Source organism: Vanacampus margaritifer, unplaced genomic scaffold (assembly GCF_051991255.1).
Source record: "Vanacampus margaritifer isolate UIUO_Vmar unplaced genomic scaffold, RoL_Vmar_1.0 HiC_scaffold_21, whole genome shotgun sequence".
Classification (NCBI taxonomy): Eukaryota; Metazoa; Chordata; class Actinopteri; order Syngnathiformes; family Syngnathidae; genus Vanacampus; species Vanacampus margaritifer.
In genome coordinates this window covers 3,060,085-3,203,073 of record NW_027520731.1, presented here as the reverse complement: position 1 = coordinate 3,203,073, position 142,989 = coordinate 3,060,085, and positions in this window count along the sequence as shown.

Sequence of the window (142,989 nt, the reverse complement as noted above, 5' to 3'; positions counted from 1 at the left end):
TTCAAATTAGGGTTTGGGTTTCAAATTGAGGTTTTACATTAGGATTAGGGTTACAACATAGGGTTTTACATTAGGGTTAGGGTTTCAAACTAGGGTTTTACATTATGGTTAATGCTTCAAACTAGTGTTTTACATTAGGGTTAGGGTTTCAAACTAGGGTTTTACATTAGGGTTAGTGCTTCAAACTAGGGTTTAACATTAGGGTTAGGGTTTCAAACTAGTGTTTTATATTAGGGTTAGGGTTTCAAACTAGGGTTTTACATTAGGGTTAGGGTTTCAAACTAGGGTTTTACATTAGGGTTAGGGTTACAAACTAGGGTTATACATTAGGGTTAGGGTTACAAACTAGGGTTTTACATTAGGGTTAGGGTTTCAAACTAGGGATTTACATTAGTGTTAGGGTTTCAAACTAGGGTTTAACATTAGGGTTAGGGTTTCAAACTAGGGTTTCAATTTAGGGTAAGGGTTTCAAACTAGGGTTTTACATTAGAGTTAGGGTTTCAAAATAGGGTTTTATATTAGGGTAAGGGTTTCAAACTAGGGTTTCAAATCAGGGTTAGGGTTTCAAACAAGGGTTTTACATTAGGGTTAGGGTTTCAAACAAGGGTTTTACATTAGGGTTAGGGTTTCAATCTAGGGTTTTACATTAGGTTTAGGGTTTCAAACTAGGGTTTCAAATTAGGGTTTGGGTTTCAAATTGAGGTTTTACATTAGGATTAGGGTTACAAACTAGGGTTTTACATTAGGGTTAGGGTTACAAATTATGTTTGGGGTTTCAAACTAGGGTTTTACATTAGGGTTAGGGTTTCAAACTAGGGTTTTACATTGGGGTTAGTGCTTCAAACTAGGGTTTAACATTAGGGTTAGGGTTTCAAACTAGGGTTTTACATTATGGTTAGGGTTTCAAACAAGGGTTTACTATTAGGGTTAGGGTTTTTAAACTAGGGTTTCAAATTAGGGTTAGGGTTTCAAACTAGGTTTTTACATTAGGGTAAGGGTTTCAAACTAGGTTTTCAAATTAGGGTTAGGGTTTCAAACTAGGGTTTTATATTAGGGTTAGGGTTTCAAACTAGGGTTTCAAATTAGGGTTAGGGTTTGAAACTAGGGTTTTACATTAGGGTAAGGATTTCAAACAAGGGTTTTACATTAGGGTTAGGGTTTCAAAACAGGGGTTTAAAATTAAGGTTAGGGTTTCAAACTAGGGTTTTACATTAGGGTGAGGGTTTCAAACTCGGGTTTCAAATTAGGGTTTGGGTTTCAAACTAGGGTTTTACATTAGGGTTAGGGTTACAAACTAGGGTTTTACATTAGGGTTAGGGTTATAAACTAGGGTTTTACATTAGGGTTAGGGTTTCAAACTAGGGATTTACATTAGGGTTAGGGTTTCAAATTAGGGTTTCAATTTAGGGTAAGGGTTTCAAATTACGGTTCATCATTAGGGTTAGGGTTTCAAACTAGGGTTTTAAATTAGGGTTAGGGTTTCAAACTAGGGATTAACATTAGGGTTAGGGTTTCAAACTAGGGTTTCAATTTAGGGTAAGGGTTTCAAACTAGGGTTTTACATTAGGGTTAGGGTTTCAAAATAGGGTTTTATATTAGGGTTAGGGTTTCAAACTAGGGTTTCAAATCAGGGTTAGGGTTTCAAACAAGGGTTTTACATTAGGGTTAGGGTTTCAAACAAGGGTTTTACATTAGGGTAAGTGTTTCAAAACAGGGGTTAAAAATTAGGGTTAGGGTTTCACACTAGGGTTTTACATTAGGGTTAGGTTTTCAAACTAGGGTTTTACATTAGGTTTAGGGTTTCAAACAAGGGTTTTACATTAGGGTTAGGGTTTCAAAACAGTCATTTTACATTAGGGTTAGGTTTTCAAACTAGGGTTTTACATTAGGGTTAGGGTTTCAAACTAGGGTTTTGTTTTAGGGTTAGGGTTTCAAACAAGGGTTTTACATTAGGGTTAGGGTTTCAAACTAGGGTTTTACATTAGAGTTAGGGTTACAAACTAGGGTTTTACATTAGGGTTAGGGTTTCAAACTAGGGTTTTACATTAGGGTTAGGGTTTCAAACTATGGTTTTACATTAGGGTTAGGGTTACAAACTAGGGTTTTACATTAGGGTTAGGGTTTCAAACTAGGGTTTTACATTTGGGTTAGGGTTTCAAACTAGGGTTTCTAATTAGGGTTAGGGTTTCAAACTAGGGTTTTACATTAGGGTTAGGGTTTCAAACTAGGGTTTCAAATTAGGGTTAGGGTTTCAAACTAGGGTTTCAAATTAGGCTTAGGGTTTCATTCTCGGGTTTTGTTTTAGGGTTAGGGTTTCAAACAAGGGTTTTACATTAGGGTTAGGGTTTCAAACTAGGGTTTTACATTAGCTTTAGGGTTTCAAACTAGGGTTTTACATTAGGGTTAGGGTTACAAACTAGGGTTTTACATTAGGGTTAGGGTTTCAAACTAGGGTTTTACATTAGGGTTAGGGTTTCAAACTAGGGTTTCAATTTATGGTTAGAGTTTCAAACTAGGGTTTATCATTAGGGTTAGGGTTTCAAACTAGGGTTTTACATTAGGGTTAGGGTTTCAAACTAGGGCTTATAATTAGGGTTAGGGTTTCAAACTAGTGTTTTACATTAGGGTTAATGCTTCAAACTAGGGTTTTACATTAGGGTTGGGTTTCAAACTAGGGCTTTACATTTGGGTTAGGGTTACAAACAAGGGTTTTACATTAGGGTTAGGGTCTCAAACTAGGGTTTTGCATTAGGGTTAGGGTTTCAAATTAGGGTTTATCATTAGGGTTAGGGTTTCAAACTAGGGTTTTACATTAGGGTTAGGGTTTCAAACTAGGGTTTAACATTAGGGTTAGGGTTACAAACTAGGGTTTTACATTACGGTTAGGGTTTCAAACTAGGGTTTTACATTAGGGTAAGAGTTTCAAACTAGGGTTATAATTTAGGGTTATTGCTTCAAACTAGGGTTTTACATTAGGGTTAGGGTTTCAAACTAGGGTTTTACATTAGGGTTAGGGTTTCAAACAAGGGTTTTACATTAGGGTTAGGGTTACAAACTAGGGTTTTACATTAGGGTTAGGGTTTCAAACTAGGGTTTTACATTAGGGTTAGGGTTTCAAACTAGGGTTTCAATTTAGGGTTAGGGTTTCAAACTAGGGTTTTACATTTGGGTTAGGGTTACAAAACAGTCATTTTACATTAGGGTTAGGGTTACAAACTAGGGTTTTACATTAGGGTTAGGGTTACAAACTAGGGTTTTACATTAGGGTTAGGGTTTCAAACTAGGGATTTACATTAGGGTTAGGGTTTCAAACTAGGGTTTCAATTTAGGGTTAGGGTTTCAAACTAGGGTTCATCATTAGGGTTAGGGTTACAAACTAGGGTTTTAAATTAGTGTTAGGGTTTCAAACTAGGGTTTAACATTAGGGTTAGGGTTTCAAACTAGGGTTTCAATTTAGGGTAAGGGTTTCAAAGTAGGGTTTTACATTAGGGTTAGGGTTTCAAAATAGGGTTTTATATTAGGGTTAGGGTTTCAAACTAGGGTTTCAAATCAGGGTTAGGGTTTCAAACAAGGGTTTTACATTAGGGTTAGGGTTTCAAACAAGGGTTTTACATTAGGGTTAGGGTTTCAATCTAGGGTTTTACATTAGGTTTAGGGTTTCAAACTAGGGTTTCAAATTAGGGTTTGGGTTTCAAATTGAGGTTTTACATTAGGATTAGGGTTACAAACTTGGGTTTTACATTAGGGTTAGGGTTACAAATTATGTTTGGGGTTTCAAACTAGGGTTTTACATTAGGGTTAGGGTTTCAAACTAGGGTTTTACATTGGGGTTAGTGCTTCAAACTAGGGTTTAACATTAGGGTTAGGGTTTCAAACTAGGGTTTTACATTATGGTTAGGGTTTCAAACAAGGGTTTACTATTAGGGTTAGGGTTTTTAAACTAGGGTTTCAAATTAGGGTAAGGGTTTCAAACTAGGTTTTTACATTAGGGTAAGGGTTTCAAACTAGGTTTTCAAATTAGGGCTAGGGTTTCAAACTAGGGTTTTATATTAGGGTTAGGGTTTCAAAATAGGGTTTCAAATTAGGGTTAGGGTTTGAAACTAGGGTTTTACATTAGGGTAAGGATTTCAAACAAGGGTTTTACATTAGGGTTAGGGTTTCAAAACAGGGGTTTAAAATTAAGGTTAGGGTTTCAAACTAGGGTTTTACATTAGGGTGAGGGTTTCAAACTCGGGTTTCAAATTAGGGTTTGGGTTTCAAACTAGGGTTTTACATTAGGGTTAGGGTTACAAACTAGGGTTTTACATTAGGGTTAGGGTTATAAACTAGGGTTTTACATTAGGGTTAGGGTTTCAAACTAGGGATTTACATTAGGGTTAGGGTTTCAAATTAGGGTTTCAATTTAGGGTAAGGGTTTCAAACTACGGTTCATCATTAGGGTTAGGGTTTCAAACTAGGGTTTTAAATTAGGGTTAGGGTTTCAAACTAGGGATTAACATTAGGGTTAGGGTTTCAAACTAGGGTTTCAATTTAGGGTAAGGGTTTCAAACTAGGGTTTTACATTAGGGTTAGGGTTTCAAAATAGGGTTTTATATTAGGGTTAGGGTTTCAAACTAGGGTTTCAAATCAGGGTTAGGGTTTCAAACAAGGGTTTTACATTAGGGTTAGGGTTTCAAACAAGGGTTTTACATTAGGGTAAGTGTTTCAAAACAGGGGTTAAAAATTAGGGTTAGGGTTTCACACTAGGGTTTTACATTAGGGTTAGGTTTTCAAACTAGGGTTTTACATTAGGTTTAGGGTTTCAAACAAGGGTTTTACATTAGGGTTAGGGTTTCAAAACAGTCATTTTACATTAGGGTTAGGTTTTCAAACTAGGGTTTTACATTAGGGTTAGGGTTTCAAACTAGGGTTTTGTTTTAGGGTTAGGGTTTCAAACAAGGGTTTTACATTAGGGTTAGGGTTTCAAACTAGGGTTTTACATTAGAGTTAGGGTTACAAACTAGGGTTTTACATTAGGGTTAGGGTTTCAAACTAGGGTTTTACATTAGGGTTAGGGTTTCAAACTATGGTTTTACATTAGGGTTAGGGTTACAAACTAGGGTTTTTCATTAGGGTTAGGGTTTCAAACTAGGGTTTTACATTAGGGTTAGGGTTTCAAACTAGGGTTTCTAATTAGGGTTAGGGTTTCAAACTAGGGTTTTACATTAGGGTTAGGGTTTCAAACTAGGGTTTCAAATTAGGGTTAGGGTTTCAAACTAGGGTTTCAAATTAGGCTTAGGGTTTCATTCTCGGGTTTTGTTTTAGGGTTAGGGTTTCAAACAAGGGTTTTACATTAGGGTTAGGGTTTCAAACTAGGGTTTTACATTAGGTTTAGGGTTTCAAACTAGGGTTTTACATTAGGGTTAGGGTTACAAACTAGGGTTTTACATTAGGGTTAGGGTTTCAAACTAGGGTTTTACATTAGGGTTAGGGTTTCAAACTAGGGTTTCAATTTATGGTTAGAGTTTCAAACTAGGGTTTATCATTAGGGTTAGGGTTTCAAACTAGGGTTTTACATTAGGGTTAGGGTTTCAAACTAGGGCTTATAATTAGGGTTAGGGTTTCAAACTAGTGTTTTACATTAGGGTTAATGCTTCAAACTAGGGTTTTACATTAGGGTTGGGTTTCAAACTAGGGCTTTACATTTGGGTTAGGGTTACAAACAAGGGTTTTACATTAGGGTTAGGGTCTCAAACTAGGGTTTTGCATTAGGGTTAGGGTTTCAAATTAGGGTTTATCATTAGGGTTAGGGTTTCAAACTAGGGTTTTACATTAGGGTTAGGGTTTCAAACTAGGGTTTAACATTAGGGTTAGGGTTACAAACTAGGGTTTTACATTACGGTTAGGGTTTCAAACTAGGGTTTTACATTAGGGTAAGAGTTTCAAACTAGGGTTATAATTTAGGGTTATTGCTTCAAACTAGGGTTTTACATTAGGGTTAGGGTTTCAAACTTGGGTTTTACATTAGGGTTAGGGTTTCAAACAATGGTTTTACATTAGGGTTAGGGTTACAAACTAGGGTTTTACATTAGGGTTAGGGTTTCAAACTAGGGTTTTACATTAGGGTTAGGGTTTCAAACTAGGGTTTCAATTTAGGGTTAGGGTTTCAAACTAGGGTTTTACATTTGGGTTAGGGTTACAAAACAGTCATTTTACATTAGGGTTAGGGTTACAAACTATGGTTTTACATTTGGGTTGGGTTACAAACTAGGGTTTTACATTAGGGTTAGGGTTTCAAACTAGGGTTTTACCTTAGGGTTAGGGTTTCAAACAAGGGTTTTACATTAGGGTTAGGGTTTCAAACTAGGGTTTTACATTAGAGTTAGGGTTTCATACTAGGGTTTTACATTAGGGTTAGGGTTTCAAACTAGGGTTTTACATTAGAATTAGGGTTTCAAACTAGGGTTTCAAATTAGGCTTAGGGTTTCAAACTAGGGTTTTACATTAGGGTTAGGGTTTCAAACAAGGGTTTTACATTAGGGTTAGGGTTTCAAACTAGGGTTTTACATTAGGGTAAGAGTTTCAAACTAGGGTTATAATTTAGGGTTATTGCTTCAAACTAGGGTTTTACATTAGGGTTAGGGTTTCAAACTAGGGTTTTACATTAGGGTTAGGGTTTCAAACTAGGGTTTTACATTAGAATTAGGGTTTCAAACTAGGGTTTCAAATTAGGCTTAGGGTTTCAAACTAGGGTTTTACATTAGGGTTAGGGTTTCAAACAAGGGTTTTACATTAGGGTTAGGGTTTCAAACTAGGGTTTTACATTAGAGTTAGGGTTTCAAACTAGGGTTTTACATTAGGGTTAGGGTTTCAAACTAGGGTTTTACATTAGGTTTAGGGTTTCCAAATAGGGTTTTACATTTGGGTTAGGGTTTCACACTAGGGTTTTACATTAGGGTTAGGTTTTCAAACTAGGGTTTTACATTAGGGTTAGGGTTTCAAACAAGGGTTTTACATTAGGGTTAGGGTTTCAAAACAGTCATTTTACATTAGGGTTAGGGTTACAAACTAGGGTTTTACATTAGGGTTAGGGTTTCAAACTAGGGTTTTACATTAGGGTTAGGGTTTCAAACTAGGGTTTCTAATTAGGGTTAGGGTTTCAAACTAGGGTTTTACATTAGGGTTAGGGTTTCAAACTAGGGTTTAGAATTAGGGTTAGGGTTTCAAACTAGGGTTTCAAATTAGGCTTAGGGTTTCAATCTCGGGATTTGTTTTAGGGTTAGGGTTTCAAACTAGGGTTTTACATTAGGGTTAGGGTTTCAAACTAGGGTTTCAATTTATGGTTAGGGTTTCAAACTAGGGTTTATCATTAGGGTTAGGGTTTCAAACTAGGGTTTTACATTAGGGTTAGGGTTTCAAACTAGGAATTATAATTAGGGTTAGGGTTTCAAACTAGTGTTTTACATTAGGGTTAATGCTTCAAACTAGGGTTTTACATTAGGGTTGGGTTTCAAACTAGGGCTTTACATTTGGGTTAGGGTTACAAACAAGGTTTTTACATTAGGTTTAGGGTTTCAAACTAGGGTTTCAAATTAGGCTTAGGGTTTCAAACTAGGGTTTTACATTAGGGTTAGGGTTTCAAACTAGGGTTTAACATTAGGGTTAGGGTTTCAAACTAGGGTTTTACATTAGGGTTAGGGTTTCAAACTAGGGTTTTACATTAGGGTTAGGGTTACAAACTAGGGTTTAACATTAGGATTAGGGTTTCAAACTAGGGTTTTACATTAGGGTTAGGGATTCAAACAAGGGTTTTACATTAGGGTTAGGGTTTCAAAACAGTCATTTTACATTAGGGTTAGGGTTACAAACTAGGGTTTTACATTAGGGTTAGGGTTTCAAACTAGGGTTTTACATTAGAATTAGGGTTTCAAACTAGGGTTTCAAATTAGGCTTAGGGTTTCAAACTAGGGTTTTACATTAGGGTTAGGGTTTAAAAACAGGGGTTAAAAATTAGGGTTAGGGTTTCACACTAGGGTTTTACATTAGGGTTAGGTTTTCAAACTAGGGTTTTACATTAGGGTTAGGGTTTCAAACTAGGGCTTATAATTAGGGTTAGGGTTTCAAACTAGTGTTTTACATTAGGGTTAATGCTTCAAACTAGGGTTTTACATTAGGGTTGGGTTTCAAACTAGGGCTTTACATTTGGGTTAGGGTTTCAAACTAGGGTTTCAATTTATGGTTAGAGTTTCAAACTAGGGTTTTACATTAGGGTTAGGGTTTCAAACTAGGGTTTTACATTAGGGTTAGGGTTACAAACTAGGGTTTTACATTAGGGTTAGGGTTTCAAACTAGGGTTTTACATTAGGGTTAGGGTTTCAAACTAGGGTTTCAATTTATGGTTAGAGTTTCAAACTAGGGTTTATCATTAGGGTTAGGGTTTCAAACTAGGGTTTTGCATTAGGGTTAGGGTTTCAAATTAGGGTTTATCATTAGGGTTAGGGTTTCAAATTAGGGTTTTACATTAGGGTTAGGGTTTCAAACTAGGTTTTAACATTAGGGTTAGGGTTACAAACTAGGGTTTTACATTACGGTTAGGGTTTCAAACTAGGGTTTTACATTAGGGTAAGAGTTTCAAACTAGGGTTATAATTTAGGGTTATTGCTTCAAACTAGGGTTTTACATTAGGGTTAGGGTTTCAAACTAGGGTTTCAATTTATGGTTAGAGTTTCAAACTAGGGTTTTACATTAGGGTTAGGGTTTCAAACTAGGGTTTTACATTAGGTTTAGGGTTTCAAACTAGGGTTTTACATTAGGGTTAGGTTTACAAACTAGGGTTTTACATTAGGGTTAGGGTTTCAAACTAGGGTTTTACATTAGGGTTAGGGTTTCAAACTAGGGTTTCAATTTATGGTTAGAGTTTCAAACTAGGGTTTATCATTAGGGTTAGGGTTTCAAACTAGGGTTTTACATTAGGGTTAGGGTTTCAAACTAGGGCTTATAATTAGGGTTAGGGTTTCAAACTAGTGTTTTACATTAGGGTTAATGCTTCAAACTAGGGTTTTACATTAGGGTTGGGTTTCAAACTAGGGCTTTACATTTGGGTTAGGGTTACAAACAAGGGTTTTACATTAGGGTTAGGGTTTCAAACTAGGGTTTTGCATTAGGGTTAGGGTTTCAAATTAGGGTTTATCATTAGGGTTAGGGTTTCAAATTAGGGTTTTACATTAGGGTTAGGGTTTCAAACTAGGTTTTAACATTAGGGTTAGGGTTACAAACTAGGGTTTTACATTACGGTTAGGGTTTCAAACTAGGGTTTTACATTAGGTTAAGAGTTTCAAACTAGGGTTATAATTTAGGGTTATTGCTTCAAACTAGGGTTTTACATTAGGGTTAGGGTTTCAAACTAGGGTTTTACATTAGGGTTAGGGTTTCAAACAAGGGTTTTACATTAGGGTTAGGGTTACAAACTAGGGTTTTACATTAGGGTTAGGGTTTCAAACTAGGGTTTTACATTAGGGTTAGGGTTTCAAACTAGGGTTTCAATTTAGGGTTAGGGTTTCAAACTAGGGTTTTACATTTGGGTTAGGGTTACAAAACAGTCATTTTACATTAGGGTTAGGGTTACAAACTAGGGTTTTACATTAGGGTTAGGGTTTCAAACTAGGGTTTTACATTAGAATTAGGGTTTCAAACTAGGGTTTTAAATTAGGCTTAGGGTTTCAAACTAGGGTTTTACATTAGGGTTAGGGTTTCAAACAAGGGTTTTACATTAGGGTTAGGGTTTCAAACTAGGGTTTTACATTAGGGTTAGGGTTTCAAACTAGGGTTTTACATTAGGGTTAGGGTTTCAAACTAGGGTTTTACATTAGGTTTAGGGTTTCAAACTAGGGTTTTACATTAGGGTTAGGGTTTAAAAACAGGGGTTAAAAATTAGGGTTAGGGTTTCACACTAGGGTTTTACATTAGGGTTAGGTTTTCAAACTAGGGTTTTACATTAGGGTTAGGGTTTCAAACAAGGGTTTTACATTAGGGTTAGGGTTTCAAAACAGTCATTTTACATTAGGGTTAGGGTTACAAACTAGGGTTTTACATTAGGGTTAGGGTTTCAAACTAGGGTTTTACATTAGGGTTAGGGTTACAAACTAGGGTTTCTAATTAGGGTTAGGGTTTCAAACTAGGGTTTTACATTAGGGTTAGGGTTTCAAACTAGGGTTTAGAATTAGGGTTAGGGTTTCAAACTAGGGTTTTACATTAGGGTTAGGGTTTCAAACTAGGGCTTATAATTAGGGTTAGGGTTTCAAACTAGTGTTTTACATTAGGGTTAATGCTTCAAATTAGGGTTTTACATTAGGGTTGGGTTTCAAACTAGGGCTTTACATTTGGGTTAGGGTTACAAACAAGGGTTTTACATTAGGGTTAGGGTTTCAAACTAGGGTTTTGCATTAGGGTTAGGGTTTCAAATTAGGGTTTATCATTAGGGTTAGGGTTTCAAACTAGGGTTTTACATTAGGGTTAGGGTTTCAAACTAGGGTTTTACATTACGGTTAGGGTTTCGAACTAGGGTTTTACATTAGGGTAAGAGTTTCAAACTAGGGTTATAATTTAGGGTTATTGCTTCAAACTAGGGTTTTACATTAGGGTTAGGGTTTCAAACTAGGGTTTTACATTAGGGTTAGGGTTTCAAACAAGGGTTTTACATTACGGTTAGGGTTACAAACTAGGGTTTTAAATTAGGGTTAGGGTTTCAAACTAGGGTTTTACATTAGGGTTAGGGTTTCAAACTAGGGTTTCAATTTAGGGTTAGGGTTTCAAACTAGGGTTTTACATTTGGGTTAGGGTTACAAAACAGTCATTTTACATTAGGGTTAGGGTTACAAACTAGGGTTTTACATTAGGGTTAGGGTTTCAAACTAGGGTTTTACATTAGAATTAGGGTTTCAAACTAGGGTTTCAAATTAGGCTTAGCGTTTCAAACTAGGGTTTTACATTAGGGTTAGGGTTTCAAACAAGGGTTTTACATTAGGGTTAGGGTTTCAAACTAGGGTTTTACATTAGAGTTAGGGTTTCAAACTAGGGTTTTACATTAGGGTTAGGGTTTCAAACTAGGGTTTTACATTAGGTTTAGGGTTTCAAACTAGGGTTTTACATTAGGGTTAGGGTTTAAAAACAGGGGTTAAAAATTAGGGTTAGGGTTTCACACTAGGGTTTTACATTAGGGTTAGGTTTTCAAACTAGGGTTTTACATTAGGGTTAGGGTTTCAAACAAGGGTTTTACATTAGGGTTAGGGTTTCAAAACAGTCATTTTACATTAGGGTTAGGGTTACAAACTAGGGTTTTACATTAGGGTTAGGGTTTCAAACTAGGGTTTTACATTAGGGTTAGGGTTTCAAACTAGGGTTTCTAATTAGGGTTAGGGTTTCAAACTAGGGTTTTACATTAGGGTTAGGGTTTCAAACTAGGGTTTAGAATTAGGGTTAGGGTTTCAAACTAGGGTTTCAAATTAGGCTTAGGGTTTCAATCTCGGGATTTGTTTTAGGGTTAGGGTTACAAACTAGGGTTTTACATTAGGGTTAGGGTTTCAAACTAGGGTTTTACATTAGGGTTAGGGTTTCAAACTAGCGTTTCAATTTATGGTTAGGGTTTCAAACTAGGGTTTATCATTAGGGTTAGGGTTTCAAACTAGGGTTTTACATTAGGGTTAGGGTTTCAAACTAGGGCTTATAATTAGGGTTAGGGTTTCAAACTAGTGTTTTACATTAGGGTTAATGCTTCAAACTAGGGTTTTACATTAGGGTTGGGTTTCAAACTAGGGCTTTACATTTGGGTTAGGGTTACAAACAAGGGTTTTGTTACTAGGGTTAGGGTTTCAAACTAGGGTTTTGCATTAGGGTTAGGGTTTCAAATTAGGGTTTATCATTTGGGTTAGGGTTTCAAATTAGGGTTTTACATTAGGGTTAGGGTTTCAAACTACGGTTTAACATTAGGGTTAGGGTTACAAACTAGGGTTTTACATTACGGTTAGGGTTTCAAACTAGGGTTTTACATTAGGGTAAGAGTTTCAAACTAGGGTTATAATTTAGGGTTATTGCTTCAAACTAGTTTTTTACATTAGGGTTAGGGTTTCAAACTAGGGTTTTACATTAGGGTTAGGGTTTCAAACAAGGGTTTTACATTAGGGTTAGGGTTACAAACTAGGGTTTTACATTAGGGTTAGGGTTTCAAACTAGGGTTTAACATTTTGGGTTAGGGTTTCAAACTAGGGTTTTATATTAGGGTTAATGCTTCAAACTAGGGTTTTACATTAGGGTTAGTGTTTCAAACTAGGGTTTTACATTAGGGTTAGGGTTTCAAACTAGGGTTTTACATTTGGGTTAGGGTTACAAACTAGGGTTTTACATTAGGGTTAGGGTTTCAAACTAGGGTTTCAAATTAGGCTTAGGGTTTCAAACTAGGGTTTTACATTAGGGTTATGGTTTTAAACAAGGGTTTTACATTAGGGTTAGGGTTTCAAACTAGGGTTTAACATTAGGTTAGGGTTTCAAACTAGGGTTTTACATTAGGGTTAGGGTTACAAACAAGGCTTTAACATTAGGGTTAGGCTTTCAAACTAGGGTTTTACATTATGGTTAGGGTTTCAAACAAGGATTTTACATTAGGGTTAGGGTTACAAACAAGGGTTTTGTTATTAGGGTTAGGGTTTCAAACTAGGGTTTTGCATTAGGGTTAGGGTTTCAAATTAGGGTTTATCATTTGGGTTAGGGTTTCAAATTAGGGTTTTACATTAGGGTTAGGGTTTCAAACTACGGTTTAACATTAGGGTTAGGGTTACAAACTAGGGTTTTACATTAGGGTTAGGGTTTCAAACTAGGGCTTATAATTAGGGTTAGGGTTTCAAACTAGTGTTTTACATTAGGGTTAATGCTTCAAACTAGGGTTTTACATTAGGGTTGGGTTTCAAACTAGGGCTTTACATTTGGGTTAGGGTTACAAACAAGGGTTTTGTTATTAGGGTTAGGGTTTCAAACTAGGGTTTTGCATTAGGGTTAGGGTTTCAAATTAGGGTTTATCATTTGGGTTAGGGTTTCAAATTAGGGTTTTACATTAGGGTTAGGGTTTCAAACTACGGTTTAACATTAGGGTTAGGGTTACAAACTAGGGTTTTACATTACGGTTAGGGTTTCAAACTAGGGTTTTACATTAGGGTAAGAGTTTCAAACTAGGGTTATAATTTAGGGTTATTGCTTCAAACTAGGGTTTTACATTAGGGTTAGGGTTTCAAACTAGGGTTTTACATTAGGGTTAGGGTTTCAAACAAGGGTTTTACATTAGGGTTAGGGTTACAAACTAGGGTTTTACATTAGGGTTAGGGTTTCAAACTAGGGTTTAACATTTTGGGTTAGGGTTTCAAACTAGGGTTTTATATTAGGGTTAATGCTTCAAACTAGGGTTTTACATTAGGGTTAGTGTTTCAAACTAGGGTTTTACATTAGGGTTAGGGTTTCAAACTAGGGTTTTACATTTGGGTTAGGGTTACAAACTAGGGTTTTACATTAGGGTTAGGGTTTCAAACTAGGGTTTCAAATTAGGCTTAGGGTTTCAAACTAGGGTTTTACATTAGGGTTATGGTTTTAAACAAGGGTTTTACATTAGGGTTAGGGTTTCAAACTAGGGTTTAACATTAGGTTAGGGTTTCAAACTAGGGTTTTACATTAGGGTTAGGGTTACAAACAAGGCTTTAACATTAGGGTTAGGCTTTCAAACTAGGGTTTTACATTATGGTTAGGGTTTCAAACAAGGATTTTACATTAGGGTTAGGGTTTCAAACTAGGGTTTCAAATTAGGGTTAGCGTTTCAAACTAGTGTTTTACATTAGGGTTAGTGCTTCAAACTAGGGTTTTACATTAGGGTTAGATTTTCAAACTAGGGTTTTACATTAGGGTTAGGGTTTCAAACTAGGGTTTTACATTAGGGTTAGGGTTACAAACTAGGGTTTTACATTAGGGTTAGGGTTTCAAACTAGGGTTTTACATTAGGGTTAGGGTTTCAAACTAGGGTTTCAATTTAGGGTTAGGGTTTCAAACTAGGGTTTATTATTAGGGTTAGGGTTTCAAACTAGGGTTTTACATTAGGGTTAGGGTTTCAAACTAGGGTTTAACATTAGGGTTAGGGTTTCAAACTAGTGTTTTACTTTAGGGTTAATGCTTCAAACTAGTGTTTTACATTAGGGTTAGTGTTTCAAACTAGGGTTTTACATTTGGGTTAGGGTTACAAACTAGGGTTTTTTATGAGGGTTAGGGTTTCAAACTAAGGTTTCACATTAGAGTTAGGATTTCAAACAGGGGTTTCAAATTAGGGTTAGGGTTTCAAACTAGGGTTTCAAATTAGGGTTACGGTTTCAAACTAGGGTTTATCATTAGGGTTAGGGTTTCAAACTAGGGTTTTACATTAGGGTTAGGTTTTCAAACTAGGGTTTCAAATTACGGTTAGGGTTTCAAACTAGGGTTTCAAATTAGGGTTAGGGTTACAAACAAGGGGTTTTACGTTAGGGTTAGGGTTTCAAACTAGGGTTTTACATTAGGGTTAGGGTTTCAAACTCGGGTTTCAAATTAGGGTTAGGGTTTCAAACTAGGGCTTTACATTAGGGTTAGGGTTTAAAACTAGGGTTTCAAATTAGGCTTAGGGTTTCAATCTAGGGTTTTGTTTTAGGGTTAGGGTTTCAAACAAGGGTTTTACATTAGGGTTAGGGTTTCAAACTAGGGTTTTACCTTAGGGTTAGGGTTTCAAACTAGGGTTTAAATTTAGGGTTAGTGTTTCAAACTAGGGTTTATCATTAGGGTTAGGGTTTCAAACTAGGGTTTTACATTAGGGTTAGGGTTTCAAATTAGGGTTTTACATTAGAATTAGGGTTTCAAACTAGGGTTTCAAATTAGGCTTAGGGTTTCAAACTAGGGTTTTACATTAGGGTTAGGGTTTCAAACTAGGGTTTTACATTAGGTTTAGGGTTTCAAACTAGGGTTTTACATTAGGGTTAGGGTTTAAAAACAGGGGTTAAAAATTAGGGTTAGGGTTTCACACTAGGGTTTTACATTAGGGTTAGGTTTTCAAACTAGGGTTTTACATTAGGGTTAGGGTTTCAAACTAGGGTTTTACATTAGGGTTAGGGTTTCAAACTAGGGTTTCTAATTAGGGTTTCTAATTAGGGTTAGGGTTTCAAACTAGGGTTTTACATTAGGGTTAGGGTTTCAAACTAGGGTTTAGAATTAGGGTTAGGGTTTCAAACTAGGGTTTCAAATTAGGCTTAGGGTTTCAATCTCGGGATTTGTTTTAGGGTTAGGGTTTCAAACTAGGGTTTTACATTAGGTTTAGGGTTTCAAACTAGGGTTTTACATTAGGGTTAGGGTTACAAACTAGGGTTTTACATTAGGGTTAGGGTTTCAAACTAGGGTTTTACATTAGGGTTAGGGTTTCAAAGTAGGGTTTCAATTTATGGTTAGGGTTTCAAACTAGGGTTTATCATTAGGGTTAGGGTTTCAAACTAGGGTTTTACATTAGGGTTAGGGTTTCAAACTAGGGCTTATAATTAGGGTTAGGGTTTCAAACTAGTGTTTTACATTAGGGTTAATGCTTCAAACTAGGGTTTTACATTAGGGTTGGGTTTCAAACTAGGGCTTTTCATTTGGGTTAGGGTTACAAACAAGGTTTTTACATTAGGGTTAGGGTTTCAAACTAGGGTTTTGCATTAGGGTTAGGGTTTCAAATTAGGGTTTTATATTATGGTTAGGGTTTCAAACAAGGGTTTAACAATAGGGTTAGGGTTTAAAACTAGGGTTTTATATTAGGGTAAGGGTTTCAAACTAGGGTTTCAAATTAGGGTTAGGGTTTCAAACTATGGTTTTACATTAGGGTTAGGGTTTCAAACTAGGGTTTTACATTAGGGTTAGGGTTTCAAACTAGGGTTTTACATTAGGGTTAGGGTTTCAAACAAGGTTTTACATTAGGGTTAAGGTTACAAACTAGGGTTTACATTAGGGTTAGTGTTTCAAACAAGTGTTTTACATTAGGGTTAGGATTTCAAACTAGGGTTTCAAATTAGGGTTAGGTTTTCAAAATAGGGTTTTATATTAGGGTTAGGGTTTCAAACTAGGGTTTCAAATTAGGGTTAAGGTTTCAAACAAGGGTTTTACATTAGAGTTAGGGTTTCAAACAAGGGTTTTACATTAGGGTTAGGGTTTCAAACTAGGGTTTTACATTAGGTTTAGGGTTTCAAATTAGGGTTTCAAATTAGGGTTTGGGTTTCAAATTGAGGTTTTACATTAGGATTAGGGTTACAACATAGGGTTTTACATTAGGGTTAGGGTTTCAAACTAGGGTTTTACATTATGGTTAATGCTTCAAACTAGTGTTTTACATTAGGGTTAGGGTTTCAAACTAGGGTTTTACATTAGGGTTAGTGCTTCAAACTAGGGTTTAACATTATGGTTAGGGTTTCAAACTAGTGTTTTATATTAGGGTTAGGGTTTCAAACTAGGGTTTTACATTAGGGTTAGGGTTTCAAACTAGGGTTTTACATTAGGGTTAGGGTTACAAACTAGGGTTATACATTAGGGTTAGGGTTACAAACTAGGGTTTTACATTAGGGTTAGGGTTTCAAACTAGGGATTTACATTAGTGTTAGGGTTTCAAACTAGGGTTTAACATTAGGGTTAGGGTTTCAAACTAGGGTTTCAATTTAGGGTAAGGGTTTCAAACTAGGGTTTTACATTAGGGTTAGGGTTTCAAAATAGGGTTTTATATTAGGATTAGGGTTTCAAACTAGGGTTTCAAATCAGGGTTAGGGTTTCAAACAAGGGTTTTACATTAGGGTTAGGGTTTCAAACAAGGGTTTTACATTAGGGTTAGGGTTTCAATCTAGGGTTTTACATTAGGTTTAGGGTTTCAAACTAGGGTTTCAAATTAGGGTTTGGGTTTCAAATTGAGGTTTTACATTAGGATTAGGGTTACAAACTAGGGTTTTACATTAGGGTTAGGGTTACAAATTATGTTTGGGGTTTCAAACTAGGGTTTTACATTAGGGTTAGGGTTTCAAACTAGGGTTTTACATTGGGGTTAGTGCTTCAAACTAGGGTTTAACATTAGGGTTAGGGTTTCAAACTAGGGTTTTACATTATGGTTAGGGTTTCAAACAAGGGTTTACTATTAGGGTTAGGGTTTTTAAACTAGGGTTTCAAATTAGGGTTAGGGTTTCAAACTAGGTTTTTACATTAGGGTAAGGGTTTCAAACTAGGTTTTCAAATTAGGGTTAGGGTTTCAAACTAGGGTTTTATATTAGGGTTAGGGTTTCAAACTAGGGTTTCAAATTAGGGTTAGGGTTTGAAACTAGGGTTTTACATTAGGGTAAGGATTTCAAACAAGGGTTTTACATTAGGGTTAGGGTTTCAAAACAGGGGTTTAAAATTAAGGTTAGGGTTTCAAACTAGGGTTTTACATTAAGGTGAGGGTTTCAAACTCGGGTTTCAAATTAGGGTTTGGGTTTCAAACTAGGGTTTTACATTAGGGTTAGGGTTACAAACTAGGGTTTTACATTAGGGTTAGGGTTATAAACTAGGGTTTTACATTAGGGTTAGGGTTTCAAACTAGGGATTTACATTAGGGTTAGGGTTTCAAATTAGGGTTTCAATTTAGGGTAAGGGTTTCAAACTACGGTTCATCATTAGGGTTAGGGTTTCAAACTAGGGTTTTAAATTAGGGTTAGGGTTTCAAACTAGGGATTAACATTAGGGTTAGGGTTTCAAACTAGGGTTTCAATTTAGGGTAAGGGTTTCAAACTAGGGTTTTACATTAGGGTTAGGGTTTCAAAATAGGGTTTTTTATTAGGGTTAGGGTTTCAAACTAGGGTTTCAAATCAGGGTTAGGGTTTCAAACAAGGGTTTTACATTAGGGTTAGGGTTTCAAACAAGGGTTTTACATTAGGGTAAGTGTTTCAAAACAGGGGTTAAAAATTAGGGTTAGGGTTTCACACTAGGGTTTTACATTAGGGTTAGGTTTTCAAACTAGGGTTTTACATTAGGTTTAGGGTTTCAAACAAGGGTTTTACATTAGGGTTAGGGTTTCAAAACAGTCATTTTACATTAGGGTTAGGTTTTCAAACTAGGGTTTTACATTAGGGTTAGGGTTTCAAACTAGGGTTTTGTTTTAGGGTTAGGGTTTCAAACAAGGGTTTTACATTAGGGTTAGGGTTTCAAACTAGGGTTTTACATTAGAGTTAGGGTTACAAACTAGGGTTTTACATTAGGGTTAGGGTTTCAAACTAGGGTTTTACATTAGGGTTAGGGTTTCAAACTATGGTTTTACATTAGGGTTAGGGTTACAAACTAGGGTTTTACATTAGGGTTAGGGTTTCAAACTAGGGTTTTACATTAGGGTTAGGGTTTCAAACTAGGGTTTCTAATTAGGGTTAGGGTTTCAAACTAGGGTTTTACATTAGGGTTAGGGTTTCAAACTAGGGTTTCAAATTAGGGTTAGGGTTTCAAACTAGGGTTTCAAATTAGGCTTAGGGTTTCATTCTCGGGTTTTGTTTTAGGGTTAGGGTTTCAAACAAGGGTTTTACATTAGGGTTAGGGTTTCAAACTAGGGTTTTACATTAGGTTTAGGGTTTCAAACTAGGGTTTTACATTAGGGTTAGGGTTACAAACTAGGGTTTTACATTAGGGTTAGGGTTTCAAACTAGGGTTTTACATTAGGGTTAGGGTTTCAAACTAGGGTTTCAATTTATGGTTAGAGTTTCAAACTAGGGTTTATCATTAGGGTTAGGGTTTCAAACTAGGGTTTTACATTAGGGTTAGGGTTTCAAACTAGGGCTTATAATTAGGGTTAGGGTTTCAAACTAGTGTTTTACATTAGGGTTAATGCTTCAAACTAGGGTTTTACATTAGGGTTGGGTTTCAAACTAGGGCTTTACATTTGGGTTAGGGTTACAAACAAGGGTTTTACATTAGGGTTAGGGTCTCAAACTAGGGTTTTGCATGAGGGTTAGGGTTTCAAATTAGGGTTTATCATTAGGGTTAGGGTTTCAAACTAGGGTTTTACATTAGGGTTAGGGTTTCAAACTAGGGTTTAACATTAGGGTTAGGGTTACAAACTAGGGTTTTACATTACTGTTAGGGTTTCAAACTAGGGTTTTACATTAGGGTAAGAGTTTCAAACTAGGGTTATAATTTAGGGTTATTGCTTCAAACTAGGGTTTTACATTAGGGTTAGGGTTTCAAACTAGGGTTTTACATTAGGGTTAGGGTTTCAAACAAGGGTTTTACATTAGGGTTAGGGTTACAAACTAGGGTTTTACATTAGGGTTAGGGTTTCAAACTAGGGTTTTACATTAGGGTTAGGGTTTCAAACTAGGGTTTCAATTTAGGTTTAGGGTTTCAAACTAGGGTTTTACATTTGGGTTAGGGTTACAAAACAGTCATTTTACATTAGGGTTAGGGTTACAAACTAGGGTTTTACATTAGGGTTAGGGTTACAAACTAGGGTTTTACATTAGGGTTAGGGTTTCAAACTAGGGATTTACATTAGGGTTAGGGTTTCAAACTAGGGTTTCAATTTAGGGTTAGGGTTTCAAACTAGGGTTCATCATTAGGGTTAGGGTTTCAAACTAGGGTTTTAAATTAGTGTTAGGGTTTCAAACTAGGGTTTAACATTAGGGTTAGGGTTTCAAACTAGGGTTTCAATTTAGGGTAAGGGTTTCAAACTAGGGTTTTACATTAGGGTTAGGGTTTCAAAATAGGGTTTTATATTTGGGTTAGGGTTTCAAACTAGGGTTTCAAATCAGGGTTAGGGTTTCAAACAAGGGTTTTACATTAGGGTTAGGGTTTCAAACAAGGGTTTTACATTAGGGTTAGGGTTTCAATCTAGGGTTTTACATTAGGTTTAGGGTTTCAAACTAGGGTTTCAAATTAGGGTTTGGGTTTCAAATTGAGGTTTTACATTAGGATTAGGGTTACAAACTAGGGTTTTACATTAGGGTTAGGGTTACAAATTATGTTTGGGGTTTCAAACTAGGGTTTTACATTAGGGTTAGGGTTTCAAACTAGGGTTTTACATTGGGGTTAGTGCTTCAAACTAGGGTTTAACATTAGGGTTAGGGTTTCAAACTAGGGTTTTATATTATGGTTAGGGTTTCAAACAAGGGTTTACTATTAGGGTTAGGGTTTTTAAACTAGGGTTTCAAATTAGGGTTAGGGTTTCAAACTAGGTTTTTACATTAGGGTAAGGGTTTCAAACTAGGTTTTCAAATTAGGGTTAGGGTTTCAAACTAGGGTTTTATATTAGGGTTAGGGTTTCAAACTAGGGTTTCAAATTAGGGTTAGGGTTTGAAACTAGGGTTTTACATTAGGGTAAGGATTTCAAACAAGGGTTTTACATTAGGGTTAGGGTTTCAAAACAGGGGTTTAAAATTAAGGTTAGGGTTTCAAACTAGGGTTTTACATTAGGGTGAGGGTTTCAAACTCGGGTTTCAAATTAGGGTTTGGGTTTCAAACTAGGGTTTTACATTAGGGTTAGGGTTACAAACTAGGGTTTTACATTAGGGTTAGGGTTATAAACTAGGGTTTTACATTAGGGTTAGGGTTTCAAACTAGGGATTTACATTAGGGTTAGGGTTTCAAATTAGGGTTTCAATTTAGGGTAAGGGTTTCAAACTACGGTTCATCATTAGGGTTAGGGTTTCAAACTAGGGTTTTAAATTAGGGTTAGGGTTTCAAACTAGGGATTAACATTAGGGTTAGGGTTTCAAACTAGGGTTTCAATTTAGGGTAAGGGTTTCAAACTAGGGTTTTACATTAGGGTTAGGGTTTCAAAATAGGGTTTTATATTAGGGTTAGGGTTTCAAACTAGGGTTTCAAATCAGGGTTAGGGTTTCAAACAAGGGTTTTACATTAGGGTTAGGGTTTCAAACAAGGGTTTTACATTAGGGTAAGTGTTTCAAAACAGGGGTTAAAAATTAGGGTTAGGGTTTCACACTAGGGTTTTACATTAGGGTTAGGTTTTCAAACTAGGGTTTTACATAAGGTTTAGGGTTTCAAACAAGGGTTTTACATTAGGGTTAGGGTTTCAAAACAGTCATTTTACATTAGGGTTAGGTTTTCAAACTAGGGTTTTACATTAGGGTTAGGGTTTCAAACTAGGGTTTTGTTTTAGGGTTAGGGTTTCAAACAAGGGTTTTACATTAGGGTTAGGGTTTCAAACTAGGGTTTTACATTAGAGTTAGGGTTACAAACTAGGGTTTTACATTAGGGTTAGGGTTTCAAACTAGGGTTTTACATTAGGGTTAGGGTTTCAAACTATGGTTTTACATTAGGGTTAGGGTTACAAACTAGGGTTTTACATTAGGGTTAGGGTTTCAAACTAGGGTTTTACATTAGGGTTAGGGTTTCAAACTAGGGTTTCTAATTAGGGTTAGGGTTTCAAACTAGGGTTTTACATTAGGGTTAGGGTTTCAAACTAGGGTTTCAAATTAGGGTTAGGGTTTCAAACTAGGGTTTCAAATTAGGCTTAGGGTTTCTTTCTCGGGTTTTGTTTTAGGGTTAGGGTTTCAAACAAGGGTTTTACATTAGGGTTAGGGTTTCAAACTAGGGTTTTACATTAGGTTTAGGGTTTCAAACTAGGGTTTTACATTAGGGTTAGGGTTACAAACTAGGGTTTTACATTAGGGTTAGGGTTTCAAACTAGGGTTTTACATTAGGGTTAGGGTTTCAAACTAGGGTTTCAATTTATGGTTAGAGTTTCAAACTAGGGTTTATCATTAGGGTTAGGGTTTCAAACTAGGGTTTTACATTAGGGTTAGGGTTTCAAACTAGGGCTTATAATTAGGGTTAGGGTTTCAAACTAGTGTTTTACATTAGGGTTAATGCTTCAAACTAGGGTTTTACATTAGGGTTGGGTTTCAAACTAGGGCTTTACATTTGGGTTAGGGTTACAAACAAGGGTTTTACATTAGGGTTAGGGTCTCAAACTAGGGTTTTGCATTAGGGTTAGGGTTTCAAATTAGGGTTTATCATTAGGGTTAGGGTTTCAAACTAGGGTTTTACATTAGGGTTAGGGTTTCAAACTAGGGTTTAACATTAGGGTTAGGGTTACAAACTAGGGTTTTACATTACGGTTAGGGTTTCAAACTAGGGTTTTACATTAGGGTAAGAGTTTCAAACTAGGGTTATAATTTAGGGTTATTGCTTCAAACTAGGGTTTTACATTAGGGTTAGGGTTTCAAACTAGGGTTTTACATTAGGGTTAGGGTTTCAAACAAGGGTTTTACATTAGGGTTAGGGTTACAAACTAGGGTTTTCCATTAGGGTTAGGGTTTCAAACTAGGGATTTACATTAGGGTTAGGGTTTCAAACTAGGGATTTACATTAGGGTTAGGGTTTCAAACTAGGGTTTCAATTTAGGGTTAGGGTTTCAAACAAGGGTTTTACATTAGGGTTAGGGTTTCAAACTAGGGTTTTACATTTGGGTTAGGGTTACAAAACAGTCATTTTACATTAGGGTTAGGGTTACAAACTAGGGTTTTACATTAGGGTTAGGGTTACAAACTAGGGTTTTACATTAGGGTTAGGGTTTCAAACTAGGGATTTACATTAGGGTTAGGGTTTCAAACTAGGGTTTCAATTTAGGGTTAGGGTTTCAAACAAGGGTTTTACATTAGGGTTAGGGTTTCAAACAAGGGTTTTACATTAGGGTTAGGGTTTCAATCTAGGGTTTTACATTAGGTTTAGGGTTTCAAACTAGGGTTTCAAATTAGGGTTTGGGTTTCAAATTGAGGTTTTACATTAGGATTAGGGTTACAAACTAGGGTTTTACATTAGGGTTAGGGTTACAAATTATGTTTGGGGTTTCAAACTAGGGTTTTACATTAGGGTTAGGGTTTCAAACTAGGGTTTTACATTGGGGTTAGTGCTTCAAACTAGGGTTTAACATTAGGGTTAGGGTTTCAAACTAGGGTTTTACATTATGGTTAGGGTTTCAAACAAGGGTTTACTATTAGGGTTAGGGTTTTTAAACTAGGGTTTCAAATTAGGGTTAGGGTTTCAAACTAGGTTTTTACATTAGGGTAAGGGTTTCAAACTAGGTTTTCAAATTAGGGTTAGGGTTTCAAACTAGGGTTTTATATTAGGGTTAGGGTTTCAAACTAGGGTTTCAAATTAGGGTTAGGGTTTGAAACTAGGGTTTTACATTAGGGTAAGGATTTCAAACAAGGGTTTTACATTAGGGTTAGGGTTTCAAAACAGGGGTTTAAAATTAAGGTTAGGGTTTCAAACTAGGGTTTTACATTAGGGTGAGGGTTTCAAACTCGGGTTTCAAATTAGGGTTTGGGTTTCAAACTAGGGTTTTACATTAGGGTTAGGGTTACAAACTAGGGTTTTACATTAGGGTTAGGGTTTCAAACTAGGGTTTCAATTTAGGGTTAGGGTTTCAAACTACGGTTCATCATTAGGGTTAGGATTTCAAACTAGGGTTTTAAATTAGGGTTAGGGTTTCAAACTAGGGATTAACATTAGGGTTAGGGTTTCAAACTAGGGTTTCAATTTAGGGTAAGGGTTTCAAACTAGGGTTTTACATTAGGGTTAGGGTTTCAAAATAGGGTTTTATATTAGGGTTAGGGTTTCAAACTAGGGTTTCAAATCAGGGTTAGGGTTTCAAACAAGGGTTTTACATTAGGGTTAGGGTTTCAAACAAGGGTTTTACATTAGGGTAAGTGTTTCAAAACAGGGGTTAAAAATTAGGGTTAGGGTTTCACACTAGGGTTTTACATTAGGGTTAGGTTTTCAAACTAGGGTTTTACATTAGGTTTAGGGTTTCAAACAAGGGTTTTACATTAGGGTTAGGGTTTCAAAACAGTCATTTTACATTAGGGTTAGGTTTTCAAACTAGGGTTTTACATTAGGGTTAGGGTTTCAAACTAGGGTTTTGTTTTAGGGTTAGGGTTTCAAACAAGGGTTTTACATTAGGGTTAGGGTTTCAAACTAGGGTTTTACATTAGAGTTAGGGTTACAAACTAGGGTTTTACATTAGGGTTAGGGTTTCAAACTAGGGTTTTACATTAGGGTTAGGGTTTCAAACTATGGTTTTACATTAGGGTTAGGGTTACAAACTAGGGTTTTACATTAGGGTTAGGGTTTCAAACTAGGGTTTTACATTAGGGTTAGGGTTTCAAACTAGGGTTTCTAATTAGGGTTAGGGTTTCAAACTAGGGTTTTACATTAGGGTTAGGGTTTCAAACTAGGGTTTCAAATTAGGGTTAGGGTTTCAAACTAGGGTTTCAAATTAGGCTTAGGGATTCATTCTCGGGTTTTGTTTTAGGGTTAGGGTTTCAAACAAGGGTTTTACATTAGGGTTAGGGTTTCAAACTAGGGTTTTACATTAGGTTTAGGGTTTCAAACTAGGGTTTTACATTAGGGTTAGGGTTACAAACTAGGGTTTTACATTAGGGTTAGGGTTTCAAACTAGGGTTTTACATTAGGGTTAGGGTTTCAAACTAGGGTTTCAATTTATGGTTAGAGTTTCAAACTAGGGTTTATCATTAGGGTTAGGGTTTCAAACTAGGGTTTTACATTAGGGTTAGGGTTTCAAACTAGGGCTTATAATTAGGGTTAGGGTTTCAAACTAGTGTTTTACATTAGGGTTAATGCTTCAAACTAGGGTTTTACATTAGGGTTGGGTTTCAAACTAGGGCTTTACATTTGGGTTAGGGTTACAAACAAGGGTTTTACATTAGGGTTAGGGTCTCAAACTAGGGTTTTGCATGAGGGTTAGGGTTTCAAATTAGGGTTTATCATTAGGGTTAGGGTTTCAAACTAGGGTTTTACATTAGGGTTAGGGTTTCAAACTAGGGTTTAACATTAGGGTTAGGGTTACAAACTAGGGTTTTACATTACTGTTAGGGTTTCAAACTAGGGTTTTACATTAGGGTAAGAGTTTCAAACTAGGGTTATAATTTAGGGTTATTGCTTCAAACTAGGGTTTTACATTAGGGTTAGGGTTTCAAACTAGGGTTTTACATTAGGGTTAGGGTTTCAAACAAGGGTTTTACATTAGGGTTAGGGTTTCAAACTAGGGTTTCAATTTAGGGTTAGGGTTTCAAACTAGGGTTCATCATTAGGGTTAGGGTTTCAAACTAGGGTTTTAAATTAGTGTTAGGGTTTCAAACTAGGGTTTAACATTAGGGTTAGGGTTTCAAACTAGGGTTTCAATTTAGGGTAAGGGTTTCAAAGTAGGGTTTTACATTAGGGTTAGGGTTTCAAAATAGGGTTTTATATTAGGGTTAGGGTTTCAAACTAGGGTTTCAAATCAGGGTTAGGGTTTCAAACAAGGGTTTTACATTAGGGTTAGGGTTTCAAACAAGGGTTTTACATTAGGGTTAGGGTTTCAATCTAGGGTTTTACATTAGGTTTAGGGTTTCAAACTAGGGTTTCAAATTAGGGTTTGGGTTTCAAATTGAGGTTTTACATTAGGATTAGGGTTACAAACTAGGGTTTTACATTAGGGTTAGGGTTACAAATTATGTTTGGGGTTTCAAACTAGGGTTTTACATTAGGGTTAGGGTTTCAAACTAGGGTTTTACATTGGGGTTAGTGCTTCAAACTAGGGTTTAACATTAGGGTTAGGGTTTCAAACTAGGGTTTTACATTATGGTTAGGGTTTCAAACAAGGGTTTACTATTAGGGTTAGGGTTTTTAAACTAGGGTTTCAAATTAGGGTTAGGGTTTCAAACTAGGTTTTTACATTAGGGTAAGGGTTTCAAACTAGGTTTTCAAATTAGGGTTAGGGTTTCAAACTAGGGTTTTATATTAGGGTTAGGGTTTCAAACTAGGGTTTCAAATTAGGGTTAGGGTTTGAAACTAGGGTTTTACATTAGGGTAAGGATTTCAAACAAGGGTTTTACATTAGGGTTAGGGTTTCAAAACAGGGGTTTAAAATTAAGGTTAGGGTTTCAAACTAGGGTTTTACATTAGGGTGAGGGTTTCAAACTCGGGTTTCAAATTAGGGTTTGGGTTTCAAACTAGGGTTTTACATTAGGGTTAGGGTTACAAACTAGGGTTTTACATTAGGGTTAGGGTTATAAACTAGGGTTTTACATTTGGGTTAGGGTTTCAAACTAGGGATTTACATTAGGGTTAGGGTTTCAAATTAGGGTTTCAATTTAGGGTAAGGGTTTCAAACTACGGTTCATCATTAGGGTTAGGATTTCAAACTAGGGTTTTAAATTAGGGTTAGGGTTTCAAACTAGGGATTAACATTAGGGTTAGGGTTTCAAACTAGGGTTTCAATTTAGGGTAAGGGTTTCAAACTAGGGTTTTACATTAGGGTTAGGGTTTCAAAATAGGGTTTTATATTAGGGATAGGGTTTCAAACTAGGGTTTCAAATCAGGGTTAGGGTTTCAAACAAGGGTTTTACATTAGGGTTAGGGTTTCAAACAAGGGTTTTACATTAGGGTAAGTGTTTCAAAACAGGGGTTAAAAATTAGGGTTAGGGTTTCACACTAGGGTTTTACATTAGGGTTAGGTTTTCAAACTAGGGTTTTACATTAGGTTTAGGGTTTCAAACAAGGGTTTTACATTAGGGTTAGGGTTTCAAAACAGTCATTTTACATTAGGGTTAGGTTTTCAAACTAGGGTTTTACATTAGGGTTAGGGTTTCAAACTAGGGTTTTGTTTTAGGGTTAGGGTTTCAAACAAGGGTTTTACATTAGGGTTAGGGTTTCAAACTAGGGTTTTACATTAGAGTTAGGGTTACAAACTAGGGTTTTACATTAGGGTTAGGGTTTCAAACTAGGGTTTTACATTAGGGTTAGGGTTTCAAACTATGGTTTTACATTAGGGTTAGGGTTACAAACTAGGGTTTTACATTAGGGTTAGGGTTTCAAACTAGGGTTTTACATTAGGGTTAGGGTTTCAAACTAGGGTTTCTAATTAGGGTTAGGGTTTCAAACTAGGGTTTTACATTAGGGTTAGGGTTTCAAACTAGGGTTTCAAATTAGGGTTAGGGTTTCAAACTAGGGTTTCAAATTAGGCTTAGGGTTTCATTCTCGGGTTTTGTTTTAGGGTTAGGGTTTCAAACAAGGGTTTTACATTAGGGTTAGGGTTTCAAACTAGGGTTTTACATTAGGTTTAGGGTTTCAAACTAGGGTTTTACATTAGGGTTAGGGTTACAAACTAGGGTTTTACATTAGGGTTAGGGTTTCAAACTAGGGATTTACATTAGGGTTAGGGTTTCAAACTAGGGTTTCAATTTAGGGTTAGGGTCTCAAACTAGGGTTCATCATTAGGGTTAGGGTTTCAAACTAGGGTTTTAAATTAGTGTTAGGGTTTCAAACTAGGGTTTAACATTAGGGTTAGGGTTTCAAACTAGGGTTTCAATTTAGGGTAAGGGTTTCAAACTAGGGTTTTACATTAGGGTTAGGGTTTCAAAATAGGGTTTTATATTAGGGTTAGGGTTTCAAACTAGGGTTTCAAATCAGGGTTAGGGTTTCAAACAAGGGTTTTACATTAGGGTTAGGGTTTCAAACAAGGGTTTTACATTAGGGTTAGGGTTTCAATCTAGGGTTTTACATTAGGTTTAGGGTTTCAAACTAGGGTTTCAAATTAGGGTTTGGGTTTCAAATTGAGGTTTTACATTAGGATTAGGGTTACAAACTAGGGTTTTACATTAGGGTTAGGGTTACAAATTATGTTTGGGGTTTCAAACTAGGGTTTTACATTAGGGTTAGGGTTTCAAACTAGGGTTTTACATTGGGGTTAGTGCTTCAAACTATGGTTTAACATTAGGGTTAGGGTTTCAAACTAGGGTTTTACATTATGGTTAGGGTTTCAAACAAGGGTTTACTATTAGGGTTAGGGTTTTTAAACTAGGGTTTCAAATTAGGGTTAGGGTTTCAAACTAGGTTTTTACATTAGGGTAAGGGTTTCAAACTAGGTTTTCAAATTAGGGTTAGGGTTTCAAACTAGGGTTTTATATTAGGGTTAGGGTTTCAAACTAGGGTTTCAAATTAGGGTTAGGGTTTGAAACTAGGGTTTTACATTAGGGTAAGGATTTCAAACAAGGGTTTTACATTAGGGTTAGGGTTTCAAAACAGGGGTTTAAAATTAAGGTTAGGGTTTCAAACTAGGGTTTTACATTAGGGTGAGGGTTTCAAACTCGGGTTTCAAATTAGGGTTTGGGTTTCAAACTAGGGTTTTACATTAGGGTTAGGGTTACAAACTAGGGTTTTACATTAGGGTTAGGGTTATAAACTAGGGTTTTACATTAGGGTTAGGGTTTCAAACTAGGGATTTACATTAGGGTTAGGGTTTCAAATTAGGGTTTCAATTTAGGGTAAGGGTTTCAAACTACGGTTCATCATTAGGGTTAGGGTTTCAAACTAGGGTTTTAAATTAGGGTTAGGGTTTCAAACTAGGGATTAACATTAGGGTTAGGGTTTCAAACTAGGGTTTCAATTTAGGGTAAGGGTTTCAAACTAGGGTTTTACATTAGGGTTAGGGTTTCAAAATAGGGTTTTATATTAGGGTTAGGGTTTCAAACTAGGGTTTCAAATCAGGGTTAGGGTTTCAAACAAGGGTTTTACATTAGGGTTAGGGTTTCAAACAAGGGTTTTACATTAGGGTAAGTGTTTCAAAACAGGGGTTAAAAATTAGGGTTAGGGTTTCACACTAGGGTTTTACATTAGGGTTAGGTTTTCAAACTAGGGTTTTACATTAGGTTTAGGGTTTCAAACAAGGGTTTTACATTAGGGTTAGGGTTTCAAAACAGTCATTTTACATTAGGGTTAGGTTTTCAAACTAGGGTTTTACATTAGGGTTAGGGTTAAAAACTAGGGTTTTACATTACGGTTAGGGTTTCAAACTAGGGTTTTACATTAGGGTAAGAGTTTCAAACTAGGGTTATAATTTAGGGTTATTGCTTCAAACTAGGGTTTTACATTAGGGTTAGGGTTTCAAACTAGGGTTTTACATTAGGGTTAGGGTTTCAAACTAGGGTTTAACATTAGGGTTAGGGTTTCAAACTAGGGTTTCAATTTAGGGTAAGGGTTTCAAAGTAGGGTTTTACATTAGGGTTAGGGTTTCAAAATAGGGTTTTATATTAGGGTTAGGGTTTCAAACTAGGGTTTCAAATCAGGGTTAGGGTTTCAAACAAGGGTTTTACATTAGGGTTAGGGTTTCAAACAAGGGTTTTACATTAGGGTTAGGGTTTCAATCTAGGGTTTTACATTAGGTTTAGGGTTTCAAACTAGGGTTTCAAATTAGGGTTTGGGTTTCAAATTGAGGTTTTACATTAGGATTAGGGTTACAAACTAGGGTTTTACATTAGGGTTAGGGTTACAAATTATGTTTGGGGTTTCAAACTAGGGTTTTACATTAGGGTTAGGGTTTCAAACTAGGGTTTTACATTGGGGTTAGTGCTTCAAACTAGGGTTTAACATTAGGGTTAGGGTTTCAAACTAGGGTTTTACATTATGGTTAGGGTTTCAAACAAGGGTTTACTATTAGGGTTAGGGTTTTTAAACTAGGGTTTCAAATTAGGGTTAGGGTTTCAAACTAGGTTTTTACATTAGGGTAAGGGTTTCAAACTAGGTTTTCAAATTAGGGTTAGGGTTTCAAACTAGGGTTTTATATTAGGGTTAGGGTTTCAAACTAGGGTTTCAAATTAGGGTTAGGGTTTGAAACTAGGGTTTTACATTAGGGTAAGGATTTCAAACAAGGGTTTTACATTAGGGTTAGGGTTTCAAAACAGGGGTTTAAAATTAAGGTTAGGGTTTCAAACTAGGGTTTTACATTAGGGTGAGGGTTTCAAACTCGGGTTTCAAATTAGGGTTTGGGTTTCAAACTAGGGTTTTACATTAGGGTTAGGGTTACAAACTAGGGTTTTACATTAGGGTTAGGGTTATAAACTAGGGTTTTACATTAGGGTTAGGGTTTCAAACTAGGGATTTACATTAGGGTTAGGGTTTCAAATTAGGGTTTCAATTTAGGGTAAGGGTTTCAAACTACGGTTCATCATTAGGGTTAGGGTTTCAAACTAGGGTTTTAAATTAGGGTTAGGGTTTCAAACTAGGGATTAACATTAGGGTTAGGGTTTCAAACTAGGGTTTCAATTTAGGGTAAGGGTTTCAAACTAGGGTTTTACATTAGGGTTAGGGTTTCAAAATAGGGTTTTATATTAGGGTTAGGGTTTCAAACTAGGGTTTCAAATCAGGGTTAGGGTTTCAAACAAGGGTTTTACATTAGGGTTAGGGTTTCAAACAAGGGTTTTACATTAGGGTAAGTGTTTCAAAACAGGGGTTAAAAATTAGGGTTAGGGTTTCACACTAGGGTTTTACATTAGGGTTAGGTTTTCAAACTAGGGTTTTACATTAGGTTTAGGGTTTCAAACAAGGGTTTTACATTAGGGTTAGGGTTTCAAAACAGTCATTTTACATTAGGGTTAGGTTTTCAAACTAGGGTTTTACATTAGGGTTAGGGTTTCAAACTAGGGTTTTGTTTTAGGGTTAGGGTTTCAAACAAGGGTTTTACATTAGGGTTAGGGTTTCAAACTAGGGTTTTACATTAGAGTTAGGGTTACAAACTAGGGTTTTACATTAGGGTTAGGGTTTCAAACTAGGGTTTTACATTAGGGTTAGGGTTTCAAACTATGGTTTTACATTAGGGTTAGGGTTACAAACTAGGGTTTTACATTAGGGTTAGGGTTTCAAACTAGGGTTTTACATTAGGGTTAGGGTTTCAAACTAGGGTTTCTAATTAGGGTTAGGGTTTCAAACTAGGGTTTTACATTAGGGTTAGGGTTTCAAACTAGGGTTTCAAATTAGGGTTAGGGTTTCAAACTAGGGTTTCAAATTAGGCTTAGGGTTTCATTCTCGGGTTTTGTTTTAGGGTTAGGGTTTCAAACAAGGGTTTTACATTAGGGTTAGGGTTTCAAACTAGGGTTTTACATTAGGTTTAGGGTTTCAAACTAGGGTTTTACATTAGGGTTAGGGTTACAAACTAGGGTTTTACATTAGGGTTAGGGTTTCAAACTAGGGTTTTACATTAGGGTTAGGGTTTCAAACTAGGGTTTCAATATATGGTTAGAGTTTCAAACTAGGGTTTATCATTAGGGTTAGGGTTTCAAACTAGGGTTTTACATTAGGGTTAGGGTTTCAAACTAGGGCTTATAATTAGGGTTAGGGTTTCAAACTAGTGTTTTACATTAGGGTTAATGCTTCAAACTAGGGTTTTACATTAGGGTTGGGTTTCAAACTAGGGCTTTACATTTGGGTTAGGGTTACAAACAAGGGTTTTACATTAGGGTTAGGGTCTCAAACTAGGGTTTTGCATGAGGGTTAGGGTTTCAAATTAGTGTTTATCATTAGGGTTAGGGTTTCAAACTAGGGTTTTACATTAGGGTTAGGGTTTCAAACTAGGGTTTAACATTAGGGTTAGGGTTACAAACTAGGGTTTTACATTACTGTTAGGGTTTCAAACTAGGGTTTTACATTAGGGTAAGAGTTTCAAACTAGGGTTATAATTTAGGGTTATTGCTTCAAACTAGGGTTTTACATTAGGGTTAGGGTTTCAAACTAGGGTTTTACATTAGGGTTAGGGTTTCAAACAAGGGTTTTACATTAGGGTTAGGGTTACAAACTAGGGTTTTACATTAGGGTTAGGGTTTCAAACTAGGGTTTTACATTAGGGTTAGGGTTTCAAACTAGGGTTTCAATTTAGGGTTAGGGTTTCAAACTAGGGTTTTACATTTGGGTTAGGGTTACAAAACAGTCATTTTACATTAGGGTTAGGGTTACAAACTAGGGTTTTACATTAGGGTTAGGGTTACAAACTAGGGTTTTACATTAGGGTTAGGGTTTCAAACTAGGGATTTACATTAGGGTTAGGGTTTCAAACTAGGGTTTCAATTTAGGGTTAGGGTTTCAAACTAGGGTTCATCATTAGGGTTAGGGTTTCAAACTAGGGTTTTAAATTAGTGTTAGGGTTTCAAACTAGGGTTTAACATTAGGGTTAGGGTTTCAAACTAGGGTTTCAATTTAGGGTAAGGGTTTCAAACTAGGGTTTTACATTAGGGTTAGGGTTTCAAAATAGGGTTTTATATTAGGGTTAGGGTTTCAAACTAGGGTTTCAAATCAGGGTTAGGGTTTCAAACAAGGGTTTTACATTAGGGTTAGGGTTTCAAACAAGGGTTTTACATTAGGGTTAGGGTTTCAATCTAGGGTTTTACATTAGGTTTAGGGTTTCAAACTAGGGTTTCAAATTAGGGTTTGGGTTTCAAATTGAGGTTTTACATTAGGATTAGGGTTACAAACTAGGGTTTTACATTAGGGTTAGGGTTACAAATTATGTTTGGGGTTTCAAACTAGGGTTTTACATTAGGGTTAGGGTTTCAAACTAGGGTTTTACATTGGGGTTAGTGCTTCAAACTAGGGTTTAACATTAGGGTTAGGGTTTCAAACTAGGGATTTACATTATGGTTAGGGTTTCAAACAAGGGTTTACTATTAGGGTTAGGGTTTTTAAACTAGGGTTTTAAATTAGGGTTAGGGTTTCAAACTAGGTTTTTACATTAGGGTAAGGGTTTCAAACTAGGTTTTCAAATTAGGGTTAGGGTTTCAAACTAGGGTTTTATATTAGGGTTAGGGTTTCAAACTAGGGTTTCAAATTAGGGTTAGGGTTTGAAACTAGGGTTTTACATTAGGGTAAGGATTTCAAACAAGGGTTTTACATTAGGGTTAGGGTTTCAAAACAGGGGTTTAAAATTAAGGTTAGGGTTTCAAACTAGGGTTTTACATTAGGGTGAGGGTTTCAAACTCGGGTTTCAAATTAGGGTTTGGGTTTCAAACTAGGGTTTTACATTAGGGTTAGGGTTACAAACTAGGGTTTTACATTAGGGTTAGGGTTATAAACTAGGGTTTTACATTAGTGTTAGGGTTTCAAACTAGGGATTTACATTAGGGTTAGGGTTTCAAATAAGGGTTTCAATTTAGGGTAAGGGTTTCAAACTACGGTTCATCATTAGGGTTAGGGTTTCAAACTAGGGTTTTAAATTAGGGTTAGGGTTTCAAACTAGGGATTAACATTAGGGTTAGGGTTTCAAACTAGGGTTTCAATTTAGGGTAAGGGTTTCAAACTAGGGTTTTACATTAGGGTTAGGGTTTCAAAATAGGGTTTTATATTAGGGTTAGGGTTTCAAACTAGGGTTTCAAATCAGGGTTAGGGTTTCAAACAAGGGTTTTACATTAGGGTTAGGGTTTCAAACAAGGGTTTTACATTAGGGTAAGTGTTTCAAAACAGGGGTTAAAAATTAGGGTTAGGGTTTCACACTAGGGTTTTACATTAGGGTTAGGTTTTCAAACTAGGGTTTTACATTAGGTTTAGGGTTTCAAACAAGGGTTTTACATTAGGGTTAGGGTTTCAAAACAGTCATTTTACATTAGGGTTAGGTTTTCAAACTAGGGTTTTACATTAGGGTTAGGGTTTCAAACTAGGGTTTTGTTTTAGGGTTAGGGTTTCAAACAAGGGTTTTACATTAGGGTTAGGGTTTCAAACTAGGGTTTTACATTAGAGTTAGGGTTACAAACTAGGGTTTTACATTAGGGTTAGGGTTTCAAACTAGGGTTTTACATTAGGGTTAGGGTTTCAAACTATGGTTTTACATTAGGGTTAGAGTTACAAACTAGGGTTTTACATTAGGGTTAGGGTTTCAAACTAGGGTTTTACATTAGGGTTAGGGTTTCAAACTAGGGTTTCTAATTAGGGTTAGGGTTTCAAACTAGGGTTTTACATTAGGGTTAGGGTTTCAAACTAGGGTTTCAAATTAGGCTTAGGGTTTCATTCTCGGGTTTTGTTTTAGGGTTAGGGTTTCAAACAAGGGTTTTACATTAGGGTTAGGGTTTCAAACTAGGGTTTTACATTAGGTTTAGGGTTTCAAACTAGGGTTTTACATTAGGGTTAGGGTTACAAACTAGGGTTTTACATTAGGGTTAGGGTTTCAAACTAGGGTTTTACATTAGGGTTAGGGTTTCAAACTAGGGTTTCAATTTATGGTTAGAGTTTCAAACTAGGGTTTATCATTAGGGTTAGGGTTTCAAACTAGGGTTTTACATTAGGGTTAGGGTTTCAAACTAGGGTTTTACATTAGGGTTAGGGTTTCAAACTAGGGCTTATAATTAGGGTTAGGGTTTCAAACTAGTGTTTTACATTAGGGTTAATGCTTCAAACTAGGGTTTTACATTAGGGTTGGGTTTCAAACTAGGGCTTTACATTTGGGTTAGGGTTACAAACAAGGGTTTTACATTAGGGTTAGGGTCTCAAACTAGGGTTTTGCATTAGGGTTAGGGTTTCAAATTAGGGTTTATCATTAGGGTTAGGGTTTCAAACTAGGGTTTTACATTAGGGTTAGGGTTTCAATCTAGGGTTTAACATTAGGGTTAGGGTTACAAACTAGGGTTTTACATTACGGTTAGGGTTTCAAACTAGGGTTTTACATTAGGGTAAGAGTTTCAAACTAGGGTTATAATTTAGGGTTATTGCTTCAAACTAGGGTTTTACATTAGGGTTAGGGTTTCAAACTAGGGTTTTACATTAGGGTTAGGGTTTCAAACAAGGGTTTTACATTAGGGTTAGGGTTACAAACTAGGGTTTTACATTAGGGTTAGGGTTTCAAACTAGGGTTTTACATTAGGGTTAGGGTTTCAAACTAGGGTTTCAATTTAGGGTTAGGGTTTCAAACTAGGGTTTTACATTTGGGTTAGGGTTACAAAACAGTCATTTTACATTAGGGTTAGGGTTACAAACTAGGGTTTTACATTAGGGTTAGGGTTACAAACTAGGGTTTTACATTAGGGTTAGGGTTACAAACTAGGGTTTTACATTAGGGTTAGGGTTTCAAACAAGGGATTTACATTAGGGTTAGGGTTTCAAACTAGGGTTTCAATTTAGGGTTAGGGTTTCAAACTAGGGTTCATCATTAGGGTTAGGGTTTCAAACTAGGGTTTTAAATTAGTGTTAGGGTTTCAAACTAGGGTTTAACATTAGGGTTAGGGTTTCAAACTAGGGTTTCAATTTAGGGTAAGGGTTTCAAAGTAGGGTTTTACATTAGGGTTAGGGTTTCAAAATAGGGTTTTATATTAGGGTTAGGGTTTCAAACTAGGGTTTCAAATCAGGGTTAGGGTTTCAAACAAGGGTTTTACATTAGGGTTAGGGTTTCAAACAAGGGTTTTACATTAGGGTTAGGGTTTCAATCTAGGGTTTTACATTAGGTTTAGGGTTTCAAACTAGGGTTTCAAATTAGGGTTTGGGTTTCAAATTGAGGTTTTACATTAGGATTAGGGTTACAAACTAGGGTTTTACATTAGGGTTAGGGTTACAAATTATGTTTGGGGTTTCAAACTAGGGTTTTACATTAGGGTTAGGGTTTCAAACTAGGGTTTTACATTGGGGTTAGTGCTTCAAACTAGGGTTTAACATTAGGGTTAGGGTTTCAAACTAGGGTTTTACATTATGGTTAGGGTTTCAAACAAGGGTTTACTATTAGGGTTAGGGTTTTTAAACTAGGGTTTCAAATTAGGGTTAGGGTTTCAAACTAGGTTTTTACATTAGGGTAAGGGTTTCAAACTAGGTTTTCAAATTAGGGTTAGGGTTTCAAACTAGGGTTTTATATTAGGGTTAGGGTTTCAAACTAGGGTTTCAAATTAGGGTTAGGGTTTGAAACTAGGGTTTTACATTAGGGTAAGGATTTCAAACAAGGGTTTTACATTAGGGTTAGGGTTTCAAACTAGGGTTTTACATTAGGGTGAGGGTTTCAAACTCGGGTTTCAAATTAGGGTTTGGGTTTCAAACTAGGGTTTTACATTAGGGTTAGGGTTACAAACTAGGGTTTTACATTAGGGTTAGGGTTATAAACTAGGGTTTTACATTAGGGTTAGGGTTTCAAACTAGGGATTTACATTAGGGTTAGGGTTTCAAATTAGGGTTTCAATTTAGGGTAAGGGTTTCAAACTACGGTTTATCATTAGGGTTAGGGTTTCAAATTAGGGTTTATCATTAGGGTTAGGGTTTCAAACTAGGGTTTTACATTAGGGTTAGGGTTTCAATCTAGGGTTTAACATTAGGGTTAGGGTTACAAACTAGGGTTTTACATTACGGTTAGGGTTTCAAACTAGGGTTTTACATTAGGGTAAGAGTTTCAAACTAGGGTTATAATTTAGGGTTATTGCTTCAAACTAGGGTTTTACATTAGGGTTAGGGTTTCAAACTAGGGTTTTACATTAGGGTTAGGGTTTCAAACAAGGGTTTTACATTAGGGTTAGGGTTACAAACTAGGGTTTTACATTAGGGTTAGGGTTTCAAACTAGGGTTTTACATTAGGGTTAGGGTTTCAAACTAGGGTTTCAATTTAGGGTTAGGGTTTCAAACTAGGGTTTTACATTTGGGTTAGGGTTACAAAACAGTCATTTTACATTAGGGTTAGGGTTACAAACTAGGGTTTTACATTAGGGTTAGGGTTACAAACTAGGGTTTTACATTAGGGTTAGGGTTACAAACTAGGGTTTTACATTAGGGTTAGGGTTTCAAACTAGGGATTTACATTAGGGTTAGGGTTTCAAACTAGGGTTTCAATTTAGGGTTAGGGTTTCAAACTAGGGTTCATCATTAGGGTTAGGGTTTCAAACTAGGGTTTTAAATTAGTGTTAGGGTTTCAAACTAGGGTTTAACATTAGGGTTAGGGTTTCAAACTAGGGTTTCAATTTAGGGTAAGGGTTTCAAAGTAGGGTTTTACATTAGGGTTAGGGTTTCAAAATAGGGTTTTATATTAGGGTTAGGGTTTCAAACTAGGGTTTCAAATCAGGGTTAGGGTTTCAAACAAGGGTTTTACATTAGGGTTAGGGTTTCAAACAAGGGTTTTACATTAGGGTTAGGGTTTCAATCTAGGGTTTTACATTAGGTTTAGGGTTTCAAACTAGGGTTTCAAATTAGGGTTTGGGTTTCAAATTGAGGTTTTACATTAGGATTAGGGTTACAAACTAGGGTTTTACATTAGGGTTAGGGTTACAAATTATGTTTGGGGTTTCAAACTAGGGTTTTACATTAGGGTTAGGGTTTCAAACTAGGGTTTTACATTGGGGTTAGTGCTTCAAACTAGGGTTTAACATTAGGGTTAGGGTTTCAAACTAGGGTTTTACATTATGGTTAGGGTTTCAAACAAGGGTTTACTATTAGGGTTAGGGTTTTTAAACTAGGGTTTCAAATTAGGGTTAGGGTTTCAAACTAGGTTTTTACATTAGGGTAAGGGTTTCAAACTAGGTTTTCAAATTAGGGTTAGGGTTTCAAACTAGGGTTTTATATTAGGGTTAGGGTTTCAAACTAGGGTTTCAAATTAGGGTTAGGGTTTGAAACTAGGGTTTTACATTAGGGTAAGGATTTCAAACAAGGGTTTTACATTAGGGTTAGGGTTTCAAACTAGGGTTTTACATTAGGGTGAGGGTTTCAAACTCGGGTTTCAAATTAGGGTTTGGGTTTCAAACTAGGGTTTTACATTAGGGTTAGGGTTACAAACTAGGGTTTTACATTAGGGTTAGGGTTATAAACTAGGGTTTTACATTAGGGTTAGGGTTTCAAACTAGGGATTTACATTAGGGTTAGGGTTTCAAATTAGGGTTTCAATTTAGGGTAAGGGTTTCAAACTACGGTTTATCATTAGGGTTAGGGTTTCAAACTAGGGTTTTAAATTAGGGTTAGGGTTTCAAACTAGGGATTAACATTAGGGTTAGGTTTTCAAACTAGGGTTTCAATTTAGGGTAAGGGTTTCAAACTAGGGTTTTACATTAGGGTTAGGGTTTCAAAATAGGGTTTTATATTAGGGTTAGGGTTTCAAACTAGGGTTTCAAATCAGGGTTAGGGTTTCAAACAAGGGTTTTACATTAGGGTTAGGGTTTCAAACAAGGGTTTTACATTAGGGTAAGTGTTTCAAAACAGGGGTTAAAAATTAGGGTTAGGGTTTCACACTAGGGTTTTAAATTAGGGTTAGGTTTTCAAACTAGGGTTTTACATTAGGTTTAGGGTTTCAAACAAGGGTTTTACATTAGGGTTAGGGTTTCAAAACAGTCATTTTACATTAGGGTTAGGTTTTCAAACTAGGGTTTTACATTAGGGTTAGGGTTTCAAACTAGGGTTTTGTTTTAGGGTTAGGGTTTCAAACAAGGGTTTTACATTAGGGTTAGGGTTTCAAACTAGGGTTTTACATTAGAGTTAGGGTTACTAACTAGGGTTTTACATTAGGGTTAGGGTTTCAAACTAGGGTTTTACATTAGGGTTAGGGTTTCAAACTATGGTTTTACATTAGGGTTAGGGTTACAAACTAGGGTTTTACATTAGGGTTAGGGTTTCAAACAAGGGTTTTACATTAGGGTTAGGGTTTCAAACTAGGGTTTCTAATTAGGGTTAGGGTTTCAAACTAGGGTTTTACATTAGGGTTAGGGTTTCAAACTAGGGTTTCAAATTAGGGTTAGGGTTTCAAACAAGGGTTTTACATTAGGGTTAGGGTTTCAAACTAGGGTTTTACATTAGGTTTAGGGTTTCAAACTAGGGTTTTACATTAGGGTAAGGGTTACAAACTAGGGTTTTACATTAGGGTTAGGGTTTCAAACTAGGGTTTTACATTAGGGTTAGGGTTTCAAACTAGGGTTTCAATTTATGGTTAGAGTTTCAAACTAGGGTTTATCATTAGGGTTAGGGTTTCAAACTAGGGTTTTACATTAGGGTTAGGGTTTCAAACTAGGGCTTATAATTAGGGTTAGGGTTTCAAACTAGTGTTTTACATTAGGGTTAATGCTTCAAACTAGGGTTTTACATTAGGGTTGGGTTTCAAACTAGGGCTTTACATTTGGGTTAGGGTTACAAACAAGGGTTTTACATTAGGGTTAGTGTCTCAAACTAGGGTTTTGCATTAGGGTTAGGGTTTCAAATTAGGGTTTATCATTAGGGTTAGGGTTTCAAACTAGGGTTTTACATTAGGGTTAGGGTTTCAAACTAGGGTTTTACATTACGGTTAGGGTTTCAAACTAGGGTTTTACATTAGGGTAAGAGTTTCAAACTAGGGTTATAATTTAGGGTTATTGCTTCAAACTAGGGTTTTACATTAGGGTTAGGGTTTCAAACTAGGGTTTTACATTAGGGTTAGGGTTTCAAACAAGGGTTTTACATTAGGGTTAGGGTTACAAACTAGGGTTTTACATTAGGGTTAGGGTTTCAAACTAGGGTTTTACATTAGGGTTAGGGTTTCAAACTAGGGTTTCAATTTAGGGTTAGGGTTTCAAACTAGGGTTTTACATTTGGGTTAGGGTTACAAAACAGTCATTTTACATTAGGGTTAGGGTTACAAACTAGGGTTTTACATTAGGGTTAGGGTTACAAACTAGGGTTTTACATTAGGGTTAGGGTTACAAACTAGGGTTTTACATTAGGGTTAGGGTTTCAAACTAGGGATTTACATTAGGGTTAGGGTTTCAAACTAGGGTTTCAATTTAGGGTTAGGGTTTCAAACTAGGGTTCATCATTAGGGTTAGGGTTTCAAACTAGAGTTTTAAATTAGTGTTAGGGTTTCAAACTAGGGTTTAACATTAGGGTTAGGGTTTCAAACTAGGGTTTCAATTTAGGGTAAGGGTTTCAAAGTAGGGTTTTACATTAGGGTTAGGGTTTCAAAATAGGGTTTTATATTAGGGTTAGGGTTTCAAACTAGGGTTTCAAATCAGGGTTAGGGTTTCAAACAAGGGTTTTACATTAGGGTTAGGGTTTCAAACAAGGGTTTTACATTAGGGTTAGGGTTTCAATCTAGGGTTTTACATTAGGTTTAGGGTTTCAAACTAGGGTTTCAAATTAGGGTTTGGGTTTCAAATTGAGGTTTTACATTAGGATTAGGGTTACAAACTAGGGTTTTACATTAGGGTTAGGGTTACAAATTATGTTTAGGGTTTCAAACTAGGGTTTTACATTATTGTTAGTGTTTCAAACTATGGTTTCAAATTAGGTTTGGGGTTTCAAACTAGAATTTTACATTAGGGTTAAGGTTTCAAACTAGGGTTTTACATTACGGTTAGGGTTTCAAACTAGGGTTTCAAATTAGGGTTAGGGTTTCAAACTATGGTTTTACATTAGGGTTAGGGTTTCAAACTAGGGTTTTACATTAGGGTTAGGGTTTCAAACTAGGGTTTTACATTAGGGTTAGGGTTTCAAACAAGGTTTTACATTAGGGTTAAGGTTACAAACTAGGGTTTACATTAGGGTTAGTGTTTCAAACAAGTGTTTTACATTAGGGTTAGGATTTCAAACTAGGGTTTCAAATTAGGGTTAGGTTTTCAAAATAGGGTTTTATATTAGGGTTAGGGTTTCAAACTAGGGTTTCAAATTAGGGTTAAGGTTTCAAACAAGGGTTTTACATTAGAGTTAGGGTTTCAAACAAGGGTTTTACATTAGGGTTAGGGTTTCAAACTAGGGTTTTACATTAGGTTTAGGGTTTCAAATTAGGGTTTCAAATTAGGGTTTGGGTTTCAAATTGAGGTTTTACATTAGGATTAGGGTTACAACATAGGGTTTTACATTAGGGTTAGGGTTTCAAACTAGGGTTTTACATTATGGTTAATGCTTCAAACTAGTGTTTTACATTAGGGTTAGGGTTTCAAACTAGGGTTTTACATTAGGGTTAGTGCTTCAAACTAGGGTTTAACATTATGGTTAGGGTTTCAAACTAGTGTTTTATATTAGGGTTAGGGTTTCAAACTAGGGTTTTACATTAGGGTTAGGGTTTCAAACTAGGGTTTTACATTAGGGTTAGGGTTACAAACTAGGGTTATACATTAGGGTTAGGGTTACAAACTAGGGTTTTACAATAGGGTTAGGGTTTCAAACTAGGGATTTACATTAGTGTTAGGGTTTCAAACTAGGGTTTAACATTAGGGTTAGGGTTTCAAACTAGGGTTTCAATTTAGGGTAAGGGTTTCAAACTAGGGTTTTACATTAGGGTTAGGGTTTCAAAATAGGGTTTTATATTAGGATTAGGGTTTCAAACTAGGGTTTCAAATCAGGGTTAGGGTTTCAAACAAGGGTTTTACATTAGGGTTAGGGTTTCAAACAAGGGTTTTACATTAGGGTTAGGGTTTCAATCTAGGGTTTTACATTAGGTTTAGGGTTTCAAACTAGGGTTTCAAATTAGGGTTTGGGTTTCAAATTGAGGTTTTACATTAGGATTAGGGTTACAAACTAGGGTTTTACATTAGGGTTAGGGTTACAAATTATGTTTGGGGTTTCAAACTAGGGTTTTACATTAGGGTTAGGGTTTCAAACTAGGGTTTTACATTGGGGTTAGTGCTTCAAACTAGGGTTTAACATTAGGGTTAGGGTTTCAAACTAGGGTTTTACATTATGGTTAGGGTTTCAAACAAGGGTTTACTATTAGGGTTAGGGTTTTTAAACTAGGGTTTCAAATTAGGGTTAGGGTTTCAAACTAGGTTTTTACATTAGGGTAAGGGTTTCAAACTAGGTTTTCAAATTAGGGTTAGGGTTTCAAACTAGGGTTTTATATTAGGGTTAGGGTTTCAAACTAGGGTTTCAAATTAGGGTTAGGGTTTGAAACTAGGGTTTTACATTAGGGTAAGGATTTCAAACAAGGGTTTTACATTAGGGTTAGGGTTTCAAAACAGGGGTTTAAAATTAAGGTTAGGGTTTCAAACTAGGGTTTTACATTAAGGTGAGGGTTTCAAACTCGGGTTTCAAATTAGGGTTTGGGTTTCAAACTAGGGTTTTACATTAGGGTTAGGGTTACAAACTAGGGTTTTACATTAGGGTTAGGGTTATAAACTAGGGTTTTACATTAGGGTTAGGGTTTCAAACTAGGGATTTACATTAGGGTTAGGGTTTCAAATTAGGGTTTCAATTTAGGGTAAGGGTTTCAAACTACGGTTCATCATTAGGGTTAGGGTTTCAAACTAGGGTTTTAAATTAGGGTTAGGGTTTCAAACTAGGGATTAACATTAGGGTTAGGGTTTCAAACTAGGGTTTCAATTTAGGGTAAGGGTTTCAAACTAGGGTTTTACATTAGGGTTAGGGTTTCAAAATAGGGTTTTATATTAGGGTTAGGGTTTCAAACTAGGGTTTCAAATCAGGGTTAGGGTTTCAAACAAGGGTTTTACATTAGGGTTAGGGTTTCAAACAAGGGTTTTACATTAGGGTAAGTGTTTCAAAACAGGGGTTAAAAATTAGGGTTAGGGTTTCACACTAGGGTTTTACATTAGGGTTAGGGTTTCAAACTAGGGATTTACATTAGGGTTAGGGTTTCAAATTAGGGTTTCAATTTAGGGTAAGGGTTTCAAACTACGGTTCATCATTAGGGTTAGGGTTTCAAACTAGGGTTTTAAATTAGGGTTAGGGTTTCAAACTAGGGATTAACATTAGGGTTAGGGTTTCAAACTAGGGTTTCAATTTAGGGTAAGGGTTTCAAACTAGGGTTTTACATTAGGGTTAGGGTTTCAAAATAGGGTTTTATATTAGGGTTAGGGTTTCAAACTAGGGTTTCAAATCAGGGTTAGGGTTTCAAACAAGGGTTTTACATTAGGGTTAGGGTTTCAAACAAGGGTTTTACATTAGGGTAAGTGTTTCAAAACAGGGGTTAAAAATTAGGGTTAGGGTTTCACACTAGGGTTTTACATTAGGGTTAGGTTTTCAAACTAGGGTTTTACATTAGGTTTAGGGTTTCAAACAAGGGTTTTACATTAGGGTTAGGGTTTCAAAACAGTCATTTTACATTAGGGTTAGGTTTTCAAACTAGGGTTTTACATTAGGGTTAGGGTTTCAAACTAGGGTTTTGTTTTAGGGTTAGGGTTTCAAACAAGGGTTTTACATTAGGGTTAGGGTTTCAAACTAGGGTTTTACATTAGGGTTAGGGTTTCAAACTAGGGTTTTACATTAGGGTTAGGGTTTCAAACTAGGGTTTCTAATTAGGGTTAGGGTTTCAAACTAGGGTTTTACATTAGGGTTAGGGTTTCAAACTAGGGTTTCAAATTAGGGTTAGGGTTTCAAACTAGGGTTTCAAATTAGGCTTAGGGTTTCATTCTCGGGTTTTGTTTTAGGGTTAGGGTTTCAAACAAGGGTTTTACATTAGGGTTAGGGTTTCAAACTAGGGTTTTACATTAGGTTTAGGGTTTCAAACTAGGGTTTTACATTAGGGTTAGGGTTACAAACTAGGGTTTTACATTAGGGTTAGGGTTTCAAACTAGGGTTTTACATTAGGGTTAGGGTTTCAAACTAGGGTTTCAATTTATGGTTAGAGTTTCAAACTAGGGTTTATCATTAGGGTTAGGGTTTCAAACTAGGGTTTTACATTAGGGTTAGGGTTTCAAACTAGGGCTTATAATTAGGGTTAGGGTTTCAAACTAGTGTTTTACATTAGGGTTAATGCTTCAAACTAGGGTTTTACATTAGGGTTGGGTTTCAAACTAGGGCTTTACATTTGGGTTAGGGTTACAAACAAGGGTTTTACATTAGGGTTAGGGTCTCAAACTAGGGTTTTGCATGAGGGTTAGGGTTTCAAATTAGGGTTTATCATTAGGGTTAGGGTTTCAAACTAGGGTTTTACATTAGGGTTAGGGTTTCAAACTAGGGTTTAACATTAGGGTTAGGGTTACAAACTAGGGTTTTACATTACTGTTAGGGTTTCAAACTAGGGTTTTACATTAGGGTAAGAGTTTCAAACTAGGGTTATAATTTAGGGTTATTGCTTCAAACTAGGGTTTTACATTAGGGTTAGGGTTTCAAACTAGGGTTTTACATTAGGGTTAGGGTTTCAAACAAGGGTTTTACATTAGGGTTAGGGTTACAAACTAGGGTTTTACATTAGGGTTAGGGTTTCAAACTAGGGTTTTACATTAGGGTTAGGGTTTCAAACTAGGGTTTCAATTTAGGGTTAGGGTTTCAAACTAGGGTTTTACATTTGGGTTAGGGTTACAAAACAGTCATTTTACATTAGGGTTAGGGTTACAAACTAGGGTTTTACATTAGGGTTAGGGTTACAAACTAGGGTTTTACATTAGGGTTAGGGTTTCAAACTAGGGATTTACATTAGGGTTAGGGTTTCAAACTAGGGTTTCAATATAGGGTTAGGGTTTCAAACTAGGGTTCATCATTAGGGTTAGGGTTTCAAACTAGGGTTTTAAATTAGTGTTAGGGTTTCAAACTAGGGTTTAACATTAGGGTTAGGGTTTCAAACTAGGGTTTCAATTTAGGGTAAGGGTTTCAAACTAGGGTTTTACATTAGGGTTAGGGTTTCAAAATAGGGTTTTATATTAGGGTTAGGGTTTCAAACTAGGGTTTCAAATCAGGGTTAGGGTTTCAAACAAGGGTTTTACATTAGGGTTAGGGTTTCAAACAAGGGTTTTACATTAGGGTTAGGGTTTCAATCTAGGGTTTTACATTAGGTTTAGGGTTTCAAACTAGGGTTTCAAATTAGGGTTTGGGTTTCAAATTGAGGTTTTACATTAGGATTAGGGTTACAAACTAGGGTTTTACATTAGGGTTAGGGTTACAAATTATGTTTGGGGTTTCAAACTAGGGTTTTACATTAGGGTTAGGGTTTCAAACTAGGGTTTTACATTGGGGTTAGTGCTTCAAACTAGGGTTTAACATTAGGGTTAGGGTTTCAAACTAGGGTTTTACATTATGGTTAGGGTTTCAAACAAGGGTTTACTATTAGGGTTAGGGTTTTTAAACTAGGGTTTCAAATTAGGGTTAGGGTTTCAAACTAGGTTTTTACATTAGGGTAAGGGTTTCAAACTAGGTTTTCAAATTAGGGTTAGGGTTTCAAACTAGGGTTTTATATTAGGGTTAGGGTTTCAAACTAGGGTTTCAAATTAGGGTTAGGGTTTGAAACTAGGGTTTTACATTAGGGTAAGGATTTCAAACAAGGGTTTTACATTAGGGTTAGGGTTTCAAAACAGGGGTTTAAAATTAAGGTTAGGGTTTCAAACTAGGGTTTTACATTAGGGTGAGGGTTTCAAACTCGGGTTTCAAATTAGGGTTTGGGTTTCAAACTAGGGTTTTACATTAGGGTTAGGGTTACAAACTAGGGTTTTACATTAGGGTTAGGGTTATAAACTAGGGTTTTACATTAGGGTTAGGGTTTCAAACTAGGGATTTACATTAGGGTTAGGGTTTCAAATTAGGGTTTCAATTTAGGGTAAGGGTTTCAAACTACGGTTCATCATTAGGGTTAGGGTTTCAAACTAGGGTTTTAAATTAGGGTTAGGGTTTCAAACTAGGGATTAACATTAGGGTTAGGGTTTCAAACTAGGGTTTCAATTTAGGGTAAGGGTTTCAAACTAGGGTTTTACATTAGGGTTAGGGTTTCAAAATAGGGTTTTATATTAGGGTTAGGGTTTCAAACTAGGGTTTCAAATCAGGGTTAGGGTTTCAAACAAGGGTTTTACATTAGGGTTAGGGTTTCAAACAAGGGTTTTACATTAGGGTAAGTGTTTCAAAACAGGGGTTAAAAATTAGGGTTAGGGTTTCACACTAGGGTTTTACATTAGGGTTAGGTTTTCAAACTAGGGTTTTACATTAGGTTTAGGGTTTCAAACAAGGGTTTTACATTAGGGTTAGGGTTTCAAAACAGTCATTTTACATTAGGGTTAGGTTTTCAAACTAGGGTTTTACATTAGGGTTAGGGTTTCAAACTAGGGTTTTGTTTTAGGGTTAGGGTTTCAAACAAGGGTTTTACATTAGGGTTAGGGTTTCAAACTAGGGTTTTACATTAGAGTTAGGGTTACAAACTAGGGTTTTACATTAGGGTTAGGGTTTCAAACTAGGGTTTTACATTAGGGTTAGGGTTTCAAACTATGGTTTTACATTAGGGTTAGGGTTACAAACTAGGGTTTTACATTAGGGTTAGGGTTTCAAACTAGGGTTTTACATTAGGGTTAGGGTTTCAAACTAGGGTTTCTAATTAGGGTTAGGGTTTCAAACTAGGGTTTTACATTAGGGTTAGGGTTTCAAACTAGGGTTTCAAATTAGGGTTAGGGTTTCAAACTAGGGTTTCAAATTAGGCTTAGGGTTTCTTTCTCGGGTTTTGTTTTAGGGTTAGGGTTTCAAACAAGGGTTTTACATTAGGGTTAGGGTTTCAAACTAGGGTTTTACATTAGGTTTAGGGTTTCAAACTAGGGTTTTACATTAGGGTTAGGGTTACAAACTAGGGTTTTACATTAGGGTTAGGGTTTCAAACTAGGGTTTTACATTAGGGTTAGGGTTTCAAACTAGGGTTTCAATTTATGGTTAGAGTTTCAAACTAGGGTTTATCATTAGGGTTAGGGTTTCAAACTAGGGTTTTACATTAGGGTTAGGGTTTCAAACTAGGGCTTATAATTAGGGTTAGGGTTTCAAACTAGTGTTTTACATTAGGGTTAATGCTTCAAACTAGGGTTTTACATTAGGGTTGGGTTTCAAACTAGGGCTTTACATTTGGGTTAGGGTTACAAACAAGGGTTTTACATTAGGGTTAGGGTCTCAAACTAGGGTTTTGCATGAGGGTTAGGGTTTCAAATTAGGGTTTATCATTAGGGTTAGGGTTTCAAACTAGGGTTTTACATTAGGGTTAGGGTTTCAAACTAGGGTTTAACATTAGGGTTAGGGTTACAAACTAGGGTTTTACATTACTGTTAGGGTTTCAAACTAGGGTTTTACATTAGGGTAAGAGTTTCAAACTAGGGTTATAATTTAGGGTTATTGCTTCAAACTAGGGTTTTACATTAGGGTTAGGGTTTCAAACTAGGGTTTTACATTAGGGTTAGGGTTTCAAACAAGGGTTTTACATTAGGGTTAGGGTTACAAACTAGGGTTTTACATTAGGGTTAGGGTTTCAAACTAGGGTTTTACATTAGGGTTAGGGTTTCAAACTAGGGTTTCAATTTAGGGTTAGGGTTTCAAACTAGGGTTTTACATTTGGGTTAGGGTTACAAAACAGTCATTTTACATTAGGGTTAGGGTTACAAACTAGGGTTTTACATTAGGGTTAGGGTTACAAACTAGGGTTTTACATTAGGGTTAGGGTTTCAAACTAGGGATTTACATTAGGGTTAGGGTTTCAAACTAGGGTTTCAATATAGGGTTAGGGTTTCAAACTAGGGTTCATCATTAGGGTTAGGGTTTCAAACTAGGGTTTTAAATTAGTGTTAGGGTTTCAAACTAGGGTTTAACATTAGGGTTAGGGTTTCAAACTAGGGTTTCAATTTAGGGTAAGGGTTTCAAACTAGGGTTTTACATTAGGGTTAGGGTTTCAAAATAGGGTTTTATATTAGGGTTAGGGTTTCAAACTAGGGTTTCAAATCAGGGTTAGGGTTTCAAACAAGGGTTTTACATTAGGGTTAGGGTTTCAAACAAGGGTTTTACATTAGGGTTAGGGTTTCAATCTAGGGTTTTACATTAGGTTTAGGGTTTCAAACTAGGGTTTCAAATTAGGGTTTGGGTTTCAAATTGAGGTTTTACATTAGGATTAGGGTTACAAACTAGGGTTTTACATTAGGGTTAGGGTTACAAATTATGTTTGGGGTTTCAAACTAGGGTTTTACATTAGGGTTAGGGTTTCAAACTAGGGTTTTACATTGGGGTTAGTGCTTCAAACTAGGGTTTAACATTAGGGTTAGGGTTTCAAACTAGGGTTTTACATTATGGTTAGGGTTTCAAACAAGGGTTTACTATTAGGGTTAGGGTTTTTAAACTAGGGTTTCAAATTAGGGTTAGGGTTTCAAACTAGGTTTTTACATTAGGGTAAGGGTTTCAAACTAGGTTTTCAAATTAGGGTTAGGGTTTCAAACTAGGGTTTTATATTAGGGTTAGGGTTTCAAACTAGGGTTTCAAATTAGGGTTAGGGTTTGAAACTAGGGTTTTACATTAGGGTAAGGATTTCAAACAAGGGTTTTACATTAGGGTTAGGGTTTCAAAACAGGGGTTTAAAATTAAGGTTAGGGTTTCAAACTAGGGTTTTACATTAGGGTGAGGGTTTCAAACTCGGGTTTCAAATTAGGGTTTGGGTTTCAAACTAGGGTTTTACATTAGGGTTAGGGTTACAAACTAGGGTTTTACATTAGGGTTAGGGTTATAAACTAGGGTTTTACATTAGGGTTAGGGTTTCAAACTAGGGATTTACATTAGGGTTAGGGTTTCAAATTAGGGTTTCAATTTAGGGTAAGGGTTTCAAACTACGGTTCATCATTAGGGTTAGGGTTTCAAACTAGGGTTTTAAATTAGGGTTAGGGTTTCAAACTAGGGATTAACATTAGGGTTAGGGTTTCAAACTAGGGTTTCAATTTAGGGTAAGGGTTTCAAACTAGGGTTTTACATTAGGGTTAGGGTTTCAAAATAGGGTTTTATATTAGGGTTAGGGTTTCAAACTAGGGTTTCAAATCAGGGTTAGGGTTTCAAACAAGGGTTTTACATTAGGGTTAGGGTTTCAAACAAGGGTTTTACATTAGGGTAAGTGTTTCAAAACAGGGGTTAAAAATTAGGGTTAGGGTTTCACACTAGGGTTTTACATTAGGGTTAGGTTTTCAAACTAGGGTTTTACATTAGGTTTAGGGTTTCAAACAAGGGTTTTACATTAGGGTTAGGGTTTCAAAACAGTCATTTTACATTAGGGTTAGGTTTTCAAACTAGGGTTTTACATTAGGGTTAGGGTTTCAAACTAGGGTTTTGTTTTAGGGTTAGGGTTTCAAACAAGGGTTTTACATTAGGGTTAGGGTTTCAAACTAGGGTTTTACATTAGAGTTAGGGTTACAAACTAGGGTTTTACATTAGGGTTAGGGTTTCAAACTAGGGTTTTACATTAGGGTTAGGGTTTCAAACTATGGTTTTACATTAGGGTTAGGGTTACAAACTAGGGTTTTACATTAGGGTTAGGGTTTCAAACTAGGGTTTTACATTAGGGTTAGGGTTTCAAACTAGGGTTTCTAATTAGGGTTAGGGTTTCAAACTAGGGTTTTACATTAGGGTTAGGGTTTCAAACTAGGGTTTCAAATTAGGGTTAGGGTTTCAAACTAGGGTTTCAAATTAGGCTTAGGGTTTCTTTCTCGGGTTTTGTTTTAGGGTTAGGGTTTCAAACAAGGGTTTTACATTAGGGTTAGGGTTTCAAACTAGGGTTTTACATTAGGTTTAGGGTTTCAAACTAGGGTTTTACATTAGGGTTAGGGTTACAAACTAGGGTTTTACATTAGGGTTAGGGTTTCAAACTAGGGTTTTACATTAGGGTTAGGGTTTCAAACTAGGGTTTCAATTTATGGTTAGAGTTTCAAACTAGGGTTTATCATTAGGGTTAGGGTTTCAAACTAGGGTTTTACATTAGGGTTAGGGTTTCAAACTAGGGCTTATAATTAGGGTTAGGGTTTCAAACTAGTGTTTTACATTAGGGTTAATGCTTCAAACTAGGGTTTTACATTAGGGTTGGGTTTCAAACTAGGGCTTTACATTTGGGTTAGGGTTACAAACAAGGGTTTTACATTAGGGTTAGGGTCTCAAACTAGGGTTTTGCATGAGGGTTAGGGTTTCAAATTAGGGTTTATCATTAGGGTTAGGGTTTCAAACTAGGGTTTTACATTAGGGTTAGGGTTTCAAACTAGGGTTTAACATTAGGGTTAGGGTTACAAACTAGGGTTTTACATTACTGTTAGGGTTTCAAACTAGGGTTTTACATTAGGGTAAGAGTTTCAAACTAGGGTTATAATTTAGGGTTATTGCTTCAAACTAGGGTTTTACATTAGGGTTAGGGTTTCAAACTAGGGTTTTACATTAGGGTTAGGGTTTCAAACAAGGGTTTTACATTAGGGTTAGGGTTACAAACTAGGGTTTTACATTAGGGTTAGGGTTTCAAACTAGGGTTTTACATTAGGGTTAGGGTTTCAAACTAGGGTTTCAATTTAGGGTTAGGGTTTCAAACTAGGGTTTTACATTTGGGTTAGGGTTACAAAACAGTCATTTTACATTAGGGTTAGGGTTACAAACTAGGGTTTTACATTAGGGTTAGGGTTACAAACTAGGGTTTTACATTAGGGTTAGGGTTTCAAACTAGGGATTTACATTAGGGTTAGGGTTTCAAACTAGGGTTTCAATATAGGGTTAGGGTTTCAAACTAGGGTTCATCATTAGGGTTAGGGTTTCAAACTAGGGTTTTAAATTAGTGTTAGGGTTTCAAACTAGGGTTTAACATTAGGGTTAGGGTTTCAAACTAGGGTTTCAATTTAGGGTAAGGGTTTCAAACTAGGGTTTTACATTAGGGTTAGGGTTTCAAAATAGGGTTTTATATTAGGGTTAGGGTTTCAAACTAGGGTTTCAAATCAGGGTTAGGGTTTCAAACAAGGGTTTTACATTAGGGTTAGGGTTTCAAACAAGGGTTTTACATTAGGGTTAGGGTTTCAATCTAGGGTTTTACATTAGGTTTAGGGTTTCAAACTAGGGTTTCAAATTAGGGTTTGGGTTTCAAATTGAGGTTTTACATTAGGATTAGGGTTACAAACTAGGGTTTTACATTAGGGTTAGGGTTACAAATTATGTTTGGGGTTTCAAACTAGGGTTTTACATTAGGGTTAGGGTTTCAAACTAGGGTTTTACATTGGGGTTAGTGCTTCAAACTAGGGTTTAACATTAGGGTTAGGGTTTCAAACTAGGGTTTTACATTATGGTTAGGGTTTCAAACAAGGGTTTACTATTAGGGTTAGGGTTTTTAAACTAGGGTTTCAAATTAGGGTTAGGGTTTCAAACTAGGTTTTTACATTAGGGTAAGGGTTTCAAACTAGGTTTTCAAATTAGGGTTAGGGTTTCAAACTAGGGTTTTATATTAGGGTTAGGGTTTCAAACTAGGGTTTCAAATTAGGGTTAGGGTTTGAAACTAGGGTTTTACATTAGGGTAAGGATTTCAAACAAGGGTTTTACATTAGGGTTAGGGTTTCAAAACAGGGGTTTAAAATTAAGGTTAGGGTTTCAAACTAGGGTTTTACATTAGGGTGAGGGTTTCAAACTCGGGTTTCAAATTAGGGTTTGGGTTTCAAACTAGGGTTTTACATTAGGGTTAGGGTTACAAACTAGGGTTTTACATTAGGGTTAGGGTTATAAACTAGGGTTTTACATTAGGGTTAGGGTTTCAAACTAGGGATTTACATTAGGGTTAGGGTTTCAAATTAGGGTTTCAATTTAGGGTAAGGGTTTCAAACTACGGTTCATCATTAGGGTTAGGGTTTCAAACTAGGGTTTTAAATTAGGGTTAGGGTTTCAAACTAGGGATTAACATTAGGGTTAGGGTTTCAAACTAGGGTTTCAATTTAGGGTAAGGGTTTCAAACTAGGGTTTTACATTAGGGTTAGGGTTTCAAAATAGGGTTTTATATTAGGGTTAGGGTTTCAAACTAGGGTTTCAAATCAGGGTTAGGGTTTCAAACAAGGGTTTTACATTAGGGTTAGGGTTTCAAACAAGGGTTTTACATTAGGGTAAGTGTTTCAAAACAGGGGTTAAAAATTAGGGTTAGGGTTTCACACTAGGGTTTTACATTAGGGTTAGGTTTTCAAACTAGGGTTTTACATTAGGTTTAGGGTTTCAAACAAGGGTTTTACATTAGGGTTAGGGTTTCAAAACAGTCATTTTACATTAGGGTTAGGTTTTCAAACTAGGGTTTTACATTAGGGTTAGGGTTTCAAACTAGGGTTTTGTTTTAGGGTTAGGGTTTCAAACAAGGGTTTTACATTAGGGTTAGGGTTTCAAACTAGGGTTTTACATTAGAGTTAGGGTTACAAACTAGGGTTTTACATTAGGGTTAGGGTTTCAAACTAGGGTTTTACATTAGGGTTAGGGTTTCAAACTATGGTTTTACATTAGGGTTAGGGTTACAAACTAGGGTTTTACATTAGGGTTAGGGTTTCAAACTAGGGTTTTACATTAGGGTTAGGGTTTCAAACTAGGGTTTCTAATTAGGGTTAGGGTTTCAAACTAGGGTTTTACATTAGGGTTAGGGTTTCAAACTAGGGTTTCAAATTAGGGTTAGGGTTTCAAACTAGGGTTTCAAATTAGGCTTAGGGTTTCTTTCTCGGGTTTTGTTTTAGGGTTAGGGTTTCAAACAAGGGTTTTACATTAGGGTTAGGGTTTCAAACTAGGGTTTTACATTAGGTTTAGGGTTTCAAACTAGGGTTTTACATTAGGGTTAGGGTTACAAACTAGGGTTTTACATTAGGGTTAGGGTTTCAAACTAGGGTTTTACATTAGGGTTAGGGTTTCAAACTAGGGTTTCAATTTATGGTTAGAGTTTCAAACTAGGGTTTATCATTAGGGTTAGGGTTTCAAACTAGGGTTTTACATTAGGGTTAGGGTTTCAAACTAGGGCTTATAATTAGGGTTAGGGTTTCAAACTAGTGTTTTACATTAGGGTTAATGCTTCAAACTAGGGTTTTACATTAGGGTTGGGTTTCAAACTAGGGCTTTACATTTGGGTTAGGGTTACAAACAAGGGTTTTACATTAGGGTTAGGGTCTCAAACTAGGGTTTTGCATTAGGGTTAGGGTTTCAAATTAGGGTTTATCATTAAGGTTAGGGTTTCAAACTAGGGTTTTACATTAGGGTTAGGGTTTCAAACTAGGGTTTAACATTAGGGTTAGGGTTACAAACTAGGGTTTTACATTACGGTTAGGGTTTCAAACTAGGGTTTTACATTAGGGTAAGAGTTTCAAACTAGGGTTATAATTTAGGGTTATTGCTTCAAACTAGGGTTTTACATTAGGGTTAGGGTTTCAAACTAGGGTTTTACATTAGGGTTAGGGTTTCAAACAAGGGTTTTACATTAGGGTTAGGGTTACAAACTAGGGTTTTCCATTAGGGTTAGGGTTTCAAACTAGGGATTTACATTAGGGTTAGGGTTTCAAACTAGGGTTTCAATTTAGGGTTAGGGTTTCAAACTAGGGTTCATCATTAGGGTTAGGGTTTCAAACTAGGGTTTTAAATTAGTGTTAGGGTTTCAAACTAGGGTTTAACATTAGGGTTAGGGTTTCAAACTAGGGTTTCAATTTAGGGTAAGGGTTTCAAAGTAGGGTTTTACATTAGGGTTAGGGTTTCAAAATAGGGTTTTATATTAGGGTTAGGGTTTCAAACTAGGGTTTCAAATCAGGGTTAGGGTTTCAAACAAGGGTTTTACATTAGGGTTAGGGTTTCAAACAAGAGTTTTACATTAGGGTTAGGGTTTCAATCTAGGGTTTTACATTAGGTTTAGGGTTTCAAACTAGGGTTTCAAATTAGGGTTTGGGTTTCAAATTGAGGTTTTACATTAGGATTAGGGTTACAAACTAGGGTTTTACATTAGGGTTAGGGTTACAAATTATGTTTGGGGTTTCAAACTAGGGTTTTACATTAGGGTTAGGGTTTCAAACTAGGGTTTTACATTGGGGTTAGTGCTTCAAACTAGGGTTTAACATTAGGGTTAGGGTTTCAAACTAGGGTTTTACATTATGGTTAGGGTTTCAAACAAGGGTTTACTATTAGGGTTAGGGTTTTTAAACTAGGGTTTCAAATTAGGGTTAGGGTTTCAAACTAGGTTTTTACATTAGGGTAAGGGTTTCAAACTAGGTTTTCAAATTAGGGTTAGGGTTTCAAACTAGGGTTTTATATTAGGGTTAGGGTTTCAAACTAGGGTTTCAAATTAGGGTTAGGGTTTGAAACTAGGGTTTTACATTAGGGTAAGGATTTCAAACAAGGGTTTTACATTAGGGTTAGGGTTTCAAAACAGGGGTTTAAAATTAAGGTTAGGGTTTCAAACTAGGGTTTTACATTAGGGTGAGGGTTTCAAACTCGGGTTTCAAATTAGGGTTTGGGTTTCAAACTAGGGTTTTACATTAGGGTTAGGGTTACAAACTAGGGTTTTACATTAGGGTTAGGGTTATAAACTAGGGTTTTACATTAGGGTTAGGGTTTCAAACTAGGGATTTACATTAGGGTTAGGGTTTCAAATTAGGGTTTCAATTTAGGGTAAGGGTTTCAAACTACGGTTCATCATTAGGGTTAGGGTTTCAAACTAGGGTTTTAAATTAGGGTTAGGGTTTCAAACTAGGGATTAACATTAGGGTTAGGGTTTCAAACTAGGGTTTCAATTTAGGGTAAGGGTTTCAAACTAGGGTTTTACATTAGGGTTAGGGTTTCAAAATAGGGTTTTATATTAGGGTTAGGGTTTCAAACTAGGGTTTCAAATCAGGGTTAGGGTTTCAAACAAGGGTTTTACATTAGGGTTAGGGTTTCAAACAAGGGTTTTACATTAGGGTAAGTGTTTCAAAACAGGGGTTAAAAATTAGGGTTAGGGTTTCACACTAGGGTTTTACATTAGGGTTAGGTTTTCAAACTAGGGTTTTACATTAGGTTTAGGGTTTCAAACAAGGGTTTTACATTAGGGTTAGGGTTTCAAAACAGTCATTTTACATTAGGGTTAGGTTTTCAAACTAGGGTTTTACATTAGGGTTAGGGTTTCAAACTAGGGTTTTGTTTTAGGGTTAGGGTTTCAAACAAGGGTTTTACATTAGGGTTAGGGTTTCAAACTAGGGTTTTACATTAGAGTTAGGGTTACAAACTAGGGTTTTACATTAGGGTTAGGGTTTCAAACTAGGGTTTTACATTAGGGTTAGGGTTTCAAACTATGGTTTTACATTAGGGTTAGGGTTACAAACTAGGGTTTTAAATTAGGGTTAGGGTTTCAAACTAGGGTTTTACATTAGGGTTAGGGTTTCAAACTAGGGTTTCTAATTAGGGTTAGGGTTTCAAACTAGGGTTTTACATTAGGGTTAGGGTTTCAAACTAGGGTTTCAAATTAGGGTTAGGGTTTCAAACTAGGGTTTCAAATTAGGCTTAGGGTTTCATTCTCGGGTTTTGTTTTAGGGTTAGGGTTTCAAACAAGGGTTTTACATTAGGGTTAGGGTTTCAAACTAGGGTTTTACATTAGGTTTAGGGTTTCAAACTAGGGTTTTACATTAGGGTTAGGGTTACAAACTAGGGTTTTACATTAGGGTTAGGGTTTCAAACTAGGGTTTTACATTAGGGTTAGGGTTTCAAACTAGGGTTTCAATTTATGGTTAGAGTTTCAAACTAGGGTTTATCATTAGGGTTAGGGTTTCAAACTAGGGTTTTACATTAGGGTTAGGGTTTCAAACTAGGGCTTATAATTAGGGTTAGGGTTTCAAACTAGTGTTTTACATTAGGGTTAATGCTTCAAACTAGGGTTTTACATTAGGGTTGGGTTTCAAACTAGGGCTTTACATTTGGGTTAGGGTTACAAACAAGGGTTTTACATTAGGGTTAGGGTCTCAAACTAGGGTTTTGCATGAGGGTTAGGGTTTCAAATTAGGGTTTATCATTAGGGTTAGGGTTTCAAACTAGGGTTTTACATTAGGGTTAGGGTTTCAAACTAGGGTTTAACATTAGGGTTAGGGTTACAAACTAGGGTTTTACATTACTGTTAGGGTTTCAAACTAGGGTTTTACATTAGGGTAAGAGTTTCAAACTAGGGTTATAATTTAGGGTTATTGCTTCAAACTAGGGTTTTACATTAGGGTTAGGGTTTCAAACTAGGGTTTTACATTAGGGTTAGGGTTTCAAACAAGGGTTTTACATTAGGGTTAGGGTTACAAACTAGGGTTTTACATTAGGGTTAGGGTTTCAAACTAGGGTTTTACATTAGGGTTAGGGTTTCAAACTAGGGTTTCAATTAAGGGTTAGGGTTTCAAACTAGGGTTTTACATTTGGGTTAGGGTTACAAAACAGTCATTTTACATTAGGGTTAGGGTTACAAACTAGGGTTTTACATTAGGGTTAGGGTTACAAACTAGGGTTTTACATTAGGGTTAGGGTTTCAAACTAGGGATTTACATTAGGGTTAGGGTTTCAAACTAGGGTTTCAATTTAGGGTTAGGGTTTCAAACTAGGGTTCATCATTAGGGTTAGGGTTTCAAACTAGGGTTTTAAATTAGTGTTAGGGTTTCAAACTAGGGTTTAACATTAGGGTTAGGGTTTCAAACTAGGGTTTCAATTTAGGGTAAGGGTTTCAAACTAGGGTTTTACATTAGGGTTAGGGTTTCAAAATAGGGTTTTATATTAGGGTTAGGGTTTCAAACTAGGGTTTCAAATCAGGGTTAGGGTTTCAAACAAGGGTTTTACATTAGGGTTAGGGTTTCAAACAAGGGTTTTACATTAGGGTTAGGGTTTCAATCTAGGGTTTTACATTAGGTTTAGGGTTTCAAACTAGGGTTTCAAATTAGGGTTTGGGTTTCAAATTGAGGTTTTACATTAGGATTAGGGTTACAAACTAGGGTTTTACATTAGGGTTAGGGTTACAAATTATGTTTGGGGTTTCAAACTAGGGTTTTACATTAGGGTTAGGGTTTCAAACTAGGGTTTTACATTGGGGTTAGTGCTTCAAACTATGGTTTAACATTAGGGTTAGGGTTTCAAACTAGGGTTTTACATTATGGTTAGGGTTTCAAACAAGGGTTTACTATTAGGGTTAGGGTTTTTAAACTAGGGTTTCAAATTAGGGTTAGGGTTTCAAACTAGGTTTTTACATTAGGGTAAGGGTTTCAAACTAGGTTTTCAAATTAGGGTTAGGGTTTCAAACTAGGGTTTTATATTAGGGTTAGGGTTTCAAACTAGGGTTTCAAATTAGGGTTAGGGTTTGAAACTAGGGTTTTACATTAGGGTAAGGATTTCAAACAAGGGTTTTACATTAGGGTTAGGGTTTCAAAACAGGGGTTTAAAATTAAGGTTAGGGTTTCAAACTAGGGTTTTACATTAGGGTGAGGGTTTCAAACTCGGGTTTCAAATTAGGGTTTGGGTTTCAAACTAGGGTTTTACATTAGGGTTAGGGTTACAAACTAGGGTTTTACATTAGGGTTAGGGTTATAAACTAGGGTTTTACATTAGGGTTAGGGTTTCAAACTAGGGATTTACATTAGGGTTAGGGTTTCAAATTAGGGTTTCAATTTAGGGTAAGGGTTTCAAACTACGGTTCATCATTAGGGTTAGGGTTTCAAACTAGGGTTTTAAATTAGGGTTAGGGTTTCAAACTAGGGATTAACATTAGGGTTAGGGTTTCAAACTAGGGTTTCAATTTAGGGTAAGGGTTTCAAACTAGGGTTTTACATTAGGGTTAGGGTTTCAAAATAGGGTTTTATATTAGGGTTAGGGTTTCAAACTAGGGTTTCAAATCAGGGTTAGGGTTTCAAACAAGGGTTTTACATTAGGGTTAGGGTTTCAAACAAGGGTTTTACATTAGGGTAAGTGTTTCAAAACAGGGGTTAAAAATTAGGGTTAGGGTTTCACACTAGGGTTTTACATTAGGGTTAGGTTTTCAAACTAGGGTTTTACATTAGGTTTAGGGTTTCAAACAAGGGTTTTACATTAGGGTTAGGGTTTCAAAACAGTCATTTTACATTAGGGTTAGGTTTTCAAACTAGGGTTTTACATTAGGGTTAGGGTTACAAACTAGGGTTTTACATTACGGTTAGGGTTTCAAACTAGGGTTTTACATTAGGGTAAGAGTTTCAAACTAGGGTTATAATTTAGGGTTATTGCTTCAAACTAGGGTTTTACATTAGGGTTAGGGTTTCAAACTAGGGTTTTACATTAGGGTTAGGGTTTCAAACAAGGGTTTTACATTAGGGTTAGGGTTACAAACTAGGGTTTTCCATTAGGGTTAGGGTTTCAAACTAGGGATTTACATTAGGGTTAGGGTTTCAAACTAGGGTTTCAATTTAGGGTTAGGGTTTCAAACTAGGGTTCATCATTAGGGTTAGGGTTTCAAACTAGGGTTTTAAATTAGTGTTAGGGTTTCAAACTAGGGTTTAACATTAGGGTTAGGGTTTCAAACTAGGGTTTCAATTTAGGGTAAGGGTTTCAAAGTAGGGTTTTACATTAGGGTTAGGGTTTCAAAATAGGGTTTTATATTAGGGTTAGGGTTTCAAACTAGGGTTTCAAATCAGGGTTAGGGTTTCAAACAAGGGTTTTACATTAGGGTTAGGGTTTCAAACAAGGGTTTTACATTAGGGTTAGGGTTTCAATCTAGGGTTTTACATTAGGTTTAGGGTTTCAAACTAGGGTTTCAAATTAGGGTTTGGGTTTCAAATTGAGGTTTTACATTAGGATTAGGGTTACAAACTAGGGTTTTACATTAGGGTTAGGGTTACAAATTATGTTTGGGGTTTCAAACTAGGGTTTTACATTAGGGTTAGGGTTTCAAACTAGGGTTTTACATTGGGGTTAGTGCTTCAAACTAGGGTTTAACATTAGGGTTAGGGTTTCAAACTAGGGTTTTACATTATGGTTAGGGTTTCAAACAAGGGTTTACTATTAGGGTTAGGGTTTTTAAACTAGGGTTTCAAATTAGGGTTAGGGTTTCAAACTAGGTTTTTACATTAGGGTAAGGGTTTCAAACTAGGTTTTCAAATTAGGGTTAGGGTTTCAAACTAGGGTTTTATATTAGGGTTAGGGTTTCAAACTAGGGTTTCAAATTAGGGTTAGGGTTTGAAACTAGGGTTTTACATTAGGGTTAGGGTTTCAAACTAGGGTTTCAAATTAGGGTTAGGGTTTGAAACTAGGGTTTTACATTAGGGTAAGGATTTCAAACAAGGGTTTTACATTAGGGTTAGGGTTTCAAAACAGGGGTTTAAAATTAAGGTTAGGGTTTCAAACTAGGGTTTTACATTAGGGTGAGGGTTTCAAACTCGGGTTTCAAATTAGGGTTTGGGTTTCAAACTAGGGTTTTACATTAGGGTTAGGGTTACAAACTAGGGTTTTACATTAGGGTTAGGGTTATAAACTAGGGTTTTACATTAGGGTTAGGGTTTCAAACTAGGGATTTACATTAGGGTTAGGGTTTCAAATTAGGGTTTCAATTTAGGGTAAGGGTTTCAAACTACGGTTCATCATTAGGGTTAGGGTTTCAAACTAGGGTTTTAAATTAGGGTTAGGGTTTCAAACTAGGGATTAACATTAGGGTTAGGGTTTCAAACTAGGGTTTCAATTTAGGGTAAGGGTTTCAAACTAGGGTTTTACATTAGGGTTAGGGTTTCAAAATAGGGTTTTATATTAGGGTTAGGGTTTCAAACTAGGGTTTCAAATCAGGGTTAGGGTTTCAAACAAGGGTTTTACATTAGGGTTAGGGTTTCAAACAAGGGTTTTACATTAGGGTAAGTGTTTCAAAACAGGGGTTAAAAATTAGGGTTAGGGTTTCACACTAGGGTTTTACATTAGGGTTAGGTTTTCAAACTAGGGTTTTACATTAGGTTTAGGGTTTCAAACAAGGGTTTTACATTAGGGTTAGGGTTTCAAAACAGTCATTTTACATTAGGGTTAGGTTTTCAAACTAGGGTTTTACATTAGGGTTAGGGTTTCAAACTAGGGTTTTGTTTTAGGGTTAGGGTTTCAAACAAGGGTTTTACATTAGGGTTAGGGTTTCAAACTAGGGTTTTACATTAGAGTTAGGGTTACAAACTAGGGTTTTACATTAGGGTTAGGGTTTCAAACTAGGGTTTTACATTAGGGTTAGGGTTTCAAACTATGGTTTTACATTAGGGTTAGGGTTACAAACTAGGGTTTTACATTAGGGTTAGGGTTTCAAACTAGGGTTTTACATTAGGGTTAGGGTTTCAAACTAGGGTTTCTAATTAGGGTTAGGGTTTCAAACTAGGGTTTTACATTAGGGTTAGGGTTTCAAACTAGGGTTTCAAAATAGGGTTAGGGTTTCAAACTAGGGTTTCAAATTAGGCTTAGGGTTTCATTCTCGGGTTTTGTTTTAGGGTTAGGGTTTCAAACAAGGGTTTTACATTAGGGTTAGGGTTTCAAACTAGGGTTTTACATTAGGTTTAGGGTTTCAAACTAGGGTTTTACATTAGGGTTAGGGTTACAAACTAGGGTTTTACATTAGGGTTAGGGTTTCAAACTAGGGTTTTACATTAGGGTTAGGGTTTCAAACTAGGGTTTCAATTTATGGTTAGAGTTTCAAACTAGGGTTTATCATTAGGGTTAGGGTTTCAAACTAGGGTTTTACATTAGGGTTAGGGTTTCAAACTAGGGCTTATAATTAGGGTTAGGGTTTCAAACTAGTGTTTTACATTAGGGTTAATGCTTCAAACTAGGGTTTTACATTAGGGTTGGGTTTCAAACTAGGGCTTTACATTTGGGTTAGGGTTACAAACAAGGGTTTTACATTAGGGTTAGGGTCTCAAACTAGGGTTTTGCATGAGGGTTAGGGTTTCAAATTAGGGTTTATCATTAGGGTTAGGGTTTCAAACTAGGGTTTTACATTAGGGTTAGGGTTTCAAACTAGGGTTTAACATTAGGGTTAGGGTTACAAACTAGGGTTTTACATTACTGTTAGGGTTTCAAACTAGGGTTTTACATTAGGGTAAGAGTTTCAAACTAGGGTTATAATTTAGGGTTATTGCTTCAAACTAGGGTTTTACATTAGGGTTAGGGTTTCAAACTAGGGTTTTACATTAGGGTTAGGGTTTCAAACAAGGGTTTTACATTAGGGTTAGGGTTACAAACTAGGGTTTTACATTAGGGTTAGGGTTTCAAACTAGGGTTTTACATTAGGGTTAGGGTTTCAAACTAGGGTTTCAATTTAGGGTTAGGGTTTCAAACTAGGGTTTTACATTTGGGTTAGGGTTACAAAACAGTCATTTTACATTAGGGTTAGGGTTACAAACTAGGGTTTTACATTAGGGTTAGGGTTACAAACTAGGGTTTTACATTAGGGTTAGGGTTTCAAACTAGGGATTTACATTAGGGTTAGGGTTTCAAACTAGGGTTTCAATTTAGGGTTAGGGTTTCAAACTAGGGTTCATCATTAGGGTTAGGGTTTCAAACTAGGGTTTTAAATTAGTGTTAGGGTTTCAAACTAGGGTTTAACATTAGGGTTAGGGTTTCAAACTAGGGTTTCAATTTAGGGTAAGGGTTTCAAACTAGGGTTTTACATTAGGGTTAGGGTTTCAAAATAGGGTTTTATATTAGGGTTAGGGTTTCAAACTAGGGTTTCAAATCAGGGTTAGGGTTTCAAACAAGGGTTTTACATTAGGGTTAGGGTTTCAAACAAGGGTTTTACATTAGGGTTAGGGTTTCAATCTAGGGTTTTACATTAGGTTTAGGGTTTTAAACTAGGGTTTCAAATTAGGGTTTGGGTTTCAAATTGAGGTTTTACATTAGGATTAGGGTTACAAACTAGGGTTTTACATTAGGGTAAGAGTTTCAAACTAGGGTTATAATTTAGGGTTATTGCTTCAAACTAGGGTTTTACATTAGGGTTAGGGTTTCAAACAAGGGTTTTACATTAGGGTTAGGGTTTCAAACAAGGGTTTTACATTAGGGTTAGGGTTACAAACTAGGGTTTTCCATTAGGGTTAGGGTTTCAAACTAGGGATTTACATTAGGGTTAGGGTTTCAAACTAGGGTTTCAATTTAGGGTTAGGGTTTCAAACTAGGGTTCATCATTAGGGTTAGGGTTTCAAACTAGGGTTTTAAATTAGTGTTAGGGTTTCAAACTAGGGTTTAACATTAGGGTTAGGGTTTCAAACTAGGGTTTCAATTTAGGGTAAGGGTTTCAAAGTAGGGTTTTACATTAGGGTTAGGGTTTCAAAATAGGGTTTTATATTAGGGTTAGGGTTTCAAACTAGGGTTTCAAATCAGGGTTAGGGTTTCAAACAAGGGTTTTACATTAGGGTTAGGGTTTCAAACAAGGGTTTTACATTAGGGTTAGGGTTTCAATCTAGGGTTTTACATTAGGTTTAGGGTTTCAAACTAGGGTTTCAAATTAGGGTTTGGGTTTCAAATTGAGGTTTTACATTAGGATTAGGGTTACAAACTAGGGTTTTACATTAGGGTTAGGGTTACAAATTATGTTTGGGGTTTCAAACTAGGGTTTTACATTAGGGTTAGGGTTTCAAACTAGGGTTTTACATTGGGGTTAGTGCTTCAAACTAGGGTTTAACATTAGGGTTAGGGTTTCAAACTAGGGTTTTACATTATGGTTAGGGTTTCAAACAAGGGTTTACTATTAGGGTTAGGGTTTTTAAACTAGGGTTTCAAATTAGGGTTAGGGTTTCAAACTAGGTTTTTACATTAGGGTAAGGGTTTCAAACTAGGTTTTCAAATTAGGGTTAGGGTTTCAAACTAGGGTTTTATATTAGGGTTAGGGTTTCAAACTAGGGTTTCAAATTAGGGTTAGGGTTTGAAACTAGGGTTTTACATTAGGGTAAGGATTTCAAACAAGGGTTTTACATTAGGGTTAGGGTTTCAAAACAGGGGTTTAAAATTAAGGTTAGGGTTTCAAACTAGGGTTTTACATTAGGGTGAGGGTTTCAAACTCGGGTTTCAAATTAGGGTTTGGGTTTCAAACTAGGGTTTTACATTAGGGTTAGGGTTACAAACTAGGGTTTTACATTAGGGTTAGGGTTATAAACTAGGGTTTTACATTAGGGTTAGGGTTTCAAACTAGGGATTTACATTAGGGTTAGGGTTTCAAATTAGGGTTTCAATTTAGGGTAAGGGTTTCAAACTACGGTTCATCATTAGGGTTAGGGTTTCAAACTAGGGTTTTAAATTAGGGTTAGGGTTTCAAACTAGGGATTAACATTAGGGTTAGGGTTTCAAACTAGGGTTTCAATTTAGGGTAAGGGTTTCAAACTAGGGTTTTACATTAGGGTTAGGGTTTCAAAATAGGGTTTTATATTAGGGTTAGGGTTTCAAACTAGGGTTTCAAATCAGGGTTAGGGTTTCAAACAAGGGTTTTACATTAGGGTTAGGGTTTCAAACAAGGGTTTTACATTAGGGTAAGTGTTTCAAAACAGGGGTTAAAAATTAGGGTTAGGGTTTCACACTAGGGTTTTACATTAGGGTTAGGTTTTCAAACTAGGGTTTTACATTAGGTTTAGGGTTTCAAACAAGGGTTTTACATTAGGGTTAGGGTTTCAAAACAGTCATTTTACATTAGGGTTAGGTTTTCAAACTAGGGTTTTACATTAGGGTTAGGGTTTCAAACTAGGGTTTTGTTTTAGGGTTAGGGTTTCAAACAAGGGTTTTACATTAGGGTTAGGGTTTCAAACTAGGGTTTTACATTAGAGTTAGGGTTACAAACTAGGGTTTTACATTAGGGTTAGGGTTTCAAACTAGGGTTTTACATTAGGGTTAGGGTTTCAAACTATGGTTTTACATTAGGGTTAGGGTTACAAACTAGGGTTTTACATTAGGGTTAGGGTTTCAAACTAGGGTTTTACATTAGGGTTAGGGTTTCAAACTAGGGTTTCTAATTAGGGTTAGGGTTTCAAACTAGGGTTTTACATTAGGGTTAGGGTTTCAAACTAGGGTTTCAAATTAGGGTTAGGGTTTCAAACTAGGGTTTCAAATTAGGCTTAGGGTTTCATTCTCGGGTTTTGTTTTAGGGTTAGGGTTTCAAACAAGGGTTTTACATTAGGGTTAGGGTTTCAAACTAGGGTTTTACATTAGGTTTAGGGTTTCAAACTAGGGTTTTACATTAGGGTTAGGGTTACAAACTAGGGTTTTACATTAGGGTTAGGGTTTCAAACTAGGGTTTTACATTAGGGTTAGGGTTTCAAACTAGGGTTTCAATTTATGGTTAGAGTTTCAAACTAGGGTTTATCATTAGGGTTAGGGTTTCAAACTAGGGTTTTACATTAGGGTTAGGGTTTCAAACTAGGGCTTATAATTAGGGTTAGGGTTTCAAACTAGTGTTTTACATTAGGGTTAATGCTTCAAACTAGGGTTTTACATTAGGGTTGGGTTTCAAACTAGGGCTTTACATTTGGGTTAGGGTTACAAACAAGGGTTTTACATTAGGGTTAGGGTCTCATACTAGGGTTTTGCATGAGGGTTAGGGTTTCAAATTAGGGTTTATCATTAGGGTTAGGGTTTCAAACTAGGGTTTTACATTAGGGTTAGGGTTTCAAACTAGGGTTTAACATTAGGGTTAGGGTTACAAACTAGGGTTTTACATTACTGTTAGGGTTTCAAACTAGGGTTTTACATTAGGGTAAGAGTTTCAAACTAGGGTTATAATTTAGGGTTATTGCTTCAAACTAGGGTTTTACATTAGGGTTAGGGTTTCAAACTAGGGTTTTACATTAGGGTTAGGGTTTCAAACAAGGGTTTTACATTAGGGTTAGGGTTACAAACTAGGGTTTTACATTAGGGTTAGGGTTTCAAACTAGGGTTTTACATTAGGGTTAGGGTTTCAAACTAGGGTTTCAATTTAGGGTTAGGGTTTCAAACTAGGGTTTTACATTTGGGTTAGGGTTACAAAACAGTCATTTTACATTAGGGTTAGGGTTACAAACTAGGGTTTTACATTAGGGTTAGGGTTACAAACTAGGGTTTTACATTAGGGTTAGGGTTTCAAACTAGGGATTTACATTAGGGTTAGGGTTTCAAACTAGGGTTTCAATTTAGGGTTAGGGTTTCAAACTAGGGTTCATCATTAGGGTTAGGGTTTCAAACTAGGGTTTTAAATTAGTGTTAGGGTTTCAAACTAGGGTTTAACATTAGGGTTAGGGTTTCAAACTAGGGTTTCAATTTAGGGTAAGGGTTTCAAACTAGGGTTTTACATTAGGGTTAGGGTTTCAAAATAGGGTTTTATATTAGGGTTAGGGTTTCAAACTAGGGTTTCAAATCAGGGTTAGGGTTTCAAACAAGGGTTTTACATTAGGGTTAGGGTTTCAAACAAGGGTTTTACATTAGGGTTAGGGTTTCAATCTAGGGTTTTACATTAGGTTTAGGGTTTCAAACTAGGGTTTCAAATTAGGGTTTGGGTTTCAAATTGAGGTTTTACATTAGGATTAGGGTTACAAACTAGGGTTTTACATTAGGGTTAGGGTTACAAATTATGTTTGGGGTTTCAAACTAGGGTTTTACATTAGGGTTAGGGTTTCAAACTAGGGTTTTACATTGGGGTTAGTGCTTCAAACTATGGTTTAACATTAGGGTTAGGGTTTCAAACTAGGGTTTTACATTATGGTTAGGGTTTCAAACAAGGGTTTACTATTAGGGTTAGGGTTTTTAAACTAGGGTTTCAAATTAGGGTTAGGGTTTCAAACTAGGTTTTTACATTAGGGTAAGGGTTTCAAACTAGGTTTTCAAATTAGGGTTAGGGTTTCAAACTAGGGTTTTATATTAGGGTTAGGGTTTCAAACTAGGGTTTCAAATTAGGGTTAGGGTTTGAAACTAGGGTTTTACATTAGGGTAAGGATTTCAAACAAGGGTTTTACATTAGGGTTAGGGTTTCAAAACAGGGGTTTAAAATTAAGGTTAGGGTTTCAAACTAGGGTTTTACATTAGGGTGAGGGTTTCAAACTCGGGTTTCAAATTAGGGTTTGGGTTTCAAACTAGGGTTTTACATTAGGGTTAGGGTTACAAACTAGGGTTTTACATTAGGGTTAGGGTTATAAACTAGGGTTTTACATTAGGGTTAGGGTTTCAAACTAGGGATTTACATTAGGGTTAGGGTTTCAAATTAGGGTTTCAATTTAGGGTAAGGGTTTCAAACTACGGTTCATCATTAGGGTTAGGGTTTCAAACTAGGGTTTTAAATTAGGGTTAGGGTTTCAAACTAGGGATTAACATTAGGGTTAGGGTTTCAAACTAGGGTTTCAATTTAGGGTAAGGGTTTCAAACTAGGGTTTTACATTAGGGTTAGGGTTTCAAAATAGGGTTTTATATTAGGGTTAGGGTTTCAAACTAGGGTTTCAAATCAGGGTTAGGGTTTCAAACAAGGGTTTTACATTAGGGTTAGGGTTTCAAACAAGGGTTTTACATTAGGGTAAGTGTTTCAAAACAGGGGTTAAAAATTAGGGTTAGGGTTTCACACTAGGGTTTTACATTAGGGTTAGGTTTTCAAACTAGGGTTTTACATTAGGTTTAGGGTTTCAAACAAGGCTTTTACATTAGGGTTAGGGTTTCAAAACAGTCATTTTACATTAGGGTTAGGTTTTCAAACTAGGGTTTTACATTAGGGTTAGGGTTTCAAACTAGGGTTTTGTTTTAGGGTTAGGGTTTCAAACAAGGGTTTTACATTAGGGTTAGGGTTTCAAACTAGGGTTTTACATTAGAGTTAGGGTTACAAACTAGGGTTTTACATTAGGGTTAGGGTTTCAAACTAGGGTTTTACATTAGGGTTAGGGTTTCAAACTATGGTTTTACATTAGGGTTAGGGTTACAAACTAGGGTTTTACATTAGGGTTAGGGTTTCAAACTAGGGTTTTACATTAGGGTTAGGGTTTCAAACTAGGGTTTCTAATTAGGGTTAGGGTTTCAAACTAGGGTTTTACATTAGGGTTAGGGTTTCAAACTAGGGTTTCAAATTAGGGTTAGGGTTTCAAACTAGGGTTTCAAATTAGGCTTAGGGTTTCATTCTCGGGTTTTGTTTTAGGGTTAGGGTTTCAAACAAGGGTTTTACATTAGGGTTAGGGTTTCAAACTAGGGTTTTACATTAGGTTTAGGGTTTCAAACTAGGGTTTTACATTAGGGTTAGGGTTACAAACTAGGGTTTTACATTAGGGTTAGGGTTTCAAACTAGGGTTTTACATTAGGGTTAGGGTTTCAAACTAGGGTTTCAATATATGGTTAGAGTTTCAAACTAGGGTTTATCATTAGGGTTAGGGTTTCAAACTAGGGTTTTACATTAGGGTTAGTGTTTCAAACTAGGGCTTATAATTAGGGTTAGGGTTTCAAACTAGTGTTTTACATTAGGGTTAATGCTTCAAACTAGGGTTTTACATTAGGGTTGGGTTTCAAACTAGGGCTTTACATTTGGGTTAGGGTTACAAACAAGGGTTTTACATTAGGGTTAGGGTCTCAAACTAGGGTTTTGCATGAGGGTTAGGGTTTCAAATTAGTGTTTATCATTAGGGTTAGGGTTTCAAACTAGGGTTTTACATTAGGGTTAGGGTTTCAAACTAGGGTTTAACATTAGGGTTAGGGTTACAAACTAGGGTTTTACATTACTGTTAGGGTTTCAAACTAGGGTTTTACATTAGGGTAAGAGTTTCAAACTAGGGTTATAATTTAGGGTTATTGCTTCAAACTAGGGTTTTACATTAGGGTTAGGGTTTCAAACTAGGGTTTTACATTAGGGTTAGGGTTTCAAACAAGGGTTTTACATTAGGGTTAGGGTTACAAACTAGGGTTTTACATTAGGGTTAGGGTTTCAAACTAGGGTTTTACATTAGGGTTAGGGTTTCAAACTAGGGTTTCAATTTAGGGTTAGGGTTTCAAACTAGGGTTTTACATTTGGGTTAGGGTTACAAAACAGTCATTTTACATTAGGGTTAGGGTTACAAACTAGGGTTTTACATTAGGGTTAGGGTTACAAACTAGGGTTTTACATTAGGGTTAGGGTTTCAAACTAGGGATTTACATTAGGGTTAGGGTTTCAAACTAGGGTTTCAATTTAGGGTTAGGGTTTCAAACTAGGGTTCATCATTAGGGTTAGGGTTTCAAACTAGGGTTTTAAATTAGTGTTAGGGTTTCAAACTAGGGTTTAACATTAGGGTTAGGGTTTCAAACTAGGGTTTCAATTTAGGGTAAGGGTTTCAAACTAGGGTTTTACATTAGGGTTAGGGTTTCAAAATAGGGTTTTATATTAGGGTTAGGGTTTCAAACTAGGGTTTCAAATCAGGGTTAGGGTTTCAAACAAGGGTTTTACATTAGGGTTAGGGTTTCAAACAAGGGTTTTACATTAGGGTTAGGGTTTCAATCTAGGGTTTTACATTAGGTTTAGGGTTTCAAACTAGGGTTTCAAATTAGGGTTTGGGTTTCAAATTGAGGTTTTACATTAGGATTAGGGTTACAAACTAGGGTTTTACATTAGGGTTAGGGTTACAAATTATGTTTGGGGTTTCAAACTAGGGTTTTACATTAGGGTTAGGGTTTCAAACTAGGGTTTTACATTGGGGTTAGTGCTTCAAACTAGGGTTTAACATTAGGGTTAAGGTTTCAAACTAGGGTTTTACATTATGGTTAGGGTTTCAAACAAGGGTTTACTATTAGGGTTAGGGTTTTTAAACTAGGGTTTTAAATTAGGGTTAGGGTTTCAAACTAGGTTTTTACATTAGGGTAAGGGTTTCAAACTAGGTTTTCAAATTAGGGTTAGGGTTTCAAACTAGGGTTTTATATTAGGGTTAGGGTTTCAAACTAGGGTTTCAAATTAGGGTTAGGGTTTGAAACTAGGGTTTTACATTAGGGTAAGGATTTCAAACAAGGGTTTTACATTAGGGTTAGGGTTTCAAAACAGGGGTTTAAAATTAAGGTTAGGGTTTCAAACTAGGGTTTTACATTAGGGTGAGGGTTTCAAACTCGGGTTTCAAATTAGGGTTTGGGTTTCAAACTAGGGTTTTACATTAGGGTTAGGGTTACAAACTAGGGTTTTACATTAGGGTTAGGGTTATAAACTAGGGTTTTACATTAGGGTTAGGGTTTCAAACTAGGGATTTACATTAGGGTTAGTGTTTCAAATTAGGGTTTCAATTTAGGGTAAGGGTTTCAAACTACGGTTCATCATTAGGGTTAGGGTTTCAAACTAGGGTTTTAAATTAGGGTTAGGGTTTCAAACTAGGGATTAACATTAGGGTTAGGGTTTCAAACTAGGGTTTCAATTTAGGGTAAGGGTTTCAAACTAGGGTTTTACATTAGGGTTAGGGTTTCAAAATAGGGTTTTATATTAGGGTTAGGGTTTCAAACTAGGGTTTCAAATCAGGGTTAGGGTTTCAAACAAGGGTTTTACATTAGGGTTAGGGTTTCAAACAAGGGTTTTACATTAGGGTAAGTGTTTCAAAACAGGGGTTAAAAATTAGGGTTAGGGTTTCACACTAGGGTTTTACATTAGGGTTAGGTTTTCAAACTAGGGTTTTACATTAGGTTTAGGGTTTCAAACAAGGGTTTTACATTAGGGTTAGGGTTTCAAAACAGTCATTTTACATTAGGGTTAGGTTTTCAAACTAGGGTTTTACATTAGGGTTAGGGTTTCAAACTAGGGTTTTGTTTTAGGGTTAGGGTTTCAAACAAGGGTTTTACATTAGGGTTAGGGTTTCAAACTAGGGTTTTACATTAGAGTTAGGGTTACAAACTAGGGTTTTACATTAGGGTTAGGGTTTCAAACTAGGGTTTTACATTAGGGTTAGGGTTTCAAACTATGGTTTTACATTAGGGTTAGGGTTACAAACTAGGGTTTTACATTAGGGTTAGGGTTTCAAACTAGGGTTTTACATTAGGGTTAGGGTTTCAAACTAGGGTTTCTAATTAGGGTTAGGGTTTCAAACTAGGGTTTTACATTAGGGTTAGGGTTTCAAACTAGGGTTTCAAATTAGGCTTAGGGTTTCATTCTCGGGTTTTGTTTTAGGGTTAGGGTTTCAAACAAGGGTTTTACATTAGGGTTAGGGTTTCAAACTAGGGTTTTACATTAGGTTTAGGGTTTCAAACTAGGGTTTTACATTAGGGTTAGGGTTACAAACTAGGGTTTTACATTAGGGTTAGGGTTTCAAACTAGGGTTTTACATTAGGGTTAGGGTTTCAAACTAGGGTTTCAATTTATGGTTAGAGTTTCAAACTAGGGTTTATCATTAGGGTTAGGGTTTCAAACTAGGGTTTTACATTAGGGTTAGGGTTTCAAACTAGGGCTTATAATTAGGGTTAGGGTTTCAAACTAGTGTTTTACATTAGGGTTAATGCTTCAAACTAGGGTTTTACATTAGGGTTGGGTTTCAAACTAGGGCTTTACATTTGGGTTAGGGTTACAAACAAGGGTTTTACATTAGGGTTAGGGTCTCAAACTAGGGTTTTGCATTAGGGTTAGGGTTTCAAATTAGGGTTTATCATTAGGGTTAGGGTTTCAAACTAGGGTTTTACATTAGGGTTAGGGTTTCAATCTAGGGTTTAACATTAGGGTTAGGGTTACAAACTAGGGTTTTACATTACGGTTAGGGTTTCAAACTAGGGTTTTACATTAGGGTAAGAGTTTCAAACTAGGGTTATAATTTAGGGTTATTGCTTCAAACTAGGGTTTTACATTAGGGTTAGGGTTTCAAACTAGGGTTTTACATTAGGGTTAGGGTTTCAAACAAGGGTTTTACATTAGGGTTAGGGTTACAAACTAGGGTTTTACATTAGGGTTAGGGTTTCAAACTAGGGTTTTACATTAGGGTTAGGGTTTCAAACTAGGGTTTCAATTTAGGGTTAGGGTTTCAAACTAGGGTTTTACATTTGGGTTAGGGTTACAAAACAGTCATTTTACATTAGGGTTAGGGTTACAAACTAGGGTTTTACATTAGGGTTAGGGTTACAAACTAGGGTTTTACATTAGGGTTAGGGTTACAAACTAGGGTTTTACATTAGGGTTAGGGTTTCAAACTAGGGATTTACATTAGGGTTAGGGTTTCAAACTAGGGTTTCAATTTAGGGTTAGGGTTTCAAACTAGGGTTCATCATTAGGGTTAGGGTTTCAAACAAGGGTTTTAAATTAGTGTTAGGGTTTCAAACTAGGGTTTAACATTAGGGTTAGGGTTTCAAACTAGGGTTTCAATTTAGGGTAAGGGTTTCAAAGTAGGGTTTTACATTAGGGTTAGGGTTTCAAAATAGGGTTTTATATTAGGGTTAGGGTTTCAAACTAGGGTTTCAAATCAGGGTTAGGGTTTCAAACAAGGGTTTTACATTAGGGTTAGGGTTTCAAACAAGGGTTTTACATTAGGGTTAGGGTTTCAATCTAGGGTTTTACATTAGGTTTAGGGTTTCAAACTAGGGTTTCAAATTAGGGTTTGGGTTTCAAATTGAGGTTTTACATTAGGATTAGGGTTACAAACTAGGGTTTTACATTAGGGTTAGGGTTACAAATTATGTTTGGGGTTTCAAACTAGGGTTTTACATTAGGGTTAGGGTTTCAAACTAGGGTTTTACATTGGGGTTAGTGCTTCAAACTAGGGTTTAACATTAGGGTTAGGGTTTCAAACTAGGGTTTTACATTATGGTTAGGGTTTCAAACAAGGGTTTACTATTAGGGTTAGGGTTTTTAAACTAGGGTTTCAAATTAGGGTTAGGGTTTCAAACTAGGTTTTTACATTAGGGTAAGGGTTTCAAACTAGGTTTTCAAATTAGGGTTAGGGTTTCAAACTAGGGTTTTATATTAGGGTTAGGGTTTCAAACTAGGGTTTCAAATTAGGGTTAGGGTTTGAAACTAGGGTTTTACATTAGGGTAAGGATTTCAAACAAGGGTTTTACATTAGGGTTAGGGTTTCAAACTAGGGTTTTACATTAGGGTGAGGGTTTCAAACTCGGGTTTCAAATTAGGGTTTGGGTTTCAAACTAGGGTTTTACATTAGGGTTAGGGTTACAAACTAGGGTTTTACATTAGGGTTAGGGTTATAAACTAGGGTTTTACATTAGGGTTAGGGTTTCAAACTAGGGATTTACATTAGGGTTAGGGTTTCAAATTAGGGTTTCAATTTAGGGTAAGGGTTTCAAACTACGGTTTATCATTAGGGTTAGGGTTTCAAACTAGGGTTTTAAATTAGGGTTAGGGTTTCAAACTAGGGATTAACATTAGGGTTAGGTTTTCAAACTAGGGTTTCAATTTAGGGTAAGGGTTTCAAACTAGGGTTTTACATTAGGGTTAGGGTTTCAAAATAGGGTTTTATATTAGGGTTAGGGTTTCAAACTAGGGTTTCAAATCAGGGTTAGGGTTTCAAACAAGGGTTTTACATTAGGGTTAGGGTTTCAAACAAGGGTTTTACATTAGGGTAAGTGTTTCAAAACAGGGGTTAAAAATTAGGGTTAGGGTTTCACACTAGGGTTTTAAATTAGGGTTAGGTTTTCAAACTAGGGTTTTACATTAGGTTTAGGGTTTCAAACAAGGGTTTTACATTAGGGTTAGGGTTTCAAAACAGTCATTTTACATTAGGGTTAGGTTTTCAAACTAGGGTTTTACATTAGGGTTAGGGTTTCAAACTAGGGTTTTGTTTTAGGGTTAGGGTTTCAAACAAGGGTTTTACATTAGGGTTAGGGTTTCAAACTAGGGTTTTACATTAGAGTTAGGGTTACTAACTAGGGTTTTACATTAGGGTTAGGGTTTCAAACTAGGGTTTTACATTAGGGTTAGGGTTTCAAACTATGGTTTTACATTAGGGTTAGGGTTACAAACTAGGGTTTTACATTAGGGTTAGGGTTTCAAACTAGGGTTTTACATTAGGGTTAGGGTTTCAAACTAGGGTTTCTAATTAGGGTTAGGGTTTCAAACTAGGGTTTTACATTAGGGTTAGGGTTTCAAACTAGGGTTTCAAATTAGGGTTAGGGTTTCAAACAAGGGTTTTACATTAGGGTTAGGGTTTCAAACTAGGGTTTTACATTAGGTTTAGGGTTTCAAACTAGGGTTTTACATTAGGGTTAGGGTTACAAACTAGGGTTTTACATTAGGGTTAGGGTTTCAAACTAGGGTTTTACATTAGGGTTAGGGTTTCAAACTAGGGTTTCAATTTATGGTTAGAGTTTCAAACTAGGGTTTATCATTAGGGTTAGGGTTTCAAACTAGGGTTTTACATTAGGGTTAGGGTTTCAAACTAGGGCTTATAATTAGGGTTAGGGTTTCAAACTAGTGTTTTACATTAGGGTTAATGCTTCAAACTAGGGTTTTACATTAGGGTTGGGTTTCAAACTAGGGCTTTACATTTGGGTTAGGGTTACAAACAAGGGTTTTACATTAGGGTTAGGGTCTCAAACTAGGGTTTTGCATTAGGGTTAGGGTTTCAAATTAGGGTTTATCATTAGGGTTAGGGTTTCAAACTAGGGTTTTACATTAGGGTTAGGGTTTCAAACTAGGGTTTTACATTACGGTTAGGGTTTCAAACTAGGGTTTTACATTAGGGTAAGAGTTTCAAACTAGGGTTATAATTTAGGGTTATTGCTTCAAACTAGGGTTTTACATTAGGTTAGGGTTTCAAACTAGGGTTTTACATTAGGGTTAGGGTTTCAAACAAGGGTTTTACATTAGGGTTAGGGTTACAAACTAGGGTTTTACATTAGGGTTAGGGTTTCAAACTAGGGTTTTACATTAGGGTTAGGGTTTCAAACTAGGGTTTCAATTTAGGGTTAGGGTTTCAAACTAGGGTTTTACATTTGGGTTAGGGTTACAAAACAGTCATTTTACATTAGGGTTAGGGTTACAAACTAGGGTTTTACATTAGGGTTAGGGTTACAAACTAGGGTTTTACATTAGGGTTAGGGTTACAAACTAGGGTTTTACATTAGGGTTAGGGTTTCAAACTAGGGATTTACATTAGGGTTAGGGTTTCAAACTAGGGTTTCAATTTAGGGTTAGGGTTTCAAACTAGGGTTCATCATTAGGGTTAGGGTTTCAAACTAGGGTTTTAAATTAGTGTTAGGGTTTCAAACTAGGGTTTAACATTAGGGTTAGGGTTTCAAACTAGGGTTTCAATTTAGGGTAAGGGTTTCAAAGTAGGGTTTTACATTAGGGTTAGGGTTTCAAAATAGGGTTTTATATTAGGGTTAGGGTTTCAAACTAGGGTTTCAAATCAGGGTTAGGGTTTCAAACAAGGGTTTTACATTAGGGTTAGGGTTTCAAACAAGGGTTTTACATTAGGGTTAGGGTTTCAATCTAGGGTTTTACATTAGGTTTAGGGTTTCAAACTAGGGTTTCAAATTAGGGTTTGGGTTTCAAATTGAGGTTTTACATTAGGATTAGGGTTACAAACTAGGGTTTTACATTAGGGTTAGGGTTACAAATTATGTTTGGGGTTTCAAACTAGGGTTTTACATTAGGGTTAGGGTTTCAAACTAGGGTTTTACATTGGGGTTAGTGCTTCAAACTAGGGTTTAACATTAGGGTTAGGGTTTCAAACTAGGGTTTTACATTATGGTTAGGGTTTCAAACAAGGGTTTACTATTAGGGTTAGGGTTTTTAAACTAGGGTTTCAAATTAGGGTTAGGGTTTCAAACTAGGTTTTTACATTAGGGTAAGGGTTTCAAACTAGGTTTTCAAATTAGGGTTAGGGTTTCAAACTAGGGTTTTATATTAGGGTTAGGGTTTCAAACTAGGGTTTCAAATTAGGGTTAGGGTTTGAAACTAGGGTTTTACATTAGGGTAAGGATTTCAAACAAGGGTTTTACATTAGGGTTAGGGTTTCAAAACAGGGGTTTAAAATTAAGGTTAGGGTTTCAAACTAGGGTTTTACATTAGGGTGAGGGTTTCAAACTCGGGTTTCAAATTAGGGTTTGGGTTTCAAACTAGGGTTTTACATTAGGGTTAGGGTTACAAACTAGGGTTTTACATTAGGGTTAGGGTTATAAACTAGGGTTTTACATTAGGGTTAGGGTTTCAAACTAGGGATTTACATTAGGGTTAGGGTTTCAAATTAGGGTTTCAATTTAGGGTAAGGGTTTCAAACTACGGTTCATCATTAGGGTTAGGGTTTCAAACTAGGGTTTTAAATTAGGGTTAGGGTTTCAAACTAGGGATTAACATTAGGGTTAGGGTTTCAAACTAGTGTTTTACATTAGGGTTAATGCTTCAAACTAGGGTTTTACATTAGGGTTGGGTTTCAAACTAGGGCTTTACATTTGGGTTAGGGTTACAAACAAGGGTTTTACATTAGGGTTAGGGTCTCAAACTAGGGTTTTGCATTAGGGTTAGGGTTTCAAATTAGGGTTTATCATTAGGGTTAGGGTTTCAAACTAGGGTTTTACATTAGGGTTAGGGTTTCAAACTAGGGTTTAACATTAGGGTTAGGGTTACAAACTAGGGTTTTACATTACGGTTAGGGTTTCAAACTAGGGTTTTACATTAGGGTAAGAGTTTCAAACTAGGGTTATAATTTAGGGTTAGGGTTACAAACTAGGGTTTTACATTAGGGTTAGGGTTTCAAACTAGGGTTTTACATTAGGGTTAGGGTTTCAAACTATGGTTTTACATTAGGGTTAGGGTTACAAACTAGGGTTTTACATTAGGGTTAGGGTTTCAAACTAGGGTTTTACATTAGGGTTAGGGTTTCAAACTAGGGTTTCTAATTAGGGTTAGGGTTTCAAACTATGGTTTTACATTAGGGTTAGGGTTTCAAACTAGGGTTTCAAATTAGGGTTAGGGTTTCAAACTAGGGTTACAAATTAGGCTTAGGGTTTCATTCTCGGGTTTTGTTTTAGGGTTAGGGTTTCAAACAAGGGTTTTACATTAGGGTTAGGGTTTCAAACTAGGGTTTTACATTAGGTTTAGGGTTTCAAACTAGGGTTTTACATTAGGGTTAGGGTTACAAACTAGGGTTTTACATTAGGGTTAGGGTTTCAAACTAGGGTTTTACATTAGGGTTAGGGTTTCAAACTAGGGTTTCAATTTATGGTTAGAGTTTCAAACTAGGGTTTATCATTAGGGTTAGGGTTTCAAACTAGGGTTTTACATTAGGGTTAGGGTTTCAAACTAGGGCTTATAATTAGGGTTAGGGTTTCAAACTAGTGTTTTACATTAGGGTTAATGCTTCAAACTAGGGTTTTACATTAGGGTTGGGTTTCAAACTAGGGCTTTACATTTGGGTTAGGGTTACAAACAAGGGTTTTACATTAGGGTTAGGGTCTCAAACTAGGGTTTTGCATTAGGGTTAGGGTTTCAAATTAGGGTTTATCATTAGGGTTAGGGTTTCAAACTAGGGTTTTACATTAGGGTTAGGGTTTCAAACTAGGGTTTAACATTAGGGTTAGGGTTACAAACTAGGGTTTTACATTACGGTTAGGGTTTCAAACTAGGGTTTTACATTAGGGTAAGAGTTTCAAACTAGGGTTATAATTTAGGGTTATTGCTTCAAACTAGGGTTTTACATTAGGGTTAGGGTTTCAAACTAGGGTTTTACATTAGGGTTAGGGTTTCAAACAAGGGTTTTACATTAGGGTTAGGGTTACAAACTAGGGTTTTACATTAGGGTTAGGGTTTCAAACTAGGGTTTTACATTAGGGTTAGGGTTTCAAACTAGGGTTTCAATTTAGGGTTAGGGTTTCAAACTAGGGTTTTACATTTGGGTTAGGGTTACAAAACAGTCATTTTACATTAGGGTTAGGGTTACAAACTAGGGTTTTACATTAGGGTTAGGGTTTCAAACTAGGGTTTTACATTAGAATTAGGGTTTCAAACTAGGGTTTCAAATTAGGCTTAGGGTTTCAAACTAGGGTTTTACATTAGGGTTAGGGTTTCAAACAAGGGTTTTACATTAGGGTTAGGGTTTCAAACTAGGGTTTTATATTAGGGTTAGGGTTTCAAACTAGGGTTTTACATTAGGGTTAGGGTTTTAAACTAGGGTTTTACATTAGGTTTAGGGTTTCAAACTAGGGTTTTACATTAGGGTTAGGGTTTCAAACAAGGGTTTTACATTAGGGTTAGGGTTTCAAAACAGTCATTTTACATTAGGGTTAGGGTTACAAACTAGGGTTTTACATTAGGGTTAGGGTTTCAAACTAGGGTTTTACATTAGGGTTAGGGTTTCAAACTAGGGTTTCAAATTAGGGTTAGGGTTTCAAACTAGGGTTTCAAATTAGGCTTAGGGTTTCAATCTCGGGATTTGTTTTAGGGTTAGGGTTTCAAACAAGGGTTTTACATTAGGGTTAGGGTTTCAAACTAGGGTTTTAAATTAGGTTTAGGGTTTCAAACTAGGGTTTTACATTAGGGTTAGGGTTACAAACTAGGGTTTTACATTAGGGTTAGGGTTTCAAACTAGGGTTTTACATTAGGATTAGGGTTTCAAACTAGGTTTTCAATTTATGGTTAGGGTTTCAAACTAGGGTTTATCATTAGGGTTAGAGTTTCAAACTAGGGTTTTACATTAGGGTTAGGGTTTCAAACTAGGGCTTATAATTAGGGTTAGGGTTTCAAACTAGTGTTTTACATTAGGGTTAATGCTTCAAACTAGGGTTTTACATTAGGGTTGGGTTTCAAACTAGGGCTTTACATTTGGGTTAGGGTTACAAACAAGGGTTTTACATTAGGGTTAGGGTTTCAAACTAGGGTTTTGCATTAGGGTTATGGTTTCAAATTAGGGTTTATCATTAGGGTTAGGGTTTCAAACTAGGGTTTTACATTAGGGTTAGGGTTTCAAACTAGGGTTTAACATTAGGGTTAGGGTTACAAACTAGGGTTTTACATTACGGTTAGGGTTTCAAACTAGGGTTTTACATTAGGGTAAGAGTTTCAAACTAGGGTTATAATTTAGGGTTATTGCTTCAAACTAGGGTTTTACATTAGGGTTAGGGTTTCAAACTAGGGTTTTACATTAGGGTTAGGGTTTCAAACAAGGGTTTTACATTAGGGTTAGGGTTACAAACTAGGGTTTTACATTAGGGTTAGGGTTTCAAACTAGGGTTTTACATTAGGGTTAGGGTTTCAAACTAGGGTTTCAATTTAGGGTTAGGGTTTCAAACTAGGGTTTTACATTTGGGTTAGGGTTACAAAACAGTCATTTTACATTAGGGTTAGGGTTACAAACTAGGGTTTTACATTAGGGTTAGGGTTACAAACTAGGGTTTTACATTAGGGTTAGGGTTACAAACTAGGGTTTTACATTAGGGTTAGGGTTTCAAACTAGGGATTTACATTAGGGTTAGGGTTTCAAACTAGGGTTTCAATTTAGGGTTAGGGTTTCAAACTAGGGTTCATCATTAGGGTTAGGGTTTCAAACTAGGGTTTTAAATTAGTGTTAGGGTTTCAAACAAGGGTTTAACATTAGGGTTAGGGTTTCAAACTAGGGTTTCAATTTAGGGTAAGGGTTTCAAAGTAGGGTTTTACATTAGGGTTAGGGTTTCAAAATAGGGTTTTATATTAGGGTTAGGGTTTCAAACTAGGGTTTCAAATCAGGGTTAGGGTTTCAAACAAGGGTTTTACATTAGGGTTAGGGTTTCAAACAAGGGTTTTACATTAGGGTTAGGGTTTCAATCTAGGGTTTTACATTAGGTTTAGGGTTTCAAACTAGGGTTTCAAATTAGGGTTTGGGTTTCAAATTGAGGTTTTACATTAGGATTAGGGTTACAAACTAGGGTTTTACATTAGGGTTAGGGTTACAAATTATGTTTGGGGTTTCAAACTAGGGTTTTACATTAGGGTTAGGGTTTCAAACTAGGGTTTTACATTGGGGTTAGTGCTTCAAACTAGGGTTTAACATTAGGGTTAGGGTTTCAAACTAGGGTTTTACATTATGGTTAGGGTTTCAAACAAGGGTTTACTATTAGGGTTAGGGTTTTTAAACTAGGGTTTCAAATTAGGGTTAGGGTTTCAAACTAGGTTTTTACATTAGGGTAAGGGTTTCAAACTAGGTTTTCAAATTAGGGTTAGGGTTTCAAACTAGGGTTTTATATTAGGGTTAGGGTTTCAAACTAGGGTTTCAAATTAGGGTTAGGGTTTGAAACTAGGGTTTTACATTAGGGTAAGGATTTCAAACAAGGGTTTTACATTAGGGTTAGGGTTTCAAAACAGGGGTTTAAAATTAAGGTTAGGGTTTCAAACTAGGGTTTTACATTAGGGTGAGGGTTTCAAACTCGGGTTTCAAATTAGGGTTTGGGTTTCAAACTAGGGTTTTACATTAGGGTTAGGGTTACAAACTAGGGTTTTACATTAGGGTTAGGGTTATAAACTAGGGTTTTACATTAGGGTTAGGGTTTCAAACTAGGGATTTACATTAGGGTTAGGGTTTCAAATTAGGGTTTCAATTTAGGGTAAGGGTTTCAAACTACGGTTCATCATTAGGGTTAGGGTTTCAAACTAGGGTTTTAAATTAGGGTTAGGGTTTCAAACTAGGGATTAACATTAGGGTTAGGGTTTCAAACTAGGGTTTCAATTTAGGGTAAGGGTTTCAAACTAGGGTTTTACATTAGGGTTAGGGTTTCAAAATAGGGTTTTATATTAGGGTTAGGGTTTCAAACTAGGGTTTCAAATCAGGGTTAGGGTTTCAAACAAGGGTTTTACATTAGGGTTAGGGTTTCAAACAAGGGTTTTACATTAGGGTAAGTGTTTCAAAACAGGGGTTAAAAATTAGGGTTAGGGTTTCACACTAGGGTTTTACATTAGGGTTAGGTTTTCAAACTAGGGTTTTACATTAGGTTTAGGGTTTCAAACAAGGGTTTTACATTAGGGTTAGGGTTTCAAAACAGTCATTTTACATTAGGGTTAGGTTTTCAAACTAGGGTTTTACATTAGGGTTAGGGTTTCAAACTAGGGTTTTGTTTTAGGGTTAGGGTTTCAAACAAGGGTTTTACATTAGGGTTAGGGTTTCAAACTAGGGTTTTACATTAGAGTTAGGGTTACAAACTAGGGTTTTACATTAGAGTTAGGGTTTCAAACTAGGGTTTTACATTAGGGTTAGGGTTTCAAACTATGGTTTTACATTAGGGTTAGGGTTACAAACTAGGGTTTTGCATTAGGGTTAGGGTTTCAAACTAGGGTTTTACATTAGGGTTAGGGTTTCAAACTAGGGTTTCTAATTAGGGTTAGGGTTTCAAACTAGGGTTTTACATTAGGGTTAGGGTTTCAAACTAGGGTTTCAAATTAGGGTTAGGGTTTCAAACTAGGGTTTCAAATTAGGCTTAGGGTTTCATTCTCGGGTTTTGTTTTAGGGTTAGGGTTTCAAACAAGGGTTTTACATTAGGGTTAGGGTTTCAAACTAGGGTTTTACATTAGGTTTAGGGTTTCAAACTAGGGTTTTACATTAGGGTTAGGGTTACAAACTAGGGTTTTACATTAGGGTTAGGGTTTCAAACTAGGGTTTTACATTAGGGTTAGGGTTTCAAACTAGGGTTTCAATTTATGGTTAGAGTTTCAAACTAGGGTTTATCATTAGGGTTAGGGTTTCAAACTAGGGTTTTACATTAGGGCTAGGGTTTCAAACTAGGGCTTATAATTAGGGTTAGGGTTTCAAACTAGTGTTTTACATTAGGGTTAATGCTTCAAACTAGGGTTTTACATTAGGGTTCAGTTTCAAACTAGGGCTTTACATTTGGGTTAGGGTTACAAACAAGGGTTTTACATTAGGGTTAGGGTCTCAAACTAGGGTTTTGCATTAGGGTTAGGGTTTCAAATTAGGGTTTATCATTAGGGTTAGGGTTTCAAACTAGGGTTTTACATTAGGGTTAGGGTTTCAAACTAGGGTTTAACATTAGGGTTAGGGTTACAAACTAGGGTTTTACATTACGGTTAGGGTTTCAAACTAGGGTTTTACATTAGGGTAAGAGTTTCAAACTAGGGTTATAATTTAGGGTTATTGCTTCAAACTAGGGTTTTACATTAGGGTTAGGGTTTCAAACTAGGGTTTTACATTAGGGTTAGGGTTTAAAACAAGGGTTTTACATTAGGGTTAGGGTTACAAACTAGGGTTTTACATTAGGGTTAGGGTTTCAAACTAGGGTTTTACATTAGGGTTAGGGTTTCAAACTAGGGTTTCAATTTAGGGTTAGGGTTTCAAACTAGGGTTTTACATTTGGGTTAGGGTTACAAAACAGTCATTTTACATTAGGGTTAGGGTTACAAACTAGGGTTTTACATTAGGGTTAGGGTTTCAAACTAGGGTTTTACATTAGAATTAGGGTTTGAAACTAGGGTTTCAAATTAGGCTTAGGGTTTCAAACTAGGGTTTTACATTAGGGTTAGGGTTTCAAACAAGGGTTTTACATTAGGGTTAGGGTTTCAAACTAGGGTTTTACATTAGGGTTAGGGTTTCAAACTAGGGTTTTACATTAGGGTTTGGGTTTCAAACTAGGGTTTTACATTAGGTTTAGGGTTTCAAACTAGGGTTTTACATTAGGGTTAGGGTTTAAAAACAGGGGTTAAAAATTAGGGTTAGGGTTTCACACTAGGGTTTTACATAAGGGTTAGGTTTTCAAACTAGGGTTTTATATTAGGGTTAGGGTTTCAAACAAGGGTTTTACATTAGGGTTAGGGTTTCAAAACAGTCATTTTACATTAGGGTTAGGGTTACAAACTAGGGTTTTACATTAGGGTTAGGGTTTCAAACTAGGGTTTTACATTAGGGTTAGGGTTTCAAACTAGGGTTTCAAATTAGGGTTAGGGTTTCAAACTAGGGTTTCAAATTAGGCTTAGGGTTTCAATCTCGGGATTTGTTTTAGGGTTAGGGTTTCAAACAAGGGTTTTACATTAGGGTTAGGGTTTCAAACTAGGGTTTTAAATTAGGTTTAGGGTTTCAAACTAGGGTTTTACATTAGGGTTAGGGTTACAAACTAGGGTTTTACATTAGGGTTAGGGTTTCAAACTAGGGTTTTACATTAGGATTAGGGTTTCAAACTAGGGTTTCAATTTATGGTTAGGGTTTCAAACTAGGGTTTATCATTAGGGTTAGGGTTTCAAACTAGGGTTTTACATTAGGGTTAGGGTTTCAAACTAGGGCTTATAATTAGGGTTAGGGTTTCAAACTAGTGTTTTACATTAGGGTTAATGCTTCAAACTAGGGTTTTACATTAGGGTTGGGTTTCAAACTAGGGCTTTACATTTGGGTTAGGGTTACAAAAAAGGGTTTTACATTAGGGTTAGGGTTTCAAACTAGGGTTTTGCATTAGGGTTAGGGTTTCAAATTAGGGTTTATCATTAGGGTTAGGGTTTCAAACTAGGGTTTTACATTAGGGTTAGTGTTTCAAACTAGGGTTTAACATTAGGGTTAGTGTTACAAACTAGGGTTTTACATTACGGTTAGGGTTTCAAACTAGGGTTTTACATTAGGGTAAGAGTTTCAAACTAGGGTTATAATTTAGGGTTATTGCTTCAAACTAGGGTTTTACATTAGGGTTAGGGTTTCAAACTAGGGTTTTACATTAGGGTTAGGGTTTCAAAGAAGGGTTTTACATTAGGGTTAGGGTTACAAACTAGGGTTTTACATTAGGGTAGGGTTTCAAACTAGGGTTTTACATTAGGGTTAGGGTTTCAAACAAGGGTTTTACATTAGGGTTAGGGTTTCAAAACAGTCATTTTACATTAGGGTTAGGGTTACAAACTAGGGTTTTACATTAGGGTTAGGGTTTCAAACTAGGGTTTTACATTAGGGTTAGGGTTTCAAACTAGGGTTTCAAATTAGGGTTAGGGTTTCAAACTAGGGTTTCAAATTAGGCTTAGGGTTTCAATCTCGGGATTTGTTTTAGGGTTAGGGTTTCAAACAAGGGTTTTACATTAGGGTTAGGGTTTCAAACTAGGGTTTTAAATTAGGTTTAGGGTTTCAAACTAGGGTTTTACATTAGGGTTAGGGTTACAAACTAGGGTTTTACATTAGGGTTAGGGTTTCAAACTAGGGTTTTACATTAGGATTAGGGTTTCAAACTAGGGTTTCAATTTATGGTTAGGGTTTCAAACTAGGGTTTATCATTAGGGTTAGAGTTTCAAACTAGGGTTTTACATTAGGGTTAGGGTTTCAAACTAGGGCTTATAATTAGGGTTAGGGTTTCAAACTAGTGTTTTACATTAGGGTTAATGCTTCAAACTAGGGTTTTACATTAGGGTTGGGTTTCAAACTAGGGCTTTACATTTGGGTTAGGGTTACAAACAAGGGTTTTACATTAGGGTTAGGGTTTCAAACTAGGGTTTTGCATTAGGGTTATGGTTTCAAATTAGGGTTTATCATTAGGGTTAGGGTTTCAAACTAGGGTTTTACATTAGGGTTAGTGTTTCAAACTAGGGTTTAACATTAGGGTTAGTGTTACAAACTAGGGTTTTACATTACGGTTAGGGTTTCAAACTAGGGTTTTACATTAGGGTAAGAGTTTCAAACTAGGGTTATAATTTAGGGTTATTGCTTCAAACTAGGGTTTTACATTAGGGTTAGGGTTTCAAACTAGGGTTTTACATTAGGGTTAGGGTTTCAAACAAGGGTTTTACATTAGGGTTAGGGTTACAAACTAGGGTTTTACATTAGGGTTAGGGTTTCAAACTAGGGTTTTACATTAGGGTTAGGGTTACAAACTAGGGTTTTACATTAGGGTTAGGGTTTCAAACTAGGGTTTTACATTAGGGTTAGGGTTTCAAACTAGGGTTTCTAATTAGGGTTAGGGTTTCAAACTAGGGTTTTACATTAGGGTTAGGGTTTCAAACTAGGGTTTCAAATTAGGGTTAGGGTTTCAAACTAGGGTTTCAAATTAGGCTTAGGGTTTCATTCTCGGGTTTTGTTTTAGGGTTAGGGTTTCAAACAAGGGTTTTACATTAGGGTTAGGGTTTCAAACTAGGGTTTTACATTAGGTTTAGGGTTTCAAACTAGGGTTTTACATTAGGGTTAGGGTTACAAACTAGGGTTTTACATTAGGGTTAGGGTTTCAAACTAGGGTTTTACATTAGGGTTAGGGTTTCAAACTAGGGTTTCAATTTATGGTTAGAGTTTCAAACTAGGGTTTATCATTAGGGTTAGGGTTTCAAACTAGGGTTTTACATTAGGGTTAGGGTTTCAAACTAGGGCTTATAATTAGGGTTAGGGTTTCAAACTAGTGTTTTACATTAGGGTTAATGCTTCAAACTAGGGTTTTACATTAGGGTTGGGTTTCAAACTAGGGCTTTACATTTGGGTTAGGGTTACAAACAAGGGTTTTACATTAGGGTTAGGGTCTCAAACTAGGGTTTTGCATTAGGGTTAGGGTTTCAAATTAGGGTTTATCATTAGGGTTAGGGTTTCAAACTAGGGTTTTACATTAGGGTTAGGGTTTCAAACTAGGGTTTAACATTAGGGTTAGGGTTACAAACTAGGGTTTTACATTACGGTTAGGGTTTCAAACTAGGGTTTTACATTAGGGTAAGAGTTTCAAACTAGGGTTATAATTTAGGGTTATTGCTTCAAACTAGGGTTTTACATTAGGGTTAGGGTTTCAAACTAGGGTTTTACATTAGGGTTAGGGTTTCAAACAAGGGTTTTACATTAGGGTTAGGGTTACAAACTAGGGTTTTACATTAGGGTTAGGGTTTCAAACTAGGGTTTTACATTAGGGTTAGGGTTTCAAACTAGGGTTTCAATTTAGGGTTAGGGTTTCAAACTAGGGTTTTACATTTGGGTTAGGGTTACAAAACAGTCATTTTACATTAGGGTTAGGGTTACAAACTAGGGTTTTACATTAGGGTTAGGGTTACAAACTAGGGTTTTACATTAGGGTTAGGGTTACAAACTAGGGTTTTACATTAGGGTTAGGGTTTCAAACTAGGGATTTACATTAGGGTTAGGGTTTCAAACTAGGGTTTCAATTTAGGGTTAGGGTTTCAAACTAGGGTTCATCATTAGGGTTAGGGTTTCAAACTAGGGTTTTAAATTAGTGTTAGGGTTTCAAACTAGGGTTTAACATTAGGGTTAGGGTTTCAAACTAGGGTTTCAATTTAGGGTAAGGGTTTCAAAGTAGGGTTTTACATTAGGGTTAGGGTTTCAAAATAGGGTTTTATATTAGGGTTAGGGTTTCAAACTAGGGTTTCAAATCAGGGTTAGGGTTTCAAACAAGGGTTTTACATTAGGGTTAGGGTTTCAAACAAGGGTTTTACATTAGGGTTAGGGTTTCAATCTAGGGTTTTACATTAGGTTTAGGGTTTCAAACTAGGGTTTCAATTTAGGGTAAGGGTTTCAAACTAGGGTTTTACATTAGGGTTAGGGTTTCAAAATAGGGTTTTATATTAGGGTTAGGGTTTCAAACTAGGGTTTCAAATCAGGGTTAGGGTTTCAAACAAGGGTTTTACATTAGGGTTAGGGTTTCAAACAAGGGTTTTACATTAGGGTAAGTGTTTCAAAACAGGGGTTAAAAATTAGGGTTAGGGTTTCAAACTAGGGTTTCAAATTAGGGTTAGGGTTTCAAACTAGGGTTTCAAATTAGGCTTAGGGTTTCAATCTCGGGATTTGTTTTAGGGTTAGGGTTTCAAACAAGGGTTTTACATTAGGGTTAGGGTTTCAAACTAGGGTTTTAAATTAGGTTTAGGGTTTCAAACTAGGGTTTTACATTAGGGTTAGGGTTACAAACTAGGGTTTTACATTAGGGTTAGGGTTTCAAACTAGGGTTTTACATTAGGATTAGGGTTTCAAACTAGGGTTTCAATTTATGGTTAGGGTTTCAAACTAGGGTTTATCATTAGGGTTAGAGTTTCAAACTAGGGTTTTACATTAGGGTTAGGGTTTCAAACTAGGGCTTATAATTAGGGTTAGGGTTTCAAACTAGTGTTTTACATTAGGGTTAATGCTTCAAACTAGGGTTTTACATTAGGGTTGGGTTTCAAACTAGGGCTTTACATTTGGGTTAGGGTTACAAACAAGGGTTTTACATTAGGGTTAGGGTTTCAAACTAGGGTTTTGCATTAGGGTTATGGTTTCAAATTAGGGTTTATCATTAGGGTTAGGGTTTCAAACTAGGGTTTTACATTAGGGTTAGTGTTTCAAACTAGGGTTTAACATTAGGGTTAGTGTTACAAACTAGGGTTTTACATTACGGTTAGGGTTTCAAACTAGGGTTTTACATTAGGGTAAGAGTTTCAAACTAGGGTTATAATTTAGGGTTATTGCTTCAAACTAGGGTTTTACATTAGGGTTAGGGTTTCAAACTAGGGTTTTACATTAGGGTTAGGGTTTCAAACAAGGGTTTTACATTAGGGTTAGGGTTACAAACTAGGGTTTTACATTAGGGTTAGGGTTTCAAACTAGGGTTTTACATTAGGGTTAGGGTTACAAACTAGGGTTTTACATTAGGGTTAGGGTTTCAAACTAGGGTTTTACATTAGGGTTAGGGTTTCAAACTAGGGTTTCTAATTAGGGTTAGGGTTTCAAACTAGGGTTTTACATTAGGGTTAGGGTTTCAAACTAGGGTTTCAAATTAGGGTTAGGGTTTCAAACTAGGGTTTCAAATTAGGCTTAGGGTTTCATTCTCGGGTTTTGTTTTAGGGTTAGGGTTTCAAACAAGGGTTTTACATTAGGGTTAGGGTTTCAAACTAGGGTTTTACATTAGGTTTAGGGTTTCAAACTAGGGTTTTACATTAGGGTTAGGGTTACAAACTAGGGTTTTACATTAGGGTTAGGGTTTCAAACTAGGGTTTTACATTAGGGTTAGGGTTTCAAACTAGGGTTTCAATTTATGGTTAGAGTTTCAAACTAGGGTTTATCATTAGGGTTAGGGTTTCAAACTAGGGTTTTACATTAGGGTTAGGGTTTCAAACTAGGGCTTATAATTAGGGTTAGGGTTTCAAACTAGTGTTTTACATTAGGGTTAATGCTTCAAACTAGGGTTTTACATTAGGGTTGGGTTTCAAACTAGGGCTTTACATTTGGGTTAGGGTTACAAACAAGGGTTTTACATTAGGGTTAGGGTCTCAAACTAGGGTTTTGCATTAGGGTTAGGGTTTCAAATTAGGGTTTATCATTAGGGTTAGGGTTTCAAACTAGGGTTTTACATTAGGGTTAGGGTTTCAAACTAGGGTTTAACATTAGGGTTAGGGTTACAAACTAGGGTTTTACATTACGGTTAGGGTTTCAAACTAGGGTTTTACATTAGGGTAAGAGTTTCAAACTAGGGTTATAATTTAGGGTTATTGCTTCAAACTAGGGTTTTACATTAGGGTTAGGGTTTCAAACTAGGGTTTTACATTAGGGTTAGGGTTTCAAACAAGGGTTTTACATTAGGGTTAGGGTTACAAACTAGGGTTTTACATTAGGGTTAGGGTTTCAAACTAGGGTTTTACATTAGGGTTAGGGTTTCAAACTAGGGTTTCAATTTAGGGTTAGGGTTTCAAACTAGGGTTTTACATTTGGGTTAGGGTTACAAAACAGTCATTTTACATTAGGGTTAGGGTTACAAACTAGGGTTTTACATTAGGGTTAGGGTTACAAACTAGGGTTTTACATTAGGGTTAGGGTTACAAACTAGGGTTTTACATTAGGGTTAGGGTTTCAAACTAGGGATTTACATTAGGGTTAGGGTTTCAAACTAGGGTTTCAATTTAGGGTTAGGGTTTCAAACTAGGGTTCATCATTAGGGTTAGGGTTTCAAACTAGGGTTTTAAATTAGTGTTAGGGTTTCAAACTAGGGTTTAACATTAGGGTTAGGGTTTCAAACTAGGGTTTCAATTTAGGGTAAGGGTTTCAAAGTAGGGTTTTACATTAGGGTTAGGGTTTCAAAATAGGGTTTTATATTAGGGTTAGGGTTTCAAACTAGGGTTTCAAATCAGGGTTAGGGTTTCAAACAAGGGTTTTACATTAGGGTTAGGGTTTCAAACAAGGGTTTTACATTAGGGTTAGGGTTTCAATCTAGGGTTTTACATTAGGTTTAGGGTTTCAAACTAGGGTTTCAAATTAGGGTTTGGGTTTCAAATTGAGGTTTTACATTAGGATTAGGGTTACAAACTAGGGTTTTACATTAGGGTTAGGGTTACAAATTATGTTTGGGGTTTCAAACTAGGGTTTTACATTAGGGTTAGGGTTTCAAACTAGGGTTTTACATTGGGGTTAGTGCTTCAAACTAGGGTTTAACATTAGGGTTAGGGTTTCAAACTAGGGTTTTACATTATGGTTAGGGTTTCAAACAAGGGTTTACTATTAGGGTTAGGGTTTTTAAACTAGGGTTTCAAATTAGGGTTAGGGTTTCAAACTAGGTTTTTACATTAGGGTAAGGGTTTCAAACTAGGTTTTCAAATTAGGGTTAGGGTTTCAAACTAGGGTTTTATATTAGGGTTAGGGTTTCAAACTAGGGTTTCAAATTAGGGTTAGGGTTTGAAACTAGGGTTTTACATTAGGGTAAGGATTTCAAACAAGGGTTTTACATTAGGGTTAGGGTTTCAAAACAGGGGTTTAAAATTAAGGTTAGGGTTTCAAACTAGGGTTTTACATTAGGGTGAGGGTTTCAAACTCGGGTTTCAAATTAGGGTTTGGGTTTCAAACTAGGGTTTTACATTAGGGTTAGGGTTACAAACTAGGGTTTTACATTAGGGTTAGGGTTATAAACTAGGGTTTTACATTAGGGTTAGGGTTTCAAACTAGGGATTTACATTAGGGTTAGGGTTTCAAATTAGGGTTTCAATTTAGGGTAAGGGTTTCAAACTACGGTTCATCATTAGGGTTAGGGTTTCAAACTAGGGTTTTAAATTAGGGTTAGGGTTTCAAACTAGGGATTAACATTAGGGTTAGGGTTTCAAACTAGGGTTTCAATTTAGGGTAAGGGTTTCAAACTAGGGTTTTACATTAGGGTTAGGGTTTCAAAATAGGGTTTTATATTAGGGTTAGGGTTTCAAACTAGGGTTTCAAATCAGGGTTAGGGTTTCAAACAAGGGTTTTACATTAGGGTTAGGGTTTCAAACAAGGGTTTTACATTAGGGTAAGTGTTTCAAAACAGGGGTTAAAAATTAGGGTTAGGGTTTCACACTAGGGTTTTACATTAGGGTTAGGTTTTCAAACTAGGGTTTTACATTAGGTTTAGGGTTTCAAACAAGGGTTTTACATTAGGGTTAGGGTTTCAAAACAGTCATTTTACATTAGGGTTAGGTTTTCAAACTAGGGTTTTACATTAGGGTTAGGGTTTCAAACTAGGGTTTTGTTTTAGGGTTAGGGTTTCAAACAAGGGTTTTACATTAGGGTTAGGGTTTCAAACTAGGGTTTTACATTAGAGTTAGGGTTACAAACTAGGGTTTTACATTAGAGTTAGGGTTTCAAACTAGGGTTTTACATTAGGGTTAGGGTTTCAAACTATGGTTTTACATTAGGGTTAGGGTTACAAACTAGGGTTTTGCATTAGGGTTAGGGTTTCAAACTAGGGTTTTACATTAGGGTTAGGGTTTCAAACTAGGGTTTCTAATTAGGGTTAGGGTTTCAAACTAGGGTTTTACATTAGGGTTAGGGTTTCAAACTAGGGTTTCAAATTAGGGTTAGGGTTTCAAACTAGGGTTTCAAATTAGGCTTAGGGTTTCATTCTCGGGTTTTGTTTTAGGGTTAGGGTTTCAAACAAGGGTTTTACATTAGGGTTAGGGTTTCAAACTAGGGTTTTACATTAGGTTTAGGGTTTCAAACTAGGGTTTTACATTAGGGTTAGGGTTACAAACTAGGGTTTTACATTAGGGTTAGGGTTTCAAACTAGGGTTTTACATTAGGGTTAGGGTTTCAAACTAGGGTTTCAATTTATGGTTAGAGTTTCAAACTAGGGTTTATCATTAGGGTTAGGGTTTCAAACTAGTGTTTTACATTAGGGTTAATGCTTCAAACTAGGGTTTTACATTAGGGTTCGGTTTCAAACTAGGGCTTTACATTTGGGTTAGGGTTACAAACAAGGGTTTTACATTAGGGTTAGGGTCTCAAACTAGGGTTTTGCATTAGGGTTAGGGTTTCAAATTAGGGTTTATCATTAGGGTTAGGGTTTCAAACTAGGGTTTTACATTAGGGTTAGGGTTTCAAACTAGGGTTTAACATTAGGGTTAGGGTTACAAACTAGGGTTTTACATTACGGTTAGGGTTTCAAACTAGGGTTTTACATTAGGGTAAGAGTTTCAAACTAGGGTTATAATTTAGGGTTATTGCTTCAAACTAGGGTTTTACATTAGGGTTAGGGTTTCAAACTAGGGTTTTACATTAGGGTTAGGGTTTAAAACAAGGGTTTTACATTAGGGTTAGGGTTACAAACTAGGGTTTTACATTAGGGTTAGGGTTTCAAACTAGGGTTTTACATTAGGGTTAGGGTTTCAAACTAGGGTTTTACATTTGGGTTAGGGTTACAAAACAGTCATTTTACATTAGGGTTAGGGTTACAAACTAGGGTTTTACATTAGGGTTAGGGTTTCAAACTAGGGTTTTACATTAGGGTTAGGTTTTCAAACTAGGGTTTTAAATTAGGGTTAGGGTTTCAAACTAGGGCTTATAATTAGGGTTAGGGTTTCAAACTAGTGTTTTACATTAGGGTTAATGCTTCAAACTAGGGTTTTACATTAGGGTTGGGTTTCAAACTAGGGCTTTACATTTGGGTTAGGGTTACAAACAAGGGTTTTACATTAGGGTTAGGGTTTCAAACTAGGGTTTCAAATTAGGCTTAGGGTTTCAAACTAGGGTTTTACATTAGGGTTAGGGTTTCAAACTAGGGTTTAACATTAGGGTTAGGGTTTCAAACTAGGGTTTTACATTAGGGTTAGGGTTTCAAACTAGGGTTTTACATTAGGGTTAGGGTTACAAACTAGGGTTTAACATTAGGATTAGGGTTTCAAACTAGGGTTTTACATTAGGGTTAGGGATTCAAACAAGGGTTTTACATTAGGGTTAGGGTTTCAAAACAGTCATTTTACATTAGGGTTAGGGTTACAAACTAGGGTTTTACATTAGGGTTAGGGTTTCAAACTAGGGTTTTACATTAGAATTAGGGTTTCAAACTAGGGTTTCAAATTAGGCTTAGGGTTTCAAACTAGGGTTTTACATTAGGGTTAGGGTTTAAAAACAGGGGTTAAAAATTAGGGTTAGGGTTTCACACTAGGGTTTTACATTAGGGTTAGGTTTTCAAACAAGGGTTTTACATTAGGGTTAGGGTTTCAAAACAGTCATTTTACATTAGGGTTAGGGTTACAAACTAGGGTTTTACATTATGGTTACGGTTACAAACTAGGGTTTTACATTAGGGTTAGGGTTTCAAACTAGGGTTTAAATTTATGGTTAGAGTTTCAAACTAGGGTTTTACATTAGGGTTAGGGTTTCAAACTAGGGTTTTACATTAGGGTTAGGGTTTCAAACTAGGGTTTTACATTAGGGTTAGGGTTACAAACTAGGGTTTTACATTAGGGTTAGGGTTTCAAACTAGGGTTTTACATTAGGGTTAGGGTTTCAAACTAGGGTTTCAATTTATGGTTAGAGTTTCAAACTAGGGTTTATCATTAGGGTTAGGGTTTCAAACTAGGGTTTTACATTAGGGTTAGGGTTTCAAACTAGGGCTTATAATTAGGGTTAGGGTTTCAAACTAGTGTTTTACATTAGGGTTAATGCTTCAAACTAGGGTTTTACATTAGGGTTGGGTTTCAAACTAGGGCTTTACATTTGGGTTAGGGTTACAAACAAGGGTTTTACATTAGGGTTAGGGTTTCAAACTAGGGTTTTGCATTAGGGTTAGGGTTTCAAATTAGGGTTTATCATTAGGGTTAGGGTTTCAAATTAGGGTTTTACATTAGGGTTAGGGTTTCAAACTAGGTTTTAACATTAGGGTTAGGGTTACAAACTAGGGTTTTACATTACGGTTAGGGTTTCAAACTAGGGTTTTACATTAGGGTAAGAGTTTCAAACTAGGGTTATAATTTAGGGTTATTGCTTCAAACTAGGGTTTTACATTAGGGTTAGGGTTTCAAACTAGGGTTTTACATTAGGGTTAGGGTTTCAAACAAGGGTTTTACATTAGGGTTAGGGTTACAAACTAGGGTTTTACATTAGGGTTAGGGTTTCAAACTAGGGTTTTACATTAGGGTTAGGGTTTCAAACTAGGGTTTCAATTTAGGGTTAGGGTTTCAAACTAGGGTTTTACATTTGGGTTAGGGTTACAAAACAGTCATTTTACATTAGGGTTAGGGTTACAAACTAGGGTTTTACATTAGGGTTAGGGTTTCAAACTAGGGTTTTACATTAGAATTAGGGTTTCAAACTAGGGTTTCAAATTAGGCTTAGGGTTTCAAACTAGGGTTTTACATTAGGGTTAGGGTTTCAAACAAGGGTTTTACATTAGGGTTAGGGTTTCAAACTAGGGTTTTACATTAGGGTTAGGGTTTCAAACTAGGGTTTTACATTAGGGTTAGGGTTTCAAACTAGGGTTTTACATTAGGTTTAGGGTTTCAAACTAGGGTTTTACATTAGGGTTAGGGTTTAAAAACAGGGGTTAAAAATTAGGGTTAGGGTTTCACACTAGGGTTATACATTAGGGTTAGGTTTTCAAACTAGGGTTTTACATTAGGGTTAGGGTTTCAAACAAGGGTTTTACATTAGGGTTAGGGTTTCAAAACAGTCATTTTACATTAGGGTTAGGGTTACAAACTAGGGTTTTACATTAGGGTTAGGGTTTCAAACTAGGGTTTTACATTAGGGTTAGGGTTACAAACTAGGGTTTCTAATTAGGGTTAGGGTTTCAAACTAGGGTTTTACATTAGAGTTAGGGTTTCAAACTAGGGTTTAGAATTAGGGTTAGGGTTTCAAACTAGGGTTTATCATTAGGGTTAGGGTTTCAAACTAGGGTTTTACATTAGGGTTAGGGTTTCAAACTAGGGCTTATAATTAGGGTTAGGGTTTCAAACTAGTGTTTTACATTAGGGTTAATGCTTCAAATTAGGGTTTTACATTAGGGTTGGGTTTCAAACTAGGGCTTTACATTTGGGTTAGGGTTACAAACAAGGGTTTTACATTAGGGTTAGGGTTTCAAACTAGGGTTTTGCATTAGGGTTAGGGTTTCAAATTAGGGTTTATCATTAGGGTTAGGGTTTCAAACTAGGGTTTTACATTAGGGTTAGGGTTTCAAACTAGGGTTTTACATTACGGTTAGGGTTTCGAACTAGGGTTTTACATTAGGGTAAGAGTTTCAAACTAGGGTTATAATTTAGGGTTATTGCTTCAAACTAGGGTTTTACATTAGGGTTAGGGTTTCAAACTAGGGTTTTACATTAGGGTTAGGGTTTCAAACAAGGGTTTTACATTACGGTTAGGGTTACAAACTAGGGTTTTAAATTAGGGTTAGGGTTTCAAACTAGGGTTTTACATTAGGGTTAGGGTTTCAAACTAGGGTTTCAATTTAGGGTTAGGGTTTCAAACTAGGGTTTTACATTTGGGTTAGGGTTACAAAACAGTCATTTTACATTAGGGTTAGGGTTACAAACTAGGGTTTTACATTAGGTTTAGGGTTTCAAACTAGGGTTTTACATTAGAATTAGGGTTTCAAACTAGGGTTTCAAATTAGGCTTAGGGTTTCAAACTAGGGTTTTACATTAGGGTAAGGGTTTCAAACAAGGGTTTTACATTAGGGTTAGGGTTTCAAACTAGGGTTTTACATTAGAGTTAGGGTTTCAAACTAGGGTTTTACATTAGGGTTAGGGTTTCAAAATAGGGTTTTACATTAGGTTTAGGGTTTCAAACTAGGGTTTTACATTAGGGTTAGGGTTTAAAAACAGGGGTTAAAAATTAGGGTTAGGGTTTCACACTAGGGTTTTACATTAGGGTTAGGTTTTCAAACTAGGGTTTTACATTAGGGTTAGGGTTTCAAACAAGGGTTTTACATTAGGGTTAGGGTTTCAAAACAGTCATTTTACATTAGGGTTAGGGTTACAAACTAGGGTTTTACATTAGGGTTAGGGTTTCAAACTAGGGTTTTACATTAGGGTTAGGGTTTCAAACTAGGGTTTCTAATTAGGGTTAGGGTTTCAAACTAGGGTTTTACATTAGGGTTAGGGTTTCAAACTAGGGTTTCAAATTAGGCTTAGGGTTTCAAACTAGGGTTTCAAATTAGGCTTAGGGTTTCAATCTCGGGATTTGTTTTAGGGTTAGGGTTTCAAACTAGGGTTTTACATTAGGTTTAGGGTTTCAAACTAGGGTTTTACATTAGGGTTAGGGTTAAAAACTAGGGTTTTACATTAGGGTTAGGGTTTCAAACTAGGGTTTTACATTAGGGTTAGGGTTTCAAACTAGCGTTTCAATTTATGGTTAGGGTTTCAAACTAGGGTTTATCATTAGGGTTAGGGTTTCAAACTAGGGTTTTACATTAGGTTTAGGGTTTCAAACTAGGGCTTATAATTAGGGTTAGGGTTTCAAACTAGTGTTTTACATTAGGGTTAATGCTTCAAACTAGGGTTTTACATTAGGGTTGGGTTTCAAACTAGGGCTTTACATTTGGGTTAGGGTTACAAACAAGGGTTTTACATTAGGGTTAGGGTTTCAAACTAGGGTTTTGCATTAGGGTTAGGTTTTCAAATTAGGGTTTATCATTTGGGTTAGGGTTTCAAATTAGGGTTTTACATTAGGGTTAGGGTTTCAAACTACGGTTTAACATTAGGGTTAGGGTTACAAACTAGGGTTTTACATTACGGTTAGGGTTTCAAACTAGGGTTTTACATTAGGGTAAGAGTTTCAAACTAGGGTTATAATTTAGGGTTATTGCTTCAAACTAGGGTTTTACATTAGGGTTAGGGTTTCAAACTAGGGTTTTACATTAGGGTTAGGGTTTCAAACAAGGGTTTTACATTAGGGTTAGGGTTACAAACTAGGGTTTTACATTAGGGTTAGGGTTTCAAACTAGGGTTTAACATTTTGGGTTAGGGTTTCAAACTAGGGTTTTATATTAGGGTTAATGCTTCAAACTAGGGTTTTACATTAGGGTTAGTGTTTCAAACTAGGGTTTTACATTAGGGTTAGGGTTTCAAACTAGGGTTTTACATTTGGGTTAGGGTTACAAACTAGGGTTTTACATTAGGGTTAGGGTTTCAAACTAGGGTTTCAAATTAGGCTTAGGGTTTCAAACTAGGGTTTTACATTAGGGTTATGGTTTCAAACAAGGGTTTTACATTAGGGTTAGGGTTTCAAACTAGGGTTTAACATTAGGTTAGGGTTTCAAACTAGGGTTTTACATTAGGGTTAGGGTTACAAACAAGGCTTTAACATTAGGGTTAGGCTTTCAAACTAGGGTTTTACATTAGGGTTAGGGTTTCAAACAAGGATTTTACATTAGGGTTAGGGTTTCAAACTAGGGTTTCAAATTAGGGTTAGCGTTTCAAACTAGTGTTTTACATTAGGGTTAGTGCTTCAAACTAGGGTTTTACATTAGGGTTAGGGTTTCAAACTAGGGTTTTACATTAGGGTTAGGGTTTCAAACTAGGGTTTTACATTAGGGTTAGGGTTACAAACTAGGGTTTTACATTAGGGTTAGGGTTTCAAACTAGGGTTTTACATTAGGGTTAGGGTTTCAAACTAGGGTTTCAATTTAGGGTTAGGGTTTCAAACTAGGGTTTATTATTAGGGTTAGGGTTTCAAACTAGGGTTTTACATTAGGGTTAGGGTTTCAAACTAGGGTTTAACATTAGGGTTAGGGTTTCAAACTAGTGTTTTACTTTAGGGTTAATGCTTCAAACTAGTGTTTTACATTAGGGTTAGTGTTTCAAACTAGGGTTTTACATTTGGGTTAGGGTTACAAACTAGGGTTTTTTATGAGGGTTAGGGTTTCAAACTAAGGTTTCACATTAGAGTTAGGATTTTAAACAGGGGTTTCAAATTAGTGTTAGGGTTTCAAACTAGGGTTCAAATTAGGGTTACGGTTTCAAACTAGGGTTTATCATTAGGGTTAGGGTTTCAAACTAGGGTTTTACATTAGGGTTAGGTTTTCAAACTAGGGTTTCAAATTACGGTTAGGGTTTCAAACTAGGGTTTCAAATTAGGGTTAGGGTTACAATAAAGGGGTTTTACGTTAGGGTTAGGGTTTCAAACTAGGGTTTTACATTAGGGTTAGGGTTTCAAACTCGGGTTTCAAATTAGGGTTAGGGTTTCAAACTATGGCCTTACATTAGGGTTAGGGTTTAAAACTAGGGTTTCAAATTAGGCTTAGGGTTTCAATCTAGGGTTTTGTTTTAGGGTTAGGGTTTCAAACAAGGGTTTTACATTAGGGTTAGGGTTTCAAACTAGGGTTTTACCTTAGGGTTAGGGTTTCAAACTAGGGTTTAAATTTAGGGTTAGTGTTTCAAACTAGGGTTTATCATTAGGGTTAGGGTTTCAAACTAGGGTTTTACATTAGGGTTAGGGTTTCAAATTAGGGTTTTACATTAGAATTAGGGTTTCAAACTAGGGTTTCAAATTAGGCTTAGGGTTTCAAACTAGGGTTTTACATTAGGGTTAGGGTTTCAAACAAGGGTTTTACATTAGGGTTAGGGTTTCAAACTAGGGTTTTACATTAGAGTTAGGGTTTCAAACTAGGGTTTTACATTAGGTTTAGGGTTTCAAACTAGGGTTTTACATTAGGGTTAGGGTTTAAAAACAGGGGTTAAAAATTAGGGTTAGGGTTTCACACTAGGGTTTTACATTAGGGTTAGGTTTTCAAACTAGGGTTTTACATTAGGGTTAGGGTTTCAAACAAGGGTTTTACATTAGGGTTAGGGTTTCAAAACAGTCATTTTACATTAGGGTTAGGGTTACAAACTAGGGTTTTACATTAGGGTTAGGGTTTCAAACTAGGGTTTTACATTAGGGTTAGGGTTTCAAACTAGGGTTTTACATTAGGGTTAGGGTTTCAAACAAGGGTTTTACATTAGGGTTAGGGTTTCAAAACAGTCATTTTACATTAGGGTTAGGGTTACAAACTAGGGTTTTACATTAGGGTTAGGGTTTCAAACTAGGGTTTTACATTAGGGTTAGGGTTTCAAACTAGGGTTTCTAATTAGGGTTAGGGTTTCAAACTAGGGTTTTACATTAGGGTTAGGGTTTCAAACTAGGGTTTAGAATTAGGGTTAGGTTTTCAAACTAGGGTTTCAAATTAGGCTTAGGGTTTCAATCTCGGGATTTGTTTTAGGGTTAGGGTTTCAAACTAGGGTTTTACATTAGGTTTAGGGTTTCAAACTAGGGTTTTACATTAGGGTTAGGGTTACAAACTAGGGTTTTACATTAGGGTTAGGGTTTCAAACTAGGGTTTTACATTAGGGTTAGGGTTTCAAAGTAGGGTTTCAATTTATGGTTAGGGTTTCAAACTAGGGTTTATCATTAGGGTTAGGGTTTCAAACTAGGGTTTTACATTAGGGTTAGGGTTTCAAACTAGGGCTTATAATTAGGGTTAGGGTTTCAAACTAGTGTTTTACATTAGGGTTAATGCTTCAAACTAGGGTTTTACATTAGGGTTGGGTTTCAAACTAGGGCTTTACATTTGGGTTAGGGTTACAAACAAGGGTTTTACATTAGGGTTAGGGTTTCAATTTAGGGTTTTGCATTAGGGTTAGGGTTTCAAATTAGGGTTTATCATTTGGGTTAGGGTTTCAAATTAGGGTTTTACATTAGGGTTAGGGTTTCAAACTACGGTTTAACATTAGGGTTAGGGTTACAAACTAGGGTTTTACATTACGGTTAGGGTTTCAAACTAGGGTTTTACATTAGGGTAAGAGTTTCAAACTAGGGTTATAATTTAGGGTTATTGCTTCAAACTAGGGTTTTACATTAGGGTTAGGGTTTCAAACTAGGGTTTTACATTAGGGTTAGGGTTTCAAACAAGGGTTTTACATTAGGGTTAGGGTTACAAACTAGGGTTTTACATTAGGGTTAGGGTTACAAACAAGGCTTTAACATTAGGGTTAGGGTTTCAAACTAGGGTTTTACATTAGGGTTAGGGTTTCAAACAAGGATTTTACATTAGGGTTAGGGTTTCAAACTAGGGTTTCAAATTAGGGTTAGCGTTTCAAACTAGTGTTTTACATTAGGGTTAGTGCTTCAAACTAGGGTTTTACATTAGGGTTAGGGTTTCAAACTAGGGTTTTACATTTGGGTTAGGGTTTCAAACTAGGGTTTTACATTAGGGTTAGGGTTACAAACTAGGGTTTTACATTAGGGTTAGGGTTTCAAACTAGGGTTTTACATTAGGGTTAGGGTTTCAAACTAGGGTTTCAATTTAGGGTTAGGGTTTCAAACTAGGGTTTATTATTAGGGTTAGGGTTTCAAACTAGGGTTTTACATTAGGGTTAGGGTTTCAAACTAGGGTTTAACATTAGGGTTAGGGTTTCAAACTAGTGTTTTACTTTAGGGTTAATGCTTCAAACTAGTGTTTTACATTAGGGTTAGTGTTTCAAACTAGGGTTTTACATTTGGGTTAGGGTTACAAACTAGGGTTTTTTATGAGGGTTAGGGTTTCAAACTAAGGTTTCACATTAGAGTTAGGATTTTAAACAGGGGTTTCAAATTAGTGTTAGGGTTTCAAACTAGGGTTCAAATTAGGGTTACGGTTTCAAACTAGGGTTTATCATTAGGGTTAGGGTTTCAAACTAGGGTTTTACATTAGGGTTAGGTTTTCAAACTAGGGTTTCAAATTACGGTTAGGGTTTCAAACTAGGGTTTCAAATTAGGGTTAGGGTTACAATAAAGGGGTTTTACGTTAGGGTTAGGGTTTCAAACTAGGGTTTTACATTAGGGTTAGGGTTTCAAACTCGGGTTTCAAATTAGGGTTAGGGTTTCAAACTAGGGCCTTACATTAGGGTTAGGGTTTAAAACTAGGGTTTCAAATTAGGCTTAGGGTTTCAATCTAGGGTTTTGTTTTAGGGTTAGGGTTTCAAACAAGGGTTTTACATTAGGGTTAGGGTTTCAAACTAGGGTTTTACCTTAGGGTTAGGGTTTCAAACTAGGGTTTAAATTTAGGGTTAGTGTTTCAAACTAGGGTTTATCATTAGGGTTAGGGTTTCAAACTAGGGTTTTACATTAGGGTTAGGGTTTCAAATTAGGGTTTTACATTAGAATTAGGGTTTCAAACTAGGGTTTCAAATTAGGCTTAGGGTTTCAAACTAGGGTTTTACATTAGGGTTAGGGTTTCAAACAAGGGTTTTACATTAGGGTTAGGGTTTCAAACTAGGGTTTTACATTAGAGTTAGGGTTTCAAACTAGGGTTTTACATTAGGTTTAGGGTTTCAAACTAGGGTTTTACATTAGGGTTAGGGTTTAAAAACAGGGGTTAAAAATTAGGGTTAGGGTTTCACACTAGGGTTTTACATTAGGGTTAGGTTTTCAAACTAGGGTTTTACATTAGGGTTAGGGTTTCAAACAAGGGTTTTACATTAGGGTTAGGGTTTCAAAACAGTCATTTTACATTAGGGTTAGGGTTACAAACTAGGGTTTTACATTAGGGTTAGGGTTTCAAACTAGGGTTTTACATTAGGGTTAGGGTTTCAAACTAGGGTTTTACATTAGGGTTAGGGTTTCAAACAAGGGTTTTACATTAGGGTTAGGGTTTCAAAACAGTCATTTTACATTAGGGTTAGGGTTACAAACTAGGGTTTTACATTAGGGTTAGGGTTTCAAACTAGGGTTTTAAATTAGGGTTAGGGTTTCAAACTAGGGTTTCTAATTAGGGTTAGGGTTTCAAACTAGGGTTTTACATTAGGGTTAGGGTTTCAAACTAGGGTTTAGAATTAGGGTTAGGTTTTCAAACTAGGGTTTCAAATTAGGCTTAGGGTTTCAATCTCGGGATTTGTTTTAGGGTTAGGGTTTCAAACTAGGGTTTTACATTAGGTTTAGGGTTTCAAACTAGGGTTTTACATTAGGGTTAGGGTTACAAACTAGGGTTTTACATTAGGGTTAGGGTTTCAAACTAGGGTTTTACATTAGGGTTAGGGTTTCAAAGTAGGGTTTCAATTTATGGTTAGGGTTTCAAACTAGGGTTTATCATTAGGGTTAGGGTTTCAAACTAGGGTTTTACATTAGGGTTAGGGTTTCAAACTAGGGCTTATAATTAGGGTTAGGGTTTCAAACTAGTGTTTTACATTAGGGTTAATGCTTCAAACTAGGGTTTTACATTAGGGTTGGGTTTCAAACTAGGGCTTTACATTTGGGTTAGGGTTACAAACAAGGGTTTTACATTAGGGTTAGGGTTTCAAACTAGGGTTTTGCATTAGGGTTAGGGTTTCAAATTAGGGTTTATCATTTGGGTTAGGGTTTCAAATTAGGGTTTTACATTAGGGTTAGGGTTTCAAACTACGGTTTAACATTAGGGTTAGGGTTACAAACTAGGGTTTTACATTACGGTTAGGGTTTCAAACTAGGGTTTTACATTAGGGTAAGAGTTTCAAACTAGGGTTATAATTTAGGGTTATTGCTTCAAACTAGGGTTTTACATTAGGGTTAGGGTTTCAAACTAGGGTTTTACATTAGGGTTAGGGTTTCAAACAAGGGTTTTACATTAGGGTTAGGGTTACAAACTAGGGTTTTACATTAGGGTTAGGGTTACAAACAAGGCTTTAACATTAGGGTTAGGGTTTCAAACTAGGGTTTTACATTAGGGTTAGGGTTTCAAACAAGGGTTTTACATTAGGGTTAGGGTTTCAAACTAGGGTTTCAAATTAGGGTTAGCGTTTCAAACTAGTGTTTTACATTAGGGTTAGTGCTTCAAACTAGGGTTTTACATTAGGGTTAGGGTTTCAAACTAGGGTTTTACATTTGGGTTAGGGTTTCAAACTAGGGTTTTACATTAGGGTTAGGGTTACAAACTAGGGTTTTACATTAGGGTTAGGGTTTCAAACTAGGGTTTTACATTAGGGTTAGGGTTTCAAACTAGGGTTTCAATTTAGGGTTAGGGTTTCAAACTAGGGTTTATTATTAGGGTTAGGGTTTCAAACAAGGGTTTTACATTAGGGTTAGGGTTTCAAAACAGTCATTTTACATTAGGGTTAGGGTTACAAACTAGGGTTTTACATTAGGGTTAGGGTTTCAAACTAGGGTTTTACATTAGGGTTAGGGTTTCAAACTAGGGTTTCTAATTAGGGTTAGGGTTTCAAACTAGGGTTTTACATTAGGGTTAGGGTTTCAAACTAGGGTTTAAAATTAGGGTTAGGGTTTCAAACTAGGGTTTCAAATTAGGCTTAGGGTTTCAATCTCGGGATTTGTTTTAGGGTTAGGGTTTCAAACTAGGGTTTTACATTAGGTTTAGGGTTTCAAACTAGGGTTTTACATTAGGGTTAGGGTTACAAACTAGGGTTTTACATTAGGGTTAGGGTTTCAAACTAGGGTTTTACATTAGGGTTAGGGTTTCAAAGTAGGGTTTCAATTTATGGTTAGGGTTTCAAACTAGGGTTTATCATTAGGGTTAGGGTTTCAAACTAGGGTTTTACATTAGGGTTAGGGTTTCAAACAAGTCTTATAATTAGGGTTAGGGTTTCAAACTAGTGTTTTACATTAGGGTTAATGCTTCAAACTAGGGTTTTACATTAGGGTTGGGTTTCAAACTAGGGCTTTACATTTGGGTTAGGGTTACAAACAAGGGTTTTACATTAGGGTTAGGGTTTCAAACTAGGGTTTTGCATTAGGGTTAGGGTTTCAAATTAGGGTTTATCATTTGGGTTAGGGTTTCAAATTAGGGTTTTACATTAGGGTTAGGGTTTCAAACTACGGTTTAACATTAGGGTTAGGGTTACAAACTAGGGTTTTACATTACGGTTAGGGTTTCAAACTAGGGTTTTACATTAGGGTAAGAGTTTCAAACTAGGGTTATAATTTAGGGTTATTGCTTCAAACTAGGGTTTTACATTAGGGTTAGGGTTTCAAACTAGGGTTTTACATTAGGGTTAGGGTTTCAAACAAGGGTTTTACATTAGGGTTAGGGTTACAAACTAGGGTTTTACATTAGGGTTAGGGTTACAAACAAGGCTTTAACATTAGGGTTAGGGTTTCAAACTAGGGTTTTACATTAGGGTTAGGGTTTCAAACAAGGGTTTTACATTAGGGTTAGGGTTTCAAACTAGGGTTTCAAATTAGGGTTAGCGTTTCAAACTAGTGTTTTACATTAGGGTTAGTGCTTCAAACTAGGGTTTTACATTAGGGTTAGGGTTTCAAACTAGGGTTTTACATTTGGGTTAGGGTTTCAAACTAGGGTTTTACATTAGGGTTAGGGTTACAAACTAGGGTTTTACATTAGGGTTAGGGTTTCAAACTAGGGTTTTACATTAGGGTTAGGGTTTCAAACTAGGGTTTCAATTTAGGGTTAGGGTTTCAAACTAGGGTTTATTATTAGGGTTAGGGTTTCAAACTAGGGTTTTACATTAGGAATAGGGTTTCAAACTAGGGTTTAACATTAGGGTTAGGGTTTCAAACTAGTGTTTTACTTTAGGGTTAATGCTTCAAACTAGGGTTTTACATTAGGGTTAGTGTTTCAAACTAGGGTTTTACATTTGGGTTAGGGTTACAAACTAGGGTTTTTTTATGAGGGTAAGGGTTTCAAACTAAGGTTTCACATTAGAGTTAGGATTTCAAACAGGGGTTTCAAATTAGGGTTAGGGTTTCAAACTAGGGTTTCAAATTAGGGTTACGGTTTTAAACTAGGGTTTATCATTAGGGTTAGGGTTTCAAACTAGGGTTTTACATTAGGGTTAGGTTTTCAAACTAGGGTTTCAAATTACGGTTAGGGTTTCAAACTAGGGTTTCAAATTAGGGTTAGGGTTACAAACAAGGGGTTTTACGTTAGGGTTAGGGTTTCAAACTAGGGTTTTACATTAGGGTTAGGGTTTCAAACTCGGGTTTCAAATTAGGGTTAGGGTTTCAAACTAGGGCTTTACATTAGGGTTAGGGTTTAAAACTAGGGTTTCAAATTAGGCTTAGGGTTTCAATCTAGGGTTTTGTTTTAGGGTTAGGGTTTCAAACAAGGGTTTTACATTAGGGTTAGGGTTTCAAACTAGGGTTTTACCTTAGGGTTAGGGTTTCAAACTAGGGTTTAAATTTAGGGTTAGTGTTTCAAACTAGGGTTTATCATTAGGGTTAGGGTTTCAAACTAGGGTTTTACATTAGGGTTAGGGTTTCAAATTAGGGTTTAACATTAGGGTTAGCGTTTCAAACTAGTGTTTTACATTAGGGTTAATTCTTCAAACTAGGGTTTTACATTAGGGTTAGGGTTTTAAACTATGGTTTCAAATTAGATTTGGGGTTTCAAACTAGGGTTTTACATTAGGGTTAGGGTTTAAAACTAGGGTTTTACATTAGTGTTAGGTTTTCAAACTAGGGTTTTACATTTGGGTTAGGGTTATAAACTAGGGTTTTACATTAGGTTTAGGGTTTCAAACTAGGGTTTCAAATTAGGCTTAGGGTTTCAAACCAGGGTTTTACATTAGGGTTAGGGTTTCAAAAAAGGGTTTTACATTAGGGTTAGGGTTTCAAACTAGGGTTTAACATTAGGGTTAGGGTTTCAAACTAGGGTTTTACATTAGGGTTAGGGTTACAAACTAGGGTTTAACATTAGGATTAGGGTTTCAAACTAGGGTTTTACATTAGGGTTAGGGTTTCAAACAAGGGTTTTACATTAGGGTTAGGGTTTCAAAACAGTCATTTTACATTAGGGTTAGGGTTACAAACTAGGGTTTTACATTAGGGTTAGGGTTTCAAACTAGGGTTTTACATTAGGGTTAGGGTTTCAAACTAGGGTTTCAAATAAGGCTTAGGGTTTCAAACTAGGGTTTTACATTAGGGTTAGGGTTTCAAACAAGGGTTTTACATTAGGGTAAGTGTTTCAAACTAGGGTTTCAAATTAGGGTTAGGGTTTCACACTAAGGTTTTACATTAGGGTTAGGGTTACAAACTAGGGTTTAACATTAGGGTTAATGCTTCAAACTAGGGTTTTACATTAGGATTAGGGTTTCAAACTAGGGTTTTACATTAGGGTTAGGGTATCAAACTAGGGTTTCAATTTAGGGTTAGGGTTTCAAACTAGGGTTTATCATTAGGGTTAGGGTTTCAAACTAGGGTTTTACATTAGGGTTAGGGTTTCAAACTAGGGCTTATAATTAGGGTTAGGGTTTCAAACTAGTGTTTTACATTAGGGTTAATGCTTCAAACTAGGGTTTCAAATTAGGCTTAGGGTTTCAAACTAGGGTTTTACATTAGGGTTAGGGTTTCAAACAAGGGTTTTACATTAGGGTTAGGGTTACAAACTAGGGTTTTACATTAGGGTTAGGGTTTCAAACTAGGGTTTTACATTAGGTTTAGGGTTTCAAACTAGGGTTTTACATTAGGGTTAGGGTTTAAAAACAGGGGTTAAAAATTAGGGTTAGGGTTTCACACTAGGGTTTTACATTAGGGTTAGGTTTTCAAACTAGGGTTTTACATTAGGGTTAGGGTTTCAAACAAGGGTTTTACATTAGGGTTAGGGTTTCAAAACAGTCATTTTACATTAGGGTTAGGGTTAAAAACTAGGGTTTTACATTAGGGTTAGGGTTTCAAACTAGGGTTTTACATTAGGGTTAGGGTTTCAAACTAGGGTTTCTAATTAGGGTTAGGGTTTCAAACTAGGGTTTCTAATTAGGGTTAGGGTTTCAAACTAGGGTTTCAAATTAGGGTTAGGGTTTCAAACTAGGGTTTCAAATTAGGCTTAGGGTTTCAATCTCGGGTTTTGTTTTAGGGTTAGGGTTTCAAACAAGGGTTTTACATTAGGGTTAGGGTTTCAAACTAGGGTTTTACATTAGGTTTAGGGTTTCAAACTCGGGTTTTACATTAGGGTTAGGGTTACAAACTAGGGTTTTACATTAGGGTTAGGGTTTCAAACTAGGGTTTTACATTAGGGTTAGGGTTTCAAACTAGGGTTTCAATTTATGGTTAGGGTTTCAAACTAGGGTTTATCATTAGGGTTAGGGTTTCAAACTAGGGTTTTACATTAGGGTTAGGGTTTCAAACTAGTGCTTATAATTAGGGTTAGGGTTTCAAACTAGTGTTTTACATTAGGGTTAATGCTTCAAACTAGGGTTTTACATTAGGGATGGGTTTCAAACTAGGGCTTTACATTTGGGTTAGGGTTACAAACAAGGGTTTTACATTAGGGTCAGGGTTTCAAACTAGGGTTTTGCATTAGGGTTAGGGTTTCAAATTAGGTTTTATCATTAGGGTTAGGGTTTCAAACTAGGGTTTTACATTAGGGTTAGGGTTTCAAACTAGGGTTTAACATTAGGGTTAGGGTTACAAACTAGGGTTTTACATTACGGTTAGGGTTTCAAACTAGGGTTTTACATTAGGGTAAGAGTTTCAAACTAGGGTTATAATTTAGGGTTATTGCTTCAAACTAGGGTTTTACATTAGGGTTAGGGTTTCAAACTAGGGTTTTACATTAGGGTTAGGGTTTCAAACTATGGTTTTACATTAGTGTTAGGGTTACAAACTAGGGTTTTACATTAGGGTTAGGGTTTCAAACTAGGGTTTTACCTTAGGGTTAGGGTTTCAAACTAGGGTTTTACATTAGGGTTAGGGTTTCAAACTAGGGTTTTACCTTAGGGTTAGGGTTTCAAACTAGGGTTTAAATTTAGGGTTAGGGTTTCAAACTAGGGTTTATCGTTAGGGTTAGGGTTTCAAACTAGGGTTTTACATTTGGGTTAGGGTTTCAAATTAGGGTTTAACATTAGGGTTAGCGTTTCAAACTAGTGTTTTACATTAGGGTTAATGGTTCAAACTAGGGTTTTACATTCGGTTTAGGGTTTTAAACTATGGTTTCAAATTAGATTTGGGGTTTCAAACTAGGGTTTTACATTAGGGTTAGCGTTTCAAACTAGTGTTTTACATTAGTGTTAGTGCTTCAAACTAGGGTTTTACACTAGGGTTAGGGTTTCAAACTAGGGTTTTGCATTAGCGTTAGGGTTTCAAACTAGGGTTTTACATTAGGGTAAGGGTTTCAAACTAGGGTTTTACATTTGGGTTAGGGTTACAAACTAGGGTTTTACATTAGGGTTAGGGTTTCAAACTAGGGTTTCAAATTAGGCTTATGGTTTCAAACTAGGGTTTTACATTAGGGTTAGGGTTTCAAACAAGGGTTTTACATTAGGGTTAGGGTTTCAAACTAGGGTTTAACATTAGGGTTAGGGTTTCAAACTAGGGTTTTACATTAGGGTTAGGGTTACAAACTAGGGTTTAACATTAGGATTAGGGTTTCAAACTAGGGTTTTACATTAGGGTTAGGGTTTCAAACAAGGGTTTTACATTAGCGTTAGGGTTTCAAAACAGTCATTTTACATTAGGGTTAGGGTTACAAACTAGGGTTTTACATTAGGGTTAGGGTTTCAAACTAGGGTTTTACATTAGCGTTAGGGTTTCAAAACAGTCATTTTACATTAGGGTTAGGGTTACAAACTAGGGTTTTACATTAGGGTTAGGGTTTCAAACTAGGGTTTTACATTAGGGTTAGGGTTTCAAAACAGTCATTTTACTTTAGGGTTAGGGTTTCAAACTAGGGTTTTACATTAGGGTTAGGGTTTCAAACAAGGGTTTTACATTAGGGTTAGGGTTTCAAACTAGGGTTTCTAATTAGGGTTAGGGTTTCAAACTAGGGTTTTACATTAGGGTTAGGGTTTCAAACTAGGGTTTCAAATTAGGGTTAGGGTTTCAAACTAGGGTTTCAAATTAGGCTTAGGGTTTCAATCTAGGGTTTTGTTTTAGGGTTAGGGTTTCAAAATAGGGTTTTACATTTGGGTTAGGGTTACAAAACAGTCATTTTACATTAGGGTTAGGGTTACAAACTAGGGTTTTACATTAGGGTTAGGGTTTCAAACAAGGGTTTTACATTAGGGTTAGGGTTTCAAAACAGTCATTTTACATTAGGGTAAGGGTTACAAACTAGGGTTTTACATTAGGGTTAGGGTTTCAAACTAGGGTTTTACATTAGGGTTAGGGTTTCAAACTAGGGTTTCTAATTAGGGTTAGGGTTTCAAACTAGGGTTTTACATTAGGGTTAGGGTTTCAAACTAGGGTTTCAAATTAGGGTTAGGGTTTCAAACTAGGGTTTCAAATTAGGCTTAGGGTTTCAATCTAGGGTTTTGTTTTAGGGTTAGGGTTTCAAAATAGGGTTTTACATTTGGGTTAGGGTTACAAAACAGTCATTTTACATTAGGGTTAGGGTTACAAACTAGGGTTTTACATTAGGGTTAGGGTTTCAAACTAGGGTTTTACATTAGAATTAGTGTTTCAAACTAGGGTTTCAAATTAGGCTTAGGGTTTCAAACTAGGGTTTTACATTAGGGTTAGGGTTTCAAACAAGGGTTTTACATTAGGTTTAGGGTTTCAAACTAGGGTTTTACATTAGGGTTAGGGTTTCAAACTAGGGTTTTACATTAGGGTTAGGGTTTCAAACTAGGGTTTTACATTAGGTTTAGGGTTTCAAACTAGGGTTTTACATTAGGGTTAGGGTTTAAAAACAGGGTTTAAAAATTAGGGTTAGGGTTTCACACTAGGGTTTTACATTAGGGTTAGGTTTTCAAACTAGGGTTTTACATTAGGGTTAGGGTTTCAAACAAGGGTTTTACATTAGGGTTAGGGTTTCAAAACAGTCATTTTACATTAGGGTTAGGGTTACAAACTAGGGTTTTACATTAGGGTTACGGTTTCAAACTAGGGTTTTACATTAGGGTTAGGGTTTCAAACTAGGGTTTCTAATTAGGGTTAGGGTTTCAAACTAGGGTTTTACATTAGGGTTAGGGTTTCAAACTAGGGTTTAGAATTAGGGTTAGGGTTTCAAACTAGGGTTTCAAATTAGGCTTAGGGTTTCAATCTCGGGATTTGTTTTAGGGTTAGGGTTTCAAACAAGGGTTTTACATTAGGGTTAGGGTTTCAAACTAGGGTTTTACATTAGGTTTAGGGTTTCAAACTAGGGTTTTACATTAGGGTTAGGGTTACAAACTAGGGTTTTACATTAGGGTTAGGGTTTCAAACTAGGGTTTTACATTAGGGTTAGGGTTTCAAACTAGGGTTTCAATTTATGGTTAGGGTTTCAAACTAGGGTTTAGCATTAGGGTTAGGGTTTCAAACTAGGGTTTTACATTAGGGTTAGGGTTTCAAACTAGGGCTTATAATTAGGGTTAGGGTTTCAAACTAGTGTTTTACAATAGGGTTAATGCTTCAAACTAGGGTTTTACATTAGGGTTGGGTTTCAAACTAGGGCTTTACATTTGGGTAAGGGTTACAAACAAGGGTTTTACATTAGGGTTAGGGTTTCAAACTAGGGTTTTGCATTAGGGTTAGGGTTTCAAATTAGGGTTTATCATTAGGGTTAGGGTTTCAAACTAGGGTTTTACATTAGGGTTAGGTTTTCAAACTAGGGTTTAACATTAGGGTTAGGGTTACAAACTAGGGTTTTACATTACGGTTAGGGTTTCAAACTAGGGTTTTACATTAGGGTAAGAGTTTCAAACTAGGGTTATAATTTAGGGTTATTGCTTCAAACTAGGGTTTTACATTAGGGTTAGGGTTTCAAACTAGGGTTTTACATTAGGGTTAGGGTTTCAAACAAGGGTTTTACATTAGGGTTAGGGTTACAAACTAGGGTTTTACATTAGGGTTAGGGTTTCAAATTAGGGTTTTACATTAGGGTTAGGGTTTCAAACTAGGGTTTCAATTTAGGGTTAGGGTTTCAAACTAGGGTTTAACATTTGGGTTAGGGTTTCAAACTAGGGTTTTATATTAGGGTTAATGCTTCAAACTAGGGTTTTACATTAGGGTTAGGGTTTCAAACTAGGGTTTTACATTAGGGTTAGGGTTTCAAACTAGGGTTTTACATTTGGGTTAGGGTTACAAACTAGGGTTTTACATTAGGGTTAGGGTTTCAAACTAGGGTTTCAAATTAGGCTTAGGGTTTCAAACTAGGGTTTTACATAAGGGTTATGGTTTCAAACAAGGGTTTTACATTAGGGTTAGGGTTTCAAACTAGGGTTTAACATTAGGGTTAGGGTTTCAAACTAGGGTTTTACATTAGGGTTAGGGTTACAAACAAGGCTTTAACATTAGGGTTAGGGTTTCAAACTAGGGTTTTACATTAGGGTTAGGGTTTCAAACAAGGGTTTTAAATTAGGGTTAGGGTTTCAAACTAGGGTTTCAAATTAGGGTTAGCGTTTCAAACTAGTGTTTTACATTAGGGTTAGTGCTTCAAACTAGGGTTTTACATTAGGGTTAGGGTTTCAAACTAGGGTTTTACATTAGGGTTCGGGTTTCAAACTAGGGTTTTACATTAGGGTTAGGGTTACAAACTAGGGTTTTACATTAGGGTTAGGGTTTCAAACTAGGGTTTTACATTAGGGTTAGGGTTTCAAACTAGGGTTTCAATTTAGGGTTAGGGTTTCAAACTAGGGTTTATCATTAGGGTTAGGGTTTCAAACTAGGGTTTTACATTAGGGTTAGGGTTTCAAACTAGGGTTTAACATTAGGGTTAGGGTTTCAAACTAGTTCTTTACTTTAGGGTTAATGCTTCAAACTAGGGTTTTACATCAGGGTTAGCGTTTCAAACTAGGGTTTTACATTAGGGTTAGTGTTTCAAACTAGGGTTTTACATTTGGGTTAGGGTTACAAACTAGGGTTTTTTATGAGGGTTAGGGTTTCAAACTAAGGTTTCACATTAGAGTTAGGATTTCAAACAGCGGTTTCAAATTAGGGTTAGGGTTTCAAACTAGGGTTTCAAATTAGGGTTACGGTTTCAAACTAGGGTTTATCATTAGGGTTAGGGTTTCAAACTAGGGTTTTACATTAGGGTTAGGTTTTCAAACTAGGGTTTCAAATTAGGGTTAGGGTTTCAAACTAGGGTTTCAAATTAGGGTTAGGGTTACAAACAAGGGGTTTTACGTTAGGGTTAGGGTTTCAAACTAGGGTTTTACATTAGGATTAGGGTTTCAAACTCGGGTTTCAAATTAGGGTTAGGGTTTCAAACTAGGGCTTTACATTAGGGTTAGGGTTTAAAACTAGGGTTTCAAATTAGGCTTAGGGTTTCAATCTAGGATTTTGTTTTAGGGTTAGGGTTTCAAACAAGGGTTTTACATTAGGGTTAGGGTTTCAAACTAGGGTTTTACATTAGGGTTAGGGTTTCAAACTAGGGTTTTACATTAGGGTTAGGGTTTCAAACTAGGGTTTTACCTTAGGGTTAGGGTTTCAAACTAGGGTTTAAATTTAGGGTTAGTGTTTCAAACTAGGGTTTATCATTAGGGTTAGGGTTTCAAACTAGGGTTTTACATTAGGGTTAGGGTTTCAAATTAGGGTTTAACATTAGGGTTAGCGTTTTAAACTAGTGTTTTACATTAGGGTTAATGCTTCAAACTAGGGTTTTACATTAGGGTTAGGGTTTTAAACTATGGTTTCAAATTAGATTTGGGGTTTCAAACTAGGGTTTTACATTAGGGTTAGCGTTTCAAACTAGTGTTTTTCATTAGGGTTAGTGCTTCAAACTAGGGTTTTACATTAGGGTTAATGCTTCAAACTAGGGTTTTACATTAGGGTTAGGGTTTAAAACTAGGGTTTTACATTAGTGTTAGGTTTTCAAACTAGGGTTTTACATTTAGGTTAGGGTTACAAACTAGGGTTTTACATTAGGTTTAGGGTTTCAAACTAGGGTTTCAAATTAGGCTTAGGGTTTCAAACTAGGGTTTTACATTAGGGTTAGGGTTTCAAACAAGGGTTTTACATTAGGGTTAGGGTTTCAAACTAGAATTTAACATTAGGGTTAGGGTTTCAAACTAGGGTTTTACATTAGGGTTAGGGTTACAAACTAGGGTTTAATATTAGGATTAGGGTTTCAAACTAGGGTTTTACATTAGGGTTAGGGTTTCAAACAAGGGTTTTACATTAGGGTTAGGGTTTCAAACTAGGGTTTCAATTTAGGGTTAGGGTTTCAAACAAGGGTTTTACATTAGGGTAAGTGTTTCAAAACAGGGGTTAAAAATTAGGGTTAGGGTTTCACACTAGGGTTTTACATTAGGGTTAGGTTTTCAAACTAGGGTTTTACATTAGGGTTAGGGTTTCAAACAAGGGTTTTACATTAGGGTTAGGGTTTCAAACAAGGGTTTTACATTAGGGTTAGGGTTACAAACTAGGGTTTTACATTAGGGTTAGGGTTTCAAACTAGGGTTTCAATTTAGGGTTAGGGTTTCAAACTTGGGTTTAACATTAGGGTTGGGTTTCAAACTAGGGTTTAACATTAGGGTTAATGCTTCAAACTAGGGTTTTACATTAGGATTAGGGTTTCAAACTAGGGTTTTACATTAGGGTTAGGGTTTCAAACTAGGGTTTCAATTTAGGGTTAGGGTTTCAAACTAGGGTTTATCATTAGGGTTAGGGTTTCAAACTAGGGTTTTACATTAGGGTTAGGGTTTCAAACTAGGGCTTATAATTAGGGTTAGGGTTTCAAACTAGTGTTTTACATTAGGGTTAATGCTTCAAACTAGGGTTTTACATTAGGGTTGGGTTTCAAACTAGTGTTTTACATTTGGGTTAGGGTTACAAACAAGGGTTTTACATTAGGGTTAGGTTTTCAAACTAGGGTTTTGCATTAGGGTTAGGGTTTCAAACTAGGGTTTAACATTAGGGTTAGGTTTTCAAACTAGGGTTTTACATTAGGGTTAGGGTTTCAAACTAGGGTTTAACATTAGGGTAAGGGTTACAAACTAGGGTTTTACATTACGGTTAGGGTTTCAAACTAGGGTTTTACATTAGGGTAAGAGTTTCAAACTAGGGTTATAATTTAGGGTTAGTGCTTCAAACTAGGGTTTTACATTAGGGTTAGTGCTTCAAACTAGGGTTTTACATTAGGGTTATTGCTTCAAACTATGGTTTTACATTAGGGTTAGAGTTTCAAACTAGGGTTTTACATTAGGGTTAGGGTTTCAAACTAGGGTTTTACATTTGGGTTAGGGTTCCAAACTAGGGTTTTACATTAGGGTTAGGGTTTCAAACTAGGGTTTCAAATTAGGCTTAGGGTTTCAAACTAGGGTTTTACATTAGGGTTAGGGTTTCAAACAAGGGTTTTACATTAGGGTTAGGGTTTCAAACTAGGGTTTAACATTAGGGTTAGGGTTTCAAACTAGGGTTTTACATTAGGGTTAGGGTTACAAACTAGGGTTTAACATTAGGATTAGGGTTTCAAACTAGGGTTTTACATTAGGGTTAGGGTTTCAAACAAGGGTTTTACATTAGGGTTAGGGTTTCAAAACAGTCATTTTACATTAGGGTTAGGGTTACAAATTAGGGTTTTACATTAGGGTTAGGGTTTCAAACTAGGGTTTTACATTAGAATTAGGGTTTCAAACTAGGGTTTCAAATTAGGCTTAGGGTTTCAAACTAGGGTTTTACATTAGGGTTAGGGTTTAAAACTAGGGTTTCAAATTAGGCTTAGGGTTTCAATCTAGGGTTTTGTTTTAGGGTTAGGGTTTCAAACAAGGGTTTTACATTAGGGTTAGGGTTTCAAACTAGGGTTTTACATTAGGGTTAGGGTTTCAAACTAGGGTTTTACATTAGGGTTAGGGTTTCAAACTAGGGTTTTACCTTAGGGTTAGGGTTTCAAACTAGGGTTTAAATTTAGGGTTAGTGTTTCAAACTAGGGTTTATCATTAGGGTTAGGGTTTCAAACTAGGGTTTTACATTAGGGTTAGGGTTTCAAATTAGGGTTTAACATTAGGGTTAGCGTTTTAAACTAGTGTTTTACATTAGGGTTAATGCTTCAAACTAGGGTTTTACATTAGGGTTAGGGTTTTAAACTATGGTTTCAAATTAGATTTGGGGTTTCAAACTAGGGTTTTACATTAGGGTTAGCGTTTCAAACTAGTGTTTTACATTAGGGTTAGTGCTTCAAACTAGGGTTTTACATTAGGGTTAATGCTTCAAACTAGGGTTTTACATTAGGGTTAGGGTTTAAAACTAGGGTTTTACATTAGTGTTAGGTTTTCAAACTAGGGTTTTACATTTAGGTTAGGGTTACAAACTAGGGTTTTACATTAGGTTTAGGGTTTCAAACTAGGGTTTCAAATTAGGCTTAGGGTTTCAAACTAGGGTTTTACATTAGGGTTAGGGTTTCAAACAAGGGTTTTACATTAGGGTTAGGGTTTCAAACTAGAATTTAACATTAGGGTTAGGGTTTCAAACTAGGGTTTTACATTAGGGATAGGGTTACAAACTAGGGTTTAATATTAGGATTAGGGTTTCAAACTAGGGTTTCACATTAGGGTTAGGGTTTCAAACAAGGGTTTTACATTAGGGTTAGGGTTTCAAACTAGGGTTTCAATTTAGGGTTAGGGTTTCAAACAAGGGTTTTACATTAGGGTAAGTGTTTCAAAACAGGGGTTTAAAATTAGGGTTAGGGTTTCACACTAGGGTTTTACATTAGGGTTAGGTTTTCAAACTAGGGTTTTACATTAGGGTTAGGGTTTCAAACAAGGGTTTTACATTAGGGTTAGGGTTTCAAACAAGGGTTTTACATTAGGGTTAGGGTTACAAACTAGGGTTTTACATTAGGGTTAGGGTTTCAAACTAGGGTTTCAATTTAGGGTTAGGGTTTCAAACTAGGGTTTAACATTAGGGTTGGGTTTCAAACTAGGGTTTAACATTAGGGTTAATGCTTCAAACTAGGGTTTTACATTAGGATTAGGGTTTCAAACTAGGGTTTTACATTAGGGTTAGGGTTTCAAACTAGGGTTTCAATTTAGGGTTAGGGTTTCAAACTAGGGTTTATCATTAGGGTTAGGGTTTCAAACTAGGGTTTTACATTAGGGTTAGGGTTTCAAACTAGGGCTTATAATTAGGGTTAGGGTTTCAAACTAGTGTTTTACATTAGGGTTAATGCTTCACACTAGGGTTTTACATTAGGGTTGGGTTTCAAACTAGTGTTTTACATTTGGGTTAGGGTTACAAACAAGGGTTTTACATTAGGGTTAGGTTTTCAAACTAGGGTTTTGCATTAGGGTTAGGGTTTCAAACTAGGGTTTAACATTAGGGTTAGGTTTTCAAACTAGGGTTTTACATTAGGGTTAGGGTTTCAAACTAGGGTTTAACATTAGGGTTAGGGTTACAAACTAGGGTTTTACATTAGGGTTAGGTTTTCAAACTAGGGTTTTGCATTAGGGTTAGGGTTTCAAACTAGGGTTTTACATTAGGGTAAGAGTTTCAAACTAGGGTTATAATTTAGGGTTAGTGCTTCAAACTAGGGTTTTACATTAGGGTTAGGGTTTCAAACTAGGGTTTTACATTTGGGTTAGGGTTACAAACTAGGGTTTTACATTAGGGTTAGGGTTTCAAACTAGGGTTTCAAATTAGGCTTAGGGTTTCAAACTAGGGTTTTACATTAGGGTTAGGGTTTCAAACAAGGGTTTTACATTAGGGTTAGGGTTTCAAACTAGGGTTTAACATTAGGGTTAGGGTTTCAAACTAGGGTTTTACATTAGGGTTAGGGTTACAAACTAGGGTTTAACATTAGGATTAGGGTTTCAAACTAGGGTTTTACATTAGTGTTAGGGTTTCAAACAAGGGTTTTACATTAGGGTTAGGGTTTCAAAACAGTCATTTTACATTAGGGTTAGGGTTACAAACTAGGGTTTTACATTAGGGTTAGGGTTACAAACTAGGGTTTTACATTAGGGTTAGGGTTTCAAACTAGGGTTTTACATTAGAATTAGGGTTTCAAACTAGGGTTTCAAATTAGGCTTAGGGTTTCAAACTAGGGTTTTACATTAGGGTTAGGGTTTCAAACTAGGGTTTTACATTAGGTTTAGGGTTTAAAAACAGGGGTTAAAAATTAGGGTTAGGGTTTCACACTAGGGTTTTACATTAGGGTTAGGTTTTCAAACTAGGGTTTTACATTAGAGTTAGGGTTTCAAACAAGGGTTTTACATTAGGGTTAGGGTTTCAAAACAGTCATTTTACATTAGGGTTAGGGTTACAAACTAGGGTTTTACATTAGGGTTAGGGTTTCAAACTAGGGTTTTACATTAGGGTTAGGGTTTCAAACTAGGGTTTCTAATTAGGGTTAGGGTTTCAAACCAGGGTTTCTAATTAGTGTTAGGGTTTCAAACTAGGGTTTCTAATTAGGGTTAGGGTTTCAAACTAGGGTTTCAAATTAGGCTTAGGTTTTCAATCTCGGGTTTTATTTTAGGGTTAGGGTTTCAAACAAGGGTTTTACATTAGGGTTAGGGTTTCAAACTAGGGTTTTACATTAGGTTTAGGGTTTCAAACTAGGGTTTTACATTAGGGTTAGGGTTACAAACTAGGGTTTGACATTAGGGTTAGGGTTTCAAACTAGGGTTTTACATTAGGGTTAGGGTTTCAAACTAGGGTTTCAATTTATGGTTAGGGTTTCAAACTAGGGTTTATCATTAGGGTTAGGGTTTCAAACTAGGGTTTTACATTAGGGTTAATGCTTCAAACTAGGGTTTTACATTAGGGTTGGGTTTCAAACTATGGCTTTACATTTGGGTTAGGGTTACAAACAAGGGTTTTACATTAGGGTCAGGGTTTCAAACTAGGGTTTTGCATTAGGTTTAGGGTTTCAAATTAGGTTTTAACATTAGGGTTAGGGTTTCAAACTAGGGTTTTACATTAGGGTTAGGGTTTCAAACTAGGGTTTAACATTAGGGTTAGGGTAACAAACTAGGGTTTTACATTACGGTTAGGGTTTCAAACTAGGGTTTTACATTAGGGTAAGAGTTTCAAACTAGGGTTATAATTTAGGGTTATTGCTTCAAACTAGGGTTTTACATTAGGGTTAGGGTTTCAAACTAGGGTTTTACATTAGGGTTAGGGTTTCAAACTATGGTTTTACATTAGTGTTAGGGTTACAAACTAGGGTTTTACATTAGGGTTAGGGTTTCAAACTAGGGTTTTACCTTAGGGTTAGGGTTTCAAACTATGGTTTTACATTAGGGTTAGTGTTTCAAACTAGGGTTTTACCTTAGGGTTAGGGTTTCAAACTAGGGTTTAAATTTAGGGTTAGGGTTTCAAACTAGGGTTTATCGTTAGGGTTAGGGTTTCAAACTAGGGTTTTACATTTGGGTTTGGGTTTCAAATTAGGGTTTAACATTAGGGTTAGCGTTTCAAACTAGTGTTTTACATTAGGGTTATTGCTTCAAACTAGGGTTTTACATTAGGTTTAGGGTTTTAAACTATGGTTTCAAATTAGATTTGGGGTTTCAAACTATGGTTTTACATTAGGGTTAGCGTTTCAAACTAGTGTTTTACATTAGTGTTAGTGCTTCAAACTAGGGTTTTACACTAGGGTTAGGGTTTCAAACTAGGGTTTTACATTAGCGTTAGGGTTTCAAACTAGGGTTTTACATTAGGGTAAGGGTTTCAAACTAGGGTTTTACATTTGGGTTAGGGTTACAAACTAGGGTTTTACATTAGGGTTAGGGTTTCAAACTAGGGTTTCAAATTAGGCTTATGGTTTCAAACTAGGGTTTTACATTAGGGTTAGGGTTTCAAACAAGGGTTTTACATTAGGGTTAGGGTTTCAAACTAGGGTTTAACATTAGGGTTAGGGTTTCAAACTAGGGTTTTACATTAGGGTTAGGGTTACAAACTAGGGTTTAACATTAGGATTAGGGTTTCAAACTAGGGTTTTACATTAGGGTTAGGGTTTCAAACAAGGGTTTTACATTAGCGTTAGGGTTTCAAAACAGTCATTTTACATTAGGGTTAGGGTTACAAACTAGGGTTTTACATTAGGGTTAAGGTTTCAAACTAGGGTTTTACATTAGGGTTAGGGTTTCAAAACAGTCATTTTACATTAGGGTTAGGGTTTCAAACTAGGGTTTTACATTAGGGTTAGGGTTTCAAAACAGTCATTTTACATTAGGGTAAGGGTTACAAACTAGGGTTTTACATTAGGGTTAGGGTTTCAAACTAGGGTTTTACATTAGGGTTAGGGTTTCAAACTAGGGTTTCTAATTAGGGTTAGGGTTTCAAACTAGGGTTTTACATTAGGGTTAGGGTTTCAAACTAGGGTTTCAAATTAGGGTTAGGGTTTCAAACTAGGGTTTCAAATTAGGCTTAGGGTTTCAATCTAGGGTTTTGTTTTAGGGTTAGGGTTTCAAACAAGGGTTTTACATTAGGGTTAGGGTTTCAAACTAGGGTTTTACATTAGGTTTAGGGTTTCAAACTAGGGTTTTACATTAGGGTTAGGGTTACAAACTAGGGTTTTACATTAGGGTTAGGGTTTCAAACTAGGGTTTTACATTAGGGTTAGGGTTTCAAACTAGGGTTTCAATTTAGGGTTAGGGTTTCAAACTAGGGTTTATCATTAGGGTTAGGGTTTCAAACTTGGGTTATACATTAGGGTAAGGGTTTCAAACTAGTGTTTTACATTAGGGTTAATGCTTCAAACTAGGGTTTTACATTAGGGTTGGGTTATAAACTAGGGCTTTACATTTGGGTTAGGGTTACAAACAAGGGTTTTCCATTAGGGTTAGGGTTTCAAACTAGGGTTTTGCATTAGGGTTAGGGTTTCACACTAGGGTTTTACATTACGGTTAGGGTTTCAAACTAGGGTTTTACATTAGGGTAAGAGTTTCAAACTAAGGTTATAATTTAGGGTTATTGCTTCAAACTAGGGTTTTACATTAGTGTTAGGGTTTCAAACTAGGGTTTTACATTAGGGTTAGGGTTTCAAACTATGGTTTTACATTAGGGTTAGGGTTACAAACAAGGGTTTTACATTAGGGTTAGGGTTTCAAACTAGGGTTTTACCTTAGGGTTAGGGTTTCAAACTAGGGTTTAAATTTAGGGTTAGGGTTTTAAACTAGGGTTTATCATTAGGGTTAGGGTTTCAAACTAGGGTTTTACATTAGGGTTAGGGTTTCAAATTAGGGTTTAACATTAGGGTTAGCGTTTCAAACTAGTGTTTTACATTAGGGTTAATGCTTCAAACTAGGGTTTTACATTAGGTTTAGGGTTTTAAACTATGGTTTCAAATTAGATTTGGGTTTTCAAACTAGGGTTTTACATTAGGGTTAGCGTTTCAAACTAGTGTTTTACATTAGGGTTAGTGCTTCAAACTAGGGTTTTACATTAGGGTTAGGGTTTCAAACTAGGGTTTTACATTAGCGTTAGGGTTTCAAACAAGGGTTTTACATTAGGGTTAGGGTTACAAACTAGGGTTTTACATTAGGGTTAGGGTTTCAAACTAGGGTTTTACATTAGGGTTAGGGTTACAAACTAGGGTTTTACATTAGGGTAAGGGTTTCAAACTAGTGTTTTACATTAGGGTTAATGCTTCAAACTAGGGTTTTACATTAGGGTTGGGTTATAAACTAGGGCTTTACATTTGGGTTAGGGTTACAAACAAGGGTTTTACATTAGGGTTAGGGTTTCAAACTAGGGTTTTGCATTAGGGTTAGGGTTTCACACTAGGGTTTTACATTAGGGTTAGGGTTTCAAACTAGGGTTTTACATTAGGGTTAGGGTTTCAAACTAGGGCTTATAATTAGGGTTAGGGTTTCAAACTAGTGTTTTACATTAGGGTTAATGCTTCAAACTAGGGTTTTACATTAGGGTTGGGTTTCAAACTAGTGTTTTACATTTGGGTTAGGGTTACAAACAAGGGTTTTACATTAGGGTTAGGTTTTCAAACTAGGGTTTTGCATTAGGGTTAGGGTTTCAAACTAGGGTTTAACATTAGGGTTAGGTTTTCAAACTAGGGTTTTACATTAGGGTTAGGGTTTCAAACTAGGGTTTAACATTAGGGTTAGGGTTACAAACTAGGGTTTTACATTAGGGTTAGGTTTTCAAACTAGGGTTTTGCATTAGGGTTAGGGTTTCAAACTAGGGTTTTACATTAGGGTAAGAGTTTCAAACTAGGGTTATAATTTAGGGTTAGTGCTTCAAACTAGGGTTTTACATTAGGGTTAGGGTTTCAAACTAGGGTTTTACATTTGGGTTAGGGTTACAAACTAGGGTTTTACATTAGGGTTAGGGTTTCAAACTAGGGTTTCAAATTAGGCTTAGGGTTTCAAACTAGGGTTTTACATTAGGGTTAGGGTTTCAAACAAGGGTTTTACATTAGGGTTAGGGTTTCAAACTAGGGTTTAACATTAGGGTTAGGGTTTCAAACTAGGGTTTTACATTAGGGTTAGGGTTACAAACTAGGGTTTAACATTAGGATTAGGGTTTCAAACTAGGGTTTTACATTAGTGTTAGGGTTTCAAACAAGGGTTTTACATTAGGGTTAGGGTTTCAAAACAGTCATTTTACATTAGGGTTAGGGTTACAAACTAGGGTTTTACATTAGGGTTAGGGTTACAAACTAGGGTTTTACATTAGGGTTAGGGTTTCAAACTAGGGTTTTACATTAGAATTAGGGTTTCAAACTAGGGTTTCAAATTAGGCTTAGGGTTTCAAACTAGGGTTTTACATTAGGGTTAGGGTTTCAAACTAGGGTTTTACATTAGGTTTAGGGTTTAAAAACAGGGGTTAAAAATTAGGGTTAGGGTTTCACACTAGGGTTTTACATTAGGGTTAGGTTTTCAAACTAGGGTTTTACATTAGAGTTAGGGTTTCAAACAAGGGTTTTACATTAGGGTTAGGGTTTCAAAACAGTCATTTTACATTAGGGTTAGGGTTACAAACTAGGGTTTTACATTAGGGTTAGGGTTTCAAACTAGGGTTTTACATTAGGGTTAGGGTTTCAAACTAGGGTTTCTAATTAGGGTTAGGGTTTCAAACCAGGGTTTCTAATTAGTGTTAGGGTTTCAAACTAGGGTTTCTAATTAGGGTTAGGGTTTCAAACTAGGGTTTCAAATTAGGCTTAGGGTTTCAATCTCGGGTTTTATTTTAGGGTTAGGGTTTCAAACAAGGGTTTTACATTAGGGTTAGGGTTTCAAACTAGGGTTTTACATTAGGTTTAGGGTTTCAAACTAGGGTTTTACATTAGGGTTAGGGTTACAAACTAGGGTTTGACATTAGGGTTAGGGTTTCAAACTAGGGTTTTACATTAGGGTTAGGGTTTCAAACTAGGGTTTCAATTTATGGTTAGGGTTTCAAACTAGGGTTTATCATTAGGGTTAGGGTTTCAAACTAGGGTTTTACATTAGGGTTAATGCTTCAAACTAGGGTTTTACATTAGGGTTGGGTTTCAAACTATGGCTTTACATTTGGGTTAGGGTTACAAACAAGGGTTTTACATTAGGGTCAGGGTTTCAAACTAGGGTTTTGCATTAGGTTTAGGGTTTCAAATTAGGTTTTAACATTAGGGTTAGGGTTTCAAACTAGGGTTTTACATTAGGGTTAGGGTTTCAAACTAGGGTTTAACATTAGGGTTAGGGTAACAAACTAGGGTTTTACATTACGGTTAGGGTTTCAAACTAGGGTTTTACATTAGGGTAAGAGTTTCAAACTAGGGTTATAATTTAGGGTTATTGCTTCAAACTAGGGTTTTACATTAGGGTTAGGGTTTCAAACTAGGGTTTTACATTAGGGTTAGGGTTTCAAACTATGGTTTTACATTAGTGTTAGGGTTACAAACTAGGGTTTTACATTAGGGTTAGGGTTTCAAACTAGGGTTTTACCTTAGGGTTAGGGTTTCAAACTATGGTTTTACATTAGGGTTAGTGTTTCAAACTAGGGTTTTACCTTAGGGTTAGGGTTTCAAACTAGGGTTTAAATTTAGGGTTAGGGTTTCAAACTAGGGTTTATCGTTAGGGTTAGGGTTTCAAACTAGGGTTTTACATTTGGGTTTGGGTTTCAAATTAGGGTTTAACATTAGGGTTAGCGTTTCAAACTAGTGTTTTACATTAGGGTTATTGCTTCAAACTAGGGTTTTACATTAGGTTTAGGGTTTTAAACTATGGTTTCAAATTAGATTTGGGGTTTCAAACTATGGTTTTACATTAGGGTTAGCGTTTCAAACTAGTGTTTTACATTAGTGTTAGTGCTTCAAACTAGGGTTTTACACTAGGGTTAGGGTTTCAAACTAGGGTTTTACATTAGCGTTAGGGTTTCAAACTAGGGTTTTACATTAGGGTAAGGGTTTCAAACTAGGGTTTTACATTTGGGTTAGGGTTACAAACTAGGGTTTTACATTAGGGTTAGGGTTTCAAACTAGGGTTTCAAATTAGGCTTATGGTTTCAAACTAGGGTTTTACATTAGGGTTAGGGTTTCAAACAAGGGTTTTACATTAGGGTTAGGGTTTCAAACTAGGGTTTAACATTAGGGTTAGGGTTTCAAACTAGGGTTTTACATTAGGGTTAGGGTTACAAACTAGGGTTTAACATTAGGATTAGGGTTTCAAACTAGGGTTTTACATTAGGGTTAGGGTTTCAAACAAGGGTTTTACATTAGCGTTAGGGTTTCAAAACAGTCATTTTACATTAGGGTTAGGGTTACAAACTAGGGTTTTACATTAGGGTTAAGGTTTCAAACTAGGGTTTTACATTAGGGTTAGGGTTTCAAAACAGTCATTTTACATTAGGGTTAGGGTTTCAAACTAGGGTTTTACATTAGGGTTAGGGTTTCAAAACAGTCATTTTACATTAGGGTAAGGGTTACAAACTAGGGTTTTACATTAGGGTTAGGGTTTCAAACTAGGGTTTTACATTAGGGTTAGGGTTTCAAACTAGGGTTTCTAATTAGGGTTAGGGTTTCAAACTAGGGTTTTACATTAGGGTTAGGGTTTCAAACTAGGGTTTCAAATTAGGGTTAGGGTTTCAAACTAGGGTTTCAAATTAGGCTTAGGGTTTCAATCTAGGGTTTTGTTTTAGGGTTAGGGTTTCAAACAAGGGTTTTACATTAGGTTTAGGGTTTCAAACTAGGGTTTTACATTAGGGTTAGGGTTACAAACTAGGGTTTTACATTAGGGTTAGGGTTTCAAACTAGGGTTTTACATTAGGGTTAGGGTTTCAAACTAGGGTTTCAATTTAGGGTTAGGGTTTCAAACTAGGGTTTATCATTAGGGTTAGGGTTTCAAACTTGGGTTATACATTAGGGTAAGGGTTTCAAACTAGTGTTTTACATTAGGGTTAATGCTTCAAACTAGGGTTTTACATTAGGGTTGGGTTATAAACTAGGGCTTTACATTTGGGTTAGGGTTACAAACAAGGGTTTTCCATTAGGGTTAGGGTTTCAAACTAGGGTTTTGCATTAGGGTTAGGGTTTCACACTAGGGTTTTACATTAGGGTTAGGGTTTCAAACTAGGGTTTAACATTAGGGTTAGGGTTACAAACTAGGGTTTTACATTACGGTTAGGGTTTCAAACTAGGGTTTTACATTAGGGTAAGAGTTTCAAACTAAGGTTATAATTTAGGGTTATTGCTTCAAACTAGGGTTTTACATTAGTGTTAGGGTTTCAAACTAGGGTTTTACATTAGGGTTAGGGTTTCAAACTATGGTTTTACATTAGGGTTAGGGTTACAAACAAGGGTTTTACATGAGGGTTAGGGTTTCAAACTAGGGTTTTACCTTAGGGTTAGGGTTTCAAACTAGGGTTTAAATTTAGGGTTAGGGTTTTAAACTAGGGTTTATCATTAGGGTTAGGGTTTCAAACTAGGGTTTTACATTAGGGTTAGGGTTTCAAATTAGGGTTTAACATTAGGGTTAGCGTTTCAAACTAGTGTTTTACATTAGGGTTAATGCTTCAAACTAGGGTTTTACATTAGGTTTAGGGTTTTAAACTATGGTTTCAAATTAGATTTGGGTTTTCAAACTAGGGTTTTACATTAGGGTTAGCGTTTCAAACTAGTGTTTTACATTAGGGTTAGTGCTTCAAACTAGGGTTTTACATTAGGGTTAGGGTTTCAAACTAGGGTTTTACATTAGCGTTAGGGTTTCAAACAAGGGTTTTACATTAGGGTTAGGGTTACAAACTAGGGTTTTAAATTAGGGTTAGGGTTTCAAACTAGGGTTTTACATTAGGGTTAGGGTTACAAACTAGGGTTTTACATTAGGGTAAGGGTTTCAAACTAGTGTTTTACATTAGGGTTAATGCTTCAAACTAGGGTTTTACATTAGGGTTGGGTTATAAACTAGGGCTTTACATTTGGGTTAGGGTTACAAACAAGGGTTTTACATTAGGGTTAGGGTTTCAAACTAGGGTTTTGCATTAGGGTTAGGGTTTCACACTAGGGTTTTACATTAGGGTTAGGGTTTCAAACTAGGGTTTAACATTAGGGTTAGGGTTACAAACTAGGGTTTTACATTACGGTTAGGGTTTCAAACTAGGGTTTTACATTAGGGTAAGAGTTTCAAACTAAGGTTATAATTTAGGGTTATTGCTTCAAACTAGGGTTTTACATTAGGGTTAGGGTTTCAAACTAGGGTTTTACATTAGGGTTAGGGTTTCAAACTATGGTTTTACATAAGGGTTAGGGTTACAAACTAGGGTTTTACATTAGGGTTAGGGTTTCAAACTAGGGTTTTACCTTAGGGTTAGGGTTTCAAACTAGGGTTTAAATTTAGGGTTAGGGTTTTAAACTAGGGTTTATCATTAGGGTTAGGGTTTCAAACTAGGGTTTTACATTAGGGTTAGGGTTTCAAATTAGGGTTTAACATTAGGGTTAGCGTTTCAAACTAGTGTTTTACATTAGGTTTAGGGTTTTAAACTATGGTTTCAAATTAGATTTGGGTTTTCAAACTAGGGTTTTACATTAGGGTTAGGGTTTCAAACTAGGGTTTTACATTAGGGTTAGGGTTTCAAACTAGGGTTTCAATTTAGGGTTAGGGTTTCAAACTAGGGTTTAACATTTGGGTTAGGGTTTCAAATCAGGGTTTTATATTAGGGTTAATGCTTCAAACTAGGGTTTTACATTAGGGTTATGGTTTCAAACAAGGGTTATACATTAGGGTTAGGGTTTCAAACTAGGGTTTAACATTAGGGTTAGGGTTTCAAACTAGGGTTTTACATTAGGGTTAGGGTTACAAACTAGGGTTTTACATTACGGTTAGGGTTTCAAACTAGGGTTTTACATTAGGGTAAGAGTTTCAAACTAAGGTTATAATTTAGGGTTATTGCTTCAAACTAGGGTTTTACATTAGTGTTAGGGTTTCAAACTAGGGTTTTACATTAGGGTTAGGGTTTCAAACTATGGTTTTACATTAGGGTTAGGGTTACAAACAAGGGTTTTACATGAGGGTTAGGGTTTCAAACTAGGGTTTTACCTTAGGGTTAGGGTTTCAAACTAGGGTTTAAATTTAGGGTTAGGGTTTTAAACTAGGGTTTATCATTAGGGTTAGGGTTTCAAACTAGGGTTTTACATTAGGGTTAGGGTTTCAAATTAGGGTTTAACATTAGGGTTAGCGTTTCAAACTAGTGTTTTACATTAGGGTTAATGCTTCAAACTAGGGTTTTACATTAGGTTTAGGGTTTTAAACTATGGTTTCAAATTAGATTTGGGTTTTCAAACTAGGGTTTTACATTAGGGTTAGCGTTTCAAACTAGTGTTTTACATTAGGGTTAGTGCTTCAAACTAGGGTTTTACATTAGGGTTAGGGTTTCAAACTAGGGTTTTACATTAGCGTTAGGGTTTCAAACAAGGGTTTTACATTAGGGTTAGGGTTACAAACTAGGGTTTTACATTAGGGTTAGGGTTTCAAACTAGGGTTTTACATTAGGGTTAGGGTTACAAACTAGGGTTTTACATTAGGGTAAGGGTTTCAAACTAGTGTTTTACATTAGGGTTAATGCTTCAAACTAGGGTTTTACATTAGGGTTGGGTTATAAACTAGGGCTTTACATTTGGGTTAGGGTTACAAACAAGGGTTTTACATTAGGGTTAGGGTTTCAAACTAGGGTTTTGCATTAGGGTTAGGGTTTCACACTAGGGTTTTACATTAGGGTTAGGGTTTCAAACTAGGGTTTAACATTAGGGTTAGGGTTACAAACTAGGGTTTTACATTACGGTTAGGGTTTCAAACTAGGGTTTTACATTAGGGTAAGAGTTTCAAACTAAGGTTATAATTTAGGGTTATTGCTTCAAACTAGGGTTTTACATTAGGGTTAGGGTTTCAAACTAGGGTTTTACATTAGGGTTAGGGTTTCAAACTATGGTTTTACATAAGGGTTAGGGTTACAAACTAGGGTTTTACATTAGGGTTAGGGTTTCAAACTAGGGTTTTACCTTAGGGTTAGGGTTTCAAACTAGGGTTTAAATTTAGGGTTAGGGTTTTAAACTAGGGTTTATCATTAGGGTTAGGGTTTCAAACTAGGGTTTTACATTAGGGTTAGGGTTTCAAATTAGGGTTTAACATTAGGGTTAGCGTTTCAAACTAGTGTTTTACATTAGGTTTAGGGTTTTAAACTATGGTTTCAAATTAGATTTGGGTTTTCAAACTAGGGTTTTACATTAGGGTTAGGGTTTCAAACTAGGGTTTTACATTAGGGTTAGGGTTTCAAACTAGGGTTTCAATTTAGGGTTAGGGTTTCAAACTAGGGTTTAACATTTGGGTTAGGGTTTCAAATCAGGGTTTTATATTAGGGTTAATGCTTCAAACTAGGGTTTTACATTAGGGTTATGGTTTCAAACAAGGGTTATACATTAGGGTTAGGGTTTCAAACTAGGGTTTAACATTAGGGTTAGGGTTTCAAACTAGGGTTTTACATTAGGGTTAGGGTTACAAACAAGGCTTTAACATTAGGGTTAGGGTTTCAAACTAGGGTTTTACATTAGGGTTAGGGTTTCAAACAAGGGTTTTACATTAGGGTTAGGGTTTCAAACTAGGGTTTCAAATTAGGGTTAGCGTTTCAAACTAGTGTTTTACATTAGGGTTAGTGCTTCAAACTAGGGTTTTACATTAGGGTTAGGGTTTCAAACTAGGGTTTTACATTAGGGTTAGGGTTTCAAACTAGGGTTTTACATTAGGGTTAGGGTTACAAACTAGGGTTTTACATTAGGGTTAGGGTTTCAAACTAGGGTTTTACATTAGGGTTAGGGTTTCAAACTAGGGTTTCAATTTAAGGTTAGGGTTTCAAACTAGGGTTTATCATTAGGGTTAGGGTTTCAAACTAGGGTTTTACATTAGGGTTAGGGTTTCAAACTAGGGTTTAACATTAGGGTTAGGGTTTCAAACTAGTGTTTTACTTTAGGGTTAATGCTTCAAACTAGGGTTTTACATTAGGGTTAGCGTTTCAAACTAGGGTTTTACATTAGGGTTAGTGTTTCAAACTAGGGTTTTACATTTGGGTTAGGGTTACAAACTAGGGTTTTTTTATGAGGGTTAGGGTTTCAAACTAAGGTTTCACATTAGAGTTAGGATTTCAAACAGGGGTTTCAAATTAGGGTTAGGGTTTCAAACTAGGGTTTCAAATTAGGGTTAGGGTTTCAAACTAGGGTTTATCATTAGGGTTAGGGTTTCAAACTAGGGTTTTACATTAGGGTTAGGTTTTCAAACTAGGGTTTCAAATTAGGGTTAGGGTTTCAAACTAGGGTTTCAAATTAGGGTTAGGGTTACAAACAAGGGGTTTTACGTTAGGGTTAGGGTTTCAAACTAGGGTTTTACATTAGGGTTAGGGTTTCAAACTCGGGTTTCAAATTAGGGTTAGGGTTTCGAACTAGGGCTTTACATTAGGGTTAGGGTTTAAAACTAGGATTTCAAATTAGGCTTAGGGTTTCAATCTAGGGTTTTGTTTTAGGGTTAGGGTTTCAAACAAGGGTTTTACATTAGGGTTAGGGTTTCAAACTAGGGTTTTACATTAGGGTTAGGGTTTCAAACTAGGGTTTTACATTAGGGTTAGGGTTTCAAACTAGGGTTTTACCTTAGGGTTAGGGTTTCAAACTAGGGTTTAAATTTAGGGTTAGTGTTTCAAACTAGGGTTTATCATTAGGGTTAGGGTTTCAAACTAGGGTTTTACATTAGGGTTAGGGTTTCAAATTAGGGTTTAACATTAGGGTTAGCGTTTCAAACTAGTGTTTTACATTAGGGTTAATGCTTCAAACTAGGGTTTTACATTAGGGTTAGGGTTTTAAACTATGGTTTCAAATTAGATTTGGGGTTTCAAACTAGGGTTTTACATTAGGGTTAGCGTTTCAAACTAGTGTTTTACATTAGGGTTAGTGCTTCAAACTAGGGTTTTACATTAGGGTTAATGCTTCAAACTAGGGTTTTACATTAGGGTTAGGCTTTCAAACTAGGGTTTTACATTAGTGTTAGGTTTTCAAACTAGGGTTTTACATTTGGGTTAGGGTAACAAACTAGGGTTTTACATTAGGTTTAGGGTATCAAACTAGGGTTTCAAATTAGGCTTAGGGTTTCAAAATAGGGTTTTACATTAGGGTTAGGGTTTCAAACTAGGGTTTAACATTAGGGCTAGGGTTTCAAACTAGGGTTTTACATTAGGGTTAGGGTTACAAACTAGGGTTTAACATTAGGATTAGGGTTTCAAACTAGGGTTTTACATTAGGGTTAGGGTTTCAAACAAGGGTTTTACATTAGGGTTAGGGTTTCAAAACAGTCATTTTACATTAGGGTTAGGGTTACAAACTAGGGTTTTACATTAGGGTTAGGGTTTCAAACTAGGGTTTTACATTAGGGTTAGGGTTTCAAACTAGGGTTTCAAATAAGGCTTAGGGTTTTAAACTAGGGTTTTACATTAGGGTTAGGGTTTCAAACAAGGGTTTTACATTAGGGTAAGTGTTTCAAAACAGGGGTTAAAAATTAGGGTTAGGGTTTCACACTAGGGTTTTACATTAGGGTTAGGTTTTCAAACTAGGGTTTTACATTAGGGTTAGGGTTTCAAACAAGGGTTTTACATTAGGGTTAGGGTTTCAAAACAGTCATTTTACATTAGGGTTAGGGTTACAAACTAGGGTTTTACATTAGGGTTAGGGTTTCAAACTAGGGTTTTACATTAGGGTTAGGGTTTCAAACTAGGGTTTCAAATAAGGCTTAGGATTTTAAACTAGGGTTTTACATTAGGGTTAGGGTTTCAAACAAGGGTTTTACATTAGGGTAAGTGTTTCAAAACAGGGGTTAAAAATTAGGGTTAGGGTTTCACACTAGGGTTTTACATTAGGGTTAGGTTTTCAAACTAGGGTTTTACATTAGGGTTAGGGTTTCAAACAAGGGTTTTACATTAGGGTTAGGGTTTCAAACTAGGGTTTAACATTAGGGTTAGGGTTTCAAACTAGGGTTTCAAATTAGGGTTAGGGTTTCACACTAAGGTTTTACATTAGGGTTAGGGTTACAAACTAGGGTTTTACATTAGGGTTAGGGTTTCAAACTAGGGTTTCAAACTAGGGTTTAGATTTAGGGTTAGGGTTTCAAACTAGGGTTTAACATTAGGGTTAGGGTTTCAAACTAGGGTTTAACATTAGGGTTAATGCTTCAAACTAGGGTTTTACATTAGAATTAGGGTTTCAAACTAGGGTTTCAATTTAGGGTTAGGGTTTCAAACTAGGGTTTATCATTAGGGTTAGGGTTTCAAACTAGGGTTTTACATTAGGGTTAGGGTTTCAAACTAGGGTTTAACATTAGGGTTAGGGTTTCAAACTAGGGTTTAACATTAGGGTTAATGCTTCAAACTAGGGTTTTACATTAGAATTAGGGTTTCAAACTAGGGTTTCAAATTAGGGTTAGGGTTTCACACTAAGGTTTTACATTTGGGTTAGGGTTACAAACAAGGGTTTTACATTAGGGTTAGGGTTTCAAACTAGGGTTTTACATTAGGGTTAGGGTTTCAAACTAGGGTTTAACATTAGGGTTAGGGTTACAAACTAGGGTTTTACATTACGGTTAGGGTTTCAAACTAGGGTTTTACATTAGGGTAAGAGTTTCAAACTAGGGTTATAATTTAGGGTTAGTGCTTCAAACTAGGGTTTTACATTAGGGTTAATGCTTCAAACTATGGTTTTACATTAGGGTTAGGGTTTCAAACTAGGGTTTTACATTAGGGATAGGGTTTCAAACTAGGGTTTTACATTTGGGTTAGGGTTACAAACTAGGGTTTTACATTAGGGTTAGGGTTTCAAACTAGGATTTCAAATTAGGCTTAGGGTTTCAAACTAGGGTTTTACATTAGGGTTAGGGTTTCAAACAAGGGTTTTACATTAGGGTTAGGGTTTCAAACTAGGGTTTAACATTAGGGTTAGGGTTTCAAACTAGGGTTTTACATTAGGGTTAGGGTTACAAACTAGGTTTTAACATTAGGATAACGTTTTCAAACTAGGGTTTTACATTAGGGTTAGGGTTTCAAACAAGGGTTTTACATTAGGGTTAGGGTTTCAAAACAGTCATTTTACATTAGGGTTAGGGTTACAAACTAGGGTTTTACATTAGGGTTTGGGTTTCAAACTAGGGTTTTACATTAGAATTAGGGTTTCAAACTAGGGTTTCAAATTAGGCTTAGGGTTTCAAACTAGGGTTTTACATTAGGGTTAGGGTTTCAAACAAGGGTTTTACATTAGGGTTAGGGTTTCAAAACAGTCATTTTACATTAGGGTTAGGATTACAAACTAGGGTTTTACATTAGGGTTAGGGTTTCAAACTAGGGTTTTACATTAGGGTTAGGGTTTCAAACTAGGGTTTTACATTAGGTTTAGGGTTTCAAACTAGGGTTTTACATTAGGGTTAGGGTTTTAAAACAGGGGTTAAAAATTAGGGTTAGGGTTTCACACTAGGGCTTTACATTAGGGTTAGGTTTTCAAACTAGGGTTTTACATTAGGGTTAGGGTTTCAAACAAGGGTTTTACATTAGGGTTAGGGTTTCAAAACAGTCATTTTACATTAGGGTTAGGGTTACAAACTAGGGTTTTACATTAGGGTTAGGGTTTCAAACTAGGGTTTTACATTAGGGTTAGGGTTTCAAACTAGGGTTTTACATTAGGTTTAGGGTTTCAAACTAGGGTTTTACATTAGGGTTAGGGTTACAAACTAGGGTTTTACATTAGGGTTAGGGTTTCAAACTAGGGTTTTACATTAGGGTTAGGGTTTCAAACTAGGGTTTCAATTTATGGTTAGGGTTTCAAACTAGGGTTTATCATTAGGGTTAGGGTTTCAAACTAGGGTTTTACATTAGGGTTAGGGTTTCAAACTAGGGCTTATAATTAGGGTTAGGGTTTCAAACTAGTGTTTTACATTAGGGTTAATGCTTCAAACTAGGGTTTTACATTAGGGTTGGGTTACAAACTAGGGTTTTACATTACGGTTAGGGTTTCAAACTAGGGTTTTATATTAGGGTAAGAGTTTCAAACTAGGGTTATAATTTAGGGTTATTGCTTCAAACTAGGGTTTTACATTAGGGTTAGGTTTTCAAACTAGGGTTTTACATTAGGGTTAGGGTTTCAAACAAGGGTTTTACATTAGGTTTAGGGTTACAAACTAGGGTTTTACATTAGGGTTAGGGTTTCAAACTAGGGTTTTACATTAGGGTTAGGGTTTCAAACTAGGGTTTTACATTAGGGTTAGGGTTTCAAACTAGGGTTTTACATTAGGGTTAGGGTTACAAACTAGGTTTTAACATTAGGATAACGTTTTCAAACTAGGGTTTTACATTAGGGTTAGGGTTTCAAACAAGGGTTTTACATTAGGGTTAGGGTTTCAAAACAGTCATTTTACATTAGGGTTAGGGTTACAAACTAGGGTTTTACATTAGGGTTTGGGTTTCAAACTAGGGTTTTACATTAGAATTAGGGTTTCAAACTAGGGTTTCAAATTAGGCTTAGGGTTTCAAACTAGGGTTTTACATTAGGGTTAGGGTTTCAAACAAGGGTTTTACATTAGGGTTAGGGTTTCAAAACAGTCATTTTACATTAGGGTTAGGATTACAAACTAGGGTTTTACATTAGGGTTAGGGTTTCAAACTAGGGTTTTACATTAGGGTTAGGGTTTCAAACTAGGGTTTTACATTAGGTTTAGGGTTTCAAACTAGGGTTTTACATTAGGGTTAGGGTTTTAAAACAGGGGTTAAAAATTAGGGTTAGGGTTTCACACTAGGGCTTTACATTAGGGTTAGGTTTTCAAACTAGGGTTTTACATTAGGGTTAGGGTTTCAAACAAGGGTTTTACATTAGGGTTAGGGTTTCAAAACAGTCATTTTACATTAGGGTTAGGGTTACAAACTAGGGTTTTACATTAGGGTTAGGGTTTCAAACTAGGGTTTTACTTTAGGGTTAGGGTTTCAAACTAGGGTTTTACATTAGGTTTAGGGTTTCAAACTAGGGTTTTACATTAGGGTTAGGGTTACAAACTAGGGTTTTACATTAGGGTTAGGGTTTCAAACTAGGGTTTTACATTAGGGTTAGGGTTTCAAACTAGGGTTTCAATTTATGGTTAGGGTTTCAAACTAGGGTTTATCATTAGGGTTAGGGTTTCAAACTAGGGTTTTACATTAGGGTTAGGGTTTCAAACTAGGGCTTATAATTAGGGTTAGGGTTTCAAACTAGTGTTTTACATTAGGGTTAATGCTTCAAACTAGGGTTTTACATTAGGGTTGGGTTACAAACTAGGGTTTTACATTACGGTTAGGGTTTCAAACTAGGGTTTTACATTAGGGTAAGAGTTTCAAACTAGGGTTATAATTTAGGGTTATTGCTTCAAACTAGGGTTTTACATTAGGGTTAGGTTTTCAAACTAGGGTTTTACATTAGGGTTAGGGTTTCAAACAAGGGTTTTACATTAGGTTTAGGGTTACAAACTAGGGTTTTACATTAGGGTTAGGGTTTCAAACTAGGGTTTTACATTAGGGTTAGGGTTTCAAACTAGGGTTTTACATTAGGGTTAGGGTTACAAACTAGGGTTTTACATTAGGGTTAGGGTTTCAAACTAGGGTTTTACATTAGGGTTAGGGTTTCAAACTAGGGTTTCAATTTAGGGTTAGGGTTTCAAACTAGGGTTTATCATTAGGGTTAGGGTTTCAAACTAGGGTTTTACATTAGGGTTAGGGTTTCAAACTAGGGTTTAACATTAGGGTTAGGGTTTCAAACTAGTGTTTTACATTAGGGTTAGGGTTTCAAACTAGGGTTTTACATTAGGGTTAGGGTTACAAACTAGGGTTTTACATTAGGGTTAGGGTTTCAAACTAGGGTTTTACATTAGGGTTAGGGTTTCAAACTAGGGTTTCAATTTAGGGTTAGGGTTTCAAACTAGGGTTTATCATTAGGGTTAGGGTTTCAAACTAGGGTTTTACATTTGGGTTAGGGTTACAAACTAGGGTTTTTTTATGAGGGTTAGGGTTTCAAACTAAGGTTTCACATTAGAGTTAGGATTTCAAACAGGGGTTTCAAATTAGGGTTAGGGTTTCAAACTAGGGTTTCAAATTAGGGTTACGGTTTCAAACTAGGGTTTATCATTAGGGTTAGGGTTTCAAACTAGGGTTTTACATTAGGGTTAGGTTTTCAAACTAGGGTTTCAAATTAGGGTTAGGGTTTCAAACTAGGGTTTCAAATTAGGGTTAGGGTTACAAACAAGGGGTTTTACGTTAGGGTTAGGGTTTCAAACTAGGGTTTTATATTAGGGTTAGGGTTTCAAACTCGGGTTTCAAATTAGGGTTAGGGTTTTGAACTAGGGCTTTACATTAGGGTTAGGGTTTAAAACTAGGGTTTCAAATTAGGCTTAGGGTTTCAATCTAGGGTTTTGTTTTAGGGTTAGGGTTTCAAACAAGGGTTTTACATTAGGGTTAGGGTTTCAAACTAGGGTTTTATATTAGGGTTAGGGTTTCAAACTAGGGTTTTACCTTAGGGTTAGGGTTTCAAACTAGGGTTTAAATTTAGAGTTAGTGTTTTAAACTAGGGTTTATCATTAGGGTTAGGGTTTCAAACTAGGGTTTTACATTAGGGTTAGGGTTTCAAATTAGGGTTTAACATTAGGGTTAGCGTTTCAAACTAGTGTTTTACATTAGGGTTAATGCTTCAAACTAGGGTTTTACATTAGGGTTAGGGTTTTAAACTATGGTTTCAAATTAGATTTGGGGTTTCAAACTAGGGTTTTACATTAGGGTTAGCGTTTCAAACTAGTGTTTTACATTAGGGTTAGTGCTTCAAACTAGGGTTTTACATTAGGGTTAATGCTTCAAACTAGGGTTTTACATTAGGGTTAGGCTTTCAAACTAGGGTTTTACATTAGTGTTAGGTTTTCAAACTAGGGTTTTACATTTGGGTTAGGGTTACAAACTAGGGTTTTACATTAGGTTTAGGGTATCAAACTAGGGTTTCAAATTAGGCTTAGGGTTTCAAACTAGGGTTTTACATTAGGGTTAGGGTTTCAAACTAGGGTTTAACATTAGGGCTAGGGTTTCAAACTAGGGTTTTACATTAGGGTTAGGGTTACAAACTAGGGTTTAACATTAGGATTAGGGTTTCAAACTAGGGTTTTACATTAGGGTTAGGGTTTCAAACAAGGGTTTTACATTAGGGTTAGGGTTTCAAAACAGTCATTTTACATTAGGGTTAGGGTTACAAACTAGGGTTTTACATTAGGGTTAGGGTTTCAAACTAGGGTTTTACATTAGGGTTAGGGTTTCAAACTAGGGTTTCAAATAAGGCTTAGGGTTTTAAACTAGGGTTTTACATTAGGGTTAGGGTTTCAAACAAGGGTTTTACATTAGGGTAAGTGTTTCAAAACAGGGGTTAAAAATTAGGGTTAGGGTTTCACACTAGGGTTTTACATTAGGGTTAGGTTTTCAAACTAGGGTTTTACATTAAGGTTAGGGTTTCAAACAAGGGTTTTACATTAGGGTTAGGGTTTCAAAACAGTCATTTTACATTAGGGTTAGGGTTACAAACTAGGGTTTTACATTAGGGTTAGGGTTTCAAACTAGGGTTTTACATTAGGGTTAGGGTTTCAAACTAGGGTTTCAAATTAGGGTTAGGGTTTCACACTAAGGTTTTACATTAGGGTTAGGGTTACAAACTAGGGTTTTACATTAGGGTTAGGGTTTCAAACTAGGGTTTCAAACTAGGGTTTCAATTTAGGGTTAGGGTTTCAAACTAGGGTTTAACATTAGGGTTAGGGTTTCAAACTAGGGTTTAACATTAGGGTTAATGCTTCAAACTAGGGTTTTACATTAGAATTAGGGTTTCAAACTAGGGTTTAACATTAGGGTTAGGGTTTCAAACTAGGGTTTCAATTTAGGGTTAGGGTTTCAAACTAGGGTTTATCATTAGGGTTAGGGTTTCAAACTAGTGTTTTACATTAGGGTTAATGCTTCAAACTAGGGTTTTACATTAGGGTTGGGTTTCAAACTAGGGTTTTACATTTGGGTTAGGGTTACAAACAAGGGTTTTACATTAGGGTTAGGGTTTCAAACTAGGGTTTTACATTAGGGTTAGGGTTTCAAACTAGGGTTTAACATTAGGGTTAGGGTTACAAACTAGGGTTTTACATTACGGTTAGGGTTTTACATTAGGGTAAGAGTTTCAAACTAGGGTTATAATTTAGGGTTAGTGCTTCAAACTAGGGTTTTACATTAGGGTTAGTGCTTCAAACTAGGGTTTTACATTAGGGTTAATGCTTCAAACTATGGTTTTACATTAGGGTTAGGGTTTCAAACTAGGGTTTTACATTAGGGTTAGGGTTTCAAACCAGGGTTTTACATTTGGGTTAGGGTTACAAACTAGGGTTTTACATTAGGGTTAGGGTTTCAAACTAGGGTTTAACATTAGGGTTAGCGTTTCAAACTAGTGTTTTACATTAGGGTTAATGCTTCAAACTAGGGTTTTACATTAGGGTTAGGGTTTTAAACTATGGTTTCAAATTAGATTTGGGGTTTCAAACTAGGGTTTTACATTAGGGTTAGCGTTTCAAACTAGTGTTTTACATTAGGGTTAGTGCTTCAAACTAGGGTTTTACATTAGGGTTAATGCTTCAAACTAGGGTTTTACATTAGGGTTAGGCTTTCAAACTAGGGTTTTACATTAGTGTTAGGTTTTCAAACTAGGGTTTTACATTTGGGTTAGGGTTACAAACTAGGGTTTTACATTAGGTTTAGGGTATCAAACTAGGGTTTCAAACTAGGGTTTTACATTAGGGTTAGGGTTTCAAACTAGGGTTTAACATTAGGGCTAGGGTTTCAAACTAGGGTTTTACATTAGGGTTAGGGTTACAAACTAGGGTTTAACATTAGGATTAGGGTTTCAAACTAGGGTTTTACATTAGGGTTAGGGTTTCAAACAAGGGTTTTACATTAGGGTTAGGGTTTCAAAACAGTCATTTTACATTAGGGTTAGGGTTACAAACTAGGGTTTTACATTAGGGTTAGGGTTTCAAACTAGGGTTTTACATTAGGGTTAGGGTTTCAAACTAGGGTTTCAAATAAGGCTTAGGGTTTTAAACTAGGGTTTTACATTAGGGTTAGGGTTTCAAACAAGGGTTTTACATTAGGGTAAGTGTTTCAAAACAGGGGTTAAAAATTAGGGTTAGGGTTTCACACTAGGGTTTTACATTAGGGTTAGGTTTTCAAACTAGGGTTTTACATTAAGGTTAGGGTTTCAAACAAGGGTTTTACATTAGGGTTAGGGTTTCAAAACAGTCATTTTACATTAGGGTTAGGGTTACAAACTAGGGTTTTACATTAGGGTTAGGGTTTCAAACTAGGGTTTTACATTAGGGTTAGGGTTTCAAACTAGGGTTTCAAATTAGGGTTAGGGTTTCACACTAAGGTTTTACATTAGGGTTAGGGTTACAAACTAGGGTTTTACATTAGGGTTAGGGTTTCAAACTAGGGTTTCAAACTAGGGTTTCAATTTAGGGTTAGGGTTTCAAACTAGGGTTTAACATTAGGGTTAGGGTTTCAAACTAGGGTTTAACATTAGGGTTAATGCTTCAAACTAGGGTTTTACATTAGAATTAGGGTTTCAAACTAGGGTTTAACATTAGGGTTAGGGTTTCAAACTAGGGTTTCAATTTAGGGTTAGGGTTTCAAACTAGGGTTTATCATTAGGGTTAGGGTTTCAAACTAGTGTTTTACATTAGGGTTAATGCTTCAAACTAGGGTTTTACATTAGGGTTGGGTTTCAAACTAGGGTTTTACATTTGGGTTAGGGTTACAAACAAGGGTTTTACATTAGGGTTAGGGTTTCAAACTAGGGTTTTACATTAGGGTTAGGGTTTCAAACTAGGGTTTAACATTAGGGTTAGGGTTGCAAACTAGGGTTTTACATTACGGTTAGGGTTTTACATTAGGGTAAGAGTTTCAAACTAGGGTTATAATTTAGGGTTAGTGCTTCAAACTAGGGTTTTACATTAGGGTTAGTGCTTCAAACTAGGGTTTTACATTAGGGTTAATGCTTCAAACTATGGTTTTACATTAGGGTTAGGGTTTCAAACTAGGGTTTTACATTAGGGTTAGGGTTTCAAACTAGGGTTTTACATTTGGGTTAGGGTTACAAACTAGGGTTTTACATTAGGGTTAGGGTTTCAAACTAGGGTTTCAAATTAGGCTTAGGGTTTCAAACTAGGGTTTTACATTAGGGTTAGGGTTTCAAACAAGGGTTTTACATTAGGGTTAGGGTTTCAAACTAGGGTTTAACATTAGGGTTAGGGTTTCAAACTAGGGTTTTACATTAGGGTTAGGGTTACAAACTAGGGTTCAACATTAGGATTACGTTTTCAAACTAGGGTTTTACATTAGGGTTAGGGTTTCAAACAAGGGTTTTACATTAGGGTTAGGGTTTCAAAACAGTCATTTTACATTAGGGTTAGGGTAACAAACTAGGGTTTTACATTAGGGTTTGGGTTTCAAACTAGGGTTTTACATTAGAATTAGGGTTTCAAACTAGGGTTTCAAATTAGGCTTAGGGTTTCAAACTAGGGTTTTACATTAGGGTTAGGGTTTCAAACAAGGGTTTTACATTAGGGTTAGGGTTTCAAAACAGTCATTTTACATTAGGGTTAGGATTACAAACTAGGGTTTTACATTAGGGTTAGGGTTTCAAACTAGGGTTTTACATTAGGGTTAGGGTTTCAAACTAGGGTTTTACATTAGGTTTAGGGTTTCAAACTAGGGTTTAACATTAGGGTTAGGGTTTCAAACTAGGGTTTTACATTAGGGTTAGGGTTACAAACTAGGGTTTAACATTAGGATTAGGGTTTCAAACTAGGGTTTTACATTAGGGTTAGGGTTTCAAACAAGGGTTTTACATTAGGGTTAGGGTTTCAAAACAGTCATTTTACATTAGGGTTAGGGTTACAAACTAGGGTTTTACATTAGGGTTAGGGTTTCAAACTAGGGTTTTACATTAGGGTTAGGGTTTCAAACTAGGGTTTCTAATTAGGGTTAGGGTTTCAAACTAGGGTTTTACATTAGGGTTAGGGTTTCAAACTAGGGTTTCAAATTAGGGTTAGGGTTTCAAACTAGGGTTTCAAATTAGGCTTAGGGTTTCAATCTCGGGTTTTGTTTTTGGGTTAGGGTTTCAAACAAGGGTTTTACATTAGGGTTAGGGTTTCAAACTAGGGTTTTACATTAGGTTTAGGGTTTCAAACTAGGGTTTTACATTAGGGTTAGGGTTACAAACTAGGGTTTTACATTAGGGTTAGGGTTTCAAACTAGGGTTTTACATTAGGGTTAGGGTTTCAAACTAGGGTTTCAATTTATGGTTAGGGTTTCAAACTAGGGTTTATCATTAGGGTTAGGGTTTCAAACTAGGGTTTCAATTTATGGTTAGGGTTTCAAACTAGGGTTTATAATTAGGGTTAGGGTTTCAAACTAGTGTTTTACATTAGGGTTAATGCTTCAAACTAGGGTTTTACATTAGGGTTGGGTTACAAACTAGGGTTTTACATTACGGTTAGGGTTTCAAACTAGGGTTTTACATTAGGGTAAGAGTTTCAAACTAGGGTTATAATTTAGGGTTATTGCTTCAAACTAGGGTTTTACATTAGGGTTAGGTTTTCAAACTAGGGTTTTACATTAGGGTTAGGGTTTCAAACAAGGGTTTTACATTAGGGTTAGGGTTACAAACTAGGGTTTTACATTAGGGTTAGGGTTTCAAACTAGGGTTTTACATTAGGGTTAGGGTTTCAAACTAGGGTTTCAATTTAGGGTTAGGGTTTCAAACTAGGGTTTAACATTTGGGTTAGGGTTTCAAACTAGGGTTTTATATTAGGGTTAATGCTTCAAACTAGGGTTTTACATTAGGGTTAGGGTTTCAAACTAGGGTTTTACATTAGGGTTAGGGTTTCAAACTAGGGTTTTACATTTGGGTTAGGGTTACAAACTAGGGATTTACATTAGGGTTAGGGTTTCAAACTAGGGTTTCAAATTAGGCTTAGGGTTTCAAACTAGGGTTTTACATTAGGGTTATGGTTTCAAACAAGGGTTTTACATTAGGGTTAGGGTTTCAAACTAGGGTTTAACATTAGGGTTAGGGTTTCAAACTAGGGTTTTACATTAGGGTTAGGGTTACAAACAAGGCTTTAACATAAGGGTTAGTGTTTCAAACTAGGGTTTTACATTAGGGTTAGGGTTTCAAACAAGGGTTTAACATTAGGGTTAGGGTTTCAAACTAGGGTTTCAAATTAGGGTTAGCGTTTCAAACTAGTGTTTTACATTAGGGTTAGTGCTTCAAACTAGGGTTTTACATTAGGGTTAGGGTTTCAAACTAGGGTTTTACATTAGGGTTAGGGTTTCAAACTAGGGTTTTACATTAGGGTTAGGGTTACAAACTAGGGTTTTACATTAGGGTTAGGGTTTCAAACTAGGGTTTTACATTAGGGTTAGGGTTTCAAACTAGGGTTTCAATTTAGGGTTAGGGTTTCAAACTAGGGTTTATCATTAGGGTTAGGGTTTCAAACTAGGGTTTTACATTAGGGTTAGGGTTTCAAACTAGGGTTTAACATTAGGGTTAGGGTTTCAAACTAGTGTTTTACTTTAGGGTTAATGCTTCAAACTAGGGTTTTACATTAGGGTTAGCGTTTCAAACTAGGGTTTAACATTAGGGTTAATGCTTCAAACTAGAGTTTTACATTAGAATTAGGGTTTCAAACTAGGGTTTAACATTAGGGTTAGGGTTTCAAACTAGGGTTTCAATTTAGGGTTAGGGTTTCAAACTAGGGTTTATCATTAGGGTTAGGGTTTCAAACTAGTGTTTTACATTAGGGTTAATGCTTCAAACTAGGGTTTTACATTAGGGTTGGGTTTCAAACTAGGGTTTTACATTTGGGTTAGGGTTACAAACAAGGGTTTTACATTAGGGTTAGGGTTTCAAACTAGGGTTTTACATTAGGGTTAGTGCTTCAAACTAGGGTTTTACATTAGGGTTAATGCTTCAAACTAGGGTTTTACATTAGGGTTGGGTTTCAAACTAGGGTTTTACATTAGGGTTAGTGCTTCAAACTAGGGTTTTACATTAGGGTTAATGCTTCAAACTATGGTTTTACATTAGGGTTAGGGTTACAAACTAGGGTTTTACATTAGGGTTAGGGTTTCAAACTAGGGTTTTACATTAGGGTTAGGGTTTCAAACTAGGGTTTTACATTAGGTTTAGGGTTTCAAACTAGGGTTTTACATTAGGGTTAGGGTTTTAAAACAGGGGTTAAAAATTAGGGTTAGGGTTTCACACTAGGGTTTTACATTAGGGTTAGGTTTTCAAACTAGGGTTTTACATTAGGGTTAGGGTTTCAAACAAGGGTTTTACATTAGGGTTAGGGTTTCAAAACAGTCATTTTACATTAGGGTTAGGGTTACAAACTAGGGTTTTACATTAGGGTTAGGGTTTCAAACTAGGGTTTTACATTAGGGTTAGGGTTTCAAACTAGGGTTTCTAATTAGGGTTAGGGTTTCAAACTAGGGTTTTACATTAGGGTTAGGGTTTCAAACTAGGGTTTTACATTAGGGTAAGAGTTTCAAACTAGGGTTATAATTTAGGGTTATTGCTTCAAACTAGGGTTTTACATTAGGGTTAGGGTTTCAAACTAGGGTTTTACATTAGGGTTAGGGTTACAAACTAGGGTTTAACATTAGGATTAGGGTTTCAAACTAGGGTTTTACATTAGGGTTAGGGTTTCAAACAAGGGTTTTACATTAGGGTTAGGGTTTCAAAACAGTCATTTTACATTAGGGTTAGGGTTACAAACTAGGGTTTTACATTAGGGTTAGGGTTTCAAACTAGGGTTTTACATTAGGGTTAGGGTTTCAAACTAGGGTTTCAAATAAGGCTTAGGGTTTTAAACTAGGGTTTTACATTAGGGTTAGGGTTTCAAACAAGGGTTTTACATTAGGGTAAGTGTTTCAAAACAGGAGTTAAAAATTAGGGTTAGGGTTTCACACTAGGGTTTTACATTAGGGTTAGGTTTTCAAACTAGGGTTTTACATTAGGGTTAGGGTTTCAAACTAGGGTTTAACTTTAGGGTTAGGGTTTCAAACTAGGGTTTAACATTAGGGTTAATGCTTCAAACTAGGGTTTTACATTAGAATTAGGGTTTCAAACTAGGGTTTAACATTAGGGTTAGGGTTTCAAACTAGGTTTTCAATTTAGGGTTAGGGTTTCAAACTAGGGTTTATCATTAGGGTTAGGGTTTCAAACTAGTGTTTTACATTAGGGTTAATGCTTCAAACTAGGGTTTTACATTAGGGTTGGGTTTCAAACTAGGGTTTTACATTTGGGTTAGGGTTACAAACAAGGGTTTTACATTAGGGTTAGGGTTTCAAACTAGGGTTTTACATTAGGGTTAGGGTTTCAAACTAGGGTTTAACATTAGGGTTAGGGTTACAAACTAGGGTTTTACATTACGGTTAGGGTTTCAAACTAGGGTTTTACATTAGGGTAAGAGTTTCAAACTAGGGTTATAATTTAGGGTTAGTGCTTCAAACTAGGGTTTTACATTAGGGTTAATGCTTCAAACTAGGGTTTTACATTAGGGTTGGGTTTCAAACTAGGGTTTTACATTAGGGTTAGTGCTTCAAACTAGGGTTTTACATTAGGGTTAATGCTTCAAACTATGGTTTTACATTAGGGTTAGGATTACAAACTAGGGTTTTACATTAGGGTTAGGGTTTCAAACTAGGGTTTTACATTAGGGTTAGGGTTTCAAACTAGGGTTTTACATTAGGTTTAGGGTTTCAAACTAGGGTTTTACATTAGGGTTAGGGTTTTAAAACAGGGGTAAAAAATTAGGGTTAGGGTTTCACACTAGGGTTTTACATTAGGGTTAGGTTTTCAAACTAGGGTTTTACATTAGGGTTAGGGTTTCAAACAAGGGTTTTACATTAGGGTTAGGGTTTCAAAACAGTCATTTTACATTAGGGTTAGGGTTACAAACTAGGGTTTTACATTAGGGTTAGGGTTTCAAACTAGGGTTTTACATTAGGGTTAGGGTTTCAAACTAGGGTTTCTAATTAGGGTTAGGGTTTCAAACTAGGGTTTTACATTAGGGTTAGGGTTTCAAACTAGGGTTTCAAATTAGGCTTAGGGTTTCAATCTCGGGTTTTGTTTTTGGGTTAGGGTTTCAAACTAGGGTTTTACATTAGGGTTAGGGTTTCAAACTAGGGTTTTACATTAGGGTTAGGGTTTCAAACTAGGGTTTCAATTTATGGTTAGGGTTTCAAACTAGGGTTTATCATTAGGGTTAGGGTTTCAAACTAGGGTTTTACATTAGGGTTAGGGTTTCAAACTAGGGCTTATAATTAGGGTTAGGGTTTCAAACTAGTGTTTTACATTAGGGTTAATGCTTCAAACTAGGGTTTTACATTAGGGTTAATGCTTCAAACTATGGTTTTACATTAGGGTTAGGATTACAAACTAGGGTTTTACATTAGGGTTAGGGTTTCAAACTAGGGTTTTACATTAGGGTTAGGGTTTCAAACTAGGGTTTTACATTAGGTTTAGGGTTTCAAACTAGGGTTTTACATTAGGGTAAGGGTTTTAAAACAGGGGTTAAAAATTAGGGTTAGGGTTTCACACTAGGGTTTTACATTAGGGTTAGGTTTTCAAACCAGGGTTTTACATTAGGGTTAGGGTGTCAAACAAGGGTTTTACATTAGGGTTAGGGTTTCAAAACAGTCATTTTACATTAGGGTTAGGGTTACAAACTAGGGTTTTACATTAGGGTTAGGGTTTCAAACTAGGGTTTTACATTAGGGTTAGGGTTTCAAACTAGGGTTTCTAATTAGGGTAAGGGTTTCAAACTAGGGTTTTACATTAGGGTTAGGGTTTCAAACTAGGGTTTTACATTAGGGTAAGAGTTTCAAACTAGGGTTATAATTTAGGGTTATTGCTTCAAACTAGGGTTTTACATTAGGGTTAGGGTTTCAAACTAGGGTTTTATATTAGGGTTAGGGTTACAAACTAGGGTTTAACATTAGGATTAGGGTTTCAAACTAGGGTTTTACATTAGGGTTAGGGTTTCAAACAAGGGTTTTACATTAGGGTTAGGGTTTCAAAACAGTCATTTTACATTAGGGTTAGGGTTACAAACTAGGGTTTTACATTAGGGTTAGGGTTTCAAACTAGGGTTTTACATTAGGGTTAGGGTTTCAAACTAGGGTTTCAAATAAGGCTTAGGGTTTTAAACTAGGGTTTTACATTAGGGTTAGGGTTTCAAACAAGGGTTTTACATTAGGGTAAGTGTTTCAAAACAGGGGTTAAAAATTAGGGTTAGGGTTTCACACTAGGGTTTTACATTAGGGTTAGGTTTTCAAACTAGGGTTTTACATTAGGGTTAGGGTTTCAAACAAGGGTTTTACATTAGGGTTAGGGTTTCAAAACAGTCATTTTACATTAGGGTTAGGGTTACAAACTAGGGTTTTACATTAGGGTTAGGGTTTCAAACTAGGGTTTTACATTAGGGTTAGGGTTTCAAACTAGGGTTTCAAATTAGGGTTAGGGTTTCACACTAAGGTTTTACATTAGGGTTAGGGTTACAAACTAGGGTTTTACATTAGGGTTAGGGTTTCAAACTAGGGTTTCAAACTAGGGTTTCAATTTAGGGTTAGGGTTTCAAACTAGGGTTTAACATTAGGGTTAGGGTTTCAAACTAGGGTTTAACATTAGGGTTAATGCTTCAAACTAGGGTTTTACATTAGAATTAGGGTTTCAAACTAGGGTTTAACATTAGGGTTAGGGTTTCAAACTAGGGTTTCAATTTAGGGTTAGGGTTTCAAACTAGGGTTTATCATTAGGGTTAGGGTTTCAAACTAGTGTTTTACATTAGGGTTAATGCTTCAAACTAGGGTTTTACATTAGGGTTGGGTTTCAAACTAGGGTTTTACATTTGGGTTAGGGTTACAAACAAGGGTTTTACATTAGGGTTAGGGTTTCAAACTAGGGTTTTACATTAGGGTTAGGGTTTCAAACTAGGGTTTAACATTAGGGTTAGGGTTACAAACTAGGGTTTTACATTACGGTTAGGGTTTCAAACTAGGGTTTTACATTAGGGTAAGAGTTTCAAACTAGGGTTATAATTTAGGGTTAGTGCTTCAAACTAGGGTTTTACATTAGGGTTAATGCTTCAAACTAGGGTTTTACATTAGGGTTGGGTTTCAAACTAGGGTTTTACATTAGGGTTAGTGCTTCAAACTAGGGTTTTACATTAGGGTTAATGCTTCAAACTATGGTTTTACATTAGGGTTAGGATTACAAACTAGGGTTTTACATTAGGGTTAGGGTTTCAAACTAGGGTTTTACATTAGGGTTAGGGTTTCAAACTAG